The sequence below is a fragment of the Scomber japonicus genome, chromosome 8 (genome assembly GCF_027409825.1).
Source record: "Scomber japonicus isolate fScoJap1 chromosome 8, fScoJap1.pri, whole genome shotgun sequence".
Classification (NCBI taxonomy): Eukaryota; Metazoa; Chordata; class Actinopteri; order Scombriformes; family Scombridae; genus Scomber; species Scomber japonicus.
In genome coordinates this window covers 15797031-15941209 of record NC_070585.1, presented here as the reverse complement: position 1 = coordinate 15941209, position 144179 = coordinate 15797031, and the positions used below count along the sequence as shown (strand labels likewise).

Sequence of the window (144179 nt, the reverse complement as noted above, 5' to 3'; positions counted from 1 at the left end):
TATTCACGTTGGGCCAATTAAAATAGTTTTTTGGGGACAGTCCACACACATTTGACTTAGACTGTAAGACTAAGAGGTTCGCCTAGACTACCGATATAGAGTCCGCTGCCTGATGTCTGACAGTACAACTGCTTGATCGCCACCTTTCTTCTACTGTATGTCATCTGTACTACTTCTGTACTGAAAGCTCAATTATCTTTCATTTATGACAGTTTCTTCTCTTTCTGCTAGTTTTTCCCCATTTCCTATGCCAGCTGCATGTCTTTCTGTAGTGTGAAATGATATGACACAATGCTCAGAGTCAATAATGTGTTTTAAACTGTCGCATTGGACAATCCTTATTAAATTGTTCATGTGTTTTTTTTTTAATTGGCATATCTTTTGTTATTCTTCTTTAGATCTTCACCCACTTTCCTTGATTTCCTGACATTCTTTTATTTCAGTCCTCCTCTGTGTGTTTGATAGACAGAAGAATTGAATTCAGTGGGGAAATACAAAGAACAATTGGCTTCATCTAAAAATGGAAACATAAATTATAGGTTTGTCTTGTGTATGGAAGTTGACAGTTCTCCTCCAGAAGTGTGACATAACAACATCCTCTCCATCTTTCAGTTTTTCTTTAGTTTAGCAGAGGAGACACATTTAAACTTCTATGTGAATAAGGTTGGCGGTCCACAAAATGACTGACATTAAAAAAAGGATGAGGATGTGAAGATTGACATTGTGTAAAAGTAGTTTTCTGGAGATAGCCAGGATGATTAGCTCAGTTATAGTATTTAACATTCAGTTCCACTTGGCTATTCAGCATAAAACTTGAAGGATATTGTTAAGTTAATTCCTGCTTTTTTCCACTATATACTATTTTGTATTATTTTATTGGTTTGTCAGGTGAGAGTTGCACTCATAAGGCTGCAAAATGTTAGATTTCAAACCACCTTAAAGAAAACACTGTTTGCAATCTCATATTTTGGGGAATTGGCAAAACATCACGTGTGCTTTTCATTTTCTTTCCTATTCAGGTGTGTACTCGTTTACTTAATATAAATGCAACTAATTCAAAACACAGATCAAACATTTTAGCTCTTATCCTTTTGATTATTGCAGTCATAGTTTAATGACTCTATGCTTTGTGTTTGAGTCCTCTTTGTTGACAAATCTATCAAATAAATGATTTACTTGGAGACTTTCTTTCCCACCTGCATCACTCACAGGGGCTTTAAAAATTACAGTTGTATTGTTCTGCAAAATGATTCTCAGTTGATAAATTAAACTAATTTAAACAGACATTCTTCACTGATCTGTGAAATGTGCGAGACTGTATAAATAGATTTTTGTATCAAATGTTGGAGCAAAAACATGTTTTAATTGCTGAATGCCAGTGTTTCTGTTCCAAACACTAAACTAAGCCTTCTCAGCCACTTAGGATCTCTTTAAGGAGAATGAAGAACAGTGCTCGATCATTTAAAACACTCGTCTACAGAACAACTGATCAGATAATTATGTTAGTGTTAAGAAATGTTGAGATTTACAAACTTTAAATTTAAAAAATATTTCAATCAAATCTGAAGCGGATATAAAGACAGTGAACTTTCTTATGTGCTGTGGTCCGTTTTTTCTCACCCTTTTGGCAATTCTTGCTGTTTTTGACTGAACAAGAAAAGCATAAAAGAAATCTAATTTACTGGTAATAAATAATGCACTACTTCCTCTATGTCAGCCTGAGAAACTCCACACTGAATCAGTACACATTAAATGATTAAAACCATATCAGGATACACTAGTGATATGAGATACAAAATTAATAATAGGACGTCTTGAAACATAAAACAATGAGGCCTTCTTCACAGTCACTGTTAATCAAACTTTCTATTGGATCTAACTCAAGGTGATAAGGAAACAATTCCTCTGCAGCTGCCCCTGAGCACTTTTTTTCAATATTTTGACCAAATACCTTAGTATGGATGATGCATATTACAAGTTATTACTAGTGAATGTTCAAATTGTACCAGCCACGCAATAGACTAGCATTGTTTGTTGGTATTGGTTTTTTCCCCCAGCTGATTAGTTAAGCAAATCTACCAGCAACTTGCATATTTTACCAGCATTTACTGGTGGCTGGTGCTAATTGTGTGCCCTGATTGTAGGGATGACTATTGATACTTCCACAATATTAACATATTGCCCAGCAGTAATAAGAACCATTTTTATGTATTGTGGGTTAGGATAGATCAGATTTTCTAATTGTATACAATAACGTAAAGAGAGAAGTGATTGTCTAAAACAGCGGTGTCAAACTCATTTTCATTCAAGGGCCACAAACAGCCCAATTTGATCTCATGTGGGCCGGATCATTAAAAAGATGGAAAGAAGGAGGGAAGGAAGGAAGGTGAGAAGGAAAGATAAGGAGAAGGAAAAAAAAGGACAGGTGGAAGGAAGGAAGGAAAGAAAGGAAAGGTTGGAAAAGAAGACAGAGAGGAAAGATGAAAGGGAGAAAGGAAGGAAGGAAGGAATGATGGAAGGAAGGGAGGAAAGAAAGACAGGAAGGAAAGTGGGCCGAAGTGGACCCCTCGGCGGGCCGGTTCTGGCCCACGGGCCGCATGTTTGACACCCTTGGTCTAAAACAACTGATTACTAAGTATATGATGTGGTTGCATGCACCACTGATGATGGGCTGCAGCTGGACAGTCTGTTTTGGTAAGAGGAGGTTGTGAGGCTCAGGTTCTATCTGGCAGCACCTGGAAGTTGTTCAGTGTCGTCATATTCTTCATACATGTTTACAGTCCATCTCTTATATTGTCATCCTTTGCCCTTTTGGTCTATTCTGTACAAAACATCTATTTTCTGTCATCCTGGAAGGGTTTTCATTTTTCTCCTCCATGTTAGAAATGGGGAGTGAATTGAGGGTCTGAAGATAGCAGGTGTTGATATTTGTGATATTGAGCGATATGAATAAAACAGACTTCACTAACTCAGTTTTTAATATTAACACTGTAATATTGAATCACTCGCATTATGAAACCTATGAATAACAAATGATTTCTTAAAAACTAAGCTGAAATGTACACATGATGGCCACAACTGATAAAACATTAGGAAAAAATACTTCAATACAGAACCTGCAGATTGGTCCAGTACAAAATGTCTGTGTTTTGCTTTTTCCCCTTACTGTGATCCAGATGTGAGCTACATGTAAATTTGCTTGTCTTGGGGAAAGTGGCAGCTGATTTTGACAGGCCCGCAGTAGGATGGCATTTAACATATTACTGAAAGGGCAGTGAACATGCCTTCTGCAAACAGTGCAGTGCACAGTAAGTTTATTAATAAGACACAAGGGCAAATAATAACACCCTCAGTGCTTCTTCACAGACAGCGTGTGTGTTTTTCCACATGATAAAGTTCCCTGGATGCGATGTGTCAAACATGTTCCAGCTATGTTGGTTTCAAGCTAGAAGAACATGAACAACATGAAGAAGGCAGGAACATCTTGATAGGGAACTAGGGGAAGAAATAAGAGTTTGCATAAAGATACAGGAGGAGAAAAAAGAGCTGAAGCCATTTGTTACAAGATGAATCAATGACGATGTTTGAATGTCTAATCTGCCCTGATAGTGAATGTGTCTTTAAATGTGATAATAATAACTAAGGAGGCATGTCTGTTGTCTTATGTGAGTATTACACTACTATTTCAAAGATATGTGACAATACAACATGCTATCTGTTTAGGCACATTTTTACACTACAGTTAACCTAAGTGCTGTCACTTTCTGTAAAATACAGACCAATTCAGAACAGTTACTGCTGTGCCTTGATGCACACATGCACAGGAGTTTAATAACAATAATAACTTCTTGTATAGAACCTTTCATACAAGAAATGAAGCTCAAAATGCTATACAAGAAAATAAATTGCATCAACCAAGTGCTTCACAGGAAGAGGACATAAAAAGAACATGAAAATGTTCACACTTGCATTGTTGTCTTATACACTACCAGTCTAAAGTTTTAGAACACCCCAATTTTTCCAGTTTTTTATTGAAAAAATGTTTTCAAGCTTACCATCTCAGTCTTTTTTCCTAAGGTAGTTCTGGTATAGCTTGGACTTATGTTTTGAGTCATTATCTTGCTGTAGGATGAACCCCTGACCAACTACATGCATACCAGAGGGTACTGCATGGCGCTGCAGAATGCTGTGGTAGTCGACCGTGGATCCAGAAAAACAGCCCCAGACCATCATGCTTCCTCCTCCATATTTGACAGTTAATGTCACACATTGAGGAACCATCCTTTTGCCTACTCGATGCCGTTTTAAATTTTATTTTTATTTTATTTATTTTTTTATTATCAGTCCATAACCCCTTCTTCCAGTCTTCAGTAGTCCATTGGTGGTGTTTCATGGCCCAGGCAAACCTCTTCTTATTATTCTGATGTCTTAGCAATGGCTTTCTTGCTGCAACTCGACCTGTCAAACCTGCAACTCAAAGTCTTCTCTTCACAGTTGAAACTGAGACTTGCTTACTACGACCACTATTAAAGCGACCCTTACCTTTGTTACATTTTTACACATTTTTTTGTTCAGGATAAAATGCTATTAATAAGGTAATGGCACTCTAAAATGTTAGAGAGATCCACCAGGCATAGAAACTCATCATTATTCCATTCTCATAATATTCTGTGAAAACTCTGACCAATCATATCATTCGATCCAAATGATATGCAAGAAAGGTAAGAGTCACTTTAAGCTGTGCTCTTCCTTTCAGAGTTTCCCCCAGTTTCTGAATGCTTTTTGATGGTGAAGGAATCTGTACTCACTGACACCTTGACTTTCTTCGCAATTTATCTGTAGGAAAGATCTACATTTTTAAGTGTTTTTGTATAATTTTCAGTTTTGGGTAACCTTACCCCTTTTTTTTTTTTTTTTTTACCTTCACCACTTACCTTTGTACCATTTCAAGCTATTCATTGGACTTGAACTGCTTGAATTTCAATAAAAAACTGGAAAAATTGTGGTGTTCTAAAACATTTGACAGGTAGTGTATGTCTCTCATTTGTGCACACCATTTTTGACTTCTTTTATGAATGAAATACACTAAATACATTTTACACATCTTCCTATCCCGTTGTGTGTTGTTACCTTGACTTATTTTGCTTCCTGAGACTGCAGCTTTTATTTCTCTTTACCTTAAAAACCTCCACCCCCTCGTTTAATCGTTCATTGTTTGTCCTTTGCTTTCTGCCCCTTCATTTTGCATGGTGTCACTTTTATTATGATAAAATGATGGAGGAATCTCCGCCTAACAGTAAAAATGCCTCCTCTCTTACCAATAGATGCTCTCATGACCTCACTCATTGGATTGAAGACTGAAGTGTCAAAGGCTGTGGTGGTATAAAGGAAAACAAGGAGCAGGAAGAGGATCACGATGGTGTCACAGGAAGCAGAAGAATAAAGAGGACCACTTGGGTCAGAGAGTCTTCATGTGGTGTGAGGGATAACCAATGATGACAGTCCTCATCAGTGCATATAAGCAATGGAGGGGTCCAGTTCACTGGTGTACTAATGAGTCACTGCTGGACCAGACTAAGATCACAAGCAGGCACAGTAGAAAAGACTCCAGAACCTATGATAGTGCACCCATCTAAGGAGAGTTTGCAGACCAAATCCAAAGCCTTCTACCTCACTTTTAGCTATCACTCTCCTCTCCTCTTTTCTCATTTCTTTTTCCTGCAAAAATCATCTTTATTTCATGTCATGTTTTTCCAAACCATCCTCTCTCTGTCTCTGTATCTGTCTCTCTCTCTAACTCTCACTTTCCTCTCTCTCCTCCTCTTCCCTTGGTCACTCTCTCTCACATCCTGCCATCATATTTCATTGTGGCTCTGGCTAGCATTAGGCCCTCTATCTCTCTTGTCCACTCGTCTCGTCTCTTTTTCCATTCTTCAGCCCACCTTTCTCACTCCCTTTCTCTTCTACTTCATCCTGAGCTCTGTTTGTACTGTTTATCTCCTGCCTGTCGCCCCCAGTGCCAGTCTTTTTCTTAACCTCCTCTCACACCCTCTCTCTCTCTCTCTCTCTCTCTTCCTCTCCCCTTTTCACTCTTCTATTTTCATGCCGCATTAACTCAGTGAGTAGTGTATAGAAACCATATTAACGCAGAGAGAGAGAGAGAGAAAGAGAGAGGGGGGGGGGCTGAAGAGATTCTCAGAAGTTCTCTGTGTTGCTGACAGTGACTGGGGGAGGTCATCTATCTCCTGGGTTTTTCTCTCGCCCCCTCCCTCCTCAGACAGCTAATTCAATATGTTGAGAACAGGACAGAGCGCTGTTCCTTTGTCAACAAATTTCATTAAGCAACATTAGCGGCGCTATCAAAGATGTGACAGGGAGGAAATGATGGATTCAGATTGGACTATGGAAAATGAAAGTATTGAAGAAGCAAAATGGCTAATATGTGTGTGTGTGTGTGTGTGTGTGTGTGTGTATGCATGTGTGCGTGCATGTTCACAATCTCATACTTGCCACACTTGTCCCCAGCCACTTAACAGGCAGAATTTACATAACCCATTTGAATTTTCATTATTTCTCTTGGAAGGATTTTGTAATTGGATTTTCTTTCCCACAGAAGTCCTTAGCCCACACTTATCCAAGAGAAGAGGGATACTATTAAATTACTGTACCTTTTGAAGTAGTTAAAGCTGGGTGTGGTTTCCAAATTTTCTGTCTTGGTAGTTAATATCTTGTGAAGTAGAGACTATTTCAAAATTGCATTCACATATTTGCTTTTGTAAATGAATCCATCTAACCAGTTTAAAATTGAAATCATTTGCTCTCACACTTGCCAAATTCTCACTTTCTAAAATGACAGTACAGTGCTAAATGTACAATCCATTAGACAGATTACTGCTGAAAGGGTACAGAGGGATGAATGGCATTCATTTCTACTGTATTGTAGAGAAAATCATACTTCCCTGACTGAGATGATACGCTGACATAGACTTTTTTGGTTTATTTGTTTCTAAGTTAAGAGGTTGTAATCATCATTAGATTTTTTTTTTTTAAATACATCACTGTATAATTACACACACTGTACTCTGTTTTTTTCTTCTATTCTTTTTTTATAGGTAAATGTGCTAGTTGTACAGTAGCAACTTTAACTACTTTAGCTCAAATTGGCCAGCAGGGCAGGCATCATAAGCAAGTTACTTTTAAATCACTGAAATCTTGTGACCATAAGTGCAAGTCCCAGAGCCAAACTGTAAATCACAGCTGTCAGTCAACTCCCACACAGCAGACATCAAAATTCACTGTAAGTCTTCAAATCTTATTAATGAAGAAAAATCATTTCCAAAATGATCACTAACACACTTATTAGATTTCCTTAATTTAGCAATTGAGACCAGAATGACTAGTTGAAGAAAAATATTGACTTGACATTTCTAGAGTGAGGTTGTGGCTTTATGAATGGGGTTCAACTGGAGCCTGCATCTAGTGGCCGTCAGTACTTCTACATTGACTTCAGCCTCAAGTCGTGATAGTTTCCACTCAGTCTCTTCCAGGTAGTATTATTTCTTCCTACATTTTACATTCCTCACAAACCTGGGACAACTTGTGATTTAAAACAATCTATGACATTTGTTTTATTCAATGTTGAAGTGTCCAATGTGTGTGGATTGCTTTTGCTTTTGCTCTGGTTTTGAAATAACACAGACCTGTATTGAAAAAGCTTTCTGTTTGATGAATCTTGCCTGGTGTTAACTTTTATCACATCTGGCAGACCCAATTCATTTAGCTTTATAATCAGAGCCAAACAAAAGAAAACAAGACTGAAAACACTCCATTGCTTTGCAGCAAAAAACTATTATTGGTCAATACAAAAACAGCATAACATGAGATTGTTAAGGAAAGCTGTGATGCAGACCGTTGATGCAGATCTTTTTAAAATATCTAAATTGCATTCTAAATTGGTAAGACCTTCAAAATTGAATTCAGATGGGATTGGGTACAATAACATCTATCCCTGGCAAATAGTTTACAAAACTGACCCGATTGCCAAGATGAGTTTTTCCTTAAGTGCATATTGAGACAGGCCTCACCTCTAAAAGCCCAGAACAGAAATAAGAGGAGAATGCAAAATGAATAAAAGAATGAAACAAGCTGGATTTTTCTGTACTATACTTGCCTTTCTATCTTATTCTTAGTATTTAATACATTTTTAGTATGTCTTTACTTCCTATACACTGTAAATGTCAACATTACTTGCAAACTAGACCACACTCAAACTGATGTACCACTCAATATGGCACACATGTAAACTTGACCGTAAAGGAACTAAGCGCTGAGCATTAAAAAAAGGAACAAGACAGTACGCCTCAGCTGACATCATGCCAACTTACGGCATGACCAAAGTCAGTGCTACCAGTTAGCAGGTGAGCTAATCGCTAAACAGCTGTGTTTACCTGCAGCCAAGCCAGTTTACCACGATGCGCAGCAAGTGAGCCTCCTAGCAGGGCAATGAAACTGTTGTAGATTTCAACAACCATGACATCACACATTACATCTGCATCTAACTGGTGAGCTGGCTAACAGTGAGGCCTGACACAAGCGCCGCTGCTCACTGTTTTCATAGCATTGACCGTTACATAAGATTGAATCGTGCTGGTCATTTAACAGAGCTAAGTCTCACGTACGGCAGATTCACAGAGAAGTATCTGTGAAGTGAACATCACCAAATTTGCCACTTGGCTCGTTTTATGAAATGGAAGTGTTAAAAGGGTTATTAAAAGTCACCACCTCAACTATATCAACATCACTCTCACAACACTGACAAAGGCTGTTGCCGTTGAAGTTGTATATATTAACGACGTTCACACTTCCATCTCTGACAGATGTCTATGCACTGCAGAAAAACAGGTTTACGCTTAGACCTACTAAACTATACACTGTGATTCTAAAGGTTTTCATCCCTTTTGTCACCTACCCCTCCTCTCTTTTTTTTTTCTTCTTTTCTTCCCCTCCCTCGTCTGGCTCTCTGACAGCTACAGGCAGCAGTGATGGAGTGAGTGTGTGTGTCTTATTGTTTGTCATGAAAATTGGATTTCAGCAGATGGATGGAGAGATTCTGGAGGAGAAATACAATCTAAAAGAAAGTATACATGGAAAGAATGGATTGTTATGGTTACCGGCTTCCTCCCTCCCAGATGGGGGGCTGGGGAGAGTGGGGGGGGAGGGTATATAGCAGCCTTGATTGTACTTTGGGTTGAGTGCACGCCTGTGTGGTATCTGAGATATAAGCTGGCGTGTGTACTCGTTATAAATTTGAATTCATGTGTGTGCACTTAAATCGTGTGGGAGGTGAAATGGGGAAATAGCAGAAAAATAATTCATGTACTGACTACAAAAGAAAACAAACACGTGCGCAGAGAGACACAAGAGGAATGAACCTTAATCTGATATTTGGAATCAAAAGCACACATTGCCACCTACACATTGATATGGAGGGATTATCTTGTTTAGTAGATGCATAACTGATTGTTTGTATCCCCCCCCCCCCCCACCTCTCAAATATGTAAGATGTTTTAACAGATTCTCAGTGGGCATGTTTCTGATGGAGTGACAGGAAGAGAATGAAACAGAGAGTGTATTTCCCATATTAATGCTCCTCTCTCCTCCGCCTCCCTCTGAGCTGCTGAGTAATGCCGAGACAATGAGCCAAATTCCCCTGTAGGGATTATGAAGAATTCATGTTGTTTTATCTATATTCATATTATTTCAGTTTTTCTTATTTTTATCTTATGAGTTCATGAATATGGATTCTGTTTTGATTGGATGAACTGTATCACATTTCAAGATTGACAAAAATATAACAGCTACCCATTAACCACATTCCCATCCCACAAGCGGAGGGACAGAGACTGAATAATAAATACAGTACAGTATTGAGTGGGGGCATGTTATTGTTAGAGTCTTTTCTAATCATTCACTGATAAGGAAGCACTTATATGGATCTTGATGTTCATCGGGCACATTTAACACAAAAGCAAAGTGTCAGTCAGTTAATGGCAGCTCTCTCTTTATCTAATTCTCTCCTTCATTAGTTTAGCAGCTTAACAATGGTGACAGACAGTGATGCTGTGACAGAGAGGTATCCACCAACCTGACTGCTGCCTAATTTATTCCTCCTCAACTTTACTGTTAACTATAATTATGTGTAGCTGAGAGCTTGGCTGTGGGAGTTATGGGAGTGAATGAGTGTGTGTGAAGAGAAGCGAGATCCATTTCCACATCTTGCACAGTGTTAACGGTATTACACTTGTTTCCAGTCTTGGCTTCTTTTGTGTTTGTGTCGAATTAACCATAATACTAACTTTCTGTCTCTAATAAGGATACAAAACCATACTGAACAGAACAAAACTGAACAAAGTGTCTAACAAGACTAAATTGAAAACCAGGACTTAAACACAAACTACACAAGGAGATGAGGTGCAGTTGGAATAGGAGAACAGGATAGGAGGAGAAAATGGGAACTGATTGGCTAGGGCAGACACAAGGAGCGGGGCAGGGCTAACGAGGCCGATGCAGTTACGGAGAAAAGTGTGGATAGATAGGCCGCCTGGGGATACTGGAGGAAAAACTCAGAGCTAACAGAAAAGGCAACAAAATCAGAGACAGATAATGGTGTTTTATTATATATGATGGTGATATATGTGTAGCAAGGCTGTAAGCACAGTCGGGGTACTTAAACAGAAGCGTTCACTATACTTCTCGGAACAAAAACAAATTAAAGCCAAATAGCGAAAGCAAAATAATGCACTTCTTCTCACATGGCTCACAGAGTCAAATGCAAATTACTCAAATCTACAACAACAAAATGTTAAATTCACTTTTTTCATAATGTGTTGAGGATGAGGAAATAAGAGTTCAGCCATTAAACAAACCCCTCAGTCTCTAGATAAGAACGTCTGCTAGATGCCCTGACTGTAAATATGGGAGACATGAGCAATTAACTGTCTGGTGCATAAACTGCTGATGTCTAACTAAGTGTGTCAAACTCCTCAGACACAGAAAGAAAAATTCAATTTCAACTTCAAGAGCCTATACTTCCACTCAGTCCAGTTCAGCAAGCAGGAAAAAAGTAATCTGTTGGACTAGTGGAAGGACTTAAAGCCAGACTGGGACAAAACCACGACATTATCATTGGATCTGAAAACACTCACCTAAGCAGAGCTGAGAGTGTATTCCTGTGTGCGTCTGATGAATTGTCTTCCCAATTTCATGTCTCACTTCTTTTCTTTTCCCCCTTTTTAATTTAGCTTTGCTCGATCCATGTGATGTTGTAAGGCCACTTTCAATAAGAGGAAGTTTGAAAATGAAGCGTAATATCCATACTGAGCACTTTCCATTCAACTAGGGTAGCTCCTCAAATCCTCTCAGCAGGGATGAGGGAGATGTGAGGAAGGGACGAGGTTGGGGAAATTTTAACCACCAAATGAGATACCCTCATTCACTACACTGTCATATCAGACAGCAACACCTAATGACTGCTGCTCCGATACCAACATAGCTCCAAAAAAAACTAGAGACACATGTCAAAGCTCTTTTCTCACCTCAGCACAGCTGGCCAATCCATGAATCCTGCATGAAGAGGGTGTGAATGATGGATAGTAAGTTTTGAAAAAGGTACAGAAATCACAGTCATCACAATGTCCTCAATGATTGTTGGATCTAATCAATTTCCAGGTCACAGGCTGCAGGACAGAGGAGCGAGGAGCGAGGACAGGAGAGTAATTAGCTGAATGGAAAGCACCCACGCTCATACCTTTCCTCCCATTTTTACCCCTCATTGCTGCCTACGCTTTTGACTGCATGTTTCAGTAAATCAACTTTTTATAATGCATAGGGATGCAGGATCTCTCAGGGCAGAGTTGATGCTGTCAAATATGCAGATTAAGTATTTCTGCCTCATGTCTGCTGACAACACCTATTTTCTTACTGAGTGTGTGGGGGTTGTTTGTCAGTCAAACCTCTCCATCTTCTCTTTTACACTCCCCTTCGCTCTATCTCTAACTCATTTATGTGCTGTCAACAACTTTTATATCCATCATGTCTTTGTCCAGCTATCCAACTTTCTGGCTCCTCTGGCCTTTTCCCATTGCCTTTGTTGTTGTGCCTGGTAGATCAGTAGCACAGACAGACTGGACACACACAGTTAGGGCTGAGATAATTACCAGAATAATGAGAATTGGGATGCTATAAACTACTATTTACTGTTATCAACTAATGTACTGCTTATTTTGTTGACCAATAGTTTGATGGTTTTGTCTATAAAATGCCAGAACTATTATCATTGCTTAAATCTCAAGGAGACATCTTCAAATGTCTCATTTTATTGGATCAACAGTCCAAAATCCAAAGATGTATGACACAAAAAAAGCTTCAAATTCTTTTTGAGAAGCTACACTGGGTTGTTGACGTGAGCATTTTCACTGTCACACAAAATCTAAATTAATATAATTAGATTTGTCATCATTTAAAAGTAGAGAAATTATTTAGCATTTCTTTGTTTTGCATGGACCTGTTGTTATAAAAACTTTTTAAATTTTCCAAATCTCAAAATGTCCCTATATTTGGACTAGAGCATGGTTCAATAAATGACTAAAAATATTAAAAATGTTGATAAATACCTCAGCAATACTTTTTACAAGGGTCTATTTTAGTAAATGGACATCACTTTGTATCCATGGGGTCCTTCAACATTTATTTAGCTGAAGGACCCCATTCAAGCTCATTCAGGCTCAATCTAAATGTCTGGACCTCACTGCACTTGCAGACTTGTGGATTTTGTTGAGAGCTATCCAAACCCACAATTCATCAGGTCCACTAGAGACCTAAAGCTGACCTTTTGCAGATTTGGAGAGAGTCTGCTTGGGGTGCACACTTCACCAAATTTTGCTCAGAAAATGACCCATAATCCTGCAGCTATCAGATATAACATATATATAAAAATATAATAAAAATGTATAATACCAAGATATTAAAAATATTAATTATTGTAATCGATAATAAAAACATCAATGATTATCATAATAATATTAACAATAATAGACTACGTAAAATTGCAACATTTGATGACATTTGCTTTTTTCACTTTCGGAGTATAAATTGTAGTGACGTATAATAGTCTATAGTCGTAATAAGTTGGATTTGAGTATCATAATATGCTAAACTAGATGGGCAAAAGTTATTTATTGTCCATCTTCAATGTTCCACAAGCTCTACAGTTGGTGTCACTTCACATTAAATCCTATCAGTTCCTGTGTTAAGCAGATCAAGTTAAGATACAATCCCACTGAACATTCTCATCAGATTTATTGACGGGAAATTTTACATGAACCACTAAATTATACATTTTTAATTCAAAATTACAGTATGTTAGACTACATTGTTATGGAAAGGTGTGCAGATGCTCTTGCTATCTGCTAATAACAGGTAAGCTATAGCAAGATCATTAACTGACACAAAAGACTAAAGCATCCTTTTAAATGTGTGACACCTGTCCCACCAGAAGACAACAATGTCACACAAAAAGCATTTTTAATTTTTAAATAAGATTTGCTTAACTCCTTTTTGTTATTTTTTGATATTTTTCATTGTTTTCAAATTTAATCATTTCATTAATTAAAATATGTTCTACTGTTTTGCAGAAATTTGCAGAATTTGTACTAATTGCAATGTATTATTTATGAAATGTTTTAACAGGCATCATAAAAGAAGGCTGAGGAGGAAGTGGAAACCTTCAATATCAACTTTCTGCCCTTCAATATCAACTTTCTGCCAGAAAGGAAGCAGAATGAACTGCACAAAAAGTGGAAAGAATCCAAAAACGATGAAGGGCAATAGAAAAAGCACTCAGTGGTATTCTAAACACGACCTTACAGTCTCCAGAAAGCTTACCGGAGGAGACGCTGGCTGAATTATCAGTGGATCCTCCAGTGGAGCCTCTTTAAGCAGTGTTACCCCTAAATGTAGAAAGACATACTCCTCCATCACCAGAGACCATACCAACAAGATGGAGGAACCAAACAAAAAGAATTAAAAGGAAAACTAGTGAGACTGCAGGGGGGGGAAATCAAACCAGAAGAAAAATGCTTTGCTCAAATCAAAATAAGGGAAAAAAAGAAATTTTATGCGCCAACAGAAGAAAAAACAAACTGCCACTGAGAAGAGACAAGAAATCATGCTTTTCTTGTCCAGGGATGAAAACAGTATAGACTTCTGGCTAGAAACAAAGAAACTGATTGCAAGGTGATCAGGAGGCAGCGACAAGTTCTCATGAATTCTCTACGGGACTTCTACAGGACACAACTGTAAAGATTCCAGTAGGAAACATTCAATGTCTGACAGCTGGTGAGACACAGACCATTTAATATCACAGAGGCTAAAGCATCTGACCACAACACATGTGCTTGTTATCAGCATGAGAATATTCTGCTCCTCGTTGATAGCACGGCACACATTCAAACACAAAGCTTGTCATTACTGCTCAGAGGCATTACATGCATTGCTGAAAACAAAAAGGGTGTGTACAGGGAATGCAAAATGTGCTGTTATGATGAGATTCAGCTCCTTTGATTTAGCAAGATGGGGACAGTGACAAATAGAAGGTGTGACTGTTGGTGATGAAATGTACAAAAACTGGAACAAGACAACTCAACTGAGGGTTACAACTGGCTACACCAGGCCAGAACATTTAGGGAAATTAAAGAAAAGGTTGCAGAAAAATCAAATGGACCAACACATGGACTTTTTTAGAGAACTGCAGTATGGATTCAAGCTTAATTCAGAAATCCAGGCCTTTCATTTTGGGGGAAACTGACATCAAGTTACTACTGCACAAATCACAGAGCAATGCAACTCATCATCACTACGGCATGATGAGAGAACTGTCTGGGTGCACCTGTGTGTCATATTCAATGGACCAGTAACACAGTACTGAAATAAAACCAACTGTTCCCTGATGAGCACTGTTCCCTCTGCAATGGGATTCAAACTTGTAACCTGGAATTACTCATAAAAGTCACATAGCAAGACAGCACCGGATGGTGTTTGGGGTGTAGTCAAGCCAATGGCAGACAAGCACGTACAGAGCAGCAATGATTTGCAATCTCTCACAAGCTTCTGTCCTCCAAAAAGCAGACAAGCGTGAAATTCAAATGGATTGAAGAGTTGGACGTTGAAACTTATGACAAAAATGCTTCCCCCATCCGTTGGACTAATCATGGGAAAGTGTTGTCGTCATCTCCAGGAGTGACTCTGCGATATGTACAGAAACAAGTCATGTCTTTATCCAAATTGTGCTCTTCCCACCATCCAAAAACAATGGGTTTTGGAAATGATCCACAGATTGGAGACAACATGCCCACTCAGCACTCACTTGAATTGCATCCTTTGAGAAAGAAGATAAGTGCCCAAAAGTGACAATTGTGATTGTGCAATATGATGTCAAGTCATATGTTGGCCAAATGATGGTGATTAATTGAGATGAGTTACAAATCAATTGACGTTTACCGTTCACAGCAGAAGATAACTGGTGTCATACCTGAACCATAGTCCATACCATGCTGCTCAACTCACACCTCTTCATTGTCTTACATTCAATCAGTAAAAGCAATGCTGCCATCTCAAAGATGGACTTATGAAACTGTGTCAAGCATATGAATAGAAGAAATGATTGAGATTTAATTCAGAGTTACAACATCACTTTTCTAATGAAAAGTGTTTTTTTTTGTTTTTCTTTTATTTAATTGTGTTTGTATCAAAATTAACATGCAATTATTTTGTGATGTTGAAGTTTCAAAAATATTCACACTTTAAAAGAGTTACAGTTTATTTTGTTAATAAAGATGATTCTTTTTTGTTTTGTTTGTTAAAAATGTGGTTGACATGTTTTTTTTAATCAAAATGAGTCTTTCTTCTCAAATATTTCAAATTGAAATATTCAAAGTTAAATAAAAATACTTTGATGTAACAGCTCTCATTTTCTCTTTAATAACTACCATTTCTGTGCTTTAGTGTGCTCCTATAGGATGTTACACACATAAAATAACCTAACCATAATAACCAGAGCAGAATACAGCAAATATAAAATACTTGATCCAATATTTCATGCAATCGGTTCCACTGTTACATCAGATAAGTTTTCATGCGTTAAAATTCAAACGTTTTTTTTTGGTTTTTAATTACATTTTGATTTAAATACACAGCAGTACATTACACCACAATCACTACATTAACTGCACTAAGGCTTCCTTCAGTGGAAAATGATCAGGGGCAGAAAATAATAACTCTTTAAAACTATAATTAAAGTTGGATTTACTACCCATTTCATTACTTGACAACTAAACATACTTGAACAGTTTCAGTCCAATATAATTAGATTCTGTTTAAAATATTCTAAAATGTTCTCAACGCTTTTCATTATTAAACTCAAACACATTTTGAAGACACCATTTTCAGTGAAGTACACTCTCTGAATTGCTATCAGTTTGAGTTTGATAACACTGTGACGAGCATTTTTTTGTATTCACAATTACTGCTGCAGAACATGAAAAAAGAAAAAGGGAAGAAATAAATCCATGTTGTTAAATCATTAGGGTGAGTTATTTAAACTGCACTACAGTATATAGTGTTGCCTCTTTTCTCTCTGGCTTCACACAGTAACAAATAAGAGTTGCAGAATGTGGCTGTCAACACACACGTTTCAAGGAGATACAGATGCATGGGAGGGAGAAATGTAAGTTAGAGGCCAAATCAAGAAAGTTAAAAAGGAAAAATATATATATGAGGCTGTTAAGGACAAAGCAAATGAGGGGGAGTGGAGCGATATACAAGAAAAGCCTGGAATGATGAAGGACGCTGAGGAACAACAAAAGTGACACAGCAAGTCAGTGGCTGGATAGTCACTGGTGGTTATACAAGATTTACTCATAAATCTTGATTGACAGCTAAACTATGCTGATATGGGAAGTTGGCAGGCACAGCTTATACTTAGAAAACTCTATGTACTTTAGCCATTGAGACAAGTCATGCTGAAAGAAAAGCCTGCAGACATTTATTGCCAAACATCTACAATTAAAGGAGAAAAATGAACTGACTACATATTAAAACAGTAGTTAAGACAAAATACATACATTTACAGCAGGGTATATAAGACTAAATTTACCTTCTTCCTTTCCAATTAGTCCAAATAATTAAAATATGTTAAATATGTTCTGGCTGGTTATTAGTTCTCTGTCTGACACACACAATTATAGTCATTTTGGCCTCATAGATTGCAAGGGAAAAAAAACAGGATTTTGAAGCTGTAAGACTTCACTATGGATAGATTTGTTCATATGCATCCACCCACACAGAGCCAGAAACAGTTTAGTGGTACTGTAGTGACCTTTATAACCAAACAGCATTGCATTATCACAAGTCACAAGTTTAAGAGGTCATGTCACAACAAGTACTGTATGCAAGGTGTAGAGGAGAACTGCTAGCATTAGTATTTCTTCACAGTCATCCAAAGCAGCATGATAAAAACACATTGCTATCATATTGAATTCAAGAAGAAACAACACATTAAAGACACATACTGTAGGAATCCATCTAACTATTACTTGTCCATCCACAGGCTCAAACAAACACCAACATTTAAACAAACTGTTCAACAAGCAACTGTCTCGTTTTACACAGCAAGAAACCACATTTATAAAGCACCAAGGTGTTTGAGACAGGTGAGTAAAACAAACTAACACTGAGCACTCAGTTAAGGAAGACCATTTGCAATATGTAAAATATATTCAACAAATATATCAAAGGACTATTTAAATAGGCTACCCCTCACAAAGGTCAACTACAGTGGCACGGCGGCCACACAACATAAATAACCAAAGATTTAAAAGCATACACATGTGAAATGGGTAATGGCTTACTTACTGTCTGTAGGTCTACTTTAAAGCCAGCGTCTCCCTTTGCTGAATTTCTTTCATGGTCAGAGCTCAGGAGTTGTTCCGGGTCAGTCTCATTTCAACTGCAAGGATGAAAAAGGTCCTCCGCACTTGTGTATCCAGCTTTTGTCGACAATATTGTTGGAAAAGCGTCAGCTCATCAATGTTAGCATGAAAACTGTTTTGCTACCCTGGCTAAAGTTAGCACTACTTCAGATATAACATCATGTCTGAAATGTAGCCTACTTCTGTCTCATCTTTTGCTAATGACTGAGGTCTCTCCAGAGCTTTCATTTCCATTTTGAAAACGTCCTGTACAAGTTGTACCGCTTCCTTTTCATTTCTGCCAGCAGGACCACACATAGCATCAGCTCACGTGAAGAAGCTTTGGTAAAGAAAGTTTGACTTCGAAGCGCCGACAGGGGGCAGCAAACAGGCAATGAGGTGACAGCTCTTCTTTACAGCGTAGTGGAAATGTGGGAGCACACATTTAGCATAGAGTAGCTATAATTAGCCTATGTACAGCTGGGTTTTTTTCTTAAGCAAATAGCTTATTTTCAAATATTTTTCAGTCAGATACTGTGAAGTGTCCCTTCATAGTCCTATCTGATGAACAACAGAGGCATGCTGATGGCTTTTTCTGGGATCTTGGCAGACTACACAGTTCCTCAGTTTATGTAGTAAAAATCATCATGAGTGTTGGAAACTGAGGTTTCTTTGGGACACATAAAACACACAGGTTACATTTTTAAAATTCCATTAAAAATAAGAAATAATAATTTTATACAATTCTGATGCATCCAGTTGCCTCTTCACAATTTAGTCAATTTGCTTTAACCACTTAACACACGCCCCTGTTTTTTATGCTGTTAGCCTAAACGACATGCCTAAGTTGTGAGCAGCACAGATCCCACATAGTTTGAGACTCAGAGATGTGTCTGGTATCATTGGAAAGGAAACACTCTCAGGATTCTTGTAAAAGTGTCTGTGTGATTCTGTGACTTACTGACAAAGAGTGGCAGAGGTTACAATGATGGGGTTGTTTACTCGCCCATAGGTTTGCCTTTACAATGACATGTGTACAGACATTCAGGGACCTCTCAGCAGGATATAGACACAATGAGGCCACAGCCACAGGTCTTGGCTTCATGCAGTCCAAATTTGGAGTCAAAAGATGTCCATGCGTTTTCCTCAGGTCCTTTTTGGAGACTCCAAATGGACACTTGGTTACCAATAACCGCAATCAAACACCTATAACTTCACATCCCCTTTGCCTACAATCAAAATCTTGGTCTCTAATGAAAGCTGACGCCATATTATTATTATTATTAATATTATTATTATTATTAGTATTATTATTACATATAACCATATTTTTTGTTTGGCCATATCTATCTATCTATCTATCTGTTTATTTTGGTATAAGTCATATGTTAAGTCGAAGAAGAACCAACCGTGTACCAAAATGCCGTGTGCGTAATGATATATGGTTCAACTCTTTTACGCACAGGGCGCACGCCGGTTACGCTTGGAGTTTGTTTATGGACAGCCAAACTTAATAGTTTAGTGTCATACACCGTTGGAAACCTCAGACTATTGGCTAAAAGGTTATCAACTTCATTTCACCGAATATTTCCATAGGCTGGAATAGCAGTCAATCAAAGCCATGTCGTCATTGTTGTCGGTCACATGTCCTCATTGGCTTTGGAGACATGTACTGCCTAATCCTAAACACCGATTGGCTTGTGTGTGGTGTCGTCAGAAGCAGAAGAGGCTCACGGTCGTAAACATCTAGTCACAAATGCAGTTTTTGCAATACGGAACCAGAATCCTTAACTCATTTACTCTACCACTGTCACACTGTGCTCAATCTATCAACTTTTGGACTCAACTTGAACAATATATAGTGTGTAAAATCAAGATAAACATTGTAATTGACTGCAAAAGTGTGATTATGTTTTTTGTTCATAAAGAAAAGGACATCACCTTTTTGATGAACTTATTCATTTTGTATGGCAAATTCCACATACATAAATGCAAATACTCCAAAACCTCACCCAACTTTAGAAGTTTCTTGCACGAGTTCAAAGAGTACATGAAATCCCTTACACTAATTGACACTAAACAAAGTATCACATCCATAGATATTTCCGAAAGATTTTTCAAGGAAGAATAAAGCTTACACCCCATTCCCCCCCCCCCCCCCCCTCTTGTGTTATATTATATTTTCAGTTTCCTTTCCTTGATTTTGTATTTTCTTACAATATTTAAATAACTTTATTTTTTTGTAATTTATTTATTTTTGATACATATTGGAGCACCTGTCTGATATTTCATGTGTTATTATCATAGAGGTTATTATCTGTACAACTGTTTTGTGTACATCAGTTGTTATGCACAATGTTTAAATAAAGATCATTGAGAAAAGAAAAAAAAAGTAAACATCTAGTCACGTGCAAGGGGGGAGTTGTGGGTTCTCCGAGTGAGGACCACTTCCGTGTTCAAAAAGCTGCAGTCCCCCCCGCGGCCTCTGGGGGCTGGCACCAGAAGTGAGCAATTTCCCATTGAGCCCCATGTTAAAATAGCCGACTTTACAGCTTAAAAAAACATATTTAAAGCCTGGTACATTTTATTTTTTTGGCCTTTACCGATAGTTTCCATCTCAGTGAACACTCTGGGGGGGGTGAATTTTTTTGTACCACAAACGTTTAAGTGTCATTTAGGCTTAAAATTCTGGCATAAATTAGGGCGTGGTTACGTTGAGTCACAGGTTCACAGACAGTTGCCAGCAGTTAGCTCTATGCTAAAGCATCGGCTGGGCTAGGCTAGGCTAGGCTAGGCTAGGCTAGGCTACACCCAGAGGTCCGCGGCGACATCCAGCAGACAGGCGCTGCGGTGTCCGTGTTTGTTTGCCTATTTTCGGGTAGTTTTTAGCTGGCAATATGGCGTGTTGTGCTGTTGATTGTACTAACCGACCGACAAAGGATTCTGTGTTGCAGTTTTTTCAGTGAGTAAACCGTAGTACTATTTTACTCATAGACTGTATAAAATATATTTTACCTGGATTTTGGCACTGTATAATGACTTTATTACCGACTCATGGTCTCTGTTGATACAGACAGATGACCAGAGCAGCTAATGTTAGCTGCTGTTGCGGTGTGTTTTGTGCTTTCAGTCCGTTTAATGCGGGATATAATATAGAATATACATGCTGTTCTGTATTATCTTTCATTTAATATTATTATTATCTTTCGTTTAATTATACTTATATACAGTGTCAAGAGTAACTTAAATGAATACATTAATAGCCTAATTAATGCCACACTGCAAAAAGCAAGCTTGTAATTCAGAGAATGTGTGATCTGTATTGTATTGGTGATACTGATTTCAGAAATGTTCAAAAACAAGATCAGAGCACCCATAAATAAATACAATATATATGTCTTATCATATTCATTGTTGGTATTATTATTATTAAAGGTGAACTGTGTAACTTTGTTATTTAAGAAATTTTTATCAAGCAAAGCCCTTTTTATTACTCCATATTCTCAAATAGCTCTTAGTATCAAAAAGGTTTGTGACCTCTGATCTAGAAGTTGCTGAGCACCTATATGTGTCATTTTAAAGTTTCCCTCTAGGTGATCCGGACAGGCTGGACAAGTTGGTCGTCAGCATGAGGAGACAGAACTGGACCCTGCTCTCCAGCCCCAATCCTCCCCTGTGCTTTCAATAAAATCTGTATTGAGCATGAACTCAGCGTCTGCCTGCCACCTGTTGTCACAGACACTCAGAAATGTTCTTTTTTCTGACTTACTTAAAATTAGATGTATAACATGCATCTTAAACTTTATTAAAATCAGTTAATCATGTGGAGAGATTTCTCATGCAGTTAGATAATTATCTACATATTAGAGTTCTACTGTTAGTAAAGGTAAGACATAGACATATGATTTAGCACATTTGAAAAAAACATTTACTGGTAAAGACTTTCTAAGGTCCCATGGACTCCCTGGAAAGGTCAAAAAACAGAAACACTGTTGTGAGAATTTTTCCAATTTGTAGTAAAACTTTGCAATTGGTCAGTAAAAACTTGAGTTTTAATATTTGTGTTTAAGTTGATATTCCTTTTAACTGACTACGGCATTTTTAACATTTTCAATAAGTGTAGAAGACAAAAGGAGTGCAATTATGAAAATAATTTATTTGAACATGAGGTACTCTTTAAATAAACAGACAAAACAATCAGTATATATGACAAATAATAAATAAACTTTTAAAATAAAATAAAAAATAGGGGCAGTGTTTGGCTCGGTTGGTGGAGCGCCCGCCCCATGTGAGGCTGTAGTCCTTGCGGTCCGGGCGTGGAAGCTGGCCGGGGCCTGGTCTGGGCAACCAGCACAGGCTGGACGGGGCCTGGGTGCCTGGCCGGCCAGCCGGGGCCTGGTCTGGGGCCTGGGCAGCTTTCTTTTCCATTTTCTAAATATAAAGAAAGACAAACATCTTGTAACCAGTGGTGTACAAAGTATTGAAATGCCTTACTAAAGTAAAAGTAGCCTACTAATACCACACTGTGAAAATACTCCACTACAAAGACACTACACTACTACTATACACTACAAAGACCTGCATTCAAAACCTCACTTTTGTGAAAGTGTTAACATTAAGTTTTATCTGCAAAATGCAATTAAGTATAAAAGTAAAAACAGTCTTTGTGCAGTAAATGGTCCCTCTCTGTTTTACTGTTATAGAATGTTTGTGGATTGATATCACTGATGAATCAATGCATATGAAGCATTTTATTGCTGAGGCTGTTTAAGTTTAGCACAATTTAACAATTAAATATACTATTGAGTCGATTTATCTATCTATCTATCCCTGTCATGTGAGAACCCTGTATCTCACTTCTTTAAAAAAAATATTTAAGTGTATAAAATGCTTAAACTTTCTTTACATTATTCTACATAGTCATTTCACAGAGTAGTAACGTTAACCCTCAGATCCTGTTGCCACATTTTATGGACCATCAGATTTTTCATCTGGCTGTGATCATGCTATAATGTTCATAGGTTGCAGAGAGGTGGCTTTAGCAAGGTACATCATGCTCCTTAAAGATCTCCTGTCTGCACCTTATAATTCTCTGTTTATCGCGGCTCCCGGGGTAGCTAAAGCTACTCGCGCTGCCCCCAGGGGACTCAACGCCCCCGGAGCCGCAACTGGGGCGCGCTGGGGGGGGTCGAGCTGAGGGATTTCATCGGGCTGATGATACTGGAAGTGATTTTGTCTCTGATTTTCACCAGATTTAAAATGTTATCAAAATTTGCCGTAAAAAAAAAAAAAACTGTAAAACGAGAACCAGTCCCAGAAGCTCCAGCTCCACCAAAAAAAATATTGTAATACCTATTTTAACTTTATCATGGTGTGTGTTTGCAAACAACAGGAGGACGTTAGTCAATTCTAACAGGATCTGAGGGTTAAGATGAGTTTTTGTCCCCAGCGGACTTATTTAACTTTATCTCTTATGTAGTATAATCTCAATAAAACATTATTTCAAGTGCTGCAGCGTTATATTTGTTTTATAAGGAACTTAACGTTACCTGCGGTCGAGTCGCTGTCAGGTCGCTGTGCCGGAGGCTGGACTGCCGTGTAGCTGCTGCCAGTAGCTGCTTGTTAGCCTAGCCTAGCTGATTAGCCTCAGGCTAGCTCAGTTCGGTGCGGTTAATTCGAGTTCAATGGGCGGGATCTCGGCCGGCTGACCCCTGCTAACCCGTAGAGTTACCGCCTCTCCTCCAAATATGGAAAATACACACCCACTAAAATCCAAGATGGCGCAGTCCTAATGCCCATAGTAGAGTCACAAAACACACTCCCCCAAACCAATGGGTGACGTCACGGTTGCTACGTCCATTCTTTTTACAGTCTATGGTCACGTGTACTCTGAGATGGCAGTGCAGGTCAGGAAATGACGTAAACGGACCATATATGGTTTGTTATTTGTGTTATTACATTACGTGTTGGACTAAATACATGGACATATTGAGGAAAATATTCCGGTTTTATGGAAACGGATTTCATATTTCACAAGAATGGATACTTGGTGAGCTGTACAGAAAGTCCCGAGTCATAAGATGAACGTTGTGGATAAAGGGAAGACTTTGAAGGTATGTAGGCATTATAGCTTTTCTTACTTAGCTCAGGGGCTAGCCGAGCTAATCGCTAATACTATTACGGCTGTGAGCAACCATATAAGTCGTGAGTGGTCTTGAATGAATCAGGACAATCTAAGCTTTCCAACGATGTACGGCATGAGTATATATGTTTAAGGGTTGGTGTTTAAAACATTCAGAAGAACTTGTGGCTACCTCCTAACATCCGTCCCGTCCCGTAGACGGAACAGCGTGCGTTAAGTGGTTTTAAACTAAATAACATTTGGGTTTACATTATTCGATCATAGAGGTACAGTTTGGTTTTTAATGAATCACACAATGATCAGAGTGCATGAGGTCTGTTGGGATCATCAATAGGGTCAAACAACAAATTTCGTGGTTGCAACAGTTGTCATCTTTTCTAATCTTTTGAGACTTACAGGACGCCATTGCCATCGTGGTTATTCTGTCTCACATCAATCATCCTACAAAGTAAGTAGTAGCACAGCACCTCTGTTTACAATACAGTATGTATTTTGTGTGTTTCTGTGGGAAAAAATAGTCTTCACTGTCACTGTTTGACATTTGGCCTATATGGCATTTATTCTCTTGGTACTGTTCTTTGTGAGCACACATGACAATACAGAGTAATCATACAGCATCAGACTTTAAGATGTAATGTTGCATTGCTTTGTGCTCAGTCTAGCACATCAAAAGATAGAAAGAAAAAAGAAAAACAGGCTGAGGATACCATATTGTATTTCGACCTCAATCCAAATCTATTTATGGTGACTTGTTCAATGCCAACTAATAGATCCACTTTCTATGGCTTACAATATATTCAAGCACGGCTTGGACCAGCTCAAGAGCACCAGCATCAAGCATTTGTAATAGGTTAAAAATACATCAGCTTCTATTCACTATGTCTGACAAAGCCAAGAACACACAAACTGCACAGCTCAAGGACAGCTCAATGGTAATTTTCAAGCATCATTGTCCAGACTTTTCCACCTTCTCTGTGAATCTGAGAAATCAACTTGTCAAAAACTTTTTCAGGCTTCTGCAGCACTTTCCCCTGAAATTATAGCTTGACCCCGTTCCACTTATACCCTGGTAAGTGTAGCAGTAACCTCACTGTGAACAAAATCTTGCTTTTTTGTCCTTCATGCCACCTGCTTTTTTAATACCAGCTCTTGTGGCCTGTGCCTTTATGGGTGGAATCATTATTTCATTTTACTTCCAGTAACATCATCACTATAGATTGCTTCTCTCAAAAGGCACTGACTTTACTGATGATAGGAAATGGTGACCTGTTAGTAACAATCTCACTTCTCCAGCCTCCTTTCACATCTCAACAGTTAAACTTCAGTTATAAGCTGTTTTCATGCAATTTGACCCTTATATTTTCCTAAAACATATTACACTAAGAGGGCAATACACCCACCTGTTGAGCTGTGGTTTGTAATTTAATCGATTTATACATATTTGACCTGCTGTAACTGCTGTGAGTTTTCTTTGCAAAAGGAGTTAATGATATACACATTAGTGACAAAGTGGAGATAATTCAAGCATTAAACCAACTTTGAACTGTAGCTACTACACAGTTTTCTATAGTTGCTTCACAATCAGATGTATTTGTCAGCAGATTGTGTCTTTTTCCAGCCTCATACGTTGTTTTGAAGTTACTAGATGCTGATAAGCTGCCAACCTCCGGCTATGTTTATTTTATTTTCCTCTTTTATCCCCTCATATTCTCTCTTCTCCCTGCACCAGTGATTCACTTGCCTTTCTTCAGTAACAGTTGAGGGCAAGAGCAGGGAGTTTTCCAGGTGCCTGCAGTAGTAACAGAAGGTTGGGATTAGATTTCACACCCTGTGTATGTTTATACACATGCAAAAAAGTTATTTCTCAATGTGTGATAAGAGATATGGAAGATTTAAGTCAGCGCCCCAGGTAGAGGTTATCACTACTTCTAAATCTGGCTAACATGCAGTATATTCATAATGCATAATACCAGACTAGACCTCCCACCTGATCAATTCTTTATTCTTCTCCCTTTTCTCTCTCTTTGTGAAGCATTACTCCACTTGGTTTTTTACACTTTAACCTTTAACAGGCTTACACTTTCTAATTTTCCCATGAGATGAGATATGTGCTAATTTAATGATAATCTTAAAATGAGTTTAACTTATTACTATTAACGGATGTGTTCTACACTGACAGCGGCAGCATAATTTCAGCTCTTGACTGTGCAGCCCATGTAACCTCTCCGCTGCCCTTGGAAAGGCTTTGATGCTTTCTGTGTGTCTGACATCTAAAATACAAACCTGTCTGACCCTGAGGTGGAGCTCAAAGAGGAACATTTAACAAGCTGTGTTGTCTCTCTGTGTTGTTTCTGTTTTATCTTCTATCTATGTGTCTCTCAGTACATGAATGTTTTCAACTATAGTTTTCTGAATCATTGCCCAACAAAACGGACCTCTGCCACACGCAGCCATGTCATGCCTGTCCAAAACAATTTGGGTCACACCCAGAGAAAAAGATAACAGGGGGCGCTCTGAGACTCATCCTGAGCCATGATGTAAAGTCTACAGAGACTTATGGGGGGAGCGATTGAGAGAAGGCTTCAGAAACAGTAATAAAAGTCAGAGGATGAAAAAGTGCAGGGAATGAACTTGAGCGGTACTTCTGCATTTTAAAGCTGTAGGGGAAGTGAGAGAGGAAACTCACAGTCAGGACAATTTTAGGCTGTGGGAGCAAGAAAAAATTAGACACTCTGGTAAAGAGAAAAACAGCTGAAGAGAATGTTTAAAATAAATGAAGAGAAAGGCGGATGATTATATTCTTTAAAGAATTTAGAATGACAGAAGTGGAGTGGTAAGTGGAAGAAATGTGCAAGGAAACACTTGTGAGAAAATAAATCAATAACTCTTGATAGAAGGGAAAAAGGGATTGAAAAGGCAGACACATTGCAGAGAGTAATGTCATTGTCCACTGAAATGTGTCTGTTTTTATGTATGCTCCTATATGCTCATAAGCACTTCTTAACTCACTTAAAGAAATATTGACATTTTGGAGATACATTATTGTCCCAGGGATGAGTGTCTTATCCACTGTTTTATTTTCATTTTACACAAAAGAGATAAGATTGCAGACCAATACAGCAAAGTTATTTATATATACGGATGATATGTTACTGATGGCTTATTGTCTGATGACAAAGATTTGAAGGAAAAATCCCCATACGATATGATTAGAACCTGCTGCCACTTCCACATTTTTTGACATGTCTTTTAACACTTGTGGAAACCAGACAACAATTCAATTTTTGGGCCAATAATGTTTTGTGATGCTTTTTCAATTATGAAATGTTTGTTCATTAATATGAATATTTAAACCCGCATTAGACAGATTGATTTTTTGGCCATTTCGGCAGCACAAACAAAGTTATAAACAAAACAATGTACACATTGTCACCTGATCAAAATGATATGGCAAACATCTGGCTCTGTAGATGCTACCTGTACATTCTCCACATATGGGCAACTGATAGTCACTAACTTTGTTTATCTGCTGTTTTGTGTGAAAACAAGTTTGGCAGGTGAAAAGACATTTGTTGTTGTTGTTGTTGTTGTTTCATAAATGTTTATTGTTGTAATTCTAATTTCAGCCACAGGAGGTTGAAGTGCACCACTATCCTATGTTCTAAATACTACAAGCATTATTTTTCTCCATGCGTTCTAATCACAATGTGCATATATTGTGTGTTGGCAAGTTATGTGAGATTACTTTCACATCTTTTGTTTGGCTACAAATTTAAATCAGTGCTAATATGCTATTAGCTTTAATTATACAGACATTAACCATTAGCTTACGAGCTAGCAAGTGAAAATCATATTGTTCATGGCTAACAAACAGCTACAACCTAGGTCCAGTTGACTGCATAGCAAACGATAGTTTACTTTAATATTAGTCATGTTAACGGAGACACTTAACCCCTTAAGAGTTGGATGTTTTACCAATTTTTTAAAAACGTATGTGTGGGACATTTGGACACTTGCTAAGGGAACAGGATACCTTTGTTCATTTAATGATAGCTATAAACACTTTGGATTCATTTTGATTTTATGTGTCATTCTGTTATTCATTGTTATGATATAAAATTGGATGATGTTTTTTGAATATTGTCATTATAGTGGGATGCTTATTCTTGATCAGTTGACAGTTGAATCATTGTTACTTAGACAATTGGTTCTCAAACCTTTTCATGTCAAGGGCCCCCAAATTGATATGTAACAAACCATGGATACATTTGGTAAGATTGATGATCATCATCATCATTATTAGTATTATTATATTATTATTGCTACTATTATTATTGTTATTATTATTCATAGTACATTATTATTACTGTTACTGTACTGTGGATAATAATGGTATGATATAGTGGTGGTGTATTTGTTATATAGTGACATTTTATATTGTATCATGTTGTATATATGAAGATTGATAACATTACTTAGTATTACTACTGTTATTACCCTAATTATTATTATTACTGTTGTAATTATTATAGATATTAATATCATTATGATTGGCATTACATTATATGCTTTGTGGTATTTAGTTTGTGTGGGTACTGTGGGTTTACAGGAATGATGTGTGGGTTGGTTGGTAATTGAGAGCCTTGTGCATGCTGTATGTGATTGTGATTGTGTTGTTGTGTTGTAATATATGTTTTATGTTGGACCTCCTTGAAAACGACATGGTTCGTCTTAAGGGGCTATCCATTAATACAAATTTGAATTTGAATTTTTGCCCCACGGACCCCAATCTGAGAGAATAATTGTTAGATATGATTAAGTAAAGAATTCTGAAAAGGTCTATACTGTAGGTGGCGAGATAACCGTGGAGAGAGTGAAACCTCTGATAAGAATATTCATTCTCATACATTGTGCTAACCTCTAGTGAATAGATTTATAATACAATTAATCACTCAGGGACACCTGGGAGTCCTGGACCCCACTTTGATAACCAATTATCTAAATCACCCTTGAGACAAATCAGTTCATTTTGGTTTGTTTAATATTTCAGAGGGAAGTCCAACATTTGACTTGTGGGTCCAACAATTTCATTCTAGAGGTGTACACCACATTGGTGAAGGAGGAGGCCATGTGAGGTTAATAAGCTTTGTTTGTTTATTTGATGAATAAGATACCTACCAGCAACTATGATTCGGTATTATGTCTTATTTCACAGAGAGCAAAATGAGGCCTACACACTGTTGGGGGTAATTTAAACTGTATCAGCTGTGTATTTGTAAGGTTTAATTAAGTATGACTTAAGCTATCCAAGCATATTGGAGCAGTGAGCTAAACTTGATTTTGGTTGCAGCTGAAACTGCTCAGAGAGAAATTAAGAATGTGTTGTTTGTCTTACCTCATGAAAATTTTAATGTGAAACAGTAATTATTGTGCAATATGCAGTGCATTAAAACATTTGATTCAGCTCACTTTTTCAATACTTTTTAATAATTCTTCTCACTTAAGTGGTGGTTTTCCCCCCTTCCTTTTGTTTTTGTTCCCTATCATTTGCCATTATATACAATATAAGATTATAGCTGATTTGACTCATTTTCACACATTGTCTGTAAGTCTAAGTCGGTTCCACATTTGTAATGCCAGCCTGAAGACTTAAATCGCCACTATGATCAGTAAATTATGTAAATTTGGTTACAAAGACATATCTCTGATCAGTTCGACTATCACACATGCACCACCCAGTGGTTTCTGCCACAAGCTCTCTGGTTGCCATGCATCCTCATAGTTGATTTTAGAGATGATTAAGATATACCAATACATTATCTATTTACTGCTTCAGAATTAATGGCACCCTTGGCAAGTAAAATGTCAGGCAAGCATGCTTTATATACCAATTTACTAATCATTTCAGCATAAACAACAATCCTTTACTTCATCCATTTTTTAGGCCTTTCCATTTTATGTTAAAAATTCTGCCTTAACTGAAGTGCTATCTATCCATCTAGATCATTTTGGCATAATTTTGAACAGGCAGTGCAGGCAATTGAATTTCCTCTGTGGTTCAAATGTATGCAGCAGGACTGAGACAAGAATCGACAACACTAACGCCATCTCCTGCATCCTGAGTTTTACTTCTTAACTTTCTGGCTATTGCTGTGAAATGCAAATAGCAGCAAAAGATCCTGTCTACCTTGTACAATTGGTCTTCTCAAAGGAACCACTGTGAGTGACGTCTCTCTATATACAACTGTTTGCATGTTATATTTGATACACTTCATCATACTTGGGATGAGAAGAAAGACAGATGTTCTCTGTCTTAGCCAAATACTTAATCTTTAACAATACTCAGTCTTCTCTGCCAGTGTTTTCCACTAAATAACCCACAATGTATTATACACTACCGGTCAAATGTTTTAGAACACCCCAATGTTTCCAGTTTTTTATTGAAATTCAAGCAGTTCAAGTCCAATGAATAGCTTGAAATGGTACAAAGGTAAGTGGTGAACTGCCAGAAGTAAAAAAAAGTGACAAAAGGTGTCAGTGAGAACAGATTCCTTCACCATCCAAAAGCACTCAGAAACTGGGGGAAACTCTGAAAGGAAGAGGTCTGGCAGACCCAAAACCACAACAGAGTCAGAAGACAAGTTTCTGAGAGTCAACAGCTTGCGGCTCACAGGACAACAGCTTCAAGCACAGCTTAATAGTGGTCGTAGTAAGCAAGTCTCAGTTTCAACTGTGAAGAGAAGACTTGGAGTTGCAGGTTTGACAGGTCGAGTTGCAGCAAGACAGCCATCCATTGCTAAGACGTCAGAATAAGAGGAGGAGGCTTGCCTGGGCCATGAAACACCACCAATGGACTACTGAAGACTGGAAGAAGGTGTTGTGGACTGATGAATCAAAATTTTAAATATTCTGTTCATCACGCAGTTGCCGTCGAGTAGGCAAAAGTATTGTTCCTCAGTGTGTGACATTAACTGTCAAATATGGAGGAGGAAGCATGATGGTCTGGGGCTGTTTTTCTGGATCCAGGGTCGGCTACATTCTGCAGCACCATGCAGTATCCTCTGGTATGCATATAGTTTGGTCAGGGGTTCATCCTACAGCAAGATAATGACCCAAAGCATAAATCCAAGCTATGCCAGATCTACCTTAGGAAAAAAGACTGAGATGGTAAGCTTGAAAACATTTTTTCAATAAAAAACTGGAAAAATTGGGGTGTTCTAAAACTTTAGACTGGTAGTGTATATCTAGTATATTATTCTTTTATCTCACTTGTCTTGCCTAAACGATGAGTGTGTCAGGCTGCACTTGAACTTTGAGGAACTGTAAGTGGAATGTTAAACTCCTCCTCCTGGAATATTGATACATTTTCAATCAGGCGTGCCAAGAATTCATCTTTTAGACTGACTGTCTCCATATAAAGCAGGAGCCTTTGACTAGCACAAAATAAAGTGAAGGAAATACATATGGAGACAGACTGATAAACAGAGAGGGAGAAAAATCTTAATTGATCATCACTCCCTGTCAATGTCAAATTTTTGACAGTGAATTGATTTGCTCAGCAGTTAGAGACTGACTTAAAATGACACAGGTCTGAAGGAGTTGTCATTAATTTGATGATATTGAACCAGCTCTCAACAGAGATCATGTGTGGACATAAGTACCTTACTTTATTCTTTTTTACCTTTAGTTTCTTCCTCTACTGTCTCTCTGTTTTGATTTTGATTGTGAGATCACTAGCTCTCAGCTCTTTTGCCTGTTGTATGATTTGCAGGCAACACAACTGTACATGCTATCACACACCACATGATATGATTACACACAGAACAGCACTGCCAGTAGGAATTTGGACACATATACCTGTCAGCAAAGTTCAGATATAATAAAATGTAAGGGATAAGTGAGGTTTATAGTTGTTCTCTGTGGATCCAGAGTGTAATTAGCTTTCCCGACTGCAATTTTCCTTCGAGAAAAACTTGATAAGGGGTAATCTATTTCCTCTCACTCTGAGGTAGCCACGAGCCAACCGCTGGTCAGTAGCAGAATTTCTTCTCCGTCGTCGTCGGTGGAGAGGATTCTATATCTTATTCAACTGGGAAGCAGTAATAGCAGAGAATGTGTTCACACAATTTCATTTTAGTTTGCTCCTAAACCTAAAAATGACACTGTATCATTTGTGGCCTTGTCAGTTGAAGGTTCACACTATCATATTGCAAACAAACCAAAAGTTGTGTAGGTTGTTTCACATAGACTGCACCTCATTTATGACTGAGCAGATTGGGTTATCATCCCTCATTATCAGCACCTTGTAGACTTTAAGGTCTGAATTCAAAATAACATGTATTCTTGTGACTTTCAGTAGGATAGGTTATGCTGCAATTGACTGTGCTCAAATCTAGGCTCATGCTTAGAGATAAGAACTCAGAAGTTATGTGATTGCTAGTAAAGACTGCAAGACAAGAATCACAGGGAAAACTTTCTCCATACTGCATTCACATAGACGGCAATATAGTGTAGTTTGTGGTTTTCTGGATTGTGATTTAAAGCATTATACAATTTTAGCACTTCAACCAAAACACATTGATGAAGCAATCATTGCCACATTCATTTCAAACAAATCAAAGAAGCCAAACACTGCCCCTCACCTAAACCCCAAAACAAACTCATTTTTTCTTCTGTTATTTTTGTTTGTTCAAAGCACTCCATTAAGAAAATACAATTATATGGTAACACAATGAGGAGCATGCATCATGGCATGGCTGATACAGTGAAATAGAAAGAAGTATAATTAGTAAAAAATAAACTTCCCAATAGGAGAAAAGAACTCTCAGAGGGATGCATGTATGAAGACTGTGAAGATGAGACTGCTCTGCTTCATTGCAGATAATAGCACTGACATGATGTCAAACATCCCTCCTTAGGGTACTGTTGTTTTTTGGTATCTCCAGTGAGAAACTCCTCCTGAGAGCACCTGATTCAAGGAACCTTGGTGACCTTTCATGTTGCCTCTTCACTACAACCCTGGAGGGAGGTCCAGTATTTTGCGTTGCTATGCTGCATTGCAGTGCATCTCTCTTCGTGTTGTGTCCTCTCGAACACTGTGCTGCTCTGTGTGCTGCTATATGAAGATAACCTCTCTGTGTCATTGCTGGTTTATAATGCTAAACTGTTTTTACCTCATTTGTGTCCTCTGCTCTTCTGGAATATCACCACAATCACTTTAGACCCTGAACACAACACCAGCCACAACAATTCTGCAAGAGCACCTGAAATGTTTACTGATCTTTTTTTTCATTTTTACCTATTCAGTTCTAGCGATTCTTGGCCTGTTCTGTTCTTACTGACTGTGTCTCGTCTGTCTTGATAGAGGACAAGATGATGTAATACTGTTTGAAAAGTTATCAAACTTTTAGTTTTGCTGACTCCTTTTTCTCTCCTGTGGTTTGTCTCTAATTAAGTTTGTCTTTTTCTTTTCTTATCTATGTCTGTGTGTCAACGTCAGCTGTCTGTTGTCCTCTGTTCAAACCATTAGGCTAAAGCTTTGTTTGGTTTTGATATTTGTAAATCCTTTGTAAGTCCATGTCTTGTGTTATGTCCCCCATGTCCTTCCATCAGTGGTGCGATATCATCTTGTGTGCTTGATTTCTGGGTAATTCCCAAAATTGTACAATGCCTCAAGGTGCTGTTATTTCCTGGAGGACTGTAAATTATTAACCCATTGATATTGCAAGTCCTACAGTCTTTAGCATGCTCATGTATGGATTCCAAGGGTGGCATTCATTGTAATGAATTTAGTGCAAGAGGCCCCTATATAGGAATGTGGTGATTGGCTGCTTTCAGCACCACGGACAGCGTCTCTGCCTGCAACACCAAAGACTAAAAACACTGGCAAAGTTCTTACACCTTCATGTGATCTTCGAAATAAGGATTACAACTTCCATAGCTAACTCAGGTCTCCCTTCACAGCTACACTGACTCTACAATACAGTGAGTATGACTGTAAAGGACAAACAAAGCTCAGCTATCTGGAACTAAAATTTCACTGTGTCAACTTAAAAAAAAACATAAAAATTGTTCTACACAATTCAAATATATTTTGTGCTCTTATCTATAATTGGCTTTTGCGGTGTTGTCAGTGTCACATCCTGTAATGATGTCTCAGTGGAAAGAAAATCTAAACTACACTGACATACCTTTTAAGTATAAATTTATCCTCTTTTATATTTTGATATCTTCATATAGTTTTCTTTTTTTAAATTTGGGCTCACTCATTTTTTTTTTGTTGAAAAATGTCTTTTTCAACTCCACTAAGAAATGCTGTGATCATTTAGGACTTTTCCAAATCCTTGAAAAATCTGTTTTTCAAATAGATACTAAGGGAAAGGACCAAAAAAGACTCCCATCTCTTTGCTTTGAAAAGCAGACATATAAATGCAGTAGTGCCCGACTGATGGAAGAAAACATCAAAGCCGATTGAGGGTTGTTTCTAAAAAAGTCAGATGTTTGTAGTGATTTAATGTGTTTTCATGCTGAACATTATCCCATTATTATTTGGATGCTAAATTAGTGTCTCTTTTTTAGATTGGGCATGTAAACAACATGTTCTGTTTACTGTCACCGAAGTCCATGATGAGGAACTGATTAGGATACGTATCAAATGTATAAACACATCTATCGGGATACTGAGACATTTATACTCTTTATCCAATTTACTGGTTGGCTTCATGCTCTATGAGTTTTCTCTTTTCATCCTACGTGGAACGTCAGATGTATGATTGGATTTACGAATGCCCCCAAGAGCACCGAGCAGAAATGTCAATTGTTGTGTGAAGCAAATGCTGTATTTTGCAACTCGCACAGTGGGACAACCCTGGCAGATATCATCTAGAAGGCTGATATGCTTTATGATCATGGTCCATTCTCATTTTCTCTGGAGTCACTCAAGTGGAACTGAAGTTCTCATGCACAAGTTAAGTTACAGACACAAAGCTCATTAAGAAACAGTCTATCACACCCCGCTGCTCACTTTCAAACATCTCCTCCACACTTCCCCTTCTCGTCTCTCTCTTGCTTGTCTCTAACACACCTACACACACACACACACACACACACACAAACACGCACACACGCATACACACACACACACACACACACACACACACACACATTAACTTTAATCTTGTTTCATCATTTTTGTTTTCTCTCTTCTTCTTTTTCCTTACACCATCTGCCCTTGCATTGTGGGGGATGTATGACTGTAAAGTTACTGCTGGGACACTGCTCCCCTTTGCTTTGTTTCATATATTTTGATCTTTATTATTCAAAATTGGCTCCCCTACAGCTGCTCTTATCCGTCATCTCCCAGAGCCCCCCCTGTGGATGCTGGGATTTAGAGAAAGGAGAGGAAATTAAGAACGCCTGACTGAAGTGGGCCTGGATTGAATCGTTTGAACTCAAAGAGTGGTGAGTCATTGACTAAGCCTCTGTAACAACATAATAACAGTGGTCAAAAATGATGAACAGTATGTAGAATTAGCTTTTCAATTCAAGTCCATAATACTTTCTTGTGGTTACATCTGATATGTCAGCATTTTTCCTCCTGTTTGAAAGCATGGTCCGGTCATCTATTCATCCATACACTCCTGAAACAGTCATTTCAAAGCTGATGGATTCAAAATTTTCTTAAAATGAGGATAAGTCATAGATACTTAAGTACTATACACTGTGAGACAGGGACCATATCATGTAGCGAGCTCTTTTAGCACTAACATCATTTATTTTAGTCGTTTCAAAACACAAACTTTAAGATGCATTTAAATTGTTCTATATACTGTAAAATGATATTGTATATAGCATCAAGTTATTGAATTAAGCTAATAATACTTCTACAATGAATGCCTCCAATAAGACTTAAGGGCATCCTGTTATATATGGTGTTGTGAACATTTTACAGTCTCTCTGGAACACAGCTAAAAGACTAAAATATAAATGCAAATGTAATGTAAATAAGTCATTTGGCAGTAGCTAAAAGGACAAATGCTCGATTTCATTTCCAAGACTGAAAAAATGTGCCAACTTTACCCAGATTTACTGTAAATGTCAGGGAAGCCATTTAACACAGGCTACATAACTGTTAACATATACTGCATATAAATGTCTTGTAAGAGCTTCAAAATGTCAAAATCAAGTGCCTCATAATCATTCAGTTCATAAGCTGCTCATTGGACTTTCCAAATCCCAATTCCAGCGCTTACACAGTACTTCACAATGCAAAATTGCTCGGTGAGAAACTGATTTTAAATAGGAAAGACTCAATGTCGGTCTTTGCAAAACCATGCAAACCATTACTGTTACTTACCATCACTATAACAGTTGTTTGTTACCAAGACAAAATGAGAGTGTTTTTAATAATAAAGATGTATGACAATGTTAAAGTTAAAGTTCTTGTGGATATCTGTCATGATTAATCTTCAGTATGGATCTGGACACTAAAAAAACAAGGTTAAAATGAAACCTTGTACAGTGTGAACTCAGTATAAAACTTAAATTCCAGCATTTTTCTTCACAAAATAGAAAAGGTACATTTGTGAGATTCCATTCCATCTGTATTGTGTATAAAAAGTGTGTGTTATCTGAGTCCCCTTAGTTCAAATGTGTTAATGGAGGCCAGGCAGCATTGATGCCAGTTATGAGTTTTCTTGATTTTTGAGTAAAAATAACAATGTCCTGCCTCTCTGCAAGGCAAGAACAAAGGCAGAAAATATGAAGTGATGCAGTATCAATATTTTGTGTACCATTATTGCAATGCCAATATTCATTTTATTTTGTGACCACTAGACAGCATGATTTTTGCAAATATCAGTCAAATCAGCTGTTGCCAAGCTGAAAAGTACCTGTGAGGTTTTGTATTTGCAATCATTTGTTATTTTTGATCCCAGACAGAGAATGTTAGTGCAGTAAATTCTTTTCATAAGTGTCCTTGGAACTGTTTGCTTCATTTAGTCACTCCCAGTCTCTGTACCATAAGACTCAACAGAAGATTATTGCAGATTAGGAAAAGAAGTATCATCACTGGCTACATTCACTGAGATACAAACATCCTTCTAACGCACATAAATCAGCTAATTGTTGTAAGATACTTGGAAACCAGAGTGCCACACTCAACATTAATGTCCAGAATCTAATCATTCATTCCTAAATATCTGCAAGTCTGCATATTGACATATTCTTGAATAAACTGAATGAATAACTTTGAACCAGCTGCTACTGTAACCAGTAATTAGAAAATGTTATTGTTCCCTCTGCCATAAAGAAAGGCATTATATTGATTTGTAATGCATTCACATTTCATGATTATCTTATTGTTCCATTGATTGCAAGTATAGTTTAGTCAAACTACCCAACTAATAAATATCTGCTTCAGTTTTATTAGGAAAGCACTGTTACTCCATCCCCAGAGACAGCAGATCGGCAACACTTTCACTCAGCACATTTATACACAGAGCACATTCACATCAGGCATCCTTTATCTAAGCAAACCATACTGTATGTACTTGCACGTACATTGATTCAAAGTGGATTTACTGTATTACATTTTCTTATTAGCCAGCTGTATTTATAGTCACATCAGTGAGGAAAAATAATATAGTGTCTGAGGGATTAGATGCTTTTAAAATGTGCAACACTTTCAGCACCCTGGTCAGCTCCTCTGGTGTTTACCTGCTTCATGACAACTCACAGGTCTGCTGCAACAATCCTGATTTGTGTATTTATAATGCACCATTAGACACCGTAACACAAGCTTTCGTCAAACATACATGGAAACATATACAGAGGTCACTTGGGGTTACACATTTCAGACTGTAGAAAACATAAGGGAAATTTAGTTTGTAAAGTATGTTGTTGTGCTTAACATGTGTCATTTTTGATAGATGATTGATTTTACTCTGAACCCGTGGCAGGTAATGATAAAAAAAAATTGCAAAATGCCTACAACTGATAGGGTCTTGTTTCCCCTGAGAAGAAAGGTCAAAACCCAGCACTAAACTTACACACAATAAAGTACACGAAAAAGAAAAGCAGAAACATTTTTTTTGCAAGGATGATGAGTTTTTCAAGGTAGCAGTTCAAGAGGAATTCAAAATTACTAAAGTAAGTGAAAGTCTGTCTTTTCACTCTATTTCTGGCAATATTAATCCCTGTAATACTTTTCAAAAGTGCAAGCAATACAAAAGAGAATTGTGATGTCAGCCAGAATAGTTACAGTTGGAAAAAATGCTTTAATATGAAACTGAGTCAAATAAGAGGCCAATAAAACAGACCACATATGAAGGAGAATGTTGTCATTACATACACACATGGTCACTTTCGAGGACATTATATAGATTTAGGCTGCATTCAATTCCTGGAGACTTACCCTAACCCTAACCATCACTTGCATAACCCTAATCCCAACTTTAACCACTGACCCAAAAATCTGCTTTTCCCCAATTGGAGGCAGGGCTTTTATCCTCAATCGGACAAGCTGTCCCCAATTAACTGGTCCTAAGGCTGAAATTTGTCCCCAAAAGTAGCCTATGACAGAACTCTACTCACACACACACACACACACAAACAAACACACTATGCAGAGAGAGAGGGGGGGGGGGGGGGAGAGTGTTACCAAGGCGAACAAAAAATACAGAGAGAGTTAAAGAAGAGAGTCACAGATTAAACATTTAAACATATATCGTTATATATATATCATTTCGTAAAGTTTCATGTGGCCAGCCAGTCACTGTCCATGGTTCTGAGAAAGAAGGGACCACAGAGACGTGTCGGCCACCAAAACAACGCTGATTACACGGTTTATGTAATTTAATTACATTTACTATGGTGGACACGAGCTCAAATTCCACAACAGAGGCGCATGACTAAAATGAAATCTGTGTTTGTACACCCAGAACAGCGCTTTGACACGGCTCCCCAAATCCTGCCTGCGCTCTGGTGTGAACACAGAAGAAAAAAATCCCTCTGCTAAAAATCAATGACACGCTTAGTGCGAACCAGAAAGAGAGAGAGAGAGAGAGACACAGAGAGAGAGAGAGAGAGAGAGACAGAGAGAGAGAGAGAGAGAGAGAGGAGGCGGTGTCTGGTGACCGAGTAGGAGGAGGAGAAAGCTCCCGGTCCGCTTGTCCTCTCAGCTCCCTTTTGCCGTCAATTCTACAAGCAGTCGGGTGCTACCGGAGTGCCCGGGGCCGTGGACTTATTTTCCCCCGGGAATCGGAATTGGACACCAACGAACTATCCCAGGTACGTAAAGCACCTACCTACAAAAAAAAGAAAGATTTATAAAAGAAAATATAAATTGGAGATGAAAGTGCACGGTCGCTCATTAGGCGACTTTGACGCTGCTGCTGCGGCTGCTGGATGGAGGAGAAAGCGGATGAAAGCCAAGACAAAGCTCCACGGGGGCGACAATTGTGTTGACGCCGCTAATTGTTTTTAAATTGGCGGAGGGGCAGCTCGGGAGCTAATCGTGCCCCATCTGCCGCGGTGACAACTCTCTAATGTTTACAATCCGATTGAAAAAAAGAAGATCGGCAATTTCATCAAATGAGCGCTCTCCACTCAACATAAACAGTGCCCCTTTTTTATTTCTCATTGTGACACTATTAATGCGTCACAATATGTGACTTCTGTACAGCACTTTATAGAAGTGCTGTATTCCACTTCTCACACTTTGCAGCGCCTTCCTCTCCTCTTTATCAGTTGTCTCACTCTGAATGGCTTTACGCCGTCTTTTAATCCTCCCTTCCTGTTTTTCTCTCTTTCTTTCAGAAGATGCTCTTCTTTCTGCTACCTGTCGTGGCTCTCTTGCTGAGCGGAGAAACGGCAGTCTCCGGTAACAGTAACGACAAATGGCTGAGCACCGTGTCTCAGTACAGCAAGGACAGATCCTGGAACAGATTCAGAGATGTGAGTTCCACTGAGAAACACAACATGTACCCAGAGGGGCATTATAATTAGCTTCATTGTTTGTGTGTGTGTGTGTGTGTGTGTGTGTGTGTGTGAGAGAGAGAGAGAGAGAGAGAGGGAGAGAGAGAGAGAGAGAGCTCACTACGCCCTTGATACACCCTGTGAGTACTTGAGCACTTGCCAGCAGGCATAATCCACCTTGTAGAGACTCAGCAGGTTCAGACCATGGTTGAAAGAGAAGCAGAGTCATACACAGAGCTTATTAGATATTAGAATATTCGTTATTGCTTCTGATTTGACTGACTAAATGATTTCCCCACTGAATCGCTGTTTTTATGGTAATGTTGACATTAAGAAGAGTTATAACCATGGGATTTAATCACTCACAATCGGTCCCTTATCACAGTCAGAATCAGTAGAAGTGTCTGCTGTTCATTATATGCAACTATTAACAAGTCCAGAGGCATTTCATAACATACAGAACAGCCTCTGTTATAATGCTTTATGTTCGGTAACTCTGCATGTCATATGTAGTTGACAGTAAGCTTATTTTTATGGTTCGTCTGAAAAACAACGGATACAACGTGTAAACTGTGTAGTCTACCGATGAGCTACTGTTGTACATTGTGTGTGCAGGAAGCTGTTTGTCATTCACATTTCAAATCCAATGGGGAGTACCATTGATGCTAGTGTCTTTATGGATATCAGGCAGATGTTGCATGATATATCCATGTTAGCTCCACAGACATGCGATGTGGCTGATATATGTTGACTGTGTTCTTTTTATTCTTAGAAAAATCATGGTTTCCTGAGGTTTTTCTCATGACTTTAAACCAGGCTAAAAAAAAATCTACAAAATTCACAGTGATGTCTTTCCAAGGTACCCTCCTTCCAGCACAGAATAGCACGTTGCCGGCCTTCAAAGGTCACGTGTCAAAGCTTCATTACACCATTCATCACAGGAGATGCAGAAGTGTTTACATTTCGAGTAGGATCTGTTTGTCATTGCTATGTTTTCTTATTCACTATTGCTCTCACATCATCATACCATTACCATAATTATTTACCTTTTTGATTGTTTTTAGCTCCTTAGCAAACAGTGGCCCAGCATTGGCTCAGTCAATACAAACACATGCTGTGCAGCCACACACTGTTCAAACCCACAGTTAAGTATTTCAAATTCTCATGAAGCTCCCAGAGTTTCCAAAGATACCAAATATATCAGACTGCATGATATATAAGACTTATATGATTTATAGTATTTCCATTTGATGGAGCAGCATTAAACATGCAATGTTGAATTTGAACTGTAAACATCATATGTGTGATGCTGCCAGAGAGTCTGATATTGACAACCTTAAAGCCACTAAAGGAAAAAATTTAAGGGGTTGGTTGAGTTCACACTAAATCATATACGTCATGAACACAATTATAGTATCTTTTATCAATGATTATCCATTTGCAAAATATTCTTTCATTGTATGATGAAGTACATGTCCTTCACTCCTGTGTGTGTGTGTGTGTGTGTGTGTGTGTTGGTGTGTGTGTGTGTGTAAGGCAGCCATCTGCTGGTTGACTCCCAAACAGGTTCGGAAACCAATTGATCTCTCTTAAGTAATTAATGGACTGCAACTAGTTTGTCTAAAAATGAAAAAAAAAAACCTCACCAAAATATTTTATTGCACACCAAAATTTTGCTCTGAGCCCTGTTTGTGGCATCTGGTAAACAAGCACATTAACAGGAACTGTGACTAACATATTCTCAAGTCTATCAGTTGTCATTAGGCTGATTTTGTCAGTGATGGCCTTCTAGTCTGATGCTATACTTTTAGCAATATGGTCGCTGCCTGCTTACATGTTTCTCCAGAGAATTCCACACACAGGGCTTTGGCCTTATTAGAGCTTGCATTCCCCATATACAGGAGCTGTGATGTGAGAGGTAGTATTAGTCATGTCTGTATACACTCTGCTACCTGCAGTATGGGTGTGTGGTCTATCATAGGCTACTTTTGGGGACAAATTTCAGCCTTAGGACCAGTTAATTAGGGACAGCTTGTCCAATTGGGGACAAAAGCCATGCTCCCGATTGTGAAAAGGCTGATTTATGGGTCAGTGGTTAAGGTTAGGGTTAGGTTAAGCTTAAAAAAAACGTGACCATGGTCTGATTTTTGTGTGTGTGTATCTGTCTGTGTGTGTGTGTGTGTGTGTGTGTGTGTGTGTGTGTGTGTGTGTGTGTGTGTGTGTGTGTGTGTGTGTGTGTGTGTGTGTGTGTGTGTGTGTGTGTGCTGCCCACTCTTGATTTCTCTCTGTGGTCTCCTGTGCAAATGAAACTCATTAACAGCAAGCTGTCAGCGGAGGGCAGAGGACAGAAGTGGAGAGGAGGGAGGGGAGAGGAGGAGCAATAGATAGAGGGAAAAGGCTGTGACATTTATGTTTAATATTTCAAGCAATGCTGCTAACCAAATGCAGGAGCTGCTGTTGTGTTTTTGTGTGTATGTGCGTGTGTGGTTTGCCCTATCACATAGAGAAAGTTGCTGGTCGTAATTTGTCTCCTGTAACATTGGCTGTCTTTTGTTCTAATGTGTCTTCTCTCCTCCTCCATTCTTTCTCAGTCACTTCTCTCCTTCTCTTTCTGGCAAAAAACTTTAATATTACAGACAGCAAGACCATATATTAAGAAAAAGGATTTCAGTGTGAAACAATTTCAAACTACAAAACAATTTCATCTTTGCAAGCATTTAAATTTGATGATAGAGGACAGAGAACTCATGTTTTGATCGTAGTGTCTAAAGGCCTTTATACACTCAAATTGTTTTTTTTTAGTTTTTTTCCAGGTGAAATTTGACATTCCTGAGAAAACTGTGGTGAAATCATTGGTTATCATTTGTCTAAAATTGTACTTTGAGACATGTCCACTACGACTACGAAAGATACATGGCCATGAAATGACAAAATAGCCTATCTAATGCAAGGGCTCTGTGATATCTTGAATTAATTCAGTCAATTCATGTTTGTTTTTGTGAATTGTTATTACAATGTTTTTACAATGGTTTTCAGGTAGTTACATTTGCCATTTTGAGTCATGACAGTCCCGTTAACTGATACGTGAATAGTTACATTAGCTATCTTGTATTAAATTTAACGGTCACATCTACAAATAGAGCAGTCTGAAAATGATTCTCACTGATCTGTGATATTGGCTTGTGTTAGTTCACAAGCATCATCTCTTGTTATGAAGTGCTGAGAGTCGACTGAAGAGTTTCCAGATTCTATGTTGTTTCTCTCTACCTGCCAGGTAACTAACGCTAGCTAGCCACAGTCTGCAGATATCAGGCTGATGTCTTGTAAAAAAACACAAACAACAGCAGATTAGTGAGAAGTCTTTTCTGCTCTAACTTTACAGAATTAAATTATTAAACTGAATGTGATCTACTTTGTTGAAGCATCTGATACCGACGGTCAATACCTGTATGGGTTAACCTGTATTTTATGTGTAATGATGTTAGCCTTGCAGGTGGTGCAAGTGTTTTATTAAAATTATATTGTCTCAAACTTGCATTTTGTGTACAAACAAATATTGGTTAGAATCGTACTTTAAGTAATAAAGCTACACCCATACGTTGGATGGTTGTTGCTGTCAGTGTTGGTGGCTTCTCACATAAATGTATATGACCAATATATGAAAATTACTGCACATATTTCATACAAACACAGCAATGTGGAAACACTGTCATCATTAGGTTGTGCTGTAGCAAATTATTAGTATGCTCTGCAGCAATTTTGTCTAAGCTGAACCGACGTGAAGTAAGAATTTGCCTGAAGTGGCAACCGTTGGGGCTAATGTATAACTGCCAAAAACTGCAGTTCCTTGAATGGCCACTTGAGGCCAGTTTATAAAGTGAGTCAATCTCCATAGACCCCTATGTTAAAATGCACACATTTAAAGCAGAAATAAACATGTTTACAGCCAAAGTGCAATTTTGGTCTCCCTGATTTCTCGGTTCATGACAACTGTACATGGGGGCCATTTTTTATATAACTGACCTATTTAAATTTAGCTTAAGGGTGTTGCAGTTTTGAGTGACAGGTGGATGCTATCAGGAAGTCACTACCATGTTGACGATGGTTAGATAATGTAACCATAGCGCAACCCCAGATTCACAGAGTATAGGTGTAGTTGTCAAGTTTTTATTTCATGAAAATTAATTGTAACATTTTGGTTGCCTAAAAAGTCACTATTTGGTTGTACCAAAAGACTTTCTAAGAAGTTCAATGTTCAGTGTTTTCCAGTAAGTACCTTTTGTCTTAATGGTTTTGAGCCTGTTTTTTGCTAACAAAAATTAGCATTAGCATTATCAAAGTTAACCATAGACTGTAAATGCACTGTGATAATCAAGTTACTGTAGCAGCTATAGTGTTAGGGTGAGCTCCATCCTCTTGTCCGAATATCGTCACTTCTGGCTCCAGAAGTGGCGATGGTCAAAGTTCAAACTCAAGGCTGCATTAATTACTTTCACCAGTCCACCTATATAGAGTCCTGCCTCTATTTCATAATTGGAGAAATAAAACATTATTTACTCATTGTGTCCCACCAGTTATATCCTAAAGCAAAAATGAACACGCCCACACCTCCGCACAACTCTGCAGGAAGGTGCCACATTGCTGGTTTGTGTGTGAATGCAGAGAATAATCCTGTCTGCTGTGGCCTCTCTGCTCTGTCTGTGTAGCTCAGTCCTGTCATCAGCCAAAAAGACACATAGATCTGCAGCTCTTTTTTTAAGTCCATGACACAGAGACAGAGAGCAGCCTTTATTTCCTACTCCATGTCAGACAAACATGTGAAGTAACTGTTCACAATGTTTCTCCATGTCTCTCTGTCACTCAGTCACTCTCACCCATCTATTCTCAACTCTGATTGAGTCATGAACTCCACATTTTTCTTCCAGGCTTCTCTCATTTTCTCATTTTCTCCCTCTGTCTCTGGAGTAGTGAATGACCCTGTGCTTCCTCAACCATAACCCTCTCCATCTCCTCTCTCCCTCTGTCTCTCTCTCTCCCCCTTTGCACTCACCCATTCCTCCTCCTCTGTGCTGTTCTCTGCCATGTTTCACTCTGCATCCCTGTTGATGAGCCACTTGCTCCCTCCTGCATAATGTATGAGTGTCCATTTGCTGGCAGGGGAGCTGGTGCAATGGTTTAATAGTCAAAGTTTAGGTGGTTTATCTTGAAAACATAAGGAAAATTGCTTTTGATTTATACTTTTGGCCAGTCATATTGCACATAACTTGGCTGTTATGTATTGGAAAATCAGCGTAATTGCAGACGGACAATTTTATTCTAGACCTCTTCTAGTCCACATAAACAATGATCCATCATGTTTTTTCAAGTTAAAACACTTCTTCATTAAAACAACATTTCTTGAAAAAATGACACACCATATTGACTTAGACTGAAATATGTGGACTTTCTTAATTCACCTGCCACAATTATGTAGCTGATTCATTGTGGAGTGGTCTCATTTCGCTTTCCTATAGTGCACTGCCTCTGTGTGGATGATTTGGATCTTCTTCGAGGATATCTAAATGATTATGGCCAATTATATAGTTTCTTAATCCTTAAATTTGCTCATCCACCTTTGTTGCTCTTTTGCCAAAATCCCTTGCTGTTTCTGCCAACATTATTCCCAGTTTCCTTAGGTTACAATCACTGCTTTAATTTTCTTGAGCTTTTATGCAAATAAGGTGTAGCTGCAGTGAATGTACACACATTTGTATGCAGCACTTATTTCGACTGTGTTTCTGTTTCAGGCAGGGTCATCTTTGCTGTAAGCCTGCAGCTGCCTGGTTGTTATTGGCTACATCAACATATTCTGGTCAGGACAAACGTGAATATGAGGGGTCCAGCTGGAACAGTGTTAGAGGCGGCAGCAGTAACAAAAGACCATAATAAGCGATCCAAATCTGGTGTCAGCAGCATGCAGGGTTAGATCCATTGAACATGAATTTGTAACCGATATCTCTCTTTATGGTTTAGGGTGTTTGCTCATAAGGCTTTAGACATCCATGCTTTCTGGCTCTCCGTAGGAAAATATACAGTCAATATATTTGGTAGTTGATTACAGATGTGCCTAATCACTTCGCCATCTTACACCTCAAGACCAGACTTCAATTTCATGATGTCTCTGCTTTGAAAAGAAGGAAAAATCAACTTTTAATATTGGGTTTAGTGAGAGGCACAGCTATTAGACCGGAGACCAGTAGCAATATATTATTTAACAGTTAGGTGTAATTGCTTGTTATAATGTAGTGAAGTCAGCTGAGCTTGCTAGTTCAAGCCTGTCTTGCTGTCCAGGCCTGGGCCAACCTATTATTGGTGGATTTATGTAGTGAGAGGATATTATTGGGTAGTCTATGTTGAGGTAAATGTACAGTATAGTAAGTATTAAGGTATAGGAGAGTCAGTGTATAACATGACATGACATGACCAGCGCTAAGAGAAATGATCGTCACTGCTGGAGATGTCAGGATGTCATTTGTCTCAGGCATGTGTGTATGTTGGCACTCATAGTCGTCTCATCTAGTTTTGTCTAGGGCTGAGTATCAATCTTCAGTAATGTATCTGTTGTACAAAGTGTTGGAAATCAAGTTGCAGAACTTGGCATTAAATCCTATATCACTTTTGATGTTTTAAATCTTAATTTTGACCTACTGAAATTTATGAGACATAGTTGCTATACCGCAGCTTGTGTTCAGACTGCATCCAACTCTGAGTGCTTTTGTTAAATGAAACAGGGTGTTCTAGAAAGCCCTTGAGTCATCTAGGGTTGTCTCATCTCTCCTCTCCTCTCCTCTCCTCTCCTCTCCTCTCCTCTCCTCTCCTCTCCTCTCCTCTCCTGTCAGAATTGCTTTTGGCAAATAGTGACATAAAAGCTGTCATTGCCATTCAGACAGACCCACTTTTATCCTCAAGAGGTGGAAAAGTTGTTTTCACTCTTCTGAGCCTCTTGTTTGTTTCTCCTAAAAGAGGCTTTTCTTGTCCCTGTCCTCCTTTCCCTACTTTCTTTATTTTCCTACTGAAATCATATCTTTCCCCGCTGCATGTACGCTGTCAGCTGTACAGAATTGCATGAAATCTTATTTCTGAAGGAGACTGGATGTGTATGTACATGTGCTGCATATTTCCTCATACATTTCAATCAGGAGAGACCACTTGGACTCTGTAGGGAGAATTTTTGAGTCGAAAGACATAAGTCCTGAGCATCAGCATGATAGACCCCCCCCCCATGGAGTCCAGACACTGGTGGTGGTGGCTGATGACTTCGATCAATCAATCTCGGGCCAAATCACAACAAGTCATCTTAAGGCTGAAACTGATCGGGCTGATGAAGTTGAAGTGTTGCATTGATGAATCTGAAGACTGGGTGGTGATGGGGAGGTGGTGGGTCGCACAAAACAGCATCAAGAAAGCACCTGAGCAGAGTGGGAGAACATTTAAACAGACAGCTGCAATATGAAAGGCTGACAATGAAGGTGTGTTACTGTGCTATTAGTTGGACTTGACCAGGTGATGTGATGCTCCAGAAATAACAGCAAGGAAAATATGAGCTTTGACAGAATAGTATCAGTATGAGATGTGAGAAGGATCAGGATGACTAAAGAATGAGAAATAAAACTATGACGTGAGCATACAAAAAGGTGGTCTTCCTGTCTGAACTCGCTAAGCTTCATTTGTTTATTCATTAGTCGTTGGACCTGGTGGCAGGTTGAATCTCTGCAAGTAACACACTGCTATGTGTTTGTGTGGTAGAGCATGCAACCTGTCCTGTCACAGCTCAGACTCATGTTGACAATTTAATGTTGTCATCTTTCATCAGCAGTATTCTTTTATCCAAGTCAAATACCTCTGCTTCCTGTCTTTATTAAAACACCCTGATGGTGTGTGTTTGTTTGCATGTGTGTTTTTCAGTGATGGAAACATGTGCAGTGACACCATTATTTTCAGTGTGTCTGCTAGCTTGTATCACGTGTTTTCTCCCTTTTATGGAGGAAAGGGCTTTGCTGAGCAGGCAAAATGTTTTTCATCCCTGCTCTGCTAACACATTCACACCTGGGATCTTCCTGCTGCAGCCATATTAACTGGTTGTCTGCTGTCATATATACTGGATGTTTCTGCCCTGGTGTGCATGTGTGTGTTCTGATTGGCTTTTTTTACAGCTGAGGGGGAGGGGCAGGGTGCGGTTTAGAGAAGCAGCTTAGACATGACAAACCCTGGAGTCACCTTCACCTTCTCTCACAAACACACACGCAGACATAAACCCTCTGAGTGAACGCTCCCCAGCAGGCACACAGTATTTCCGTCAATTAAGTGAAGACTTGGCTGAACACCTGTCATTCCTTCTTATCCCCCCGTCCTACTCTGTCCTCCATTTCTCTTTCTCCTCTTAAGCTGCCTCTATATACTTTTGCTTTATACTGTTTTATCATCTCCACTCTCCCTTGGCTCTTCCTTTGCTCGTTTTATACTCTGCTAATTCCCAGTGAAACAGTGCCCTTGAAAAATAAACCTTCTCGCTCTCATTTTCTCTCTTGCTGTTGCTTTCATCCCTTTCTATTTTCATGCGCTCCTTCTACGTGTGCATTTCTCACTAAGCTATTGATTTCAAATGAGAAAATGCTGATTCTAATCTCTGCGCTGTAGGACTGTGGAGTTGTGTGCGTAAAGACGGACAAGTATTGCATAGTTCCAGCTGCAAGTACATGTGTCTGTGTCATGTTGTACCTCTTTAAACTCACTGGTGGAAATATTCATGCCTCTCTTCAGCTAGTGCCTCTGCATGTCTGTTAATATACACACATCCCATCCACCCTGAGGCTCTTACAGAGATCGATCAGTAAATTTACAGGGCCTGGTAACCCTGATTGGAGCTTTGATATAATCAATAAGAGTGTGAAAAGACACACACATGCATGCACACACACATAAATACACTGGAGGACAATTCGGTCACAGACTAGACAAAGGTCAGTGTCCTTTATGACCAGGAGAAATGGGTTGCATGTGTGTGTGAGCGTGTGTGCATGCGTGCTAGAGACACAGACAAAGGAAGGGAGCTAAAGGATTGCCAGTGCAATTTTGGCTGATGATAAGAAAGTGGAAATGGAAAAAAGAGAAATGGTAGCAGAAGAGAGCTTTAATGTGGAGCCCATCAACACTGTGGGCTGAACAGATGGACAGATGGAGGATGGAAGGATGGTAGAAATGTGGAATCCATCATCAATACAAGACGTATGCGTGTCTTTCGTAAGCTTTGTCATAACCACTCCTCCAAAATCCTCTCTCTCTCTGTTGGGAATGTTTTTTCTATTGGTCTATTTGGCACTGATATATAATGTCCCGCTAAGCTGTTGATTATTTTGATTTTGAGGTTCTGTCTGATATGCTTTTGTTTCAAGATTTACCAAGACAGAGAAAACATATTTGGACTATTAGAAAAATACCATTCTGTATTTGTATCAGAGTAATAGTCTATTAGACCTCATTGTACTTCACTGCAGAACATCACAAAATCCTGTCATTACTTTCTCCTAAAATGTATTATATTGAATCTCCTGTACTGCATGTTGAACTCAACTTCATGTCTAGGTACACATTATTATTGTAATACCTTAAGGGTTGGGTGATACGACAATGCAGTGTGACAATCTGAAATTTGAATGAATGATTTTTCCATATTGTTTTGACAGTTGTGCTTGTGTTGGATTATTATGGACAATCTTACAAATCAAGCAGGGCTGTTTTATTAGATTTTTATATTTATGATCAATTTTGAGGTTAACACACACTATACTGTTTTCACCATCTTGTCAGATGAATGCCTATTCCTCCTTTCTTCCTATAAGGACACTGTAATCAGAGAGACACGTAGAATACTGAAGGACTCATCACATACAGTGTTATATATATATTCTCTGTATGAACTTTTACCCTCAGGTAGACGTTATAGAACTAGTAAATGCAAAATCAACCATTTCTTTTGTTTCTTCCTCCATAAGAAGATATATACTATATATTTAATCATATCTTATATGTATCATAAACCATAAAAGGGCTGCAACAACAATTCTTTTCATTACTGATGAATATGCCGACATGGGTTCAATCTGTCGTCACTATATTTACTACCATGTTACATTTTCATGCATGTCTGCAGTTAGAAAATCAACATTATACTAAGGACGGACATTTAGCTTTATGTTAACATATGTCTGCAGTGTTTTAGGATTTTCACTCACATCCCCGGCAGCTGGTTTTAATGGAAAGGGGAATATATCAGTGTGTGTCTTTATGTCTGTGAATGAACAGAATTGTGTAGTGTTTTATGCATAATACATACATAGCTTTTTGGATCATCATATTTTCATGTCAAACTGAATATATGGGCATATGTCAAGATGGTTTTGTATATTTTTTTGTGAGTGCTTTGAGTGAGAATGTTGCTGTTGCCATTAATGAAGCCGTCACCCCCACTGTGAGCTGGTTCTGGAGATGCTCAGATGTTTCCTCCCCGGGGTTTGGCTCCCTCTACATCTCTCCATATGCCAGTGTTTGATTTCACTTCTTCTAATCTTATAACTTATAAGTTGAATCCATGAGTGCAGATGAGCCACAGCAGCCTTATTTGCCTGGTTTTTACTGTGCCAAATAGGAAACCCCTGTTGGCAGAGTGATTGTAGAGAGTGTTGTTTTTTTTGGCAGTGTAAGTCTTCATGTCCGCTCCCTGTCATTAACCTATAAACATTATGTTTTTGAAGATGACCATGGAATATAATATAATGTACATCTGAAATCAAATGTGATATTCTTTATAGGCCAATAAAGATTAAATCAGGATTATATTAGATTATCAGGATGTACTTTTTGTGCAAAAAATGTTGAAAAGAGTATACATTTCCCTCAGAGGCTTGCCTTTAATGGAGTATTTCTGTATCTAGATGATTTTTTTGACTGCAAAAAGAGACTATTTGTCGAGTGAAGTTTGGACTTTGAAACACATAGAAGAGGGCGACCAACAGAATCCTGTTCTTGATCAGTCAGAATCCATTTTTTCTATATCTATATCACATCTTCACTTTCTTTGGTATGTCTCTTTCTTTGACTCTTATGTAGAGCTGCAACAATTAGTGGATTAAATGATTAGCCGACTGAAAATTAACTGTGAGGTATTTCAAAAACTGATTCATTGCTTTGAGTCTTTTTTTAAAGAACAAAAGTCCAAATTCTTTGATTACTTTACTGTGTATATTTTCTGGTTTCTTTAGTCTTCTATGATAATGAACTAACAATCTTTGAGTTGTGGACTGTTCGTTAGGACAAAAGAAGACATTTGGGGACATCACCTTGGGCTTTTGGACTCATTTTTCACCATAATAAAATTTCATAGACCAAACACCTAGTCGAGAAAATGATCTACAGATTAATCAGTAATGAAAATAATTCTTAGTTGCAATCCTACTCTTGTACAAGGATTATATATATATTGAAAGGTCTCAGATTATATTTAAAAGATAGTTGTTGTTCCTGCAACCTTTAGTCACAGCAGTGCAAGTGCACTTGAACAATTCTTTTGCCAAAAAGTGAAAGAAGATTCTGCTGTGTGATATAAACTAGCAGCATCATTAAACTGTAGGCGAGAATGAATTATACACATTTACACATTGTTTTTTTGATTCACAATAATCATTCTTTTCCCTTTTGTGTCTTGCAATCTGTCGCCACTGTGCTCTCGACCAACATTATCCTCTTTTCACTATCATGTAATCAGGTTGTATCTCATGATTTATAAAGCAGCGTCTCACTATGATTGATGGTATGTATCTGCCGCTGCTTGTTCACAGCAGTTGTTATTGGGATGATGGACGCAATCATAGCTTTTGCCCATCGTGATAGGTGATGCAGATCATCATATAAATGATACACAAATGACAAATCACTCCTTGGAATAAATTGATTAGCTAGGTATTGTGTTTCAGAGGTAGTCTCAATTATGAAACGCTGTGGATTTTATTTACAAGCAGACCGTCTTGCTTGGATTGCATCTAAAAGTAGCTGTCCCAACCCTGAGTGTCACAGAGTGAAATAAATCATGGTCAGTCTGTTTCTCTTTTTCACACTTCTCCAGCCCTCTTTTCGATCAGTGTCAGCATCTCCCACTCTCTCTCTCTCCCTCTCCCTTACCCCTCTCTCTCTCTCCCTCTCTCTCTCTCTCTCAAACGCACGCACACGTGTGTGTGTGTGTGTGTGTGTGTGTGTGTGTGTGTGTGGACAGTTTAGTCAGACAGTATTACACTACAGTACTATACTACTAAAGTACACTGAACAGCTGTTTACACTTGACTTATAAGTGACACACTCATGGCCAATGGTCTGAAACACATACCTGTAACTGACCAACCCGTCTTCTTTGTGTCCTCCTTTACAGGGCTGCAAAGTGAGAGGGACTGCTGGTTTTCCCCACTTTGTAGTCCCATTTGAAATTTTTCTTTTAATGATATCTTCAGTTACTCAACATAGAAATACGTTGTTTTTTATCATTTGGCAGATGACTCTAAATACTACAAAACCTATAAGCCTTGGCTGCCATTTATACAGTTAAAAAGCCAGTCAGAGGTGCAACTCACACTCAAAGCAACTCAAAATGCTTCGCTGTTAAACTTAGAAAAGAAAACACAGCACATTATTTTGGCCCATATTCCAAAACTAATGTTTCTTTACATAGTGCACCTTGAGAGTTATAGCTTGACTGCTTGATGTTGTACTTTATCCAGGAGATTTTCATGCCTATACATGCAGCTTTCACAGAATGAATGCAAAATGCCAAAAGATTCCTTAAAAAGATCAGATTTTCACAAATCTTCTACAATAATGTAATCACAAGTAATATGGATATGGTCTACTGCTATTGTACATGAGTTCTCCATCTGTTATCCAGGCATTACAGTTCAGCACCATGGTCAGCACCATGTTGCTTTACACTTTTAATACAGAAGAATGCAGTTTATTGTTGAGCTCTGTGGTTTTGCAGTTAGAGTGGGCTGAGTCTTGGTTGAGTGTCAGAAAAAAAAATGGACACAGCGTTCAACTTTCACCCTTCAGATAGAAGGACTACTGCAGGTCTGGGGAGGGGTGATGATATTATAGATTTATTATGATGTTTAAATATGAAACATAAAATTACATTACTCTGCTAACAGCTGCAGAACCAAAATCTGGCTAAATTGGAGAATACCAATTGTTTAAATGATACACATATTAAAAAAAAACAAAACCAAGCTTGACGTGCTTTTAATCATACTTGATTGCCATGGTTAATGAGATCAAAAATAAATACAAATTATGTATAGGATTACAATTTCTTTTCTTCGGATCATATGGACCCCGTTTACCTGGATGTATAATTTTACACTCTTTTCTTGTTAAATCATTACATTTACACCATGTCTGTGTCACTGTTTGATGTTAAACAAGGCACTTTGATAACAAACACCAATAGGTATAGGGTAGGATATATTCATTATTGTAATTCACAAAGACTTAAAGGAAAGTAATTAAACATGGCAGAGCTGTTGAACATGGTAATTAGAATTACATATATTATATATTGTATGAAACAATTTGCCTAGGTCTGGAGCTTGGTGTCTTCAGCTTTTCTCCTGCAAGTTGTGTTTTCTGATGACTGGGGACCCTCCCACTTAATAACAACTAGAGTGATGGACTCACCTCCCTCATTTTCCTCACTCTGTCACTGAGCATCCTCTCTCTGTCTCCGTCTTTTATTCTTGTACCGTTGTGATGAAACAGGCACGTTGTATGTGTTGACAATGGCAGGCCCGGTGATCGAGCATTGGGCGGGGGGAAAGACATGGGAAGAATAATGAGGCCAAATGACCAGTCATGTCTTCGGGATGAATAAAGGGAGATTGATTATGCGAATGTCACACTTCAATTGATGAGCGAGAGAGACAGGAAGAGACAGAGTGAGATGGGTGTGGGTGTGAAAATTAATACATTTATGCATATGCATGTTTGAGGGTGACACACAAATTGTTTGACAGCTTTAATTAAACTCAGCTGAGTCAGCCCCAGTGCTGCAGCTTCAATCACATTTTAATGAGCCACACACCCTGCAGCCTACATGGAATAAGGTCCATCTCTTTAAACCTCCTCTCTCTTCTCTCAGTCTGCCTTTGGTTCATATTCATATGTGTATATATGTGTGTGTGTGTGTGTGTGTGTGTGTGTGTGTGTGTGTACATCTAACCTTGAAAGCACTGGCTGTTGGCATGTTCCCAGTGACTTTTTCATGGATTTTGAGTTGGATAATAAGGTGAGCTGGGATGCTGCTGATCAATACTGGGAGCTTCTTTTATCTGGAACTGACAGATAAAACTGGTCCATCTCTGCCAATACTGGCAGACACAGCTTCAATTTGGATGGCGCCATTTTAACTGGTGCCATTATGGGACTCATTTAGCTAGAGCCGTTCATTGGTAGAGCCTGACTGATATATTGGCAAGTGGCGATACACAGCAGTAGTCAGCACGTATGTTGGAAGATGTAGGAAAGGAAATTTCAGGTTTCATTTTTGATACTTGCCCATATGTATGTTGAGTAATGTTGTCACTATAATTATTTCTTTTGTCCCTACTGGTCATTAAAGGCCCTTAAAATATTTTCTCAATCAACTCCTTACTGTGAGTGTGTTGAATCATTCAAGCACACCAAGTTTTCTGCCAAAGTAATTCTTGTTATTTCACATGAGGAGATTTCTGTTTTGTTTCAGTAAATTTTCCACTTAAATGTTCTGTTCAGAATCAGCTGTTGTTCTGCATTTGTTTTTACTGTCAATTTTGATAGCACAGTTAATTGTTTATCTGCCAAAAGTTGTTTATGTTTTGTGATCAAAGTGTGCAAAGTGAATGTTGGCCAGTATGTCTTTTACTATGAAATATGCATATTGAAAATGAGAATGCAGTATTAATTGGGCTTTAATTTGAACACAAGCTGAATTTGAACTGAGGGTGTGCACACACACACACACACACACACAGATGCATTAACAAATCTAATACACAATATAATTAGGCTGACATTTCATATTCTTTAAATGGTTTGTTTAATGATCTTCAGTTGATTGCTCTTTAAGTAATCAACAACACTGTAAACAACTTGGATTTGCAGTAATATTAATCCAGCCTGGTGCACACATGCACACAGAAATGAAAATGTTCATGACCCCTTACTGGTATTTGTTCTTACTTTTATTACTGTAACTTTTCATTGTGAAAGCTCTGACATTTAGATGGAAACAGCCAATACCAACCCACTCCGACTTTCTCTGTATGGCTTCTCTGAGGAGAGAGTGGGTGAGAGTTTCTGTGGCTCACTTCCAGTTAAAGTACTTTTTTTGTCATTATGTGTGCCTGTTTTGTGTATTTTTGTCTTTGTGTGTCCATATGGCACCCAGCATGCTGTTTGCCAGAGCTGCGTTGTCTCACTTCCTGGGATACAGGAACTGCATTACCTTTCCATGATGACTGCAGGATCCCTGGGGAGACCTGTGTGGTGCAATTGGGACTTGAGATACTGCTTTTACTGGACTGTGTTAACTTATGTCTGCTGCACAGTATGGCAGAATAATGAGCACTGGTTCATTTACTATAAAACAGAAGTATGGTGGTTGATTTTTATGTTAATACTATTCTACTGAGAACAAGAATGTCTCACCTGGACAAACTCAACTATTCTGATTTTTGGCGGGTTCTGCCTTAGATGTTCATGGACTATGGGATCATTTTTTTCCAGTTGCCACACTTAAGATCTGTCATTCACTGTGATGAAAATCAGCAATAGCGATAAACAGAAGCAGTGGAAATGGCTTTGTTACATGTGTGTTACTACAATCTGTCTCCTAGAAAATGTTGGACATTGACGCTGTAGACTGAGTTTGGGCAACAGAAGCACTTAGCTTAAGTTTAGCAAAAGATGGTGGTCATGTCTTGTGCAGCAAGTCATTTTTTTCTGTATTAAACCAAGACCATAATCTTTTCCTAACTTTAGTCAAATGCTGTGAGTGTGTAACCATGAACACGTTTGATAATGCTGTAGTTCAGTCAGGAACACTCTCGTCATGGATCAAACCATTTATTGCGACTAATGGAAAAACAGTTTTGCTTGGCGCTGGAGGCTCCACTCTAAGATGTTCCCTGATAGCCAGCAGCATGCTGAGCTAAAACAGGGAGGGCAATGTGAAACCCCCTATACAGAGTGGGCCTAAAGCAAGACATGAATTTCAGATTGACATTTTGCCATGTTGGGACCTTGAACCAGAAAGGTGGAGGCTGGGGTGGTGGAGGCAAGCTTTACCAGCAGCAAAATGAGCAACAGTATTGGTGTAGCAAGGATTAGTATAGGTGGGTGTCATATTTAAATGGCACACCTTGTTGTGGGAATGACTGTGATTGATGTGTGACAAATAAGGTGTGCTGATTCAATCAGTAGATGTCAGCTGATTACAGCTAGGGCATTTGACTTCCATGTCTTGCATGAACTAACACAGCACTTATTATTAGTAGACAGTTTACTGTAGCTTGACACTGTTTCAAATTTCTTACACTTCCTCCTCCATTCTGGTTTAACAAGCACACTCAGCAAGGGAGGGAGAAAGAGCCAGAATTTCCAGACTGTGATTTTCCTGACTCAGATTTTAAAGCTGGCCTAGTTTCATAGTTTTGCAGCAAAGGTCAAATACAACATTTTGTGAAGGTGTGTGTACTGTACATCCACGTTTCCAAAGTTTCAAACAATTTCTAGGTCTGAAAAGTGAGGCCAATGTGGAAGTGCCTTATACCTGCATTTCTTCTAATGACCATCAGGGGGTGACTACACTGGTTGCAAAAATAAATCTGCTTGTATATAAATCTTTAAGAAAAAACTCTACATCTCACATGATTTATTACCTCAGTAAACACTTTCCTAATGTGTTTATGGTCTCAATCACTAGTTTCATGTCTACTTCAATACAGCAGGATGTTCATTTTGTAAATAATGGTCCCATTAAGAGTAAAATAGCCAATAAATCCCTGTTGTCTTTAGGGCATGGCTACATTGTGATTACATTACATTGTATTGTGATATACACTACCAGTCTAAAGTTTTAGAACACCCCAATTTTTCCAGTTTTTTATTGAAAAAATGTTTTCAAGCTTACCATCTTGGTCTTTTCTCCTAAGGCAGATCTGGCATAGCTTGGATTTATGTTTTGAGTCATTATCTTGCTGTAGGATGAACCCCTGACCAACTACATGCATAGGGTACTGCATGGCACTGCAGAATGCTGTGGTAGCCGACCCTGGATCCAGAAAAACAGCCCTAGACCATCATGCTTCCTCCTCCATATTTGACAGTTAATGTCACACACTGAGGAACCATCCTTTCACCTACTCGACGGCGTACAAAACTCCTGCGTGATGAACAGAATATTTTAAATTTTGATTCATCAGTCCATAACCCCTTCTTCCAGTCTTCAGTAGTCCATTGGTGGTGTTTCATGGCCTAGGCAAACCTCTTCTTATTATTCTGATGTCTTAGCAATGGCTTTCTTGCTGCAACTCAACCTGTCAAACCTAATGCTCGAAGTCTTCTCTTCATAGTTGAAAGTGAGACTTGCTTACTACGACCGCTATGAAGCTGTGCTTGAAGCTGTTGTCCTGTGAGCCGCCTATCACGCAAGCTGTTGACTCTCAGAAACTTGTCTTCTGACTCTGTTGTGGCTTTGGGTCTGCCAGACCTCTTCCTTTCAGAGTTTCCCCCAGTTTCTGAATGCTTTTTGATGGTGAAGGAAACTGTACTCACTGACACCTTGACTTTCTTCGCAATTTCTGGGAGGAAAGACCTACATTTTTAAGTGTTTTTGTATCATTTTCAGTTTTGGCTAACCTTACCTTTGTTTTTTTGACCGGTAGTGTAAATTTCGTATCATAATCTCAGATTACAATAGGAGTATCGGCATAGCTGTCACTATTTCAGTGTGTTTTTAGTTTATGAAAGTATTGTAACATTTGGGACACCTAAAAAGTCAGTTCAGTGTTAAATTGTACTAAGAGTCACTCTAAGGAATCAACCAAGCTAGATTGTATTAGGGTCAGCTCCACCCTCTCATCCAAATATAAAATATCACTCCTAGCTCCAATAATCCAAGGTGAAGAGGGTCAAAATCACAAACTCAAGGCTTTAAAACAGGAGTCCACAAACCAGTTGATGTTCTATGGTTTCAACTAAACATAGATACTATATGAATATAGTGTTGTATATAATATATTGAGGTGTGGTGTGATCAAAGCAATTAAGTGTGTGTGTGTGTGTGTGTGTGTGTGTGTGTGTGTGTGTGTGTGTGTGTGTGTGTGTGTGTGTGTGTGTGTGTGTGTGTGTGTGTGAATATTTGGCAAGTTTGCATTTTTTATGTTAGAATGAAGATCAAAGCAGTGATCTTTGTATCTTTATACCAGCTGGAGCTTTGATGGTAAAGCCAATTTTAGTTTCTCTTTCTGTAGCCATGCTGTGATTTTGTGAACATTTGTACAAAATAGGCTATGCCCTAGTGTTTTTATATTTGTGTACTGTGATGTGAGACAAACATCACCAGGATGTCAGTTTATAACCTAACATATTATTTTGTCGTTTTCCTTTCATGTCTCACCTGATCCTTTTCTTTCACTGATGGTGCCATAGGTAAGTCTGTGTTTCCTATTTGTCTGTTGTGTTGTTGATTTTAGTGTGTTTGAAGTAATACCAAAGAGACAAATGTTTGCTGAGCTTTAATTAAGGAATCATTTCAAAATATGCAACTGTCAAACTGTAAATTACAGTACAGGTGTGGCCACACAAGACATCAAAATTGAATTTTAATGAGTGTATGTGTGCTGTTGTGCATGTCTTCTGGTTGGCGTGTAATTATGAATGCAGGGATTTGTGCTCTTCCTCTAAGCCTTGGTTGCACATGCAAGCACAAATATAGACAGATGCACACATGCAGATCTGTGCTGCTGGCGAGATGGTTTGTCGACTTTGAGTGTGCAAGTGTGTTTGTGTGTGTTTTAACAGGTACAGCCTTGGTTACTGCTGGCCTTCAGGCTTAAGTGTGGCACCTGAGATTTGTAGCTCTGTTCTCCCTTGAGTCTCCGCACACGGTACACTTTGATTTAACTTCGGCCATAAAAGTGCTGTAGCCTCTACTTTCATTTCTGACCTAGGCAGTTATGAAATCTCAGATTAGCACCTACATTACCACTGCATTGGGTGTGTGAATCCAGATATTCCACTGATAGTGTTCAACTCTAATTACAGTGTAACTACCTGCCAACTGGCAAACAAAGCTCTTCACTTTTATTTGGTGAACCTCTGGATAAAATACAGAATGAGCTAGCAAAAAAAAAAAAAAAAGCAATAAAAGCCAGCAGGTTACACTAGTATTGTAGTAGCATTATATTACAAATTACATAAAAGAATTTGAAATATGATAAGTTAACTCAAAATGTATTATCTAAATGGGGAAATGGTTATATCCAGAAAATTAAATGGTTCACTCTAAAATAGATAACAGTAGACGAAGAAAAAGTCTAAAAATTCTACTGAAAGCAATACCTAAGAATAAAAAAATAATTCATGTGGTACCTTTAACTGGCACTTAATAACTTGGGCCCACACACACTCCCACAAGCCAGCAACCAGAAAAAGGGAAATTAAAGAAAACCAACCCCCCCCTTTCAGACCAGGTTGGCACTGTGGTGACATGGTGACTCAAAACAGTTGAAGAGTGGTGGAATAAACTGGCGGGCTGATGGCTGACAGTAGCAGACTGACAGCCAGAGGAGCTACCAGGATTTATTTTGGTCACATGGAGCACTCTCTGGTTGCTCTCTGAGTAGTTCAGAAGATGGGCAGCTAGCTAGTTTAACTACTGCTAGTTAGCTAGGTTAACTACTGCATCATCATCAGCGACTGCATCAACATTTTACTGCATACACATCCGGCTTTCCACTAGTTTGCTATTCTATGCTCTTATTTCTGTAGCTCTGTAACTTGAAAAGCAGTTTACACCCTAAATCTCATGTCACTGCATCTCACAATCTTTTTTCTTCCTTAGCTTTTTTCTAAGCTCCTACATCACTGCTGCTCACTCACTTTTCTTTTTTTTTCAGCTGATGAAACGTGACATGACTCAAAACCAACCAATTACATGTAATAACACTGAATAACATAGGTTGTGCTCTATTTACACCACATGCTCACCTAGTACACTGCAGGCAATTTGTTTAAAGTGGTAGAATATATAGTTTATATTGAACTGGACATAATACTGATCCAAACATATTTAATCTGAGTAGAATATATTGAAAACTCATGGTGAACATAAAGCAACGGTGGTGATGATATTTAGAAGCAGATTAAATTACCCTGGGCTACATGTGTCATGTGTCATTTTTCATTTATTTATGTTTTTATGTTTCAGTACTTGTTAAAAATATCCCACCAGCTCAATGCTGAGCAGGAAAGTAAACCAGCAGGCTGTTAAGTTTATTTTTCAAGAGGAACCTCAGTGTGGAGCTTTTTTTTTACTGTTTCTATAAAAACATAAAATCCTTTGTTATGTTCCTGATGGACGCTTCCTGAAAATAAAAGAAAGTCACGATCAAGGCTGTGGGTGCATAATAAGGGTCCTGCTGTATTATATCACACACACCCCTGAATTTATATCACAGAAATATAATAATCCATAACAAATGTATTATTCCTTATGCCAAAGTAAAATACATTGTTTAAATACTTGACTGAGGGAGGCTGTTAGTCATAGATTAGATTCGCCAGTGATCATACAGTTTGTGGTTGGTATTAAAGTGTCTTGAGTAAGACACAATGAGCCAATTTGGCTATGTGTTCTTACTTTTATGATCATATTGGACAGTGTTTCACTCTGACTATACTGTTTAAATGTGTAAATATGATTTGTTTACTTGACTCCTTTGAAATAGCATTACGTTAAGCTGTGAGAAAGGTTCATGATTTTAGTAGCTTATGACTGATATACAAACAAATGCCTGCATCTCATTATTTTTAACTAGCGCCGCCATCTCAGTAATTTAACCTAAGCAATTCTGCTGCCTTGTGTCAATGACTATTAGTGCTGCAAATATTGTTTACAGCTACTACCGTCAAATGAGAGGCTATTGGCTTTTGATTCAACCCTTTTAAAGCTCATGCACATTTACAAAGGATTGACAGTGCTTTTCAATCTAAGACAGATGGTAATAATGATGAGGGCATAAATGTAAAGCTTTGATAGTCAAATGTACAAGAGGAAAGTCATGTTGCACACAATTTATGCATTGTTCATGCTGTTCAGACAGAACAGTTCTTCCAAGCTAAAGCACAAAATAAGCATCTCCAACATAAATAGAGTGAAACATTGATGTGACTGTATACATTACTGTGTACAAAGGATTGGGGGAGATAGAAACGAAGGAAATAGCAGAAAGTAGGGATAAGGGAGAAAAGGAAACGACGAGAAGAGTTTTGAAAGTGACAGCTCCATTTCTACTATCATCCATTAATAATCAAGCCAGGTCATTAGTGTGAGAAATGAATCCAGACACTTGCTGAGACAAACAAACACAATACTAATCTTTGTTCTCAAACAGAGTGTCAACAGCCCAGGCATAAAGGTGGAGAATGAAAACTGAGCAGAGAGGTCACTGTGGAGAGAACGAGGGAAGGAGATGGAGAAGGCGATGGGGAAAGAGAGATCATGCCAGACAAATAAAAAGCTGACAGGGATGACAATGTTTGGTAGATGTAATTAATCGATCTGAAATATATCAGAATGAAGGAGTGAGAGTGAGAGGAGGGAGAGGGAAAGGAGAAGACGAAACGAAGTGGCTGTGATTACTGTTAGAGTACCTTCTTTGAATTTGGACAATGACAGCTCGGTTATTTCCATCATCAGCCAGCTAAGTCATTAGTGCTAAAAATGTGTCCTGGTGGACAGAGACAAACAAACCCAGCACTGATCTCGAGCCTCAAACTGAATGCCAATCAATAGGCATGTTTGGTGTTTGCAATGAATGGTAATTAAACTGTGAGGGGGACGGAAAGAAGAAAGAAGTGGTCTGTGGTCTGTATCTCATTCTCATCATTACCACAGTTGAGTCACCAAATGACATATCAGGGGAAAAAAAGTTTCCTTTCACTCCTTAACTCTCTCTTTCTACTTCCTTGCCTTTGTTTAACTTGTGTTTTCTTATTTTACCCATCTGTTTTTATGGCTGCCTGTTATTAGAGATGTGCCAATACAGATAATGATATCAGATATTGATCAGATACTTACTCAAATAGCTGGATCAGGTATCACTGACAATTATTAATTATTATCAATTAAACATGGTATCAGATCAGTACCTGGTATCAACTGATACCTAAAGCTCAGGTATCAGACTGAAAAAGTTGTATCGGTGGATCCCTACCCGTCACTGGTTTTTCTATCATATTATTCTCTTTTTCTTAGGTATAATTTCTCTGTTATAGGCTTACCCATGATTTACACACTTCCCACAGTTTTTTCTCTTTACCTGTCTGTCTCTGAAAGGGAGAATCATAATCGTAAAATGGTACTTGATGTTTTTGAGAAGCAATAGCAGATTTCCTGCTGATGGGCAAGGACAAAACCTACAAATGTGCCTCTCTCTGCCTGCAGGCAAGCTATTTCTTATGAGTTTATAAGTGTGTGTGTGTGTGTGTGTGTGTGTGTGTGTGTGTGTGTGTGTGTGTGTGTGTGCATATGTGTGCATGCCACTAGATGACAGTAAATTGGACAACTGCTCCAAACTAAGTCAGCAGATGTTGCAAACTTTATGAGATGGGATGAGGCTATATGAAACTTTATTGATCCTCATGGGGACACTGGATGTTTGCAGCATCTAAAGTAATATACTGTAGGATGAGATTAAACCACAGAGATAAAATATATAGCAATAAATGCAACAGTACAATACAAAAGGATGATAAAACATAGGTAATAATCAGGGCACAGAAGCAAAAACAACTGGCAATTTCAACACGTCTAAGTCAACTGTGCTACTTGTTTTTCGGGCTTACAGCTTGCTGCTTGTTTTGTTTGTCTCCAAAAGCCTGATTTGTAAGCCTATAATTCTTCTATGTGTGTAAGAGATCCTTTAAATTCCCTGTCATGATGCAAATGCAGCAGTACAATAGTTTTCACCCTGTTACTGTGTTGACTCGTCTAACTAAAGAACAGAAGATGAATTTGCTTTGCTGATAGAGGCAGAATAATTAGAATTACAGATTTGAATATCTTAGTATCTCTCTCAGTGATTATGTCTTGAGGCAGCAAAGTCGTAACAAACTCACAGATGCGATGTTACAACTTAGTTAGCACACACTCACAAACACCTGCACAGACACACACATTCTCAGGCATGCTCACATCTGCACATTCAGCCACAGAACTGTTGTTTTGATCTGTTCGATTCTGCTTTGTGGTGCAGAGTCTGTATTGGATTTGTGTTTGGAGCCAGCCTGCTGCCTCGCCTTATCACTATGCTGTTATCACAGACACACACACACACACACACACACACACACACACACACACACACACACACACACACACACACACACACACACACATAGGAAGGTGTGACCAATTAATTTTTCCAATGTTGGTGACCCGAGGCAGAAGTGCAGTCCTGGCACTGAGCCGGGCGAACACATTATTAGTAGGAGGAATACAGTATCAGGAGGTGGAGTTGGGGTGAGCTTCAGTATAATGGCCAATCACATCAGCTCCTCCTCATCTCCTTTAATTGCAGCAGACAGTTTTCTAATGAACTAGGAGGAGAGTCCAGGTTACTTATCCAGTAGGCATTGAACTTACAATTACAGTAACTTGTGTCACTGTATTGTATGTTTTGTTTTTGTTTGCTTCTTTTTGCTTAATTACGTATTAAAATAAGGCAGCGTATGTCTTCAGTTCACTGGCAACTAGTACTAGTGCACAATAATGCCACTCCTGCAAATACTGAGATTAGAAGAAGGCATGTATACAGTACATGACAGAAAATATTGCTTTTACTTAAAAGAAAAGTCTCTTGTGTTGAACAGTATATAGACTTGGACCTATTTTCCTATATCCTGGTCCTCTGTAATTCATTGACTAAGGCACAAAAACAGTTTATTTTATTTTTAAAATGTTTTTTAGTTCAAGTACATGCACTACATTGGATGAAAAATCGAAATCAAAGTGAAAGTGACAAAGCTCATATCACATACATTAAAGAGCTATATTTTGGAGAGGTCTGTGTGCGCCCACGCCAACAAAAGCTACAAAAATTGCTCTTTGTGCTTGCGTTTGCGATAAGAGGTGGTCTAAGCGGGTTGAATCACAACCGTAATTTCATGCCAAAAGAACGACTGAAACTGCACTGAGCCATCATTTGCATAAACACAATCTCCATCCACATTAGTCAGAACAGCTTCATTTGGAGCCATGATTTTACCAAACAAAAGGGAGCACGTACGATGAAAAACAGAAACCAGATTTGTGCTGCTGTCGTCTTTGATAATAGAAGTCTAAATATGTTACTCCCCAGCCCCAATCCTTCTTGATGAGTTGTCTGCCTGTATCACAGTACTGCTTCTTTCCTCTTCATATTTTAATACTACAGTATATTTATTAGACAGTTGTTTTTCCTATTTTTCCATTTTAAGATCTCTCTTGTCATCTATGTGTTTGGTTGCTTGCTGTGATGCACTGTGTCACTGGGGAGCCTGAGGTCCTGATGAAAAAATGATTTAATCGTGCTCTTTAACTGAGGCGTGTGTGTGTGTGTGTGTGTGTGTGTGTGTGTGTGTGTGTGTGTGTGTGTGTGTGTGGCGTCCTTTGCTGTCCTTCACTCTCTTCAAAGGAAATGGGTATTGCTTCAATCATAAATTTAAAATAATGGAAATAGGTGGTTGGAAAAACTCTCTCATGTTAATAAAGGAACCTTGGAATTTCAGTAGTACACAGTAGATTTCCCAGTCAGCCCCTACAGGCATTGTTCCTGAGTTGTTTTATTGGTGGCACTGCCTTTTAACTTTGCCTTGATCTCTGACCTTGTGACACTTGCCATGAGCCTCACTTTGATTTCAGTCAGTCCCACTCAAAGAAAACTTTTACTGCTGTCTGCAGTCAGATGTATTTGGCAAAATGTGTCTGTTCTGGGGCCTCCCTTCAGTGTGCATACATGGAAAGCCTTAGGCAGGGAGAGCAGCAGCAAAGACCCCCCAGGAATTAAACAGAGCAGGCAACAATGACATCAGAATTGGCATAAAGTAATTGACACACAAGGTGGCTTGCAGAGGAGGCAAAGGTCACAGACTAAAGCGGCTTAAATAAAATGTATGAGATTTATCAATTGAATGCATGGAAGGAATCAGCTGCACCATCAGCTGATGTGGGCTGGCTCTAAGTCCAGCTGCTGTGTGCTGATGTAGGCTGGGTTTATGAGCTTAGCTTGACTTCATGGCCTACCTGAACTAACACTATGCTCAGTGTGTTTACTTTTTGTTTAGTGCGGTGTTCTCTGATGAGGCAAACTGCAGCAGTGAAACACATCGGTGCTAGGAGATCAGAGGAGAGAAAAATCATTCAGTTAGTGTAACTAAACAGTTATCATGAGCGCAGAAGAAACATCAGTGCTGCATTGTTCCTCAGTACTGCTTGTGTGTATCAAATTGGTATATTACTGACACTGCACTTAGAAGAAAAATGACTTTTTTATAATCCAAACAATTATCTTTTCCTATAACCAAGTGTTTTTTGTGCCTTAACATAGCATTGTGCCTTTTTAATCATAGCATAGTGACATTATAAAACTTATTTTTCAACTGTAGGCTGGTGTGCTGGTTGTGTAGCATGTCCCAGTTTCATGCAGGAAAGCAGTTTTCTGTCTTGTCACAGATCTGCAATTGAAATCTATATTTTTAAGAAGTGTTATTCCAACCCTGAACTTCAACATACTGTATTTGCTAGGTGCAGATATTGCAGAAAGCAGACATTTTCAAAACACAGACATTGGAAATTCCAGAGAGAAAAGACATTGTCGTTGAATCCTGAACACAGTCATCCAAAATGTATGTTTTTATCTGTTTGCAAAAAACAGAAACACACATGCATGAAGCACTAACAGTAACATATAACGTTTTTAGTCTTTTTTAGTTTTGTATAAACTTGACCACAAGCACCTACTGTACTTCAAGTGGGGCTCTTGTTACTTGTTGTCCTAGCAACCACTCTTGAACATAATAACTACTGATATTATTTTAGAAATAAATGTGTCTGTTGTGTGAATTCTTTCCAGGCTTATAATTAAAGTTACTGAGTACAACTAAGTGGAATTTAGTGGAATTTTGCACTCCAAAGCAAAGTTTCTCTTAATATGAGACCAGCTATGTAAGTGCTTTAAATCTATATTTCTCTTCTAATCTTAATGTGTTATTTTTATTCTCACTGTTCAATTCTGCCCTCTCTGTTTTGCTCTTGAGGCCTTGGTCATTACACTGTCCATTGCACTCACGCTAATCTGAAGTTTTTATGCCATACAAGAGGGAAGCAAAGGCACTTGTTTTAATAGGCTGTTTTCATATATAATCACAGCTGAAGAGTGGGTTGTCCTTGATGTAGCATTCAATTTGAAGCTTGATTTTATTTGAAAGTTCAAGGCTGTACTTCTATAACTCAAATATTAAAATAAATAGTTTCAGTTGCAAGTTACTGTTTGTTGCTTTGTAAATATGATGGTTTGAAAGGTGTGTGTTACTGAACTTAATCTGGGGGTAGAGTTGCTGCAGATCAGGATTTAAAACAGGTCTCCAAACAGCAAATTCAGCCCACAGGTGCATGTTCCCTTTAGCTGGCAGCCGGCTACTTAATGTGTTGTCATCCTGGGAGATAACAGAGCTCATTGACTTATCTACATTTTTTAACAACTGCACTCCAGAGAAATTATAAGCCCCCCTTCATCCCTACACAAATCTCTCTTTCTCACAATGCACTCTTGGATTTTGGATTTTGGACATTTCAGATGGTTTTTGGCACATTCATTTTGGCATATTTATGTCTGTATTATTGCATAATTCATTATCTCCAATTTGTGCTTCTAACTAGCTGCTGCTGTGCACTCTTTGTCCTGTGTTTTTAAGTCATTGCTCAGTTGCAGAAACTGTTCTTGCATTTGTCCTGTTTGATGATGTACTGTATTTTTGTTGTGCTACACATTGACAACTGGGGTTGTAAATTTGTTGAGACTTAAAGTAGAGGCATGCTGCAATGTTCACTACTACGTGGTTGATGTGAGGGCTTTGCTAGTCTAGCTCGAAGGGAGTTACAGTAGTCAAGATAGAAGATGATAAGAGCTTGAATATGTCAGCTGTTTGTTGTGTAACATCACACTAAGGCATTTGGCAGTCTGACCAGGACTCATTGTCATGTTGTCAGTGGTGATGTAAAGGTCTTGTTGATGAGAAGATTAGCTGGGGGGGAAAAGAGCAGCTGAGATTTGGCAGACCATACCAAACTTCAGTGGTGGTAAGCCGTCCATCGACTCAAACTGTCACCTGGGTAAACAGAAATTCCAACTCATTGGCCAGAGAGTCAGATTAAATTCAGAATGCTCTTTTTCCCCACACATTCTCATAAACCTGGAGATTATGTGTGAAGTGATAAGTCGAGTTATCAATTAGTCGAGTAATTAATTAGTCAAGTGACAGAAAATTAACCCTTGTCAGCATTTCCATTTAACATCTTTTAGAGGGAAACTAATGATTGGATATTCTTGGTATCATTAGAGTGAATTCTGACCATGAGTCAGCACCGGTCCTTCCTAACAGAAAGCCTGTATGACCACACTACTCTTGTAGCTCTACTTAGCATAATAGCTCCACAACTATCGCACACCCTATCAGTGTAGCAATGATTCCCCTCCCACATCCAACCTTTGGCCTCCTTTTGTATTTTCAATTGTGCACCCCCCTTTCTCTCATCCTAGTACAATAATTGACTCCCATCATCTTTATGTACATATATTATGTCTCCCTCATTTCCCTCCCTGAAACCTTTCACTCATAGCAATGTCCAACATCCTCTATCAACACTGACAATATATCTGTTTCTGCTGCACTGACACACATCTCTCTTGCCCCGCATGTTCTCTCTCTGCCCCGCATGTTTACACACTCGTGGTCACATGTACAGTAATAAACATGGCAGCATGCAATTTCATAGACTCATAAAATGTAAAACAGACTGCCTCACTTCAGTCCCATTTGTAAATCTTGAAGTTGGGAAAAAAACCCTCCAGCTTTAAAATGGAGATAAATACCCTCACATCCATTTCAATTACTTTACCAGTCGACTATCAGCTTTTTGATTAGCGTTCCTGTCAGCTTTATGATTATGATGCAGATTAAGGCAATCATAACTGTTGTGATGATGGTGATGATGATTGTGTTTGTGATTACTCAGCTTATTGACTGTGGCCATGTCACCGGTGCAATCTTTCTTTGGCTCCACTCACAGTGTGTGGAATTTGCAGTCTGGAGGAGAGAAGGAGGAGCTTTAATTGGTCCAGACCTGTTCCAGAGAGAGAGGATATTATATCTGTGGGAAATGTAGAACCAAAGTGGCAGATAGATGTCAATGAGTCAAATGATACTTTTAAAACTTTTATAAAAATATGAAATACAAATATGTGTGTATTGTGGGGCAACTAAAATGCTAACATAGATATCCTTTATCAGGATCATGGTGAAGAAAAGAAATAATAAATATGAATTAAATATTATTCTATGAGAGAAGAGACAGAGTTGGAGAGCAGCAGAATCACCCTGGTAATGCATATTTTTTGCCATATACATAATCATGATCAGCCTCTCCCTAATCTCCATAGAATAGGTGTTACTGGTTCCCTGGTTGAGTCAGAGTATGCAGCATATGGTACTTGGGAAAATTGATTGTTTTTTTTTCTGCTCAGAAATGTGTTAAATTCATTTAGCTGCAATGAACAGTTTTTTTATTGTAATTTATATTTGTAAGTGTAAAGCCCCACTGTGTTTACTCCCACTTCCAAACAGTATGTAGTATTTCTTTCTCAACATGAAGAAAAATGTAAGTAATGTAAGTATTTTGAACAGTCACATAGTTACTATTTTTGTCATTCTTTCATATGTCTCATAATTGGGCCCTCGTTTAAGTGAGACTACAGTGTGTACATTTGTTTAAATGCAGAAATTAGAGACAATTATGAGATAACGAAGATAAATCATAGTGTAACAGTTGCACAAGAGTCATAAAGTCAGTAAGCTGGCTCAATTATATTACAGCAATATCTACATACATTCACTAACAGTAGCTTCCATAACCGGTGTTTCTAAAAGATGTAAGGCTGTACAGTAGCAGCAAAACCCCTCAGTCTACTCAATTAAGCAAGAAAAGGTTTTATTTCTTGTGAATTTCATTTGTTAGAGGACTAATGTATATCACAACCTCTTTACTAAGTCTCATAGTAATACTTTAATACACAAATCTTTAATCTTATACCTTGCATAATTAAAAAGAAATTTGAGAAAGACAAATGTAGCACACCTGGGGAGGAGTTGTAAGAGAAAAATTAGACCAAAACAGAGAAAGAAATAACCAGAAAAACCTCAGCTTCTCAATGTAGTCTTTGCATGCAGATGCTCAAATCTTATTTAACAGCTCTTAAGAAGAAAAGATGACATGATACATGGACACATTTGGGATTTTTGCCATCAGCTAGCTCCAAGGAAAGAAAAAAGGAATAAACAGAATGGGGGGAAATGACAACAAACTGGAAATGTGTCTCTAATTACTGTAACTGTGTCTTCCTTATTTTTCTGTATTCATGAATAGTAAAATAGGTTTCAAATGTCAATGATAAAAAGCAGACTAGGTACAGTATTTCTCATTGTGCATTCTTCATACAGTAGATGATCTGCAGATAACCCACCTGACAGGCCTGCACAGCACGTTTCAGCCATTGTGTGGCAAGCTGTCTCTCTGTCTAAGTCAATAATGTCAATGTTGTTAGTTATTCACAGCAGCTCTCTAAACCTCAATGAGGACCTCACAGAACAACCCCTGACTGAAAGCTGCAACTAAAACAAATCAGCATTTACAGCAGGGTTTCTCGAAATGATATTATGCTCCTCTGTCACCCTGATTTAATCACTGCATCAACAGCATGACAGGAAGTGTGTGTGAGGGGCGAGAGAGTTCTTTACTGGGTTCTCAACATCTCAATCAGATTTAGTGTAAAAGCTTCAAGCACAGATGAGTGCAGAGATCCACTGAGTGCTCATCAGCAGTCACTTTTGAGAAGGGATTGCTTAAAGCCTGAGTATCTGCCCTGTGTCTGCATCAGCTTTATGTTTTCAGTCTAATTATACCTATCTCATAATAACACAGTGAGAAAGAATTTAATAGAAGCATTAAGGCTGACTTGACTGATCTAAGTGGATATATAAAAAGGTGAATGAGCCGCTGAACTCTGTTGTTAGAAAGACAAGGTTTTTCAGCAGCTGGAGAGACTCAAGTTGATGATGCGTGTAAAAGCACCTCCTCTGGAGCACAGCTGATAAACGAGTGACTAGACTGATATTGCGGTTCAGAGCTGAGAAGAGAGGGAGAGCAATAGGAGTGTTTACTTACCCTAGTTAGTTCACTTTCACTGTTTGAGAGCACATGTAAAATTCAGTATAGCTGACATCTCAAATGACTCAAAAATAACAATGTGAATTTTTAAAATCAGAACACATGGCTTGCCTGTCAAACTAGCAGTGGGAGAATCGTGTCACTGCTGTTTTTGGACTGCGTCTATTACAACACAATTAGACTGGAATATTCTAGAACCTGATCTGGAGTCACAAAGTGTGTGTGTGTGTGCGTGCGCGTGTGTGTGTGTGTGTGTGTGTGTGTGTGTGTGTGTGTGTGTGTGTGTGTGTGTGTGTGTGCTTGTGTGTGCTTGTGTGTGTGTGTGCGCATTCGCATGTATTAGCTCTATAATAAAACAGTGGATTTTAAATGGAACAATGAACACAAGGCTAACTGGGCAGACTCATAGGTTGAGGGTGTTTAACTCCAGGACATGCATATAATGCATCATGTATTATATATTATAGGAACTGGATAAAGGACTCCAAGGTGACACACGTTCAGTAGAATAACATTTTCTAGGCTACTCAGAAGCCTCATTTTTTTTCTTTTCTTTTTTCATTGCACAAACACATTAGCCATTTTCCCACTGGCCTGGTCTGTATTTTTGTTACATAGAGTTTAAAATAGCTTCTCTAGCTTCTCTAAATTTTATATACATATTTTATATACTTAAAATTGATTGAAAGATTCAGAATACAAAGTCTAATAATTGAAAGTGGCAGTGCCATATCCTGCTCTCTTAAGACATCAATTTACAGCACTCCATTTTAGGAGACAGGATGTCACAATACCCCTCCCCCGAACAATAGTTGTCTAGTCATTTCTCAGGAGTCGTAACTAGACATGGCAGGAATTTGTCAACACACTGAAGCAGCAGAGATGGATGATCTTCTTGAAATCTGCTTGTTGCTCTCAGCTGGCAAATTCAATGATCATTGACCAGAACTGAGAAGCTGCACTGTACGAAATCAAGGCAAGAGGGGGAGTGCTTAACAAAGGGTAAACCGGGCAAGTTAACATGAACTTCATGATCATATTTAATATTTACATCATTAGACACACTAAATCACTTTTAGGTAATGGCTGAATTAAGTCTAAAATCTGGAAATGAGTACACACCTGGTTATGTTGACTGGTCAATACTGCAGCAAGCTCTACTTACTTGTTTCAGAAGCTTTTTGCTTCACTTTGGTCTAACAACATGAAGAACATTCTACATTTTTGCCATCACTGTGCAGTATGCCAATGTAACATACATCACTCAGTTCAGCAGTCTGTCTCTCACCATTTCTAACAGCATTCAGTGAAGCTGTCACTGCCCTGACCAATCACATATGACATTTGAGAAGCAGTTTTTTTTTTTATTCATCTTCATTAGAATTGGTATTAGAGGCATGATAGTGAATTATCTTTCTCCCTCTGCTCCTGTCCATGGTTCTAAAACACTGACCTGTGCATGGAATAAGCTTTGAACTTTAATTAAATGTATAAAAGGCATAAATATATGGGCTGATTATCAGCCATACGCTGTTTTTGCTTCCTTTTTGTATTCTTGTTTGTATTTAAGCTATGTTTTCAATATTGGTCCTACAGTACCTTGTCAGCCCAATACAACTGACTGCACTGTACATTATCAGAAAACTGGTGAAGAAAAGAATGAGGTTTGTACATGATCAGGAACTGTTGAAAATCCTCATCTCACCTCTAAAGGGTAAAACTAGGCTCCCATCGACCAATGAAAGCAGCAGGAGGGTGATTTTCCCAAGAGGGCTCATTAAATTTGATTTTGTTTTTGTTAACTCAGAATAAAAAAGAAAGACCTTTTCTCTGTCATTTCACACATGACTCAGTTGAAAGTAACAGTGATTGGACTCCCTTCATACAGTACAATTACAAATGTGGTTGCAATGTAGGAGATTTCATAGAAAATGATATTTGCAACAGATCACTGTATCACTCCTGCAGAGTGAAAGCACATCCTTCAGCCAATCAGTGTAGCGATCACTGGGTTGGAAGTGCCAATCCTCATGTGGTCTTGTTAGGGACCTGGTGCTGTTTGTTTGTTGAGAAAGAGAGAGGGAGAGTTGAGATAATAGCAGGTTAGAATGATAGAGGCGATGAGGAAAACACAGCAATTGGTTTTGTGTGTGTTTCATTTTGAAGTAGATAATGCATTTCATTCTGTGTTGCTGTGACCCAAAATGAGAAATGTTTCAGTGAAAGTAGGTGAAGAGACAAAGAAAGTCCCCATCCTCTCTGTCCATTGGCTGGTAGTATTTGAAATTTTAAGATAATAGTGCAATCATGATACCTCATTTTCTGCACCAGTGCCAAAACAATACAGTACTTTGAAAAATAAAAATGTGTTTTGCTTTAAACAATCTTTTTTTCATTTAACAAAAAAATTCTAAGCAGAAAAGTACAAAACTTTGCCTCAAAAAGATTTAAAACTAGCAAAAGTTTTACCTAAGTTGGGAACGGTCAGATCAGACAATAAGACACATTCCATATCTGACCTGACTTTAGTCTTTGGAGACATTTTGCCAACTGTTTCATTTTCCATGTGTTATTACATATGTGCCAACAGTACATGGGTCCTAGCATCTATTTTGTTGAGCAAATGTCAAGTGTAGGAAAGTGAAAGATAGGTAATTCTGCTTCCTGTTGAAATTGGCTTTGGGGCTGTTGAGATCCAAGGGAGACTGACCCCTGGAAAGAGATCTGACAGGATTAACTGCTCAGATTGGAAAAGGTCAAACACCATCTGGGTTCATGTGTCCCACTGCTGCTAAAAGAGTTCTGTTCCCTCTAATGGTTGGTTTCTTTTCCTTAATGAAAACCTGCTGGACACACCTGGTCTACACTGTAAGACAGTGATCACTATAGACAACAGTGGAGCTATTTTGTCTCGAAAAGTTGAAACACTTGAATTAAATAAAGCAGCTTCCCACATCTTTGTTTGGGATGTATTGCTACATTCTCCAGTTAAAGTGTCACATCCTTGAATAAATCATGATATTACTATATGAATGACTTACATTGTCTTTTTTAATTACCATCCATGATATATTAACTAATCATTATTTAAAGTGATAAGTGAACAATCATTTATACTTTGTCTCTTGACCATCATGAATTCTTAATATTCTTACAGTCAATAGCTAGTTGAGAATGCCTAATATATGCTAGTAGTAACATTCCATAACACACCAGGATTGGGCCTTGAGGAGTGTTGACAGTAAATATCTGTGCGATTCATCCTGACGTATAAAGACTATTGAGTGCATTGTTTGTGCAGGTTTTAGTTTTGAAGGTGTGTACTTCTTTAGATGATGTCTCCCAGCTGAAATCGCAGCTCAGAAAAGTCTTAAATCAGCTACTATGTTTGCTTCATCTCTCTCCTTCTGCTCTACACCCTCTTTTTCTTCTCTATGTTTTTTTCATCCCGAATTCGCCTTTCCAATTCATCCTCCTCCTTATTTTCCTACATCAGCACCTTTTCCTCTTTTCTCTTTGTTTCCCTCACTGACTCTGTTCCTGAGTAAGCCTTTTAAACTCCTGTGAGACTGTGAGAAATTAGCTCCTGGCTGCTGTGGGTGGTAGAGGTGTGTGTGTGTGTGTGTGTGTGTGTGTGTGTGTGTGTGTGTGTGGTGTCAGTGAGTAGTCTTGATACTCTTTGCTTTGATCAGACATAATGCAGGATGTTGTTTCCCTGTTGTGTTTATAACAGTGAAAGAGAACAATATTTGTCCAGAGTGCTGTCCTGCTTAAAATCCTCTTTTTTTCCCTCAAGCGGCTGTGGTTGTCTAAAAATATCCACATTGTTTGTCCATCTGTGTGTGTGTATGCGTGTGTGTGTGTGTGTGTGTGTGCGTGTTGGATCTCTTGGTATATGTGAGTCATCTTTCTTTGGGTCAGATCTTGACTTGTGCCCTATGTAGTGTCCCCTTATACAAGATGCACCCTTAGGTCAGACATATGGAAATCACAATATCATATGCAGTATTCTTGTACACTTTTTCTTAATACAACTTAATACATGGGTAGAAGCTTCTTTCCTAAACCTGAAGGTGTCTGGTATCTGGCACCAAGTTAGCAGCAGATCCTTTAAATCCTGTAAGTTGCAATGTGGGGCCTCCGAGGATCGGATGTATTTTTCCAGCACACCTACTGTATAGCATGCTTTCGGCAGTGGACGGGTGTGTGTTCTGTCTGGTCTGTCAAAGTCGCTAAGATCCTTACGCATGCCCATTTGTACTGATTTTTACTGATTAATCTTACACTGATTATTTACTGTTCATACAGACAAATCTAAAGGGCCTAAATAAAGCTTGTTATTATTATTGTTCTTATCCATTTCTTGCTAAATGGGAAATAAATGTGCCTAAAAACGCTTAAGCAGAAATACAAAGAATAGTTACAATATTCATACAGCATACATACTCAACATAGTATGTCTGCTAATCCTGTTCAGATTTGGACTGAATAACAATTGAATCTAGACCAAGAAAAAAACATAACTGCAACCTGACTATCACAGTCAGTAGTCGTATCACACCACTTTATCTGTCTTCATTCAGCCCATCACTAGTCACCTTAGTGCCAGATTGTTGTCGGAAGTCGGAGTTCCAGTTGAAAAAGTAAAATAGCTTGTACAAACTAGCTGATACAAAAAAAGAAAGGTGACTGTCAGCATGCATTTGAGAATGACTAGAGATATATGTATTGACTTAATGAAGAGTGACAACACAGAATGCCACTACGACACCAAACATGGACAAGACAATCCCAAAAATAAATTGAAGTAAGAACCACAAAACAGGACTAGTTGAAGCTGTTATATCAAGACTTGAGCAGAATAATTGTAAAATAAAAATTTAAAAAACCATAATACTGGAGAATTTAAATACAGCTCTCAGTATGAAATTTGTGTGAAGGTTAGACCTGTTGTTGTGTCATCAGTCCATTTGTTGTGTCCACTTGAACCTAATCTCACCAGGATTCTACAGTTTAGCATACATTTTTTGTCCATGCATTGATGTGCATTAATATCATGAAGTAGAGTATGCTATGATATTGAAGCACACTAAGCTCTGGCAATGTATCAGTGCCTTTGTACATGGACCAGCAAAGTGGAGGATATATTGACTGGTTTGGATTATATAGCTGAGCTCAGCCTTTACTGTAAATCTAGTTTGGGTGACCTCCAGAAAAAACCTGTCCTGAGCCTGTCCACCCAAGTAGAACAACACTATAGGTTATAATGTCAGTCACCAAAAATGTCTTATACAGTAGTCTTGTTTAAGTGATAGTTGTTATCTAGTAGCAGTAGAAGTTACTCAGTTCAGATGATGTCAATATAAGGTGACAAATTTCCATATTCAGAGATTGCCAGTTGGATGGCCTGTTAGATTATAATTTGCAAGAATTGGACTTTGGATTTTTTTGCAGGAGACTGCGGTCTGCTTTCTGTTTCCAACCACGAGTGTCACCTTTCCAACCTTGAGCTGGGACAGTCTTATTAAAAAAATGTAACTACAATTGTAATGCTGTTTATTGTTGCCATGACAGAGAAGGTTCCCTGGCTTTAAAGATGTAACTTTTACCCTTACCACATTTAAAGTGATCATTTTACCCCAAACCATGATCTTTCCGTAACCCTTGCTATGTGTTTTTAGTGCATAAACCTAATCAGACCTCAACCACAGCCCTGTCTCACCATAAAACATTATTATTTTTTAAAAGTGATTTGTAACATTTTTATGAAAGCGCAGACAAATAATGGTATTTTCCTGATTACTATCAATAGAGGCAGAATATTAGAGAACACTGTATGGGTCGTGCTGGAGTGCACGGTCCAGTGGCCTATTTGGTCAACTCGGAGGACGTTTTGAAAAACAAAAAATCTCACACTGAAAAAAGTACACCACAATTTTTGGATAACAATGGGAAAAAATGGCTACTATTTATTTCTGGTTCATAAACAGTGGCCATAAAACACTTTCTGAAAAGTTTACAGTAAGAACTTGTCTAGAGCCTGGTTGAGATGTTTTGCCTGTATTAATTTGACTTGCATTTAGTTTGACAAAACCGTAGAGACAGGTACATATCAGCACAAAGAACCACTCGTAAACACACACACAGTAAGATGTGAGACCTTCTTCCCACGGGCTGCCTTTGAACTTTCTACTGGCATTTACTCTGTGAACAGACAAGCAAACAAGAAGAAAGAAAGTGTCAGAGCACAGTGAGGAACGAGGAAAAGAGTAAGCAAAAAGGGAAGTGAGGAGGAACTGAGTGCAGGACTGCTCTGACTGGTTCAGGACATCTCTAATGTGCTGAGGGAAGAGGAAGCCGAAAACTTACTGAGGGGAACTGAGTTGGAGGGAAAAGAGGAGGAGAAAGGGATTAAACAGAGCAGAGTGATGCACTTGGAGTAAAGAAAGGACTTTTATCTCTTGGTCCTCCTGAGCTCTTCCCTTGTTTCCCCAGTGAAGCAGACAGATAAGAGAGCTGGTGTATGATTGGCTTAACACTTGGCCTGTCGCACGGCTGCACTATCACCATGGGATACGGACAGAGGCTGAGGGAGTCGCATATGATGGTGTTAAAAACTAGAATTTTTCAGAGAATTTTTTTCTGTGCCTGCTGCATGTGCGTATCTCAATATGATTGGATATGCTCCTTACAAAGACAAACACCTTCACTCACATACATACAACCACATACACTAAATTACACATGAATCTAAAACAGATTAGCCCCTTATTAAGATAATGTTACTTTCTAGGGATTTTATTTTGAAAAAGCGCCTGAGTCTCCATCATCAATACAATTTCTGTATTTGGAAAAAGTCTATAGTTTCCTATAAACATAAGATGACTGTTGTGGGCTTTTATATTGATAAACAAGCCTCATCCTGGGCTTCCTGTCAAGAAGCAGTTCCCATATGCGGCTTTTATTTTGAAAAACTAGGTCCATCCCCAGTTCCCTGTTAAAGCTACCCTTACCTTTGTTACATTTTTTACACATTTTTTTATTTAGGTTAAAATGCTATTAATAAGGTAACACTCTAAAATGTTAGAGAGATCCACCAGGCATAGAAACTCATCATTATTCCATTCTCATATGGTTCTGTGAAAACTCTGACCACATGAGACATACTCTAGGAGGGAGGAGGGGTTGTTGCTGTTCAAGTTTTTTCAAAGTGCTGAGTGAATTGCAACAAAGGTAAGAGTTGCTTTAACATTCTGTGTCCCAATTCAGGGGGCACATCCTTCCAAGGACGAAGTCTATAAAAGCTTGTCTTTCATAGATTGTGAAGGTGCGAAAGCTGTGATTTCATAAAGACCATAGTAGTTATCAAAAAGTGCTTTGAACCCAACGGAGTTCCAAGTCTTGTGACCCATTTCAACTTTTAATCACATTTCTGCTACAAAGTATTAAAAAGTGGTGTGGCTCCAAATAGGGGTGGGATTGATCAATGTTTCATCCAGTGTGGCCCAAAAACATCACATTTTTTTTAACTTTGTGTTAAAAGTTTATGTGGGATTGTTCACAGTCATGGTCATAGCACACTACTTCCTGTTCAAAGTTTTGATGTATTTTTTGCGCATATGATGGAAACGAAACTGAAAGACTACTTATGCGGGAGACAAATAATGGTATGGTAAAAGTGTAAGTGTGCCTTTGCATGGCAGAGGAATTGGTGCTTTATTTGTCTGACTTTCATATCTGTCCATATTTCCTTACAACATAAAGAATATTTGCTTTCATATCCCAGTGATATGATCGTCAGAAATGATAAGCATAGCCAGACCAGTGTGGTTTGCATTATCTTGAGCCAAGAAGGGATCCTATTCGTAAAGTTTAATACAACATATGTACCAGCTGAGCTAACTGCAGGCACCTATTTTTGCCTGTTTTAGCTTGGTCTTGTTCTGTTTCATGCAGTTTATTTGAGACTTCATTCAGAAGCAGCCTCTCATTAAATACAAATATTTGTTCCTTTAGGGGCTTACAGTATGATTTTCCAAATGACTTTTGATTTTACACATTTTATTAAAGGGTTTTATTAAAGTTTCATGATTGATATGAGCATGCGTGGCACAGGCTACTCCTCTTTGATATTAACCATTTTTTAAGTTGTCACAATAATAAAGATACTCCGTGGTTATTTGAAATTAAAGGCTTGGGTCTGGCTCATTGATAACTCTCATCAGTCTAATCAGCACTTCTGTGCTCAACAGCGCTATCCAGGGTAGAAAGTGATAACCCCGAACCCTAACCCATATTTATGGCACCCCCTCCCAGAACATAGTTCACATGTCCCTGCCCTTTCATACTCTTTTTGCATGATTTGCGCCATTTTTCATACATTTTCACAGTGAGAGTTAATAGGTCTCTGTTTGAATATATTATGTCTGTTGCGAACCTTAACATGCTTTGCCCTCATTTTGTGCTTTTCTCTCTCATCAATGCAAATATATGGATTCATTTACAGCCAGTGTATCTTTTTTATCAGCTTAAGACCCCTCTGATGTGACAAACTGAAGATCTAGTCACCACTTAAGAAGCAGAAAGTGAAAAACAGATGTTCGACTACCTTTTGTGTCTTACTGTGATGTCTTCCAAATATCACTTTGTGTACCACTTTCATATAAGTAATTACGCTTTGGGTGTTTAGTAGTCAACACAAACAAAACACAGCATAAACAGGTGGGCTGTTAACAGTTTATAATTTTTACTCAAACAGTCTCTATCCTTCTTAACAGTGATAATGTAACATCTGTTGGAGGACAGAGTGAAAGTGATACAGAGAAGAGAGTGAAAAGGAAATTAAAATGTGCAGAGTAAGCTGTTGAAGTTTTTTCCAGGAGTAGGAGAAAAAAAAGCAGCTACTGCTTTGTTTTTCACACCAAGGAGAGGTTATAGAAGCATGACTCCAGCAGCAGCAGCAGAGTATTCATCATCATCATCTAGCTTATGGCTGCACACTCGATGGTGGAGCTTACCTCACAGATAAGAAAATCAAGGGCATACACTTGCACTACTAGTTTGACAGACCTGCAGTCAAGTAGACAAAAAGAAGAGAAATACCATTTCCTACTATGTTTCTCTGCTGCATCAGGCAGCATACTGAGACATACTGTCTCATGCCTCGATTTCACCAGGTGCATCTGCATCACGTTCTGTATGCTATGCGGCCACCAAAGCTGATCACGGCCACTCTAGTCAATGCTTGTGATCCCACCAGACACAACACAACACGTTTCAGAAGTGGCTCTCTGCTCTTATTTTTGACAGTTACTGTGCCAAGCCACACAGAGCAGATCAAACCAGGCAGGAAGTAAAGCACAGGAAACGGAATAGAGCATCAGGTCAATATTAAGAAACACAACATTAAAAAACACAAAAAATTGTGCAGACTCACAGTTGTCTGCACAGTCACTATATCACCATTATGTCATAACTAGTGGCACAAGGCCAAAGATCAACTGAGTATATGTGTCATGGTGTCAGAGTATGTCAGACACCATGGAGGACGATAGGTTCATCTTGGAAGTAGAACATCTTTAATTGACAACACTGCTGCCAAGACAGCCCCAGTCTCTGGCTTCCTCTGCTGGTAGACAGGTGCCTCTCTTTTCTCTGGTGCTGCCAGGGCAAAATGCTCCACTTCTGAAAGGAACACGTAGGATGGAACAAAACTGCATCGTAGCCAGAACAAGTCATAGTCATACCCAGTGGGATCAAGGTGTCACTTATTATTTATTACACTGTGTCTAGCTGCCTGTATTTCCCCTAGCCTCAGATACCCATTGACCTCGACATGCATGTAAGACTTACATGGTAAAGTAATTCAGATCTGACTGCTAAAAGGGATTTGGGAACAGTTACTAACATGAGACCATTTCCACCATTTTATGAAGCTTCTTCAGGGTTTTATTGGTACAATAATGAAGCCCTAATTTTACTCTTTGTTTAAAATACTTTCACTTTTAGATTTCAAATGATTACATCTTAGCCTACAAGACAACTTTGAGGGGTAATACTGTGTCTACACTGAAAACATATCAGCTCCATTTTTCTGCCTCCTATTTATGTGTGTAACTACAGTGATTGTGTATTGGGATGTATTGGTCTGAGTGTTTCCAAAAAGTGAGTGACCTACACCCAACACTGTATGTATGTGAGTGACTCCACACAAACAGAGCACCTGTTGCTGCTGTTCCTATGCTGAACATAATGTTCATGCTATGCTTTCAGTGTACACAAGCTGTTAGTGTGTCCTCTGCCTTTTTTTTTTTCACTCTGGAAACATGTTCCATTAAACATTGAATTGTGATCTGTGGATGTAAAATTCACATATCAGGGTGTGTCCAGAGTGAGCAGAGGAGGGAAACGTTTTTTTTATTACTAGCTTCTTAACTCCACCTTTTTTTCATGAGCTAGTTTTTTTATCCACATATTATTATATTATATTAGAGATATTCCAAAAGCTTTGAAATAACAGATTTAGCTTCATGCTTGTTTTAAGACATACAAAAATACTCTGCTTTAAGTAATAGTGATATATGTATGTGCACTGGAGGCTTCCAGTTGTGATGTCACCAATAATGTTCGCAGGTATACATCTTAAACTCACATTTTCTGTGAGCGCAGAGAAACTCTCCAATTTCACCAGTTTGAAGTGACATTCTTCTGCACCGTCATTCTCTCTATACACCAATTGTTGTCATTTGTGGTTTTGGCTCTGGTTGTCACTATGTTTTTTTCTGCTGTCTCCCAAAGCTCTGTTTTTTAGTTGTTAAAAAAAATCAGTTTTTCTTTGTTTCCTTTCACTTGACTTCCTTCCTTAGTTCCACCTCTCATTAGGCGTTTGTGTTATACAAACTCTGTCTCCCTCTTCTTTCCCCAACTACTCCTCCTCTGCAAATCTATTGATTTTAATGTTCAATATCCTGAAACTGAGAGGAAATGGGGAGAAAAAGGAAAGGAAACCAGTTGGAGAGGATATTGGAGGGAAGAAAGAATTCTGAAGAGTGCGAAAATGGCAAGATTTTTTGAATAACAGACTGCTCACTGAAGGTTTTTCCCTCATTAACGTGGAAAGAAAGGACAGAATGAAGAGGAAGCATATTTTTGATGTTTGGCTTTGAGCCACATTGTTCAGTTTCAGGATCAGTTGAGTATTGCTTTCAGTAGTAGAAAAAAGAGGGGTAGAGGAAGAGAGTTGATGAATGAGGGAGGCTATAAAAATAGAAAGCCAAGAGGAGAGAGGGGGGGTGTAAGCAGAAAAGAAAAGAAGTCGTTTGTCTCTGTTTAGAGTCGCTGTGATTGGCTGTGAATGCAAATGTTTTCATTGATTAGCCTGATCCTTATGTAACTTTACAGTCTGGAAGGAATTCACTGTTGTAATATGATAGGGCCACTTTTGTTTTCAGCCTAATTGTGTGTGCATATGTGTGTGTTAGGCTACGTTCACACAGCAGTTAAAAGTGACCTGAATTCGATTTGTTCGCTCAAATGTGACCCATATCTGATTTGTTTCTGACAATGTGAACAGCACAAGTCACACTGAATCTGACATTTCCAAATCTGATTCAGGACACTTTCAAATGTGGTACTGAATTGGATTCATATCGGATTTTTTTGAATGCGACTGCAATCTGAACGGTCAGGTCGCATTTAATGTGACGTTATTCTGGAGCAACACACAGCTAATGCTCTGTATAAAGACATCATTATAGTATCCATTTTCTTTCTCCTCTTCCTCCTTTTTAACATCACCCGCTCACAAATTTGCTGCCTGCCGCCACACACCGTTTTGTGCATGACGTCATTAATGATCAACTGAGCATGCAGGTCACTTCAGGAGCATGAGCTGTTCACATCGCAGTCCGCAGACAGGCCACATCTAAAAGTGTAATATGAACAGCCAAACAAAAAATCAGATTTGAGCCTTCAGTGTGAACGTAGCCTTACTAAAGCGGGAAAGTCCCCCAATAAAGAAGTACGTTGTGTTTGTCTTTAGCTATCCTCAAAAGCAGGTGATTACTTTTGTGGGTGTGCACGTGTGCAATCTGTATGTGTGCAGTGTTGCTTCATCCTCTCAGCACCACATGTAAAATTCAGCGTTACCTGTCTGTTCATATGAATGAGATTCGGCCTGTCAATTTCAAGGCTGTAGAAACAAATACTGGATAGACTCCAGTGGAGCTGTGCTACAGAAAATCAAACTCCCATTTCTGTTCTTCGTCTCTTCTCTTCTTTCTCTCACTTCTTTGTGTGTGGTGCCTCTCTTCCATCACTCTGACTTCATGTTATCTCTCTTCCTCAGTCTTCATGCTCTCTCCTGTTTCCTCTCTTACTGTATTTTTGTTCTTGCTTTTAAAATCCAGTCCATCCATACTTCTATAATTTACTGTATTTCTTGCTTATTCCAATTTGCTGTCTACTTCACAGCTTCACTGAATATAAATCCAGGTTCAAAGTGCACATAAACAAGCTCCTTTTACTGCTGTGGTATCTCACTGGTAATGCTCTAACTACTTTTTTGCCAGGGAATGTATGTCGATAAAGGTTATAATTAAAAATCTTTTACTTTTCAGTGAAATTTAGTCTACTGTAGGTTAAATAGAGGGTTACACTTTTTTTCATCTGCAAATCAGCACTCAGACTCTCTGCTGTTATCAGGTGCTCCAACAAAAAAATTGAATGTAAAAGCTACAATCCTCCTCTCCATGAAATTAATGAATTATTATTCTTCTCCTTTAAATGTTCACTTTTATGTTCTGAGCAGTATGCTCACTCTGGTTCATCCAAGGCCCGCAAAATACAGACATCTGCCTAAAGTGAGCCACTGATCTCTAAGGGACAGGGTTGTGTCCTACTGCATGTTTCCTGACCAAAGTTCCAGTTTTATAATCTAATATTTTTCTGATTATTGCTAAATGATATATTTCATCTGGTTAGACAATGGAGGTCTGATAGTTACGAGTAAATTGAATGTTAGTAGTTTCCAAAACCTGCCGCGCCAGTGTTTTGAGACTGATTTACTTCCACATCCACACTATCTGTCAATGGTGGTGGTGTTGGGGGCTGTCCCTGTTTCCCCTGACAGTGTAAATGTACTCACATAAAGCCAGTTCAGGCAAACCCACATGACCTCACCCTATTATGGGGTTGAGTGCTGGTCATAATGTTAATAGTATCTAATGCCTTTAAAATCACTTAGAAAACTACTGATCCAAGTAATTTTGTCAAGTGTATGACAGTTAATGAGTTTCCATATTAAACACTCTCCAGTATGGATTATGACAATGGACAGGAAGTCTGTATAAACCCTTATAATCCTGTTACCTCCATCAGTGGCCTTTAACCGGTCTTGTAAAGGTCATATACATTTCTAATAGAATTGCTGCGTAAATCAAGCTAATATCTTTATGTGACATGCTTTAAAATGTCAGAAATGACGATCCTAACCTCTTATTTGTTCAAAAGTATTGGTTATAGTTTATCTCAATGTTATGAACACGACTGTTCCTGTTGACTTAGGATTTAGGATTTAATCAGGATTCCCAATCAGCTGATCCAGAATATCAGCTACTCTTCCTGCAATCAACAAAACATAAAAACATGACAACAAATAAGATACTAACAGACAAAACAACCAAATGATATTAAAATCTGAAATGTATAATGTAATATTTTGTGTTGCAACATACATGTTCTTATTCATATCCACTTATATATATTAACATACACTAAGTTCATGAGCACTAAATATGCATACAAAGTAAAATCTCACACTTCATACATAAGATATAAAGTAAAAAGAAAGGCAGAGGGCTATTGGGTGTTGCTTCATTGTGTGCTTTAGCAATGTGAGCTGGGAGTGAGTAAATACACAAATAAGAAGATATATTTTCCAACTAATGAGGACAAAATTTCTTGTGAGAACAAGCTCATCAAATACACTATTGGTCTCTCCAGAAGTGTGTGTGTTGCCTTTCTTGGTGTTGAAGCAAAACTGTATCCACTGGTCCTACTCAGCGTTCCTCACTTCTGCAGAGGCTGAACCGTAAAGTAATCTGATCCACTCTGCACTGTTCTACTATCTGCTCACACAGCTCATCTATCAGTTTCACTGGATGCTGATCAGATCCCAAACCAGTTGTCTATACAGTAAGTAGGATGTAGCCTGAGGAAGACAGCAAACACACAAAAAAGAGAGGGAAGAAAGAGAGGAAGAGAGGAGAATGAATTAGAGACCATGGGGAAATGGAGAGCAAGGGGAGGAATTCAGCAAGGTTCCAGACCCATGAATATAATGCATAAAGTACACAATAAATTTTTAATGCAGTTTAGTTTCCACCGAGAGGCCAGATTTGCATCCACATCCCCTGATTATGACATCTTCAGTCAGCGCTGCAGGCACGGCTTTGCCTATTTTAATGTTAATCTGTGCATTTGTGCAAACTCACAAATACCACTTGTGAGTGTAGGCACATACTCACACACACGCACAGGCACGCACACGCCAGATTAGCAGAGGTTACTGCTGCTGAGGGAAGCTAATCGAACTGAAGTCATTCCCACTTTGATTCCCTACTGAATCAGTTTGGTTGCCTCTCTACTTTTTCCTGTCACGGACTACCTGAGGGATCTGCTATCAGATGAGATCTCAGTCCATCGTTTTAAGCTGGAGGAAAGGAAAAAATGAGCTGACGTGTTGGAGACCTTAGAGACTGAATGAATGTGAGGAGGTCATCACAGAAATGAAAGACCTTTTTAAATATGCCCTCACATGTAAAACGACAGCCTTGCTAGAATTTCTTGACAACTGACCTTTTGCTATCATGCAAATAACGAGTGTGAGACATGCACACTAATAGCCCTGTTTTGAGTGTTATCTAAGTCTAGATTATATTTGGAATATAATATAGAGATCCCTGTGTCCATATTCAGTAGGAAATCATTTGGTCCTACTTTTAGGACTAAAGCTACAAATATTTTATCAATTTTCTTAATGTAGAAAATCACTCATTGGCCAATATTTAGCTCTGAAGGCATCAGAACTTGTTAAGAGTGGCTACTGAGATGTGCACGCAGTCAGTGGAAGACATGGTCATTTATAACTGTTGGCTTATTCCAATATACTGTTTGGTCTAAAAAAGAGTTGTTTTGAAACTGTAATGATTTGGGTCTGTAATAAATAGAGTAATAAATCCATCAGCTCCTGCAGCTCCTCAGATAATATTCATTCATTTCTCCACCCCCTAGTTGCAAGTTATGGAAAAACATTATTAATTGATACATTCTTTAGTTTAAAATTACAGATGATGGGGCTATATTTAAGAGCTGTGTTCAAATTGTTACTGTGAATTTCCCAACAGTCAGTTACAGTACAGAAATAAATAGTTTTCTCTGCATGTAAGGGCACATTATTTAACAGGAGGTGCTGTTAAAAGGAGAACTGTTAGCCATTGTAAAACAATGTCATTGGATAGGGCTGACAAGTTTAAAATGTAATTATTGTTTAATGAATGCAAGTGAGTAACTTGCTAGTGTTTTCTTGCAGCAAAGGTATCATATTTTTGTATACATAACCTTGATAACTTAAATATTATTTCCTATGCAAATACAGTAAAGCCTAGACATAAAAAAGAGTTTGCCATTTTCTGCATTTCAAATCTTTCAGTTGTTTTATATTTCAAACTGCAAATGTCAAAAGGACTACACATTGTCATCACTTTGCTGCTCTAAGTGTCATGAAACAGCAACATTACCCGACAAGTATTTTTAGTAGGATCACTTTCACCACCATTCCTAAAGGCTTTTGGCTCTGGTTACTAGCTGCCTGGACTTACTACATTTACCACTATACTGGATTTAGCATCTCTATGTAATCATTAGTAATTGAGGATGAAAGCAATAATAAAAATCCAACAGCCTCTCACTTTTATATCTGCATGTAGGCCATTATTACATAGTTTATCATCTTTTTTTTTTGTTTTACAGACCTTCTATTACATGGTTCAATATAGGGATGCAGCATGTGAACATGGCAGAGAAGGATTAGGAAAAAAAATCAATTCTGTCCTCTGACCAAAAGTCAGACTTTGACACTAGACATTGGCATTCACACTGAGAACAACACAACTATATTAACCAGTACGCAGCATGTGTTGATTTGTGTGTCACCAAGTAGCTCTCACATAACATTTCCCCATTGACATGTCTGCCCTTTTTTTTGACTCTCGGGAGACTGTCTGAACACAGCAGCCTAGTTTAACGTGATCTCCTAACTGCTGAACAACAACATTTAATGGAATGACTTACTGTTTCATGAAGGTGTTTGAGCACAAACATGCAGTCAATTAACCATAATTAAAATGGAGGTGCTGCTAAATAAACTGCATCATGTACAGTTTTATGATAAAGGAATTCCATTTTCACCGACAGCTGTTGTACTACATTTTAAACAGATTTTTAATTAAACCCCTAAAAAGACTTAATTAAATGGTTCAAATTCTTGCCTGCGATAGTGTTTGCAACTTTCAGTGGAAACTGTTGAAAGACTTCCTTCACTGTGAAACTCACCACGGAAAATTCCTACAAAGACGATATGATAATAGCGAGTTTTATCTCCTTGTAATCACTTTGAAGGATTTGAATGACATTGGGGCAGTCTCACAGTGAGCTAAACAGGCAGTTAAGCCTTTTGAGATGAGCACACTAAAATATTAATAGGGGTCCTGGGCAAAGAAAGGTCATCCCTGAGACTTAGGCTGAATAATAAGAGTCCCAGTAGCAACCACTGAGGACCTGATGGAACAGCAGCTAGCAGAAAACAGCAGAGCAATAGCACCTCAGCAGCAGTCCTGCACTGCTGGACACAGTAAATGCTGTTATCTGATTAGAACAGATAAAACACATTTCCTTGTACACACAACATGTTTGTAGCTGCAGGCCAGAATAAGCTCAGCAGAAAATACCAACACGTTGCACATTGTCCAGATGGTAGAGAAATCAACAAGACAACAAATATATTAATTCCACAACAATCTGGTTCAGATGTAACCTCACAGAAAATAAAGTTATTTACTGTGAGCCTGAATCTGAAGTTCCTTTGGATGTTGTAAAGTGGTACAAAAAGGGTATAACACAGTGCGGAAAGATAGAAGAATAGGAAGCTCTATCTTGACTTGACTTGTATCAAGTCAAGATATAAATTTATATAGCCTTAAGTTACAAATCCCAAATTTACCCCAGAGGGATTTATATTCTGTACTAAACTGCTCTACAACAGCAGAAATCAATAAATACAGAAGCTGTAAAACTGAGATTTAAAAAAAGGTGAGAACAACATGTTCTTTCATCTTTTTTGTCCATTTGAATTAGTCTTCCTGGTGTGAAATAACAAATGTAATGATCAAGACTGTGATTGAAAGATTGTGATTTTGGTGAAATGCTAATAATCTAAATGTTGGATCTGGTGCTTGAAGTCACTGCAGACTTTTTCTGTATTAAACCCATAGCAATCTTTAACTATCCTTAACCACATGCTAAACATAACCATGACAACCATGACAAACTTTTATAATGCTGTAGATGCTGCAAGCTCTCATAGTATTGCATGATCTGATTTTTTTTTAAATGTTGTCAATGAAGATTTTACTAACATTCAGTATCCACATTTTTCAGTTTGCCTGATTTGTTTTAACTCTATTGCAAAACAGATGCCTAATAGTCAGATTACCGTTGTAAATCAATTTTCATCATATATGCAGTTACTGCATCTTGGCTTTACTCAACACCCTCAATCCTTAGATCCTCATTAAGATGAGGAAAATCTCCATGAAAAAATCCTACAGTACAATGGTAGTAAACTTAAATGCCTTTCCTACTTTCACCTCTACTTTTGCACACTTTCCTGTATCCTCCCCACCCCCACCTCTCTCTCTCTCTTTCTCTCTCATTCTCTCTCTCTCTCTCTCTATCTATCTCTCTCTTCCTCACTCTCACTCCCCCTTTCCTTTATAGTGTGTCTCTTCTCTAAGTCTGTACAATTTGCCCTCGATGTGTTTCAAATTACATGCCACATCAAATAAGGCTATCTCATAAGGCTGAAAGCGTGAGTGCAAGTGTGTGCATGTGTAAGTCCTTTAGTATTCTACCACCTTCAGAATCTGATTCCTATTGAATGAATCTCTAGAGCTGATCTCAGTATTCAGAATGAGTAACATGGGGTTGTAATAGATCTGATAGACATCACATACTGTGCCATTATCACTGACCTTTCTTTCTTTCTCTCCTCTCTCCCATCTATTCCTCTGTCTCCCCCCTCTGCAATCATTTAAAGGAAGCCGAGGTAAGTAAATCCATTGCATTTGTTATTTCATATACTACAGTACTATTTAAAGCTTCAAAGCATTGTTATCTGGCTTTAAGGCATAGGCTGGCTTTAAGGCATTGTTGCAGAGCTGCAGAGGTGTCGCAGATATACATGCACAGCAGGTTGTAAAGCTGGTCAGCCATAACGTGGTATAGTTCAGCATATTAAAATGTTTCAAAAGTGGTTTGATATATTTCTACCTTAAAGCAAGTTTAGCAATTTTGAAAACAGTTTATCACATTTGTAAATGTCAAGAATCTCAACCTACATTAAAAGAAAAACTCCTATGTGAATTATTAGTGTTGGTGTCTGTCAAAATACTGAAAGGAAGCTTACAATACTTTGCCCAAAGTATGGGGACACCTGAACACCACATCCAATGTAATTGTTGGTGATGTCATTCCAAAAACAGGGACATCAAATGCTGCTGTAACAGCCTCAATTCCTCCCAGAAGACTTTCACAAGGCTTCAGTAGGAAATGACTTCTTTTTGCTGAAATCGTACTTTGCACTTTCATACATATACAAGATATGTTTATAATAGAAAAAGATGGACATAAAACAAATAAAGAAGTGAAGATGCATGATGCATGAAGTAGAGGGAGAAGCTAATTAGGTTTCCTCTCCTCAAATAAAATTTTGAGTTGCCTAAAACAATGGCAGTTGTCATTTATAGAAGGAGGACTGGATTTTCTCTGTTTCATATGTGTAATTTAGCCTTCCTTTCTTTCTGTCTCTCTTTCCCTCCTTCATTTAATAATAAAGGAGGGAGAGATCCTGCTTTCAAAGGCAGCAGGTTTCTTCTGTCTGGTTCAAATTGTGTCACTGACACAGGCTCACTCCCTGCTGACACACATATGGCTCGCAATGGGTACTACTTTAGATGCAGACACCGCCACTGCCTGTGTGCGTATGTGTGTGTGTATGGGCGGGTATACCTGTCATAGTGAAGAAAACACTTCAGACTACTTTCAGTGCAAACATGAATTATACAAACAAGCAAATCTCTCTCAAATGGAGTTCACACTGTAGGTTCAGACCATCATCAGCTGATCTTACTGAACATCAACCTCTTTATATAACAGAGTGGTCTGTTGAAAAACTCAACTTTTGCTGCTGGTGTTCTGACCAGTGGCTGCTGCTGAGTTGCAAGTTTTAAATGCTCCTAAAATCTTAGTAAAAGGGGACATACTGTATCCTTCTATTTGTCATTTTCTATTGTGTTGTCCTGCTATAATGTCAGGTATCTATGTTAAACATGGTTGAAGTTTCAAAACTTCTAATCTACTTTAATCTACATAAAAATGCTCCCTGTAAGTCAAGTCAGTGCTTCAGCCTGCTCTATATGCTGCATTTTCATTGTTACCTCTCGTTCCCCATCAAAATGACGTCAAACTTTTGGGCACATGATCACAAACGGCCATAAGCTCCATAGCCTTTGTTGCTAAAGTTGTGGTGGTTGTCCACTAACGTACAGTATGTCATATTGGATTTTGGCTTGAATGTGTACAAAGTTGATGTTTTGAGTAAAAAAAGAGAAAAGGAAGTGAAATCCTTCTACTATAGTTTGTTTACTTAAATTGTGGAGCTGGCGGAAGTCTGATGAGAGGAATTTTTCAATTGTAAAGCATGCAAACATGTTCCTGAATATAAATATAAACCCAGAAATGTTCATGATATGTTCCTTTTAAGCGGATTCATGGACTATTAGCCCATATTTTCAAATGTGTGCATGGTACACATAAACAGACGTGTTTTAACTAGGGCTGTCCTCCTAACACAGTTTGTAAAAGCTCTACACAACATGAGATATCTATCTGGAATAGTTTGTTCCCAGTTTGATCATTTTCAGTGGTGAGACTCTTTCAATGACTCTAGCTCATGCTGCATCTATATCTTAATAGCAATACTAATTTAAAAATATGATTGGGAACATCCTAACAGCTCAAATATACCACCTTCCTCTTTAAAACCTTTACTCTCCTTCTGTCATATTTATTCACAATAACAGCAACAGTTCTTTATAAACTGTTCTACAGATTAAAAGTCCATTTTGACCTTGACATTAAATGTTTTTGTCCTAGTTAAACTCTCTCTACTGGAGGCTGTAACTTTCTTTAATCCCCTGTGTTTCTCCTGCAGTTTTCTCTAAATATTTTTGTCCCATTTTTATACTTCCAAACAAGCTTCATGCTACAGTATATTGTCTTTCTTCCACTGTAATCACTCATTTTTATAAAACAAGTGGGAAAGGAGTGAAGAATGAGGACAGGATTTCTCAGTAGTCTGGTTTAATATTTGGGCTGCTTTCTCTCTGGTCTACAAAGTAATGCAATGATATTCTCAGCGTGGAGTTATTTTTTCATAACCCAGTTTCTTGTGTTGTGTTTCCACTCAGGATGACTACTTCAAAAGCTGGGCTCCTGCCAAGTCTCTAGACCAAGGTGAGTCCTGCTGTTGTGTTTATATGAATGCATACTGCATATGCAACAAAGACTGGGTGTCAAACCTCAATACTTTTTGATTACCAGCCAAAATGTGTCTATACAGTAGAATCAAGTGTCAAAGCCTGTCAAGCATAGAGAGTTGGCATTGAATGCTTAGTCAAATGCTTACCCTTGTTTTATGTGATCATAAAGATGCAGGCTGGTGTTAGATTGACAGCAGTCCAGACAACATTTATAATAATAATACTAACAATTAATTTCATTCATATAATGCAGTGCATACACAACACATGTAGCTCATAGTGCTTCAATAAAATACAGTATAAACTGTATAAAACACAATAATTGAATATAAACAGAAAATAAAACACAGTAAAACACAAAAAGCCCATAAACACTTCTAAGTTGTTGAGACCACTTCATTATATAAAATGAAGCCTATAAAATACATTTTAAGATTTAATTTAAGGTCTCCACCATGTCTGATGTATTCACCTTGTCTGGGAGGACCCAAAATGCAGTATCATCAAAGGTCTTAGTTCTAGTGTGGGGAAAATCCAATTCCAGTTTGAGGATTTCAGGGGACTATGAGGGGCATACCTAACCATCATGTCAGAAACATAATCTGGTGCTGACCTGTTAAGGTATTTAAAGATTAAAAGTAAAATCTTGAAATTAATTCCTAAATAAACCACACTGAATTCAAACCAACAGACAAACTACAAAACTACAAAAATCTACAGTACAACACATAATATTACAGAAAGGCACAATTTGCTATTAAAAATGCAGCTTTGAAGGAAGGAAATATATCACATGTTGGCAGCATAATAACTATAAAAAAGGTTATATAAATCAATGAATAAACTGTATGGCATAACTTGAAAGTAGACTGCTAAACGTCTTCTGTAAAGTGATGTTAAACAGCGAGGCAATGTAGAAAATGACCAAAATGTTACCGAAATTTAAGAAGGTATTTCGGGAATTCATTAATTGCTTCATTTAGATTGCATCAGCATTAATGTTCTTAGGCCCAAGAGTGTGGTTCTGTATACTTATTTTATGTTTACTTCACATCATATATTATTCACTCACCGTTGTTCAATGGTTCATTTTGCAGCATGTAAATTAGAAAGAGTCCAACTACACTAATTGTGCTGTATTGAGTACACTGCTGCCAGAAGTCCAATCATCATTGGGGTGTTTGTGTGTGTGCGTGCGTGCGTGCGTGCGTGCGTGCTAGCGTGCGTGTGTGTGCGTCTTTTTCCAAGGAGAAATAATGCTGCTACTTTTCTCAGATACGTATTGCTTACGGACTTACTATGGAAACAATGCCAAGACCACTTTATCAATCACACTCAAGAGTGTAATGCTCTTAGACCTCTAGTAACTCTTGACTAAACTCAATTATTACAAACACACACTCACTCTCAGTCTCTCTGTCACGCACGCACGCACACACACTTACACACACACACACGCACAGTTTAGAGGTTTGATTGGACTGCAGCTCTCTGAACAGCACAACAGACTTTTAATCTTTCCACCACTGAGTTTGTTCTGTTCTGTGCTGGCTTGGTTTGCATATCTAGTACAGTAACTGTAACTCTTCAGGGAAAGACTTGCTGAGCAGGTTTATCTGGGCCAGCTCCTCATGGATACTGTGCCTAATGAGAACAGCCTCACATCAGTGCATCACATTTTGGAGTTACTCTCTAGTTTCTCAAAGATGACTGAAGACAAAACAGAGCGTCATTCTTCTAACGAGGGACTAAGTACATAACATGTAATGGAGGACAAAATCCAGGAGAAGCACATGCATAGAAGCCTTATTTTAGAATTATGTACTAACTAAAAAAATGTTACTGTGGAGCTGCTATCTGCATCATACTGTTCTCCAAACTTCAAAGTGCTGGATTGATTTCCAATATGTCCAAACTACCATAGTATCCAGTAAGTTAAGCTGTGTACACCTCACTTCATGTCCGCTACATTTCATTGAATTAAGCAAACACCAAACACAAGGTGCTTCATTAGTGGTGTGACTGGAAGCTATGGCGAAGAGAGAGAAAGGAGACTCACTATCCTGACATAAAAAAAACCTGCAATTGAATTAATGTACACTCATACACATTTAAGCAAAAACTTGGTTATGGAAAACTATGGAACCAAGGTTTATTTTCTTAGCTTTGGCCATCAGTTCAATCAGTTCTGATAATATTGTATTCACCAAAGTCCTTGCTGAGATCTTGGAATGCATATCACAGCTTAAAATAGGTCCAGCTTGGCAATAAATACAATGGATCAGGCAACCATACAAGTTTAGAAAAATGATCTAAACAACTTTTTTTTGGAAGTAACACTGAAATTGAGCACACCTTTAATGTCGGAAATAATTCTTCACTGAACTAAACTAAACATCGCCTTCATTTGCTGTGTTTTCCTAAGAAGTCAAAGTAAACTGGGGGCTTGCTTTTTGTTTCTTTCTCGTGTCAACCATGTTGCTGCTCTCTGAGTTCTCAGTAATTACAAAGTACAATGTTATCACAACCAATAGAAAGTGAGTGTTGACAATTTATTGAAGATAGGAGGTCATGCAATTTGAAACATTTTTTAAAAAGCCTGTTGGAAGAATATCAAGCCAGCAGAATGAGGATATTTGATAATGTCCTCCAGGTTTCATGGTTGATCAAGTAAAATTGCATCATAGTATTTGAATTGGTTTTAACTGGACACAAGACAATACTTTCCCTGTACTTACAGTTCCTGGTGGATAGAAGTTCAGAGGCTACTGACACAGCAGGGTTTGATAGCCTGTCAACAGTAGCAAACGAGGCACGTCCATTACTATTGTTTTTGATGATGTCAGAGATGAAGGACTGTCCTACATTTCTCAGTTGTGTTTTGCCACCTGTGTTCAGCTTTTTCACATTATGTTTTTTCTGTTCTCACCAGAGTTGTATTTCTCCACGGAGATCAAGTAGACATTTGTAATTTTAGAATTGAAATTAAAGCTTTATTACTCAGAAGCCACCATAATAAAGCCCTACCTTTAGAGCAGCAACGGGAGAAAAAAATCCTTTCTCTCTCTAAAATCTCTGTGTGACAGGACACACTGAGGTGACTATGTGCTCTTGAAAAAATGGCACCTGTGCTCTTCTCCAAAGAGTTGTTTCATGTAGCTGAAACACAGAGCAGCTTTGTGCCAAGGATATAAAAGTGCAAAAACACATTATTTTTTGTCCATCTTCTGTTTGCCTCTTCTGTGCTGCTGCGGCGATGAACTTCAGCTGCAACATGAGTGCTCCCCTGCTGCAGAGCTGTGAGCACTCTGCTCCTGCTACCATCACTATGAACCACGCAGTTATACTCCCGCATAAAAGCACACTGGGGAGTAAGCAAAACAGTGAAACAATTAGATAGCAAATAAATAATGGGAATCAATCCAACAATCTGGTCCGCTTTGGGAACATTTAATGGTTTTTGTGTCTGCAACGCTTTTAGTGGGTTCCATTTTCAGCTGATGCAGCAGATATCACACTTCTAACTGTTAACTTCACCTTTCGACTCCAGCCAGTGTCCAGCCTGAGGCATAGTATGGAAAATGCCTGAAACCCTTTCCTAAACAAAGCTGCAGCACTGACTCACTATAAAAAGCATTTCTTTGCCGTTGAAATTGGTATCATAAATCATGTTGAGGGACATTTTAGTCATTAGAACGGACCAAACTGCAGGCTAAAAGACAGAAATCAAGTTTTCTTCCTGTGCTGTAGCAAATGAATAGGCTGTCAAAGTTATACTGTTATGTCTGAAGAACACTTTAAGAGGAAATAAAACAGACTGAATTTCAGCAGATTAATTTGTGCACATCGAGTGATGTAATCTCATAAACTCTGATGTGTGTGTGGGCATATTACAAACATCATATTGTAATGACAAGTGAGACCATAACACTTGATTGAGGATCAATGCAACTGAAAGGATTCCAGCATCAATCACCACCTGCTGATCTCAGTTTGACTAATGTATCACGGGTCGCCCTTGGAGACTAATCAGCAGCAGGAAGGTTGATGGAGGAAAATCCAGTCCCTTGATGAATCACTCGATGATTAATGCTTCCCTCTGTAGCATCTAATGAATGAAATCGGGGGGATCACAAATTACTTGTTGGTGATACTGAACAGCAAACGATCGAATCCGCTGGTGGTATATCAATTTTCCAGACTTCGTGTGTGGCTTAATGAGGTCAGGCTCTATGTTTGTAGCTTATTGTAGAGCTGTGGAAAACATGTATTTGTGTCCAAATATATCATGCTCAATTTCAGAAAAATCCAGAATCAAATACAGTCTCTAAAACCAGTTCATTCCTTTGCCTCACTCACATGAACATATGGTCCAACTCATAAGTGTACTGATATAATCAACATATTAGGAGGTCTGTAGGGAGGTATGGTATCAGTATTTTGCTTGCCTTTTGCTTATATAAATGACTTTGTAAGGACTCAAACATATTGTAGGCTGGGATTGTGCAGATAATTTGGTGATGTTGTACAATAATGTGTAATGTACTTACTATGTGTGCTTTTTTATTCCAGTGGTCTCTTAATGCTTCAGTACAACAGCATGAATAAGTTGCATTCACTCTACAGAAGGCAGATACATTGTTATTTCCTCAAACTATTGTTTAAAGTAGAAACCAGTTCATTTTTGTCTCCATATATGTCCATTGTTTCTCTAATTTGGACGGCAGCACTCTGAGAGGAAATTTTGAGCATTAAAAAACCTAACATACACATAAAACTGAAGGAGGTGAAGTATTATGTCCCTTTTTACTGAGAGGCAATTTACTAAACCAACAGAATCGTATTTAAAGTGCTCCTGCCTACAAAATATATTCATGTAGCAATATACCCTGCTTCATGTGTGTTGCCCCCACTGCAGTCACCATTTTTTCTCTCTCCTTTCTTCTTTTGTCTTATGGCAAACTTGATTGCAAATAATTGGTTATTTACCCATCCAACAGTTACTGAGCAACATTATTATTCATTTAGAGCCATGTTTCGGCCAGCTGCAGCTGAAAATAACACTATGAGAGAGGTGAGAGTGAACCAAAGCAGTAAATTTGCAGGCCAGACAGCCAAAATATGAGCTGAAATGCACTAAAAAGCTTCATAAAACTTGGAGGACCTGCACAGTCTGTAGATTCATGGTTATGAATGACACCATTGACATTACATGTTGTCATTTATGTTATAAAAATATCAATGATAGAAGCTTTAAACATTATGCTTCTTTTCCATTTTTTTCCCCCCTCTTACCACCCCTTCCCTTCATGTGCTTCTTTGCTCATTGCTTCTCCAGAGTTTCATATTGATTCCGAGGTATTGAGTTCATCAGATGAAAGTTACATAATCCAAAGTTACATAATTTTTTAATCCAAAAAAAAGAGTGACTGTGAATTAACATAATGCAGTGACGTGTAAACACACACACACATACACATTAGATGTTAGTTGTTTTTGTACATATTTGATCAATATTTAAAGAGGTTCGGTTATAATGATCACATTTCCTTTGTGTTATTGTAGTCAGGTCTCTTCCCTGTTGTTCTTCATCTGGTTACGTATCCACAATTTTCATTTTGACAGTTATGTGTGCTTTTGTGTGTGCGTGTGATCGATTTTGAAATGGTCGTAACGTAAAATTTGACTATTTGACTTTTTGTAAACCTTTGCACTCACAAATACATACTATAACTTGCCTGATCCAGACCTAAAGCTGACAGCCTGAATTGCTGCTCAACTTTCTAGCTGGCTAAAGTTAGATCTCTGTGGCTAAGATGGAGCGTTTAGCTAAATAATTATTTATATTTAACTATTTTGTACTTTGCATTCATCGAGATTAAGAAAATATGATTAAACTACTGAAGGCAAGAGTTTTGCTTGTCTAAATATTTTGGAAATGTTTGATAAATAAATTATATATATAATTATATAATTATAAAATAAATAAATAATATCTCTATGTTTTAATAATAAAATGGGCATTATGGATGTTTACTTTGGGTGCGCTTCTTTTAGCTGCCAGTTAAACGTCTTGAAATGGTACCCTCTAGTAATATGAGAAGGGCAAATATTAATTTGTATTTCAAACACTGTTCATTTGGTCAAAATTCACAGAGCGTGATATTAAAGGATGGGAAAACAGTGATTAAATTAGTCTTTTGGCTCAAAGCATTTCATTGAGGGAGCTGTAGAAATGACGCATTGCACATCAATGTCGCAAACCTTGTAGCCTTCATCGTGTGTGTGGACAGACTGCAGATTCTTTCGCAATGCCACGTGAACTTCCATGGTGTTTCCATGGTGACAACTCATTGACCTGTCTATTTCCCAGTCATGGCTGGTTAACCTGTTAGTCCTCTCATGTTATGCTTAATGCTGAATTCTTAAGCTCTATAAGGGGGTAGGTGTGTGTGTGGGTGACACTGGCCTGTGTCCCAGACAACCCAGTTCACCCTCTGGGTGGATTAGACAGACATATGCTGTGCTTAGATCAGGGCTTCATGCTTTCATGATGTGCCAACGCACTGCCCAAAGCTGACCTAGGACCATTGAGTGAGAAGTTACATCATACATGAGTTTCACCTTAGGGCCTAAACATTATATCATTAAAACAACATAAGCAACTAATGAAGTAAAGAAAACACAAGGTCCACTTACTAGCTTGTTTTGGGTCAATTGATGAAGACACGTTAAGATTATTTTGTCAACTCTACTATTTCCATGGTTAAGAATCAACTTTCATGTTCAACAGTTGAAATGTTTTCTAGACTATGGGAAATCTTTTAAAAGATGTCAGCCACATGAAGAGAGTAAAATATAAGTTATTGTTTTAGTTTTTGACATCTCAATGAACTGAGATCAAAACAAACTAACAAACATTCTCCTGTTTTTGATAAATGGACATACTGTAGTTTGGGGTGAAATCCAATACTTTGTGATGTTTGTCTATTATAACCACGCCCGGATGAAATACCTGCTGTCAAAAATCTTCACATTCAACACATTCGCTCACACAAACACAAAAAGTCCACTGAAATTAATTTGACTGTAGTTTTTTACCTTTTGAAGTTTCTGTGTTCATTCATTGTATGAAAAATACTGTCACAGCTTTTTGTATGAAAACTCTGCAGTTTAGTGTCCAGCTAAATTTCAAATTCTGTGTTGTCCACGTCAGCTCGAACAATGAATTTTTTATTTATTACTAGTTTCCTGCATCTGCTTTATGTTCTGTTCAGTCCCATTTGTAATTGTTGGAGAGAGACAGGGAGAGACGAGAAGTGAGGAAGAGTCCTTGGCAGCAGTAGACAGTTGTACTGTCAGCAAGACCGATGTCAAAATCAGTATTCTGGCTATTTCATTCGGGGTTCTTGTATATCGGCATGCCCAACAGATTTGTGAGGTTGTGATTGCAATACATTATCCGGAGAGGGGAGTCAAAGGGGGGATTACAAATGGCAGGCAGTGTCCCATTATCACAGCCAGTCCAGAGGAGCACAGGAGAGTCAAACTGGCACAGAGACCCAACCAGAGGACACAGCACGGACAAAAGACAGAGAACAGTCTGGTTTAAAGAAACAATAGAGTTTATTAAAGTTAAGTTTGTAATATTCAGATTTTTACTGCCCTTGTGACTAATTAGATTATATATCCTACTGTAGTGAGTAAGTGGTTGCTGTAGCAACCATTTTTGGCAATGGTAACAGAAGTCATTTGTGAAGCACTCAGGTTTGGCAGTGGCAGCCACAAACAAAGCCTTGAAAATCTGGAGCTTCCAAATTGCCAATCAGCCTGATTATACGTGGCATTGTGTTTTCCCAGCAGAGTGTTCATCGTTGTTATATATTTCATCAGTTATTTCTCCAACTCACTAACCCTCTGTCTCTGTAAAGATATTCCGAAGTCTGTCCGCTCCCATTTCTCATCAGTTCATCCTCACACAGTCTGCCTGCTCCCTTAACTCTGCCACTGCTTCTTAATACGTTCTCATATAACTGTCTCTGATCTGCGCCTGAAGGAGCTAAAAGAATTAGAAGGGGAGAAACCGATAAGAAAAGAGGCAGATAGGACAACAAACAACAGTTAGCACCGCAGGTCTGTGTATTAAATGGAGAGTGAGCTGGAGCAAGAACAAATACCTCATTTCGGTGTAATGTGGTAAGGGTTTGTAGCTCTCTCTCCAGGCGTTCTTTAAACATTGTTTACTGCTCTGATTTTTAATGGCTTGTTGGCCACATCATAAAAAGTGACTCAATATCCGCGACCTTTGGCTCGGCTCTTATCTCACTATTTCAGACGGGTTAGTGCTCACAATGTTGAGTCTAAACACATAAATGGGACTATCAGCTGAAATGCACGCATACATGCTACGGTGATTTCAGGTGTATGCAGTAAATTAACTAGTCACACACAGGCGGTAATCAATGATACCTGGAGCCTGCTGAGACGCAGAGAAAGAAAATACACACAGTCACACCAAGGGTATTGTTAATTTAATGAACAGATGAGGCCAATCATATCAGCAAAGCAGTAAAAATTCTAGTTAACCAAGATGGGAAAGGAAAGGTATGGAAGGAGAGACACCGAGGAAGTAGCAGCTAAGAAAAGTGGTGATAAAGAAAGGATAAATGTGTCCAGACAGAGCCACAGAGAGTAAAGTGAATTGTTACTACCCTGCACTTCCAGTTTTCAAAGGCAGAGCCAAGACCAACTACAAGCTCAGAACAAAATGAAGCTGTGAATCAATGGACTGCAGTGTGTGAACAGTGCTGAATGGGCTGTTTTCAAGGGGAGACACACATAACAGTAGATCACAATAGTGGGAAGACTGAAAATGTGTGTGTGTGCGTGTGTGTGTGTGTGTGTGTGTGTGTGTGTGTGTGTGTGTGTGTGTGTGTGTGTGTGTGTGTGTGTGTGTGTGTGTGTTTGTGTTTTTAATTCTGCACTTTTCACCCCATAGCCAAAGGAGACTCCAATGATTGCCGCAAATTAGGGTAAATAAACTTAAGAGGATGTGAGCAGTCATTGCGATCGTAGCAGCAGAACCTCAGGCTGAATGCCAGCATGTGAAAGTGACAGTGGCACCAGAGGGTCTTGAGGGAGGGCAACAGAAGGAGAGAGCGGACTAGAGAGAGATTTCCTGTAGAGAGGATAACTCGAGAGATAAGAAAGTCACCCCATAATGAGGAGAAGAGAGGTTGGGCAAAGGGGTATGTCAGGTATATTGACCAAAAAAGTTGGACCAACTTTTGTCACGCACGCACATACATCTTCTCTCTTTTTCCTGGTTGTTCTGTACAGTCGCTAATAAATACAGGAGATGGATGAGTTTGGGAGTTAATCATCTCAAGGTATTAATGTCACGGCCTACAGACAGAGATGACAAACTCCCTGTACTGCTGTACTGTACCTCAGTGATTGGCCTGCTTCCCTATGGGGTGTTGTACTGCAGTGTGTGTGTGTGTGTGTGTGTGTGTGTGTGTGTGTGTGTGTGTGTGTGTGTGTGTGTGTGTGTGTGTGTGTGTGTGTGTGTGTGTAAGACGATGGATTAGTGCTTTTGTATCTAGATGGATAGGTGCTTTCCCGCTTGCCTGTTTTTGTGTTCAATAATGATGCTGCAATGAAAGATTATGTTTGTCACTTTGCCTCATCCATTAAGCCTGCTTTTTTTTAATCTCAAAATGTCTCAAAAATGACATGAATCAGTTTCTCCTTGGTGGCAGTTTTGATTTTTAACTACCAAAAATAACAAAAATTTAGTTTTTTTTTTTTTTTTCCTGCAGTGATACCACCTCCGCTACATGTTTTATCCAGGGACTGACACTGTTGGTACTGGTATTTAATTGGGCCAATATCTGAGTGGGTGGGCACTAAACTAAACATTCATAATATCACTTCTGTTTCCTGATTTGAGACTGTGTGGGACCTGCAGATATATATCAAATGGTTTTATACTCTTAATACATACAATATCTGAAGTATGATACATTTGCTTACACAATTCAAATATCAGTTTGACATTGTTGGCTTTATATCAAAATATTTGCTTGGTTTGGATTGTGATATTGGGGAGCTGTAAGCAGATGTTTTAAAATTTAAACATTTAAACTCTTGTAATTATTCAGTTTGGTTTTTTTTGCTGTGTTTTCAGAGGGACAGGTCAGGTCTGGCAGATTTGGAGACCCAGGGACCACAGCCCACTCTGGCTCTGCCAAGAAGACAGTACAGGATGGTGAGTACGGCAAAACCTTTTCATCAGTGTGGGCAGGGTTTGTTTTGGGTTTTTTTGGTCCAGTTTTTCGGTAACCATCCTGTTTATGTTGTTACGGCAGTCGGCAGATTGAGATCTAATATATGATGTTTTCCCAATGCTGATACTTGTTTTATGATATCGAGATCCACGGTGTGATATTTCCAGATTATTGCAATTGCAGTTCCCCAAAAAAAGAAAAATCAGTGGGTATGATACAGCTGTGTTTAGTGCAATTAGTTCTCCACCCTGACTACCTGTCAGGTAGTGTGCAGAGCTGTCATAGTGGAGGAGAGAGATCACCAAGCTCACAGCTCGTTCTTTGAACCAGATCGAGAATGGCTAATGCACACAGGATGATCAAAGCTGGCCCCTTCAGTAACATGGAGCTATTTCCAGGGTTAGCTTCAACATTAACATCATTAGTGTTATTGCAGGCCAGCATGAATTAGTAACATTTAGCAAGTGGGTCTGTCAGTTGATGTGTTGGTTTAGGAGAGTTTAACAAGGCAATGTCTCTGAAAGGACGGAAACCCTGTGTAATATTGTTTGTTTGAAATGACCAAAAGTAACATCAAATGCATTTCATTTCCTTAACCACAAAGAAACTTCAACCTAATTTTGTAGGGGAACATATACAATTCACGTTGATTGATGCTTTTTAACTTGCACTTACTTGATTTTGATTGGATTAAAGAGTACAAATATTCATGTGGGAATCAAGTTTTTCTTTCTGCAGCACAGCATATATTTAGTTTTTTTTCAGCATTTGCCTTGATTAATTTCAGCTTGATTAATTGAGAATGCAGAGGCATGAAGAATTGTGCAATCTGAATTTTCTTATAGAGCTACGATTAATCAGTGAATGGGGAAGTAATAGGGGACCTATAATGATACTGTATGGAGAACTTCCTTCTTTAATTCTTAGTGAAAGCAATTCCTGAGCTCATATATAATTTGATAATACAGATGAATAATACAAATGATTTGATTAAATAATGTATGCATGTAATTAATCAAAAAAATAAGAAAATGTTACAGTGATTAACAAAAAACTAATTAATGGTGAAGGTACTATAGAACAGATTGAATAATCCCACCATGCAGCCTGTGGGACATTAGTATAGTGAGAAACACAATGCAACTTCACATTATAATATGACAAGAGCTCTCATGTCCACCGATGAAACTTTGAAGATGGCAGAACTAAGTTATTAATTTCAAGGGCGTGCACACATTTAAGTGTCAGCCAATGAAAGTTCTCGTTACACAACATGCAGATTAGTTTCGCCACAGCAAGGCTCCAGAGTGCTGCTTAAATGATACCAGAGTTGGCAAATGGAAAACTAAATGGGGAACCAATTGACAAATCAAAATGCAAATTGAAATGTGACTGAGATCCGTCAGCAGCCACACATTGTATTCTCTTCGTTAGGTAATTACAAAACCAATTACACGTGTTTTGATCTAATTCATTGTGAGATAAGCTGCATGTCAACACACGGTAATCCACAGTATCAAAAGCCTAGATAAATCCACAAAAAAGAGCAGCTGCCATATTTATGCTGCTCATGTGAGAGTCAGGCTGAATAAATTGCTTTGCATTCTCTGTATCTTCACATATTTAAATCACTCCAAATACAGATTTTAGGACAAAGCTGTGGTGAAAGTCTGGTTATTTTTTATTTTTATGGTTTATTTCTGTGTTTTAATGTGATTCAATTCTAATGAAATATTGGTCAGTTACAATAATGCAGCCATGCTTATCTTTCAGTTTGCAGAAATGTTGCCCTCTCATAGAAAGCTGCTGTTCATCTAGATTGTAACACAGCATGTCAGTTTCTATTGTTCTGACACAGACTGAAAGTGAGTTGTGAAAACAAGAAATCTCAAAGGCTCATGTAGATGTGTAAGAGCCTCACATGGTGTTTATCCCTCGTGTGCTATTGGGAAAACAAACATTGCTCATTTGCCCTTTAAATGGAACAGAATATGAGATTTGGAATTACTTAGCAAATTGTCTGTGAATCATAATGTGTTCAGCTCGACACAGGAGCTTTGTCTTGTAGATACATTGTATAGAAAGAAGAGATCAAAAAGATGTTTTAAACTGCCATAAAGCGAGTCTTCCTTCTTGTTGTCACATTATAACATGCCTTAGCTAAAATGAACACTCACTTTCACTGTATCACAACAGCTACTGTACATGTGTTCGTGTAAATTTGTGAATGATATTGACAATATGGTGAATGTGAGTAGATAACAACAGAAAGGGAGGTAGGGGATAGAAAGAAGGCTCTGATTAGCTGTTATTCATTCATGCTCACACATACCCACATATACACACAGACACACTCACACACACAAACACACTTTCCTAGAAACACACCATCACACAAACACACATACACACACACACACTCACACAGCCTTCAGCTTCAGATTAATGAATGCCTCAATCTAGGGCAGTGCAAAAACATTTAATTATCTCTGACACTGAAGGTGAGGCAAGAGGCCATATCTGTCATCCACGTGTGTGTGTGTGTGTGTGTGTGTGTGTGTGTGTGTGTGTGTGTGTGTGTGTGTGTGTGTGTGTGGATAGAGGGAAAGGAGGAAGAGATCACAGTGTGTCAATGGCGCAGAGAATCAGGTTGTAAGTCAAGTGAGTGGTCTTTCATTGTAACCTCTCCAGCAATGGACTTAAGGTCAAACTGACACAAACTCCTCGCTTGGCAGCAATGCACAACCACTTGGGAACCATGAGAATCTTTTTCAAAGCAGAAGGAAAGAATCCATTTGGCATGTATACAGAAAGTGTAAATAAATATAAATATTCCATGAATATCAGAAAACTTACCTTCCATGGTCAAGTAGCCAAAAACAGCAGCTGATGTGTTTGATTTGGATACAAATGAAGATCTGAAACACACTAAACCTTCACAAAACAGTAGACTGACCAACAAGATGGTGTCAGGATCTACTTATGAACGTATTCTACTATTGGATGGATTGCTGTGAGTAAGTTGATTGTTAATCCTGATGACTTCCGTGACTTGAAGTTGTTTGCGGTTTTGGTGAAATGTCTTGACAACTTCTAGATAGATTACCATGAAATTTGGTTCAAACTTTTATGTATACCTTTAGCATGAATTTGGTGATCATAGACTTTTCTTCTAGCTCTGCCAACTAGTCAAAGATTTCACTTTCCTGGTGAAATATCCCCCAAGGATTAAGGTGATTGCTTACATTTTCCTCTAGTTCCAATTGGTCTGGGTTTTTCTGTCTTGTTTTGGGGTTTTTTTGTATTTGAGACCAAATAACCTCAAAACTAATAACATTCCCATTGTCCTCAGCTTTACTTAATGTTAGTGTTAATTAGCCAATGTTAACATGCTAACACACTACACTAAGATGGTCAGAGCCGTTTCAAGGAATTTGGGGGCCCCAAGCAAAATGGACTTGGAGGCCCCCCCACCACCACCGCCCTCCGACGCCGACACCCCTGGACCACAGCAAAAAAACCTACGCCTCACCATCCCACCCCGCCTGCCCAAAGCCTACAGGAACCACAGCGTAGACACACTGTTGAAGTTCAACCACACATTATATCAATAAAATATTTCTTAACAGTGCAAATACTGCTTACAAATGTTGCATATAGGCTACTGCACACATAGTATGTTTACTTATTTTATTTGAACATTTGCAATCAACATATAAACAAACTGCAAATTCGGTATTAAATATAAAATCCAACATAGATAAAAGTACACACACACATATAAGATTAACCTTTAAAAAATATGCAAAATATCTACATCTGCTGTTTGCGAGCCTTGGCTTCAGCAAAGGCAACCACAATGTCCTCCATGTCCAAAGACCAGCGAACATCACGCTCAATTGACATAACGGCCAGTCCTGTGGGCCTCTCTTGGCTCATGGTGGACCTCATGCATGTCTTTATCAGCTTCAAAGCTGAAAAGCTCCTCTCACCTGAGACCACAGTCACAGGGAGAGTCAGTAGGTAGCTAACATAAACAGGGATCATTCCTATGTTCCCCCGGGTCCTATGTTCTCCACTTTGTATGTGACCGGGGAACATACAGTAGGGATGATCCCGTCTACAGTTAGCCTGTTAGCTCAGTTAGCCGCCGAGTTGGCAGCCGAGCTAGCAGCCGAGTTAGCAGATGAGTTAGCCGCTGAGCTAGCAACTAGGAACTAGGAACATAGGACCCTGGGAACATAGGTACGGTGTGGAGGGCCCCGAGGGGGATTCCGATAACAGTGTCGCTGCACTTTCCTGCATTGACCATCACAGCATTTAAAGGGACGCGCACACAGTTTGTCGTTGCATTCAATTCAAAACCAGTCGTTGTCTGGGGGCCCCCGGCCGGCTCGGGGCCCCAGGCAATTGCATGGTTTGCCTGTCCTGTTGCGACGGGCCCCAAAGATGGTGAACATAGTGAACATCATAACTGCAAAACAAAAGCGTGTTAGCATTGTCACTGTAAGTATAGCATTGCTAACATGGCTTTAGACTTGTCTACAGAAAGTGCTTCAGTTGCTTTTTTCAGTGGTCCATCTTAAACACATCTAACGTAAAAGACATGTTTCTATTTTAATCAATACAGCTCCTGCATTTACAATTCAACTATTTTTCCCCCCTTTTTTACATGCGGAACTATACTGAAAGTAAGGTGGTTTCTGAATGCTTCCAAAATGCTGGTGACCTACACTCAATTCTGTACTTGAAAGCCTCCTAATGTAGACAGCCTCTGTACACAATGCAGTAATACTAATAATATCTTTATTTATGTAGCATTTATCAAACCAAAGTTAGACAGTGCCTCACATAAAAAATAAAAACTCAGCAATGCTAAAAGAGCATGGTAGAAATTACACCACTAAAACTATAAAACAGAATAATGAAAAAACAGAATTGGGTGACAATCAGGGTAAGCAGTGCATTAAAAGTATGCTTTGAGCTTACATTTAAAATAAGCCACTGACTCAGCCGGCCATGTTTCCTCCGGCAGGGTGTTCCAGAGCCTCGGGGCTCTTATTTCAAAAGCTTTGTCCCTCTTAGTCTTCAGCTGAGAGTCTGGAACAGATATTAGGCCTCTGCCCGAGGATCTCAAACTGCAAGCAGGGTCATACAGGGATAAAAAAATATTGAGTCAGACCATTTAGTGCCTTGTAAGTAATTAAAAGAAGATTAAAATTAATTCTGAAACACACTGGAAGCTGATGTAAAGAGCCTAAAACTGGATTGATGTGTTAAAAAATGTTTAAAAACAGTTGAGTTTAGTACTGTTACAGTAATCCAGGCGTGATGAGATAATAGCATGTAAAAAGGTTTCTGTATCTTTAAAACTTAAAATAGATCGAATTCTGGCGATGTCCCTTAGCTGATAAAAACACGTGTTTTAAATATGAAGTATCATCAATTATTGCGTGTGTTTCTCTGAGTGTGTGTGTTCCCTCCAACCAAGCCAGTCCCATACATATTCTATTTCTGCTCTCTCAGCTCTCCATGATGGTGATTAGAATTGTAAACACACTTAAAGCAGAACAAGTTAAGTATGCTGTGAGTTTGTTTAGACCGTGACAATTAGTAATTTCTACCTTTAATTAATGTCCTCTTGTATGCACACGTTGTCCTTAAATGCATCTTTGCTGCTCTGCTTTGAAGCTGCCTTCAAAGACTGTTTGATTTATTTGCTTTAGTGTTCCTTTAAAAATGTTTCGCTGCCAGCAAAAGCTCCACAAAACATCCTCTTTCACAATAATAAATGAGTGTCTCTCTCCAGATTCCTTCTCTCTCGTAAGCCACTGCAGTTTCCTCTCTGACATTCAAACTGAAGCCGACTGTTTATCCTCTCCATTCCTCAGTTACATCCACAATAATATGATTTGCTCATGTTCTCAATAATTAATTTTCTGGATGGTGAATCCGTTCTATCACTGTGTCCTCCCGGAGGCTTCCTCTGTGCTTTCATCCCCCCATCATTCCTCTCTGCCATCCCTCACTCCAGTGCCTTTCACAGGCCAAACAGTCAGACCCGGAGGAAACGATGACAAAGCGGAGTGAGAAGATTTTTATCTCCTCCTGATCTGTTTGTATTTCTGTTCTCTGTTGTGTTTGCTTGTTTGCTTCTGTAGCCCCGCAGGTAAAAGAGAAGAAACACCTTTGTAATTAGTTTATCAAGGCCTGAAAGTGATGCTCATTTTTCTAATAACAGTCAAGAATTTGTCCTTTGGGAATGGTTGTTGAAGCTTGTGTTTATTCAATTTCAAACTTGATTATTTGCTTTTAGAAACAGTAGCTGGGGAGATCAAACAGTGGAGCGCGGTGTCGATAAAGCAGCGCACACACCGTTACACACACAGTCCAAAAACACCACACTGACCCATGTCCAACTCAGCAGCAATTAATTTGAGGTCACCCTCTACTCTCTGACAGGGCTTGTTGGCATTGTGGCCTCTTCTATTGGCCTCTGACTATCTTTATTATCCAATCACTGCTTTCCATTCTGGCCTCCGTCCAGTTTTAGAGGACACAGGAAGAGTCTTTTATCTTCCCCTCTTCTTTTCTGGCCATTTTTCTGTCTCTTAAGAAACATTAAGGCTAAAAAATAGAAGGAAAAAAAACCTTGAGAAGACAAAAAGTGGATGAGTGCGACAATTTAACGTCAGCCGTAATTGTAATAAAATTTTACTGCTTTTTCTCCGTTGGAAGTATTTCAGCAATTAAATGATAATAGAGGTATGTCGAGTGTTGAATTATGCAGGAACTTTTTAAAGAAGGGTTTTTTTACATACTGAAGTCAACAAGCTGCCATATTTGCAGCCTGGCTTAGTGAATAGCGATGTAACAGTACAATACTTTCACACTCAATAGTTATTCAGTGACAGTGATTCTATAAATCCTGACCTTGTGTATCACCACCCACCTAAAAATGTGTCAGTATCCGAGGTATCTACACAAAGGAAGTTAAAGCTCCTATATACTGTTGAGATCTACTCCAAAAAATGTGTTTTAATGTTTTATAATCTTACAAACGTTTTATTGTCACAAAGTAGGCAGATTTGTGTAATTGTTATATATTTTATAATCTCCTGCTTACTGCACAGAAGCTCAATGCTGCATTAGAATGGGTCTCTTAATTTTCTGATGTCATCCACATGTTTCTTGCTCTCCTCTGGCTTTCTGTGTTTGCCTTCTGGCTCCCCGAGGGCTCTGTGCTGTTGACTTGGAGGGAAGAAGGGAGAGGGAAAGGTGATGGAAGTCAATATATGAAGCTGCTTCATCTACAGTCTGAGAAGTGGATATGCAATGTACACAAGAGATCACTGTAACTGTGGTAAGGGCAGGAATGTTAAGTGAGGGCAGAATGACACACCGGAGCAAAGCAAGGATTGGTGGGACATGAATATGACAGTGAGTAGAGATCTAGCTTGAAAAATGATCGTATGGATCACCTGTGGATTGTACATGTATATCCATCATTTTATGTTAAGTTATCATTAACTTTTGATTTCAGCAGGGAATATAGTATTTTAGTCTGTTATGTACTTGCTATGCTCGATAAGCATGAGCTACCAACCAAGAAGTTAATTGACACCCCCCCCCCCCCCCCCCCCAGCCCCCTATATAAAAGCTGATCAGAACATATGATAGCTGGGTTGATGCTGGGTTTGCAGCAACAGTAGAGGTTTAAAAGCATGCAGCAACACACATTAGTGAATGTACATGGGCCATGAGGTGTCTATGTTAACAGATTTCAGATTATATAACAACATACTACTGTGCAGGAGTATTCCAGTCCTAAAAGGCATCCATCAAATGGCCACAACCTAACCTTTCTAGTAGTAATTTGAATATACTTTTTTTTGTGTGTGTGCATAGGTACAAGCACTGCGTGTAGACAGTATATATTATGAGAAATATACTTATTCACTTTCTCCTGAGACTGAGATGAGAAGATTGATACCACTTTTATCTTGTGTCTGTGTGTTAAGTATGGAGAATGTGATTACCTTAATTTAATGACTGGAAGCAGAGGGAAACAGCTTTGCTCTTTCAAGTTCAAAAATACACCTTCAAAAACCTCAAGCAACACACAAGGCACATAGCTGCCAACACTCCTGTTTTTCCCGGCTTTCTTCCGTATGTCAGACCCATCTCGCGCCCCCCTCCTGTTTTGTCATTTCTCCTGGGAAGGGGGGCCCAAATTTATTTCTGAATAATCTGATCAATATGTTTGTTGATGATTTTTTTAAAAAGCGCACAATGAAAAAGGTTTTAATTTGAAAGCTCAGACTGGAAGCCACTGCAGCTCCGTTAACTTAACACAAGCTACATGGCAAAATGTTTTAATTGTAAATAAAAGTGCACATTTTCCAGCCTGCTTCAGACAATGCAGAGTTTACTGACCAATTATTAAAAACCACGATAAGTTGCATGAACTATCGCCATCTTAACCCCCTCGGCAAGCACCAACATCCCAGCACATTTTCTGCTGTGAGTTGCATTAAACAGCAGATAAAAGTGTGTGTCTGTACCACAGTGTTTAACTGCAGTGCAGTGTTTTTGTGATGCTCATGTTTTGCTGTAATAAAAAAAGAAACATGAATACATCATAGATAAATAAGTTGTTGTGAATAAATAATGTTATTATGAATATATTTATAGGTATTGAAGTCTTATAATACATAATAAATATTTGTATACTTATGCACTAACACCACTCAAAAACCAGCATTAGCCCACCTCCACCATACAAGGTCCCCCCAAAACCACCCAGCACCCGCCTCCCTGCCGCCGCAAATATCTCCCAGATTTTACTACCCAAATGTTGGCAGGTATGACAAGGCAGTGTGTGACGTATGTTGAAAACATCCACAGTAGCCACAACCATTGTGTTGCATGTAGGCCTGCATACCAATGATGCATGTTAACTCGCCTGGATACCCTGCTGTCCTATTTCCCACCGATGATGGCATTGCCTCTTTAAATGAAGTGATTTTATGAAATTAAACCCTTTGTAGCACATTAGTTTTATGCAAATGGAGATTCATTCATACGTTATGTGACACGAAATGACATCGCCAATGTGTGTTGCACATAAAGTTAATTAACAGATTGCATCTTGTTGGTTTAATCTGTACTCAAACAGAAATGTAAAAACAAAAATTGGTGGTTTTAGGAGGAGTCACATGCTGGAATTATTTCTTGTTGAACAACTGCTGAGTGTAGTGGGGCTGCCACAGTAGGTGTTTTACCATCATACCTGCACAAACACCTCTACTGAACCTCAGCAACCGACTACAGTTGGCACTCACACTGTAGATGCTTTTTTGAAACTGCAAATGTTATCCCAAATGGAAATTATTTGAAAGATAACCTTAACTAAACTGTGTGAGTTTAATACAGTTTAAGAAGTGTAAAAGTGCTTATCTTGTATACAGAGGGCATTTATGTCCATTTGCTGATGATCTGCTGTTGTCTTATGCCCTCACTCCCCTCAGTCACAGGTATGCCAACTATTCCATCTGGCTCACGCCCCCCAGACCGAAAACCCAGCAGCCGGTTGGGTTGCTGGACCCCTTGGGTCATCAGTTAGCTTAACATACTGTATGACCAAGGACACGCACACACATCAATTGTCCTTGGCAACTGAGTGTGTGTGCAGAGTTGTTGGCCTTGTTCACAAACCGTAACTGTAATATTAAAGAGAACATCTTTTACTTGATTATCCCTGTTTCTTCGTCTGTTATTACCTGCCAGCTCTGTTTTCACAGTTTCTGCAGCAGAAGAATCATTTACTTGACACACACACACACACACACACACACACACACACACACACACACACACACACACAGGCACAAATCCTTTGCACTCGCTCATTTGGCAACGTCTTATCAGTAGCAGACCTTGTTAATTTACATAAATCAATAACATTTTCAAGGTAAAAATGTGGTTTTGAGTGTGAAAAAGAGTTTTACTTGGCACTTTGGAAATGAATGGACATGCAACAAGGCATGTCAAGTTACATCGCTCATGCATATTGACTTATGCACACACGCAAAGATGGAGTCATACTTAAGATTAGAAAGAGGAGAATAAAAGAAGATGATACTCAAATTGAAGTGAAAGAGAGGTGGCAAGAATGTCTGCAGTGCTTCTGCATTACAATTGATTGGCTGGTTTAACTGCCAATGCTGCTCAGTCAAGCTTTAAATAGATGGATAAAACTCCCTTTTACCCCATACTCTACTCCTCTCTTTTCTTCCCCGCCTATTCCCCCCCCTTCTCTCTACATCGTCCAATTTTCTCCTCTCTTCTCTCTTCTAACAGCATCAGCCATAAAATGATTTCACATTCAGAACATCATTGTCTTCCCATATGAACCATTTTTCTGTTTTGAAGTTTTATCTGATTAATTGTCCACATGTGATGTTTTGTGTGTATGTTTGGATTTGTATATAAACTGACCCGTTCATTTGTATGTGTGCGTCTGTTTTCCAATTTGTCTGAGAGTGGAGGTCATGCACTAATCCTAAATTGTCCTCCAATCCTCTGTTAACCAGATACGAGCCTCATTTTTTTCCCTGGTCCTTCCTCCTCCTCCTCCTCCTCCTCCTCATCCTCTTACCTCTTCCCCCTCTTTTTCCTCTCCTCTTTCCTTCATCTGTCATTTCCTGGCGGTGATAAAGTCATTTTGAAGCGAAGTGAAATAAGATGGGTTTTCTCCAGCATTGATAGATGGAGGTGAGGATGGGCCCAAATAAGCAGGGCGATAGAAACACACTGCAGAGCACGCAGCTATCGGGGGGAAGGCCAGCTTGTCATCTCTTCGCACTCTGGAGAATATGAGAAGGCACACGGGCTTGTAAATGTATTTTTGCATCTGTGTACGTGTTTCACAGATTGTGTGGAAACAAGTCTGTTACTCGGTTATGACAGATGTGTGCGGTGTGCTGTGAATCTCTTCCCTTGAGAAACTTGGCCACTTTTGTTGTGTGTGTTCATTCTGATGCTTTATGTATATATATATATATATATATACACACACACACACATAGTAATGTGAAAGAATTAGAACACCCCATTAAATATTCAGTTCTTTATTAAGAAATGTTCACATATCAATGTCTAATCTCGTTGTTATTTATCTCTGGACTTGTGTAGTCTTTTTCTGATTGTAGAGGCATGCACTTTCACATCAACAGTAGCAAGAGTGTGCTCTAGGTCCCGTGATGGTCTTTTAGGGTTTTTGCTGATTTCTTTAAGCATCTTGCAGTCTGCTCTCAGGGTGAACTTGCTTGGACGGCCAGACCTGGGCATGTCCTCCACTTCTAGATTATTTTCTGGACAGTGGAATGGCTGATTTCAAATTCTTTTGAGGTCTTTTTAATACCCTTACCAGACTCATAAGCTGCTACAATCTTCTTTCTGAAGACCTCAGACAGTTCTTTCAATCTCACCATGGTGCTCACTCTCATTTCAACAGTCAGGGGCACACCAAACTAAATGTCTGAGGTTTAAATAGGGCAAGCCTCCTTCAAAATGCTGAGTAACAATGTTCTGATCATTTGCACTTGATGTGATACACCTGTGTGTGATTTTAGCCATTTTAAGTGGGAATGAATGTGGAAACCCAGTCCTAATTTATTCCTCACCAGCAATTGCATTTTTTTTAAATTACATTTTACAGAAAGTTTTAAGAAGTATTTTCTTCAGTTTTAATTAGTTATATTACTTGAATGTGTCAGTATTGTTAACATTGATATTAAATATCCATATGTCCAAATATGTTAAAAAACACACAGGCTTTCATAGGGTGTCCTAATTTTTTCACATGACTGTATATGTCCTTTGACAGCTCCAGATACGTTCAGCATGTTTACAGTTCATATGTATTGGTGATCATTCTTGTAGTTGATTATTGAGATTTCAGCTTTGAAAGGGGAACTACACTACCATCACGTCAGAGTCTGTGCTTGATTTAACACTGATAAAGCAGCATGTAAACAGCAGTGCAGTATGTGATCAGGTCAGAAACGAGTTGATGTTCACATCAGACACCAGCTGTGGCTCAAACACAATCCATTAGTCCTGTAATGGAGACCAGGCCACTCTGTTTTTATGATGTTAGCAGCCACATGTTAATGACTTGTACATCATGCAGGGCTTTTATCTATACACTGTGCTCAGTTCTTATTAACTTGGGAGTTCAAAACATTTCAATTTCATTCACCATAGTGACGGTATGTGGTATGCGTATGTTGTTTAAACTCATTCATCTTTCTTTAGTACATGACTGACACAGCCTGTGTGATTGACAGGGTCACTATGACTGCCAGTCCAGGCTCCGCTGCTTGATGTCAGCTTGTCTCTCACTTCATTTGTACTAAAAGCTCTCAACTTGCTGTTTCTTTTTCATCTCCCCTGCCTTCTATTTTTTTCTCTTTTCTTGTCTTTGTCAAATGAAAGTGGGCTTGTGCCATTAGTCTAGTGTGAAATGACACAATGCTTGGAGTCAGTGAGCTGTTTTGATCTTTTGTCACCTTGGACACCTGCCAGCTGTGCCTTTCTGCCACGGTGATATTGTCACTGTGAGATTGATTTGGAAGAAGATGGGGTCAACACTCTGAGAGAATAGTCCTCGTTAAGCAGTTCACACTGTGGAAAACTCAACATTTACTTCATATCTTTTACCATTCTCCCTTTCCTTCTTTTACTCCAGCTCATTATTTTTCTGTCTGCTTCAGTTAGTAGGATGTAAGAATCTGCCAGCTGGAAAACCAACAGAACAGTTTGATGTTTCGTTGCATTGATTCTCCTTCTCTCTACAAATACATTTTTCTGCTGTTCGGAGATGAAGTCTGTCCCTGATCTCTCTCTGTAGGTCCAGACGCCACCAAGGACCCCTGTCTGAAGGTGCGCTGCCCTCCTCACAAGGTATGTGTCAGCCATGACTACCAGACAGCCATCTGCACCAATCACAAGCAGCCAACGCACAGGTAAGAACCAATTACATGGCATTTTATTAACTCTCCAAAAGATCAGCAGAATGGAGGGAATGTGGATGCTTGAGTGCAATATTTTCTCTCTCCTCAATTATGGAGTTATTATTGAGTTATTAGATATTAGTAAGTAAATGCCTATAATGCAAAATTACTATGTACAGCTGAACTTCAATATGCTAATGACCCTTAGGATAAATCAGATAAAATGATACCCAGCTGAAGCATGAAATAAAGTATCATTTTGTTTTTTGTATGTAAGCAGTGTGTAACAGTCCAATCTGCTTCAATGACATACATACAGATACATATTCTCAATACCAATTAACTTTAATCAAACAGTCTGTTTATTTGCACTCTGTGGACTCTGACAAAGATCGGGTGCCCTATCAGTACCCAATTTGTTTGTGTTTTCACCCATGTCATGTTGCCAAGTTTGAGGTTTTTCAATTTTTCAGTTCAAGAATCATTTCCCCCCCAAAAAATCTGAATACTTTCTGTCTCTGTCATGTGTTTAATTGATTTCCTCAAGTCATTAGCTCCTAAGAAACTTAATTTTAATTCTTTTCTTCATATTGAATTAATTACAAGTCCTATTTGCTGCTTAATATGTCAGATTATTCACCTGAAATCTGTAATTTCCCAGCAGCATCGATCACTGAAGCTTTGGTCCATGAGATTGTTTTATCTACATGAGTTAAATTACCTGCAGTTATTAGCATAAAACAGATTCGGTGTCCTCTCAGAGGGCAAATCCAAACTTTGTTGCTCTCAAGATATTTGAAAACAAATATAGATAAATGCACAATGTCTTGCAGCTTGTATATATAGAAGATGATTCATCATTGTTATTCACTGCTAACAAAATTGCCTTTTTGAAGTTGCACTGTACACACTTTGGCATCACTGTTGTGTTATTAAAATTCACAAGCAAATACATTTTGTTCTTTATTAAGAAGTTGTCAACACAGAGGTCTTTTTCTTCTTCTTGAAATTTGTACACAGTAGTTCTGTTCAGACTTTACTTATTCACTTATTGATTAATTATGCTTCGGCGCAGGCATGGACATTTATCATTTAAAAACCATTATGTAGGCGTGCCATGTTAATTTATTGTGCACCTCTGTCCTGCTGTGAGAGGGGTGCAATACTGTCAAATCAGAGCATTTCCAGATTAGAGCAACATGGAGACTCTCTGCAGGGGGCTGAAGTACAGTGGTGTTTGAGAGCGAGAGGGGGAGACAGAGGGGCCCGGGGGAGTGAGTTGTCTACAGATCATCTGTCTCTCAAATTAATATTTGTCAGGCATGCACTAATTGTTGTGGTCGAGTAAATCCCGCCCTTCAAATCACACTAATAACTTGAACACATTTGCATGCTTCATTGCATTAATGCTTGAAAGGAGGAGAAGTGTTTGATTTTATTTGGAGATAGATGAGGGGAAACATTTCAGACAATCATCTACGTGCTAGTTTCATCTCACCTTCTCTGTCAGCACTGCTTTATTTATCGGTACAGCATGCATGTCTAATCTACCGTGGCAACGATTGTGGCTCATTCAGTAAGTCTGATAGTTTAAAGAACCACGAACGTGTCTTGACACACCACCTGGGATTTCAGTGATGCAGTTTTACAGAGTGTGGACATGAAAGAGGTTTTATATGTGTGGAATTTCAACTTGTTCACTTCAGTTCACTCCAACATTTTGTCTCCCAACACATTAATTTCTCTTCTAAAAAAATGTGTTTTCTGTTTGGCTTCTATTCCACTGCTGGTCGGTGTATGAGGAGGCGGCAGGGCATTCTGTGAGAGCACTTTGCTAGAAAATTGCTGAGAGATTTGGATCCAATGTAACAACTGTCATGGGTGATGTGTATTAGGCAGCAAAGGAAGGCCCCAAATGCAGGCTTTAGAGGCAAGCAGGAACAATTCAGTGAGTTTATTGTCAAAAGAGAAGATACGCTTGCTCATGGTGGCAAGTCCAAACAGTAGTTGTATTAAATCCACAGAGCTGAAGGGAAAAGACTAGACAGGCAGACTAGCAGGTCCAGATATGTTACAGGTCCATGTAACAGGATACAGAAAACAGAAGCTTGAAAGCACTAGCAAAAGCAACATGACATCTTCGGATGATGAGAGAATGAGGTGCAGGTGGGGAGATGAGTGAGGAAGCTCAGGTGAGGGGAATGAGATGATTGCAGGGCAGATGGGAGTGGCAGGATCTGGAAAGCACAAAGAAAAGTCTGAGGGCATCTGTTGGTCTGCTGAAAAATGGCAACTAAGGGACCTGGGGAAGTAGGAATGCAGCTGTAGGAAGGGAGCCAGACAAGCCAGACCAGGCCAGCCAGCAACACCAAGCAGGGTAGAAGGAGGGGCTGGGTGGCAGGCAGACTGCAGTTTGAGGTCTGGTTGGGCATCAGCAAGGATGGCCAGCAGATGATCTGGGAGATCTGGCAGTGGGTCGACAGAGATACCTCACCTGAGGTCTGGCTGGGCATCAGCAGTGGTGGCTGTCTATTTGTCACTCATTCTGTGACAATTTTAGCAGTCATCAGGTGTTTTTCTTCTAACTATCATCATGTTGAAAGTAACAGTTTAAAGTGTTGATTTGTACATGAATTTTAAGTTGAATCAATAGTTGACTCCCACATATTTGACAGTTGACTCCCACATATTTGACAGTTGAGGTGTTGTGCATCATGAGTAGTTGTCGTGTTCTCAAAATTACACTGGAATGAGCGAGGACATCCTGTTTGCTGAATTAAATTTCTTCATCCTCGCATCTCTTCCTCACATCTCTCTCTCACATCCTTGCCCGGAGGAGATGAGACGTGAGGGAAGCGAAGAGACACATTAGCACCCATTGAGTCAGCCTGTGACAATAAGACTTGTTATTAAAAAGGCCTAAATGGACTAATTAGGGTTTGATCAGCTTCAGCAACATGAAACCCTTTTAAAACTTTTCGCTCATTGAAAAACTGATTTCACTGTTTTGGATAATATTCCTGCCTGGAAAGTTATGAGTGCAACCCACACAAAATCAATTTCTGAGTCTAAATGCAATACACTGAAATTGTGTTTGCTGCTAGTACTGTAAGTAATATTGTGTGCAGTAGTTCTGTGTGTGTTAATGTAATGTAAGTTCAGGTGATCTCAGAAATGTAAAAATTCCAATACTTGAAATTAACAAGTGATTTTCTGTTTCTTCCTCTCTCAGTGTGAGGCCCAGGAAAGGCAGCTCAGGTCACAAGCGCAGGCTTGAAGCCAGTGCTCATGGGAAATGTAGACTGTGCACAGCGCCCCATTCAACTCCTGTGTGTGGATCTGATGGGCACACCTACTCCTCCAAGGTGAGACGTCCCTTTTATATTCATTTCCCTTTAATGTCCACACACTTCTCGTTCTCTCTTTACATTCTTTTTCACTTCAGTGTTATTTTGTTCTGCCATATTCTTGGCAAGCGTAATTGATTAATAATTCAATTTGTTTTGAACCATAAAAGCAAGGACAGAACTTCTGTAAGAAACACAGATTTTCATTAATTTACAAAGTTAATATCTGAGAAGATCTGTACAGAAAGTGTATACAATAATAATATATATGATATAATAATAATGTAAGACATCTCTTGAGCCTCAAGAGTTTCAGCTCAATCAAAGTCTTTGTGATAGAAATATTGACAAAGCAACCAACATGCTGGCTTACAGTGCACACTTGTATTACTTGCTCAGTGTCTTTTATTCAACTGTAGGACATTATTGGAAATTTGATGATGATCCTGTTTGAATGCAGGATTAAGCCCCAAATAGGAAGTAAAAAACAACCTTATATTGGGTGTTTCCAGTCCGTGTGTTGGTGGTAGTCACCACATAAGCCTTCCGAATGACCTACCTGTCTGAGCTGTGCTGAGGATGAAAACTGTTGAAGGAGAAAGAAGAGAAGAAGAACAAAAGGAAGAGGAGATTCAGGGAGTCCCTGTGCTCTCCACGGTAATTTAGTTGGAGGGGTTCAGTTAGCGGGTGGAGTGATGGGTCCCTGTGGCCCAACTTAAACTCTGCTCACCAGTGAGTTCCTCTGTAACACGCTGGTCTCCAGCTTATTCATGTTTTATTATTACATTACACGCTTCTCTCATAACCACACACACACACACTCAATATCCCATTAAGAGGACAGTGCTCTTATCTCCTGAGAGGCTTCAGCCCTCTAAGTTAAGTCCATTACTTCCCTTTTTTTAAATTATCCTCTCTCCTCTCCTCTCCTCTCCTCTCCTCTCCTCTCCTCTCCTCTCCTCTCCTCTCCTCTCCTCTCCTCTCCTCTCCTCTCCTCTCCTCTCCTCTCCTCTCCTCTCCACTGCTCTGCTCTGCTCTGCTCTCCTCTCTATTTTTACTCCCCGAAGTCAGGTGTTAAAACACTGTTTCATCAAAACCACATTAACCCCTGGAGAGAGACAAACATAAAGATTCATGGGGCCTATCAGGGTGCTGACAGTGACTGGGGGAGGTCATCCATTTCCTCTGCTTTCTCTCTCTTGCTCTCTGTCTCCCTCCCTAGAAACCTAATTCAATATGTTGAGAACAGGACACAGCGCTATTCCTTTGTCAACAAATTTCATTATGCAATATTAGCAGTGCTATCAAAGAGGTGACAGGGAAGAAATGATGGATTTGAATTAAAACTGGGGGAAATGGAAATGCTGGCAGGCTAAAGCTAAGCATGTGTAAGGCATGGTTTGGTAAGATATATGTATGGATGTTTATGCACAGTCATGGTCCCGGGCTGACAAACCTGCTGTCATCATCTCGCAAACAAAATTTACATAACCCATCTCGGTTTTCATTATTCTTCGTCGAAGGATGTTGTAATTGGATTCTTTCCCCCCAACTAGTCCTAACAGTTTCTCACCCCTCACTTACCTGAAATGAGATTTATACTGTTAAATTACATTCTGAAGTAGTCCGTCTTGCTTTTTGCATTGCATTAGACTTGTGCTGCAGTGAATAATAGAATGTCACTGGGCATCTCTGTGTCTAATGGTGTGTCTATATGGCTGCCTAATGGACACATCTGTTCATTGAAGATAAATGACCAATCCTGTCTCAGCAAATCTTTCCCTTAATCAGCTAAACAAAGGAGGTTTAATATTCAAAGTTTTACATATGTGCACATACTTTCAACACAGTGACTACATACCTTTACATCATGGGAAATAAGTCCCCAGATTGGTTTGCACCAGCTGTCTGTAAATCCATTGTGTGTAAAGTCCTTTTTAGGTTCTTAGAAACTAATAGTTTATTTCAAAATAATTATTTAATATATCAGGTTGCACAATTAAAACTTATAGGATATGTTCACAGTTTTTTCAGTTTAGGTGCCCATATGAACACTGAAAGAGGTTTTCCTCCTGTTCATAATTGTTGTTAAAAGATTCCCTTCATATATTTTATTTGAAACATATGTGGCTTCATATCAAGTACATTTCTTCCACATTTACACTCTGTTCAGCATAATTGCAGCATAACATTCTCTCTTTCTCTCTTTGTGTTTCCGTGTTGAGCTGAGGTAAAAAAATTGTAGGAAAAAGAGGGACTTGGGCACTAAAATACTAACATTCCTTTAACTTAATGAATGGGTCAGATATTAGTAAGTTAACTGTAGCTTTGTCAGTTTATAGGATATGATTATAATACAATGGTTTATACATCTTCACTTGGTAAAAGCTTGCATTATAACTAGGCTTTGAAAGTATGAAGAGGTTGCTTTAGAATTCATGATTCTTCATCATCTGTGCTATCGTATCAATGTATTTAAAGGGGTGCTACGCAATGTAATATTGCATTTATATAAAGATAAATAAGTGGTCATAACTGTTGCATCATTTATGGTCGGGTGCATGATAACATATTAAGTCAAGTCAATTTTAATTTTATAGCCCAACATCACAAATCACAAATTTTCCTCAAGGGGGTTTACAATTGGTTCAGTAATACAACATCCTCTGTCCTTTGACCCCTTAAATTGAATAAAGAAAAAAACTCCCTTAAAAAAACTTCAATGGGGAAAAAGTAGAAGAAACCTCAGGAAAGCAACAGAGGAGGCATCCTTCTTCTAGGACAGACAGACATGCAGTAGATGTTGTGTATACAGATAAGACCAAGAAAGCAAACTTACGTAAATACAGTGTGGAGAAATACAATGACAAAACTGTAATAGATTTATAACATATTACATTAAAAGAGTCTGCACACACACAAAAAAGACTCCAGATATTTTCTGATGTAATGAACACGTGACACAAGTGTTTTCGCAGGATGAGTAGTACGCCACACAACAAGTATGAACTCATCACTTCCCAAACCTCTCGTCTGTTAAATAAAGCCTCTATTAAACATTGTCTCTTTGTGTGTTTTTACAGTGTAAGCTGGAGTTCCAGACCTGCCTGTCTGGGAAGACGATCTCAGTGAAATGTGATGGGCTGTGTCCCTGTTTGTCTGGTCAGGAGTTCAGTAGACCGCCGCACAAGACTGAGAAGCCTGGTGAGTTTCCAACCCCCCCAACCCCGCCAATCAAACCTCTTTTCCTCCTATTTTAGACTGTATGAATGGGTAGATTATATAAAGAATGATGGAGCGATATGTGTGCTGACAGAGGGAAGGTTATTTGGATTTCAGCCATTCAGACGCCTTCAGAAACAAACCTTTATGACTCTACACCAAACACATCAAAACAAATATTCCTGTCAGCTCTTCCCTTACTCATGTTATTTTCTTCCCCTCATATCCAATCCCAGAAGCCCCTCACCCACACCTCCAATCCCAGCTACAGACAGGAAGCAGTGATGGAGTGAGTGTGTGTGTCTTATTGTTTGTCATAAAAAAATGATTTCAGCAGATGGATGTAGAGATTCTGGAGGAGAAATGCGATCTAAAGGTTAACAGCACAAAAAAGGATGGATTGTTCTCATTAAAGACTTCCTTCTTTTCTCAGGTGGGGGAGTAATGGGATGTCTTTTAGTTGAGTATTTGCACATGCTTATATAACCCCCCCTCCCGCCCTCACAGGTCTTTTCCAATCATTCTCTGATTATGAAGTATTTATAAGGCACATTTAATAAAAAAGGAAAGTGTATGCTAATTAATGATCTAATTCTCTCTTCATTAGTTTAAGGCTGAATGATGAAGGGAACATAGAGTGATGCTGTAACAGAGAAGTATTTTACTAACTTGACTGCTGCCTAATTAATTCCCCTCCATCCAATTATGCATTTGCTGGTTTGCTGAGAGTTTGGCTCTGAGAGTGAACAGAGCAGATGAGCTTATGTGAAGAAAATCTACTTCCAGATCTTGGACAGTGTCAACATGCAGCACTATGTTTATTCTCCATGTCTGACTCTCTGTTGATTCGGTCTCTTTCTGTACGTTTTCTGTAAATTTAGTTTTCCCTCGTGTTCCTAGTTCTGAGTGCATTCTATCTTCTTCTCGTGAACATCACTGTACTTTTCAGCACAGCCAGTCCTCCAACCATCAGCGAGATAGGGAGCTAGTAGATAACAGGTCCGAGCATTTCTAAGGGATGTGTGAAGTGTGTGTATGTGTGTGTGTGTGTTTATCATCTCCGATAGAATCTCTCATTAGATCAGCACCGCAAAATGGTAAACAGATGGAGATGGCAGTAGGTGAGGAAAACACTGCAAATGTGTCAGATTGTGTTCCTATGGTAACAGTCAAAAGATTGCAGCAGTTTGGTTTGTATGATCACTCCTCTCTGTTTACTGATACCCAAAAGGTTCAGACTGGGTTTGAACATTCATACCAGACTGGCAAATATTTCACAACCTGTATCTATAACTATATATCCTGATTAGATTAAAGCAATACATTTTGGTTGTATTGCACATTGAAGTTGTATTAACTGGTACAAAAGTCCGTTGGGAATACTGGTAAATACACATTTATCACAGGGAAAGTAGAGGGGGAAAGATTTTAACAACAATAAAACACATAGAGTTTGCATGTTCAGGCACACTTAATATATTCGTTAAAATGGGTATATGTGTGTGGAAGCTGTATTTAGACATAGAGGACAGATGAGGTAGGTGTCACGGTGAGTTGACATCAGGAGAAATAAGATGGACAGGCAGAACTAAGCTAATTAAAATGGCAGGGCTGATCTGTTTAAATCAAGCAAAAGTAATCAAGTTCTTGTCAGTCATTCATACATAGCGTGCTGTCATACAGTATTGTCATACCCTAGCATCATGTCTTTGCTGAGGCCATTGCACTTTTATAATTTCATCATACTATAAAATATTATCTGTACTACTGATACAGTACATCTACTTAATAGGGTCAGTTCATTAATGATTAAACACATCTATAGCAGTGCTAAAACAGTCACGAAAGTAACATTACAGCTCAAGATAATTCATTAATGAAAGCATAAGAAGATAAAAGCATGAATTACTTCTTCCATTTCATTACAGGTTAACAATGAATCATTACAGATTAACACTGAATCACTACAGGTTAACACTGAATCATTCAAGGCAAAAATATGCTGCACTCTCTCTAATCAGAGCAGAGCTTTAGTGTGATTAAAACCTCAACAGAGCTGATATGAGACTTTTTATGCACTGGAAGAAGTTATCTTTTATTATGAGGCATGATTTGTTTGTTAAAACTGAGAAAAATGTAAAAAAAAAAATCAACAAGTATTTAAAATATGCAGCTTGACATTAGAGGATAACTGTACCAGGCTGTGGGTAAAACTAAGAGCTATAACAAATACAGTAAATTAACTCTAATTTGTTCAGCTTAGAAACCATTCGCCTTTCAATGCAGACAGTGATTAACATTATTTGAATAGCAGAGATAATTTGGTTTTAGTGACATGTAAATCTGTGTATCTTCATATAACAGTGAAAAAGTCTCTTTAGTTATTCTGAATGAATTTAAGAATCTCTAATGGAAACTACATGATAATCATACAGTAGCTTAAACCATGCTGATGAGATATTACAGGCTATTGCTTGTAAGGTAGAAAAACAGTTTCTTTCCATCTTCTACTGCTTTCTCACTCCCTTGATTTTGTGCTGCTCCATACTGTTTATTTGGAGTTCCAGGTGAATACTAGATAAGCGTGGAAGACTTCAAATATCATACTTTTTTGAGTACCTGAGCTTGAACCATGCTAATAACCTTTTTTTTTCCTCCACTGAGTTTTAGTGGTTATTTGTCAGCCCCCACCTCTCACATCTTTCCCTTCACTCTCCTATCACTATCTGATGCTCATTTATTTTCTTTCTCGAGCCTCCACAATCCATCATTTTCTCAAAGTGTCGGTCAAGGTGAAGTTCCAACTCCACTTTTTGTCTTTCTCACATTTTTCTGCCCTTTGATTCATTGCAGAAAAGACCATGACATACAGTAGATACCTCTTTGAATATTACAAATAGAGCTTGAACAAATCGATGACTATTTGGCACAAATGTATACAAACTCTTCTGCAAAGGCAAAGGGTAGAAACTGTCAGGAGCTGAGAGAAATGAGAAGAAATTTCAAAGACAAGTCCATAATTACAGGTTTATGGGATATCTTAATTGCTAGATTTTCTTTAATCTTTTTTTTTAATGACAACTTAATATGTTTCCTAATGAACACATAAACCTGATTTTCTCTGAGAATCTACTGTTGCCTTTTTACCCATTTGTCAGAAGAGGTTAACATGTTGACACAGAGGCTCTGACATTCACTTTAATCTGTCATCCGCCCCCGAGGCAGCACTGCTGTGACACTGAGCATCATCACTGTCTCATATAAAACAATGATTCAAGCTGGTACAGTGTGTTATTGCTGGTGACCGTGTCATTGCTGTTTATGGTTGCTTTATATGTGTATATATAGACACATATATATGTATATAGACATATACAATAGTAGTTTGTTTTCTTTGACTTATTGTTGAAAAAATAAATGGACAAAACAAACTGTGCTGGCTGAACTGGTGAAATTCTCTCTTTAAATTCAATTTTTCTTGGCAAGTCAGTCTCAGACCCCCACAGAGAGCACACAGGAGGACAGATAATGTTTTGTGCTGCTCTCCTCTGCTCTCACACCTCCTATCCTCTCCTAACACATGCCAGCTGCTTAGGGATTATTTCCTGAGTGATTTCCTGATGAGTGCCTTTACAGTATTTGTAGCTTGTTGTATTGAGACTGTCCTCACCAGACAAAATGCTTTAAATAACCTATGCTTATGTGATCTCGTGAGGCTGGGATGTTATTATAGCACTGCAAAACAGTCTGTGGTAGATGTGTTTTTAACAATGACCACAATCATTACCTAATCATAAACTAGTAGAGTTTTACATGGTTGAATAAACCAGTCCTTAAAGCAGCTATAATTGGTAGTTTTTATAAATAAAATGTAACAAGTGACAATGTTAGAGGTGTCACTCGTAGTGCTGACAGTCAGAGAATTATCACCTAGCTCTGCAGCTCCTCTCAGCATAACAGTTTTACAGGCTTTATAGCACGTTTTAGCTTATTGTTTAGCTTCTGCAACTCACCCTTCTCATAGTGTCTTTTTTTACTGCAGGCAGCAGGCCACTGTTTTCAGAGAAACATTTTTAAAAAACCCATAGAGCTAAAGGAGAATCAATGTTGTAAATTTGAAAATAATATGATACAACCAACAGTTTCCTATCAAGTTTGCCACATTAACATAAAAAGTTGGTTTATTTCAGTGCTGTGTTCATAATTTGTAGCCAAAAAACTGTTAATGTAGGTATAAAATATCTACACAGCATACACACAAGTATTTTGCCTAATTAGACCTCTCAGGACTAACATTCATACTGTCTTGATTGACATCTCCTGCATAGACATGGATCTTGATGAGCTTGTAATTCCCATCATAGCGGAGGTCCAATTAATCAGAATAAATGAAAACACCCGTGTAAGTAGGCAGAGCCTTCAGAGAGGTGGTAGATCTGAACATATTCATTATTATAATTTTATTCATTTAAATATCACTGACAAATGATGCAATCCTTCTTCACTCTCTGACTGTAAATGGCACCAAACCTGCTGACTTAGCATCCTTTGTTTTTTTGTTTGTTTGGTGTTTTTTGGCAGTGTGAAGTGAGGGAGTTATTTATTTATGCATTCATGTATTCATTTATTTATTTATTCCCTCATTTCTTCTTTTTTTAATTTAATTGTCTTATTTATTGACTTTTCTTACTTATCTACCTGAGTAGTTTTATTCCCCAAAACCAAATTAGAGCTCTGCATGATTGAACTATCTCACACCAGGACCAGGTGACTGAAGGGGCTCGGTGGCTCTGACTGATTTGGATATCTTGGTGTCTGAGGGCCTATTCCCAGTTTAATCAGACTTCAAATAGAGAGATGCTCCTCAGACCCCTTCTGTATGATTCGGGGGCTGTTGTAGGTGGTATCTGACCTGCAACAGGCCAGAAACCTCCTACGAGTCTGGGAGCAACCCTAAAGCAGGAGAGAGCAATGAGAACAAGGAAGGGTGAGGAGGAGAGAAAGGGGAATACAGACTGACAAGCAAACAGAAAAAAGAAGTGGCTGGGTAGGAGTGGAGGAGGTGTGTGTGTGTGGGGTTAGTCTGTCCTGTCTCATTCTGGTTTCACCCTGGCACCTCTTTATCCCTGGGACCCAACCAAAGATCCTCTCAACAGCACTGCAACTTTAAATTTTTTCCCACATCTTTCTTTTTCTTTCTTTTCTCTGATGTCTGTAGCTCTAAATACAGGGAAAAAGGAAGTGCTTATCCAATTTTGTCAGGTTCTGAGGGCTGTCTGTTGTTGTTGTTTTTGATTTACTGTTTGAGGTATTATCTGGTCTCTAATCACCTCTTACTGAGCTTAGTCTTCTTGTGCACCTGAACAGAAACCTCATTTAAAACTGCACCGTAAGTCCGACCCCCAACAGCAAATAACTCAATTGAAGAAACAAAAACTTGAGTTGTGTTTAGTTTTAAACTATTCTCACCCTTATACTGTTAAAACTTGAACTGCTTGTCCTTCTTGCTCTTTCTTTGTATCTGTCTCACCCTCACTGTCTCTGGCGTTTCACAGAGACTGTGTATTACTGATCATTATCTGGGCTAACCTTAAGTCACTGCCAATCGGATTGTTCTGGAGAGCTGATAGCTTTGGAAAAAGAAAATCAAACATACCCTTGTATCTTTTTAATGAATCTGACCTTCTATCTTACTCATGTCTCCTATCTGACTCTCTCGGTTCATTTCTTTCTCCTTCTGTTACCTTGTTAGGAAGTGTCACCTCACTCCACCGCCTCCATCGTTTTCATCTGCCTTTCATCTTGATCTGATCTAACCATAGACTCTAAGATAGTTGTAGCAAGGTGTGACATCACCCATTGGTTTGTATTGAAGCCAGTTTGAAACCAAGAGTTGCACCATCTTTCATGGTCTGGAAACACGCCTCGCTACCTTGGAACAAAGCTAGCACTAACTTACTAGGAACACAGAGTGGTGCAGACTTTACAACAACTAATATGGCAGGTATCATTATCAAGTAACATTAAAATTACCCAAATATTGCAGCAATATTCTGACCCAGTGCAAGTCAGAGTGACCTGTCAACCACAGCTGTCAATCAACACCCATATAGCAGACATCAAAGCTACGCTTCCTCTTAATACCTTATTAACATAGCAATAATTTCCTAAATGACCACCAGCACACTTATTAGAGGCCCAGAATTCAGAGACTGAGATCATAATGACTCGTTGGAAAAATTCATTGACATCAGAGAAGTTGACACTGATTATTTATAAATGAAAAAGGAGACCTGGAGAAATTCTAAGGCTGATGACTCCTCACTCCTGTCTCATCACCTAAACCAGCTTGGAGGGGCTGCATGCCATATTTGGGGAAGATATACTGTATAGTCACCTCCTAATGGCAGCCTCGATATGCGGTGATGGTTTAAGATTGTTGCATATTTGTGCCAAAGTGAAAGGGAACAAAAATATGCTGTATGTTTTTTGGCTATAGTAGTACTAGAGGAAAAATGTCAATTAAAATGACAGTTGTGACAGGCATTAAAAAGAAAGAATGATAGGTTGACATGATGTTGGGTGTTTGATGAAGTATTTGAAGACTTAACATCTCACTAAACAAATGGTTTTCATTACATAATAATAATAATAATGGTAATATAAAAAAAGAAACATATGTGGCCTTTATGTAAAATACATCGCTGTTATTTTTATCATAATAGAACATTAGGCATCACAACTGTAAAAAATTACAAAAACATATTTGGCTTAATTTTTGTCGTGTTTCTTTCTTTGCTTTTGAACAAAAATCACAATCCTCCCCATCTTTTATATGCTTTGTGCTTTAGAAGCCTCAGTGTAACAACGTGGGAAGCAACACACAAAACCTGGCTTCCATTGTCAAAGTCCTGTGTTTTCTGTGCCCAAATATTCACCCTAATCTCCACAGTTTTATAGGGAATGGATCCTTACAGTGGCCCTGAAGGACAAAACACATACAAAAGTAAAAGCACAAAAAGTTAAGTAAATGTGCTCCAAATCCAAAACCAAAAATGCTATAAAATGTAAAATGTTTTAGTGAAAATACAAACATTTAGAAAAACAGTGATTCAAAGCAACAAATAAAGTTTCTTGAAAATGTAAATATAGATACAAACACGCCCTATAGGAGAGAGGGTTGTATTGTGAATCAGAAGTGGTTCAGTTTCAGTACAGTATCCTGAAGTGATTCGTTTGGTCTCTGTTATATTTAATCTGTTAGTTAATAGAAGTTCATCCTTCACACACACACACACACACACACACACACACACACACACACACACACACACAAAATGAGAATAAAAAAATACAGGGTGGTGTTTGTAAGTTTTTGTGCTGTTTTCTTCTTCGTCAACAGGTGTAGCAAACTAAAAGGTATCACTCCATCATTGTGTGCTGGCTTGCAGTTTGGCTTTAGTTTTCTAGCTGGTAGTTGGTGTTTTAAGTTTGTGTCTGTTTGTGAAAGACAGGTGGATTGTGGGATTGTTTGTTTTTTCGCTGCCAGTTTCTACTGATCTGCTGATAAATTCACAGACATGAAAAGCAGCAGAATCGAGGAAATACAGGGTAAGAGGGAAGGAGGGAGAAAGGAAGAAAGATAAGAAGGTAATTCCCAGTCATTATTCAGTGCCTGAAATGTGACCCGCAGTTCTGATCGATAGCTTCTCGTGTGTGAAAGCAGCCGCTGTTTCTGACTGGCTGTCTACCAGCACTTCATCTTGGGAGAAGTTCACAGTCAAATAATCGGTGATGGGTTGGAAGCAGAGCCGATAGCATCAACCAGGGCAACTCTCACATCGTATCTGTGAGGCTGTGCACATGGACATTTCCACTGGAACAATTAGAAAGTAGCTGTCAAACAAAGGATTTTGGCTTTTTCCAATTGATCTTGAGATCTAAAACCTCGACCTCAAAGCTCTTAGCTGTCCTGGCTGCTGCAAATCTTACAGAACCTCCATTCTCATTGTAAAAACTCACTCAGATTAGAATCACTAATTCTAAACTCAAAACAAGAGACTCTCCAGTTCTTCATGGCTGATAAGGTCCAAATAAGTTTCCTCAGCTGCAATTTTTGTTTTTCCTGTGAGTCATGAGCAGTTACAGGTGGCTTACATGATGAGCGGGTGGGTATTTACACATGATTTTTCAGGGACACAAACTATGACCACATAATGATGGAAAATAATTCCTGTTACTTGGCGGACATAGTCTGTTTTACAATATCACACATGAATAAACACATGGCCCTGTTGAGAATATGTTGCATTATTAAGCCCTGAAAAATAGCTATAAATTGGAACATGATCAAATTAATTTGGAGCATTGCAAAATGAACATCTGCTATACCAAGCATACCATGAGATACGGCCTCAAAAAGTGAATTAATAATGATGAAAAACACATTTTGTCAAATGAATAATGACGAAGGCTCCGCATAATCAGCCAGACAAATAATGCATTTAGTGCAGTGGCTCCCAATGCTTTTGCCACAGAGTCTGACATCTTAAAATAAAGCAATGTTTATACCTAAGAGGGATTTGAATACATACATAGGTCAAACTATTCAGCATCACAAAGAAAAACAAGCTTTCCTCCTTTCATATCTTGTGAATCATCTCATGACTCCTGTGATTTTGTTACCCTTGAGGAGTCATGAATCACAGCCTGGAAATGTTGCAGTAACACCTTAGACATACAGTACATATGGCACACTGATTTATTTCGATCCAAAACAATGATAACTGTTTAAAATCTAAATCTAAACTCTGGGGTCCAGTTCTGAGGTGGGTCAATATATTGCCTGAGTCCAATTGTGAAGCGATGATGAGACATTTCATCAGGCACTACTGACAGGTCCTACTGACAGCAGCCACATCACTTATTGGTCTCCACAACAAATACAGTTCTGTCTAAACAGTGCAACCTTTGTAACCACATGAGGAAAACACTTTGATGTTGAGTCCGTCTTTAAGCCTGCCTGATCCTGCTGCCCTGCTGTGGCTTGGAAATAGAGAGCATAGGGGAGTGGGGAGTTGGGAGGGGTTACAGGCCATTTTATTTTGTTGTGATGTATCGCCTTTAGTCCTTCTGTTTTCAGCTTGTAGCAGAAGCAGTAATGTCGGGTCTGTCCGAAACAATTTAGGTCACACAGAGAGAAAGAGATAAGACAGGTCCATCGAGACTCATTTGGGGCCGTGGTGCAAAGTCCAAGAGACTTGAGTGGAAGAGATGGAGAGAGAGTCAGAGATAGTCAAAGCAGCAGTCAAAAGAAGAAAAAGTGAAAGGAGGAGGAAAGGGAAAGAGAGAGTGGATATCAAAGAGAAAAACAGAAACACTTAAATCTTTGGAGTCTATAGTGGGATGTGCGAGGAGAGAGATGGGGAATGAAACACTCAAAGCAATTTAGGTGAGAGAAAAGAAATAGAAAGAACTGGGCATATCAAAGTGGTCTTCTAAGTCGAGAGAAACTGAGTTAGGTACAGCCAGGTGTGATAAGTGGCTTCTGTTGAATCTCAGAAAATTGACAGAGTGGGAGGGGAGAGAGATTGGAAATTAACAGGCAATAGAGGGAAATGAGCAAGAAGTCCTCAAAGGCAACAAAAGAATCACAGAGGCGGGGAGTGTTTTAAATGGAAATGAGTGGGACCACAATAGAAGACAATGAAGGAGAAATTTGAAGAGGGGATGAAGAACGGCTCATATAACTGAAGGGAAGGATAAAGTTTTCTCTGAGGGTTGTGTTCAGATAATAACAACAAGCTACAGACTCCACTTCTGCCCCCAAAAGACTTTTATTCAGGAGGTGAAGACATATAATGTTTAGCTGTTGGTATTTTGCACTTTCTTTCTCTGCTCTAGACCGTGAAAATGAAGAGCACTCTGAAATGTTATCTGTCTGGTCCTGAAGGGTTATATTACCCAGGCATTCGCACACACACACACACACACACACACACACATACACACTGACCACCTTGGGACTCCAGAGGTAATCTCACATGGATTGCCAGCCAGATAAATGTTATTTTTCCTCATCTCAGCTTCCATCTGTTACCTGGAGGCATCTACTGTTTTATAGCATCTGCAATAATGACACAATTGCAAACTATAACTATAAAACACTCTGAGTATGCCTGTGTTTGCATGATATTGCATAATTGTTCAATAATAGGATGGAGTAGGATGACTTGACAAAAACTGAAAGCTCTCTAATAAAGAGACATGGCAACATCTCTAGGCCCTGTGTGAAAATACCTGTGTAAAAAATCGCTCTAGCTCTTTCATGTTCTTGTTTGTGATGTGCTTGTGTTGGTGTGTTGGTGTGTTGGTGTGTTGGCGCGCACCCACCTTTCTTGATGTCATGCTGCAGACGACTTTATCCACTGACAGCAGTGTGTGATCCAGGTCTTCACACAGTGACCAATCTGCCCTGTTCTCTCTATTAGAGTAAATACCTCTGGTGACTGTGTGTGTGTGTGTATGTGTGTATGAAAGAGACTCTGGATGAGATGATTTTTCTCATTTCCTGATGTATGATTTGTTTTACTTTCTACTTTTTTATTTCTGGTGAAATGTCCAAGAATTTGAAATTATTCCGTCAACAGAATCCTTGTGATTTGTATTCATACGTGACTCTTTGAAAGCTCGAAAATGATGCATGTTTCACAGTGAACCATCTAATTTCTGAAAACAGGAGAGCCGCAGGAATGTTAACAACCTCCTTCTGCATTTTCTATCTTCCACGATAAAGCCGGAGCGTTAGGATTGGCAGGCTCAGTATTAGGTGGAGAATGGCTCTCGTCCTTCAGGCACGTTATCAAGCTCTCAAAAGAAAACAGAATGGGGGAAAAAATATGCCAATCACACGCAGTGCAGAGAGAGAAAGTGAGACAGAGATTGACAGACAGCGACGCAGAGGGAGACAGCAGAGGCAGAGGTCTGCTTGAATTGCTGGCAGACCCTGTCAGTCCCACAGGGCTGAAGCAGCCGGGGATTTGTAAAGCGGCGACAAAGCCTTGGTTGTACTTTTAATTAGGGATAGCCTAAAAATATAATGTTTAGTTTGTGCTCCCTTTGGAAAGTTATCATGGAGAATAACATCAATGTGTTTGGCAGTGTTGGATCAGCTTTCTATTTGGCTGTGCAAAGTAGTGTGATCATGCATAGAAACATGAGCACACACACACACACACACACACACACACACACACACAGTTGGACCGTGGCTAAAACGCAACACTCAAGTAGTCTCTCTCTGCAAGACATGGCTTTATTTTCCACTTGAGGTCCAGATGACATTAGGGATTTCAAATACACTGTTGTCCACTTGTTGTTGTTTTTGTTACGTGATTGGGACCTTTTCCAGTATACACACCAACCTTGCTAGGAACAGTAGTCCTTTTGGGGACCACAGCATAGCCCTAATTAGTCATTTCTGAGGTCCTGGTTAAGGTTAGGGTTAGGCTTTTCACAATAAATGTAATCTTGTCTGTGTGTGTTTGTGTCAGATGGGGTTCCTATGGTAACTGTCAAGAGATAGCAGTGGTTCAGTATGTGTTATCACACAACAGTGTTTACTCAAGGAGAAGAGTTGGATGAGAAAAAAGAAAAGAAAGAACACATAGAGGAAAAGTACACAGTAAAGTTTGATAACGAGCAAGAAAATAATTGTTTTATTTATTTTTTCCTCTGATGACAGCTGCAGATTAATAGATCATTATTGTGTGTGTGTGTGTGTGTGTGTGTGTTTGTGTGTGTGTGCGTGTGCGCATGCAGCCTGCACAGACGCAGAGCTTCACAGTCTGGCTGCCAGACTGAAGGATTGGTTCGGAGTGCTGCACCTCGACGCCAACAGAGACCTCATATCCTCTGACAGCTTTGATTCCACCACTGGACGTGAGTACATCCCCCCACAGAAAGTGTCCGTGTGTGTGCATGTGCCTGTGTGCACGCAGCCCTTCTCTGTTGAACAGCTACGCTTCTCAATCCTCATGAGAGCTGGTAGTGATGTTGACAGCGACCCTGCTCTGTTGTCTGCAATGTCAACATGTCTCAACACATCTCAACTCAGACACCATGCACTCACACACACTCAAATCTCAGTGTGCTGCTTCAAAAACATAAAAATCTAAGTGACCTGGGCATGTCCAGCGGTTTCAAAAGTTCTCACTTCAATATATATATTTTTTTTGCCTCTGTCTGCTTTGTCTCTAGATTTTGACACTAGCATCTTGCCCATCTGTAAGGACTCTCTGGGCTGGATGTTCAACAAGCTAGACATGAACTTTGACCTCTTGCTGGATCAATCGGAGCTGAGCGCCGTTTACCTGGACAAGTATGAGCTGTGCATGAAGCCCCTTTTTAATTCCTGTGACTCCTTCAAAGACGGCAAGCTGTCAAACAATGAGTGGTGTTACTGCTTCCAAAAGCCTGAGGGTGAGTAAGAGAAAGGAGAAATGGAGACTTAAAAACACTTATTGCTGGAAATAGAAGCGGGGAAATTTTAGGAGGGGCAGAGGTAGGGAAGTACAATATAAGTGGTACATAAGGTTTATTTAACCATACTGTAATTATTTCAGAACAGTCAATTCCCATGCAATAATTATATGAAACAAGAAAGGTAACAAAATGTTCACTCAACTATTTGAAGGTTGTAAAGTAAGTTTTTTTTTTTTAGTTTTCTCCAGCCTAGATTTCATTTTGTAGTTCTAGCCTTCTTTCGTATTTGTTATGATGGCATCTTACTACCTAATTTAATGCTGAGACTTTGGAGCATGGCGATAACTCTGGAGCAGGACAGCAGGAAGATAAGCAGTAAAAATATCAGATTGGGTTATAAATAAGCCAGTTCTACCAAACTGAAATGTTTGGTAGAAGAAAAATGTTAAAACTATAACGTCACATTTTTGTTGTAAAAAGGTTTTGTTGATGACTTACTGGTCCACTGTTGAGCTACTCTGTGCTTACAATACACCATTTTCTATGTATTCAGTGGTAAAGACAATATGGTAAAAAGAGATGTTTGTTTATAGCCTGTTTAAGCATGTGAGCTCTGTGCTCAGTGTTTATACCTATTGGGCCCTTGTGTAATATATATCACCATAATTCCAGATGTTGCCAACTACATTGGTGTGATCAACATTTTTGCACAACCAATAGTATGTATGTCAAACAGAATAATACCCAGATTGTAAAACATCACATTTTACTGTAAAGGTGATAGTTTGATTTGGGAAATCAGTTATGCAGTTATGTTCAGGTATGTACAATATGCACTGATTAGGCTAAAACGAGAAACATTAAGACTGTGGTCCTTTGAGAGGGTGATGGATTGGAGAGGGCAAAGAACAAATTCAGGCAAAGACAAATAAATTGTATACAATTTATATGTGAGGACAGTGACTATTTAGGAGGATGGATAAAGGAATGTAAAGAGAGGATGACCAATATAAGAAATCTTCAAGATGTTAGACAAGGGTGAGAGTAACTACAGTCAATAAGACTGGGGGAATAATAAGAAGGGGAAGAGCTATTTCAGTTAAATTAGCTCTTTTAATGAAACTATTGTGTTTTTTCTCTGCTTGCAGGATTGCCGTGCCAAACTGAGAAAAGCAGGATCCAGAATCAGAGTCGAAGGAAGAGCCTCATAGGTCAGTTTGGTTGACTGATAGCTGACAGTAACTTATTACTGTCTAAGCACACAGCATGCTCACCTTAAACTCTATCACACATACACTGAAATTAATATGTGTATTTCTGGTTCATATTTAAAGGGTTTCAGGTAGAGCTGCTGCAGTATTGATTTTTTTCCTTTTTTTACCACACAAATTAGCAATTGTTTCCTAAATACTGTATTGGCCTGAATCTAAGGTGACCCTGATCATAAGATAACCCCTCCTGCCTCCCCCTTTCCAACACAGTTTTTGGAAAAATACTTTTTGAATACAACTTACATCATAGTTAAATGTCTATCTTTACTCCAGTGTTGTCATTAAGAGGCTGACTTTGCAGCAGTTATATTTGTTGGCATTCAGCGGTCAATGTCATTCTTTATGTCAAGCCTGAGAGAATAACTAATGTCCCTTCACTTGAGCTGCTCACTCAGTGGTGAGGAGGGGATCAACTTGACTCTGCAGTGGGTTTGATGTGATTGCATTGCCATGGCAGCTCTAGTTTCAGGCCGGTAAAAGGAAACAAACATACGGGACACACAGTACAAAGCACATCCTGACATTATGTACATGTCATCCATCCCCATTGGGCAGATCGTTCAGTGTTTCTGCTCACAACAAAACAGCTTGAAAAATGATCTTAGACTGGGTCAAATGAAGGTGAAAGAGAAAAGATGTGTGTGTGTGTTTTTGTGCATGTGTGCGTGTCTTATTGAGAGTGACTGCTTCCCCTTAAGCTGAATATATGGTTGTTGTCCTGCAACCTTCACAGCAGTAAGTGATTGTTGATCTCCCGCTGTGAATACACAAGAACTTTGGTCACAACACCAGGATACCTAACCTGCTGAGGACAGATCAGACTCTTCCCTCTAGTTTTGTCATTTCAATATCCTCAGTGCTTTTCCTCTTTTTTTCTTACTTCCTTCTCTCCTTTGTTCTTAGCCTCTTCTGTCCTTCTCCATTCATTCAGCTTTTTTTTTCTTCTCATCTCCATCTCTAGGTTCCTATATTCCTCGCTGTACTGAGGAGGGTTACTTCAAACCAACCCAGTGTCACGGCAGCACTGGTCAGTGTTGGTGTGTGGACAAATATGGCAATGAGATCGCCGGTTCCAGAAAACAAGGCAACCCCAACTGCGGTAAGACCAACACACACAAACAGTAGACTAACACATACACATGCCCACATTGATGTTCACTATACAAGGGTTCTGGTTGTGTTGTGTTTGCCCATATTAGCTCCAATTTGTCTTGCTGTCTTTCAGAGTTAGCACTTTGATCCAGGTGGACTACTGCTGTCTGTCTTTTCTCCTCTTTTGTAATCTGGTGTTGCTGCAGACGAGGAGACTGCAGAGTTCCTTTTTAAAATATATGATAATGAAAAACAGAGAGCACCACAGTCACAACTCTGTTCTATTTCTTTTTTCATGTCTCCATGTCTCTCTTTATCTTTGCCTGTATCTACGCATCAGTGATCATTTAGGAAATAGATAACATTAGGCATGCCCCTGGATCCAGTCATATGTCTGATTCTATCTGCCTCTGATACTCTGCTCACAGAGCTTTGCTAAAACACCAGCATCTTGCAAGTCAAGTAGGGAAATTTGTCACGCTTGTCAGGAGAGAGCGATGTCAAAAGATTTGTTATGAATATGAATTTCTGGTGGTGACTTAGTTGCACCTTTTGGACAAACTGCAGATGGACGCTGACTCCAAAAAGAGGCATTTAGACAAAGAATATACTGTATAGTGTATAGTGTAATATACAAAGTGCTCTGATATGTTGACGTCAGAGTATACAAGACAGCAGTAGAAATTCAGAGGGAATGGTCAAAAAGCCAGTGCAAGTACTTTGCTGCAAATCAATGGCCATGGGATTTCATTGTGAGGGGAAAAAGAACAATAATTGGCAAGAAAGAATACAGGCAGATGTACTGATTACCAATCAAACAGCCAACTCACAGTCACAGATTATGGCTCACTGGAATGCCAGTCTAGTCCAAAGCCAGTAATTACATCTTCCAATATTGATGAGGTGTCTCTCAAGTCACCCCACACACACACACACACACACACACACTCTCTCACACACAATAACACATTGACAGCAGCAGTCCTTTGTCTCTGGTCTAACAAGCTAATCTACCTCTGGCTGAGTGGCCTCAGGCTGAAGCTACCTGGAGTGCTCCAATACCGCTCAGCATAGAACAAGCAGGTAGCAATGCAGCAGCTCTTCGTTCAGTATTCTAAACACAAGTACACTAAGCTGATTTTAACACTGTAAATGCCATTCAGCCAAAGTGCACTTGTACCTAGATGTAAATAGCCTGTTTTGAACTAAGCACAGGATTTTAAGATCCCAGCTTTGTAAAATGCTGAAGGCATCAGCCGTGATAATGAGTCCTATTTGGACTGTAGATACACATGATTCAACATTAATGAAAAAAGCATTTGTTCATCACCAAATCGTTTGCAAGTGTAATTTGCCATCACCATCAGAAACCACTGAGTCAGCTAGTTAAGCAACCCCTTGACAGTGTTTATTGTTATCGCTTGCAATGGTCGTCTCTGACTCAGCACTCGAGAGAAAAGATCATTTCCAGCTTTTTTGCTGAGTGTACTATTTTACATATTGGTTATTAAAAGATCCCCCTCAAATGTGCTCTTCATGTAAGTGATAGGGGCCAAAAACCACAGTGTGATCACATAGTCATTTTGTGCAAAAATGCATTTAAAAGTTTATCTGAAGTTCTTCTTCTGAGTTAGTCATATCAAGTGGATATCTGCCACATTTACAGTCTTTTTATCGTACAATTCCCTCTTTGTGTTTCCTCAGATAGTGTCTCTCTGCTGAGCTGTGGTGGAAGTATAGTCACAAAAAGAGGGACTTTGGCACTAAAATGACTCTAACGTTGAAAGATATCCACTTGATTTGACTCATTTGGAACCTTCATATAAGCTTTAGATAAACTTTTAAATACATGTTTGCACAGAAGGAAGACTATGGAGTTTGGCACTCATCACTTACATTGCAAGTGCATATGAAGGAATCTTCAAATCACTAGTATGAACAGGAGGGATCATTATGACTAGTAAAACATGTTTCATTGTTCATTTGGGCACTTGACTATAGTTGTAAGACAGATGTAAAACATTGTGAACCATCCTTTAAGCTCTGTAAAATATGAATATGACCCACTACTTGGTGTACTACTATTTAAATAAACCATCACACTAGCACGCTCACATATACCAATATGAATTTCTTACATTTGTGCATACACATGAGCTAACACAGCTTCCAACAGCATTGACTACTGAGAGAGGGCACCCACAAGCAAATGAACCTACTTGATATATGGAGAGTAGAACCACACACTACACAGACTCTGTCACACAAGGATCTTTCTGTGTTTCACTACTGGCGGGCGAAGACTGATCTTGCTGAACTGGAAACAGAAGACTGCTCCAACACATCTAAACCTGATGAAGGATGTAATGAAAATGTATTATGTTGTTTGGGTATCTTCCTACAGATGAGGACCAAGAGACATCGGGGGATTTTGGCAGCGGTGGTGCAGTCATTCTTCTCGATGACCAGGAGGAGGAGCCTTCACAGAGTGGGCGGAGCCGGCAGAAGAAGCGACGGGGCCGGATCCACCCCAGAGGAGCCATTGAGGATGACGAGGACGAGGAAGATGATAAGGATGATGAGATCGGCTACGTTTGGTAGCTCCTTTTCATTTTACTCTGCCATCAGCTGACCAGGAAACTCCGTTAACTCAGCACAGATCTGAAGCCATTCCAATGTCTCCTCCAGTTACCTTGGCGGTGGTCCATCTTTTGGCTCCTGAACTTGCTCTCGTAGTCCCTGTCCCTTATTCAAATCTCTCTCTACAGTGAACCTCATCCGACCTCTCCCTTTTCAAGTGTTTTGCTCTTTCCTCAGACAGAAAACAGAGAGCCTATTAGATTTCAACAACAACCGTCAAGCCCCCTAATTAAGCTCAAGCTCAAGCTGTCCACTTTCTGCTTCTACCTTCCCTCAAATCTGCGATCTTTACCTTCCTCTAACATGGACTCACTTGTCTGTTTTCTCTATTATCCCCTCTATCTCCTTCTTTATCTTATCCTGTCTCTCTCCTATCTCTGTATGTCTGTGTCAGAGCCTCTGGCCAGTCTGTGAGCCCAGATACATTAGCTGATGTATTGGATGTAAATATGAATCCTCCAGGAAAGTCAGATTGTGGATTACCTTCGCTGTTCTTCTCAGCAGTTCATTATCATGTTCTGTGTTCTACCGTCGGGCTCCTTCTAGTGTTCAACAATGTTTCCACAAACCGCTACCACACTTCCAGGCTCTGAAATACTCCCCCCCCCCCCCCTCTCTCTCTCTGTTATTTCATGGAAGATTGTAAATTATTTAATCGTTGATCTTGAATGTCCCAGAAAGCCCAGGAAGCAATGAGAATAATGATGTATTGTCGTTGTTGTTGCATGTTCCTCATCGTGTTTCTGTAAAAGAGAGATTTACCTGGCCAGGTCTAGCTCTATGCATTTCAAACAGAAAGTGATGCCTATTTGGCTGCTACAATACTTTGTTGCTATGTTGATACTGTCTAGTGTCTTTTTGGTTCTTCTCCCAATCTCAGGAGGTAGGAAGTTGCATTGGAGAGCGATAGCAGTGTAGAAAAACGAACTGCAAGGCCTACAGTCCAAATCTGCAGCGTCTCAGCCAGCTATTCTTTTATTTAATTGGTCAGTAGGGCTGCCAAGGCTGTTTGACTGTGCATGGACACTAGAGGAAGATGCTGCTCCTGAGCTGGGAGGACACATGAAGTCAGGGGAGCATAGAAGAGGCTCTGTTCTGCCTCCCAACATTGGATATGTTCAGTGATTTAAATTGAAATCTTCACCATGTCAACTAAGTGAACTTTTATTTGTAACTTTGAAACTTTAAGTAAAGTGGCACTTTGGGTGTCTTTTGAAACTTAACAGGTCTGTGTCTATGTGTCTGTTCTCCCGGTGTTCCATTTTCAGCCTCACGTATTTCATGTAATTTAACCAAATCAGGATGAAATAAAAACACATCTGTTTCCTCACTGTGAAACCACACACATTGTTATGACTTTCTCATGGTTTTATTTTTCTTGAAGCTCTGATTTCTCTGTAGAAGAACAATCCACCAGCAGCATCTCCTGTTAGAGACGGTAGCAGCAGTAAATGCTCTTATTGCTTGCCTTTGAGAGAGAAGAATTACAAAAGCAGCAGTGCCCAAAAGAACATAAAAGCTTAATGAGTGTTTTAATAAAAAACACTGGATAATGGCACAACTGACCCCACTGGTTTGAAATAGACCACTCAGCTCTTTGGAAACATGTTGTACCAACAATTGGATGTTAGAAAGGACAACCGAATCTTCTGGCTTGAAACAGTACAGTACATTCAGCAGGTCACAACACACTCTGTCAGATACAATAGACAATGGACTTAACTATGTGTATCAAATTATGCCAGAAGCTGTGGAGAGTTTATAATCACCCAATTTTGTGATCCTGGCTAGTGCAGCTTTTTTTTTTGTCCCATGGCTATATAACAAAAGCTGTAAAGAAAACGTCTCATTCATTCCTCTGTTTAATCATGTGCACTGTCTGCTGCTTTATTCTGCATTGTTTTTTAGAGTATGCACATTTTTGATCACGTGGCAGTTTATAGCCCCTCCCAACTTCAAACTTCAGCCACCACAAGACACATTTATTACACACCAGCGCTCACTTTCAATCCTTGTCCTCACGCACGCATGCTCACTCTCATTATTGTTTCTATTTCCCTGCTCTCTCTCCCACTCACTCTCCTGGAGTGACTTCCATCTTCATCTCAGTAAGGGAGGTGCGTGGTTGTGTTTTATCCTCAAGGCACTCCGTTCCTCTGTTTCATTTCTCTATTGGTTGCTTTTTTATTATCCACAGATGGCTGGTCTGTCTCATGGATCCTCCCGTCGGCCAGGGTCTCCATGGAGACCAGTGATTGGTCCCATTTTTGGGACAAAGGGTTTTTAGTCTTAGTTTTGTAGAGAACTGCTGCCTGCTTAAAATGATGCTGGTGAGACTTGTTAGACTGAGTCAAAACAGTAAAGCGGGCCAGAAAACCAAATCAATGAACTAAATGACACTAAACTCTCCACAGAACTGTGAGGCACTGCAGAGTTGGGTGATTGTAGGTTTGTCACTATGGGCGGCACTTTTCATATCACATTGAGTCATTTGATCTACCGCCCATTTAGAGATATTGAGTATAGGTGCTTCATCCACTCAAAACAATCTCCTGTTATATAAAGCTTGACTTTTGGCTGCATCTTCTTAATATTTAGAGGTTTAGAGGGCCATAATAATAAGTACAGGCTGCAAATGGACTCCTCATAATTTAGCTTCATCTTGCATACTGGGCCATGTGCCAAGATTGCCATTTTCGTAGGTGATGAGTCCAAGTGGTTCAGAGTGCTGCTGGTTCTTCCAGGTAGCTTCTCATTGTAACACAACGATTTAAATATGCAACCACATGGGAGTGCAATTAACTACTTGACAGAATAGAAATCCAGTAGTGCCCCAGAGCCCAAAGAACAGATTTGAGGATCACTGGTCTAAAACCTGCCAATGTAATTGGCAGAGACATTGTAATAAGTAGGGATCATCTCTCCCTAATCTGTCACAGCCCACCACTTCCACTCACACTCTCTTTCATGCTCTGCTGCCACTATACCAGCCAGCTTGTGGAGCGTCTGAACAGACCCCCCTATATGCCCCCCAGTGGAGTTTTCTTGGATCGTTTGCGTCAATGTGGTAACCAAAAACACTATTCCAATATGCAAATTTAGAAAGAGATCATACAGTTCTTGTTAACACAATGCCAGTGAGGTCCCTCTGATAGCACTAAATTGCAGGGTGTAACCCTGTGCTAAATAAATTAAACAGGAAACAACTCATAAGCGGTTCCAGTGGCTTCACCCCTGGCAACGGTGATAAATTAAATTGAAACTTTCTGATGAGCAGTCAGGTGAGACCAAACCACATTAAAAGGAGTGTCACATTACCCTCACAGCAATAAATGTATTTACCTATTTGGGTTTTATAATTTGTTTTCTTCTTATCTGATTGGTGCTACTGTATATTTGAAAGCCAGCTCCCACCTTGTCCACCAGGAGCACTAACACTATTGTCACTGTGTTTCTCCCTGAAACAAATCCATTATTTTTCATGCAACACAAATGTGACTTGAATTTCTAAATGCGGTGTGTGGCGCCAGTGCCCTCTGGTGGTGTGCTCCTGGACCAGTTCACATTACAGCTGGTTAAATGTGGTTTTTAGGGGGTTCCCTCTTGGCTTAGGTGTTAAAGGTGATGACCACAGATACAAGTCTGACAATGGACCATTTTTGCATGCCATTTCATAAAACAAAACATAAAATGCCTCCAAAAAGTACATTTCTGATGAATAAACCTTAATGGCAACATTTTATTGGCATCGCTATTATAGTACAGAATCATTTTCTTTTGTAAATATATATTTACAGTTGCATAAATGCAGTAGTTAACATAGTCAAAGCATAGAAGTGACAGTTTGCATAAGAAAGGCAGATTCTGACAATAACCACAAAAGAGAACCATTATCAGCACTTTCACATGCTCATTTGTGTCTCATATAGACTGTTTCTCATAAAATCAGAGATTCAGGAGGGAAAGCCTCCTTGTCTTGATTTTGTATAAAAAGCTTTGGGGTATGGCTGTAGATAAAAGGCACTGGATTTCAGTGTTTACATACTGTTTGTTGCTCTCCAGGGCAATTTCATGCTTATTCATTAAAGGCAGATAATAAGCTGATAAGAGCTATGCACTGGCAACAGCGTCACTGTATATTTTTTTATAACTCTGCCTTGGTTAGATGGAGCTCAGAATTGGTTGACATCTCTTCTCACCATCGGTTACTCTGAGCAGCTACCTCCATATCCACGATTCGAGGAAGTCTACCACTAGCACCCCCTTCCAGGTATCCAGGTCTCACAGTGGGTGTATCCGAGAGCCTCCTCTTGCTCTTGTTTAGGTCTGGATTGAAAGATAAATGAGTTATTCATTTTCATTAGAGAGGGCCAGTGCCACCTACCACCCCAACAGATGGAGAAGCAGATCTGAATCCAAGCCAGGACAGACTTTCACCTGAGATTGCCAGTAACATCTTGCGCCTGGCTCCAAAGGTGGAGACACCCACTTCCTTTAGATCTTCATCAGACAGAGTGAGGAATGTCTGGTAGTCAATCTGAATTAGAAAAGACAGCAGTTGCATTGTGATGCTCATTAATAATGCACAACGCTTTTGGCTGAGGGACAAGAGTGTGTTTGTTTGTTTGTTTGGGGGTGAGAGTGTGTGTTCCTAGCTCTGCAGCAAGTTTTCCCATGCAGACAGCTAAACTTAAAAATCGATTTGTTGAATGTCTAAGTGATGATGAAAATGCTATTTCACAAAGTGACAGCTGCATTCAGAAAAAAATTATCCCTCGTAAGCCTCCACTTACCTCCTGCTGTTCAAACACATCAATGTATTTAATCAAGCCCAATTGGTTGAGCAACTCAGGCAAGTCATCTATCATTTGGGGAGAGGGGCTTCGCCGACTGCATGTGGACGTCCTTCTTGATGAGCACACACCCTCAAAGTAGCCTGGGTAGCTCTCCGCTAAGCATTAAAGGTTAAAGTTCACAGGA

At 38.9% G+C, this 144179-nt stretch overlaps 2 protein-coding genes across 2 annotated transcripts in view; one reads left to right on the top strand and one right to left on the bottom strand.

Moving 5' to 3' along the window:
• Positions 1-39228: 39228 nt before the first annotated feature.
• Positions 39229-139160, top strand: spock1 (SPARC (osteonectin), cwcv and kazal like domains proteoglycan 1). The gene is made up of 13 exons (XM_053323912.1): positions 39229-39453; positions 39982-40119; positions 89334-89342; positions 91765-91810; positions 102026-102106; positions 115042-115156; positions 118377-118509; positions 121575-121695; positions 133534-133653; positions 133972-134193; positions 135345-135407; positions 136429-136566; positions 138964-139160. Exons 2-13 carry the CDS (start codon positions 39985-39987, stop codon positions 139158-139160), a joined length of 1380 nt encoding a protein of 459 aa, XP_053179887.1. The 5' UTR covers positions 39229-39453; positions 39982-39984.
• Positions 139161-142928: 3768 nt separating this feature from the next.
• The window catches only part of bicc2 (bicaudal C homolog 2), a 10542-nt gene continuing 9291 nt past the window's right edge, over positions 142929-144179 (bottom strand). The window contains exons 17-19 of the mRNA XM_053324015.1: positions 143993-144150; positions 143637-143736; positions 142929-143525 (exon numbers count right to left, since the gene is read on the bottom strand). Of these exons, the coding sequence (XP_053179990.1) occupies positions 143395-143525; positions 143637-143736; positions 143993-144150 (389 nt within the window). The 3' untranslated portion in view covers positions 142929-143394. The remainder of the gene's footprint in view (positions 143526-143636; positions 143737-143992; positions 144151-144179) is intronic.

What these genes read in the sequence shown, in the direction of transcription:
- spock1 (XM_053323912.1), top strand. Translation starts at nt 39,985, where the DNA reads ATGCTCTTCTTTCTGCTACCTGTCGTGGCTCTCTTGCTGAGCGGAGAA. An exon ending in CACAAGCAGCCAACGCACAG is followed by an intron (nt 115,157 to 118,376) that starts GTAAGAACCAAT and finishes TTCCTCTCTCAG; the next exon opens with TGTGAGGCCCAGGAAAGGCA. An exon ending in TCGAAGGAAGAGCCTCATAG is followed by an intron (nt 135,408 to 136,428) that starts GTCAGTTTGGTT and finishes CTCCATCTCTAG; the next exon opens with GTTCCTATATTCCTCGCTGT.